Here is a 144179-nt window from a genome sequence, read left to right as displayed (position 1 = left end):
TAAATACAGGTAAGAAATTAATTCAAGAGAGAGAGAGAGAGAGAGAGAGTTTCCTTTTAGAATTAAGGCTTACCATTTCAACTGTAACAGTTACGGAATATTAAAAATAAAGGCATTAATTAAGAGAATATTTCAATTGACTTCAATTTTTTAAAAATCAATAAGTAAAAACCCAATAGATACACTACACAGTACTTACATGTTGTTACACAATGTACAAGATTGATTATCAGTATTTTTTAATGTATAATTAGAGCTGTGGTTATATTCAATAAAAAGTGATTGAAATATGCACTAAAACTATGAAAATATGCAGCAAAAATGAAAAAACAAGCAATATTTTAAAAAATGCTCAGAAAACTTGTTACTTCTGAACTAAAACGATTGGATCTTTCCAATCATTCACACAAAAAATGGTAAGCAATGGTTCTTCAAGGTCGGCTTCTATGAGACATGGCGAAACAAAAATTACTTAAATTTTTCTATGAGACATAGCGAAACAAAAATTACTTCTTAAATTTTTTTTCAAAGATAAAAAAAGGACCTAAAATCAAGTAAAAAACCCAGCAATAAACATTTATGCATTCAAGTACATTTATGCATTCAAGTGCACTAACATGAAAAAAAAAAAAAAGATTCTGCAATTGCATATGCATTTGAATGTATTACTATGGGAAGGTATACCTGCAGAAATGATTTTTTGAGCTATGTGAAAAAATAAGTTTTGAATTCCATACCAGCATTAGGGAAATAATGAAATTTTACATTTTACTCGAGCTCTATTTTTCGAGTTCCAACCAAATAAGCAAGCTTGTACAAAAAAAAAAAAAAAAAAAAACTTAAGTACAATAGATGACAATAATGCAAAATTTGCTGGTACTGAGTTTTACCTCCCAAATGACAATTTAATCCAAGCTCTCTATTATTGAAAATATTTTAAACACAGAAAAAATAAGAAACCTTACGTGGAGATCTTGTTTATTTTAGAATTTGAGCAATACAAAATAATTCACAAATACATATATACAACATAACAAATGTATTACAAATCGCAACATTTACAAATAATAAAAATCATCTTTTATGTCTTGGACCCAGGCATTGGATTTATTTCCACAAAGCACCTGAAACATAGATTAAAATTAGCCATGTAAAACACAAGCCTAATATTATGGTATTCTGAAACTACAAAATCAGTTTCTGTTAACATTAAATTAAATGCAACAGCAAAATCACTTTTCATCTTTTCCAATATTTACCTCAATACACAATAGAACATACTGGTTCGTTAGGAAGAACGTAGCAAATTAAATATGCTTTCTTAAGGCATAACTCACAAGTTAAAATACATCTGCAGCATTATTAAAAAATTCAGTTGCATTTAAAGCACATTAAAGCTAATCAAATAAAGTACATTCATTATATGTACAGTTTAACTCTCTTAATATGAAATCACGGCAAAAATGAACGTTTTATTCGTTAAGTTTGGTTCGCTATCTAATTACAATGAAAATTTCACGCATAATGCGTAATTGCAAGTCTCGGCTAAGACGAACAAAAATTCCTGACCTCTTACTAAAAACGTTTGTGGTTGAATACTGTAGTATCCTTTTCTAGAAATTATTCATTACTTCGTTTGGTAGTAGAAGTCCTATCGTGTATCAAGAAAATATAGATTATTTTGCATAGAAAATACAGTCCGTACATTTGTTGACCCGCAGAAATTGCAATTTATACGGAGATAAAATTGTTCGTCTTCCATTGCGGATCACAACCTATTCCGTGATTTTCGATACCATCTTCCTTTTTCAATATTTTCCAAATATATTCAGAAATAAATATCTCGTTTCTTATAAATGAATGTGCTAAATGTACAATTCGTGCAGCAATATTTTTTAAATGTAGAACAGCATTTCTTCATGTTTTTTTCCCCCACAGAATCACTCATTCACAGTAGTTACGAATAACTGCTAATACAAACGAATTCATAGCTTTTTGATACTTCATATTAACCGAGTTCAACTGTATATACAAAAAAAAAGTTTGCTATGCAATTTTTTTCTGAGAAAAATAATAAAGCCTCAGACTTTATTTTTCACCTTGCTTGCAAAAAATAATTTTAAAAATTGGAAAATATACTAAATAGAACAAATAAAAATTAATAAAATTTCCTCTTAACTATTCATCAAAAAAAAAAAAAAAAAAAATCCTATAACAGATCTTTTATTCTGCTAAAAAAACAAAGCCCCCACTTTGTGAAATTTAAATACTAACCTTACGACAAACTTTTTTGTCCTTTGTTTGAAGAGTATACAACTGTAACTGACACCATTAATTCCTCTTTTAAGTCCACAAGGATATTCTATAAAATGCCCAATAACTTCAAATGACAAAGCAAGAAAAATCTCGAATAATTTATGAAGTAATTTCATTTCAGATCCTTAACTTTGTTACCAAGACTTTTTAAGCCATTGAAAAAAGCTCTCTCTCACTCCCCCCCCCCCCAACCCCGACATTTTTGAAAACAACATTTAAACAGTGATCCAACTTTTTCCCAATGGTTTTAAAACTTGGATTTTGAATTTTTAAAACTGATTTTACATATTCAAATTTTTGGCATTATATAAAAGTAACATTAATCACTATAGAAACAAAATTGCTACTTGGATAGAATGTTATTAGATTTATATAAAATCCTAAAGAGTTAGCCTATTCAATTGAAGAATTATTTTTAGTTTTACCTTGAATGATTTTTTTCAAATGTAAAAATAACTGTTAAACTTTTTAATGCAAAAAAAAAAAAAAAAAATCGCAAACTCCTGGTTAGAGTTAAATTGGCTTTGTCACAGATATAATTCAAATTACGGATGCACCGAAGATTCAGTTTGGTCGATTGTACTTTAATATTCAGCAACGGAATACTGAAAAAATTTAATATTTGACAAATGGAGACCAAAAACATATTTTTTGAAACAATGAATGAAAATTATAGTATGCAAATTCTTATTAATAGTAGTATTATCACACTGAAAGTAAATTTAATGCAAGAGAAAATACTAAGCTCAAGTTGTATTGCTTTTTCAATTTTTCTTAAATCTTATCACACACCTCATTAACCTTACCAAGGACGTGCCCAGAAATTTTGGGGCCCGTCACAAATGATTTTTTCTGGCTCTCCTCCATATTGTTTACTCTTATGTCCCCTACACATATTTCATCTCTCATTTTAAAAATCTCAGGCACCCTTCATGCTCAGGCTAACAGGTGTTTCTCTCTCTCCTCCCCCTGTGCATGCCCCTGAACCTTACTCTATTACTAAATCCATAAAATACACCGCCAGCTCAGTCATTCCATTTGCGGACTGCAGTTTCGTGCTGATTAGCACTCATTAGCCCAGAATAGGAAGGGACTGAGCTGGAGATGGAAAACCCCCTTAAGGAAGCCGAGAGTGCCAAACACTTCTTTTATATGAGCTACCAGTTTGTTTGGCACTCTTGGCTCTCTTAAGTTGTTTTCCACCTCCAGCGCAGTCACTTCCTAATCTGGGCTCATGAGTGCTAATAAGCACGAAACTACAACCCTCGAATGGAATGACTGAGCTGGTGGTGTATTTTATGTATTTCTGCCTTAGCTCTGGCTCTAGGGCAGTAATTTACTGAAAATTAAAATAATTTAAAAACAAAACAATAACCAGAAAAATAACTCAGAATATTAAGTTTTTATAAAAATGTTAAAATAACATTTTAACTATATTCAGTTGATATTCAGTATACTGCCTATTCGGCAGATAAACCAGATATTTGATTCGGCTAATTATTTCAGTATTCTACCATCAAATAGCAAACAAATGTAAATATCTGACAATTGGTAAACAAACACATCTTTCTCTATGGAATGAAGGAAAGTTACAGCAGTTGAAAACCATAGCCAAACTACTATTATCAAATTCAAAGTAATTTTTCTGTAATAGAAAAGCCTCAAATGTTAAATTAAAATTTTATTTTTGCTTTTTAATTTTGCTTAAATTTTACGGCACATTACATCAACCCTACTATCAAACTCATTTAAATATGAAACAGTAACCAGAAAAAAAAACTTCATAATATTAAGTGTTTAAAAAATATAAATTCAAAAATTAATCAAATAGGTGATTAATAATATATAACAATGAAACACTTGGATATTAACTTTTCAATATTTTAATTCAAAGATTAATAATACCAAATTTTTAGGCATTCTACAAGATTGTCAAACAGATATCCAGAAAGAGACTAATTGGAAACAAAAAATAAATGAAAATACTTAGTACCTCTTAAAGTTTGCAAATGCATCATTGATGAGTTTTTCCCAATGCCATCAACTGTCCACAAATTCTTAGGATCTTAAAACGGATGTCTATTAGGTGAAAAGAAAAACACTAGTAAGTCACATAAGGATTAAAAACATACTTTATTTATATCATAAGCATATTTTTCATAATTTTAAAATGCTTCATCTGTTTGTAATACAAATACAAAAGAAAAATTAGATAGCAAAACTGATTTTTAATAATTCTTTTTTTTTAATTACCTTTTTAACTGTGCATACACAGCTCTCATGGCATTGCTCGGAGTCATGAGATTTTGAAAATTATAGGACATTAATTATAAGTATTTAGTTTTTTACACTTACTTTCTCATAAAGTATGGGGGAATGGGGGCCCCATCAACCAAACTGACAAGGGGCCCCCCTTTAACTCTTGGCGGCCCTGCCTGTAGACAAGCCGAATATTCTGTTCGGCCAATTACTTAAAATTTCATGAGTGCTAATAAGCACGAAACTGCAGCCCTCGAATGGAATGGGCTGGTGGTGTATTTTATGTATTTCTGCCTTAGGTCTGGCTCTAGGGCAGTAACTTACTGAAAATTACTAAATAATTTAAAAACAAAACAATAACCAGAAAAATAACTCATAATATTAAGTGTGCATAAAAATTTTAAAATAACATTTTACTGTACTCAGTATACTGCCTATTCGGCAGAGAAACCAGATATTTGATTCGGCTAATTATTTTAGTATTCTACTATCAAATAGCAAACAAATGTAAATATCTGACAATTGGTAAACAAACACATCTTTCTTTATGGAATGCAGGAAAGTTATAGCACTCAAAAACCATAGCCTAACTACTATTATCAAATTCAAAGTAATTTTCTTGTAATGTCCTCAGATGTTTTTGCCTAAATTTTACGGCACATTACATCAACCCTACTATCAAACTCATTTAAATGTGAAACAGTAACCAGAAAAAACTTCATAATATTAAGTGTTTAAAAATATATAATTTCAAAAATTAATTAAATAGGTGATTAATAATATATTACAAAGAAACACTTGGATATTAACTTTTCAATATTTTAATTCAAAGAGTAATAATAGTAATTTTTTAGGCATTTACAAGATTGTCAAACAGATATCCAGAAATAGACTATTTGTAAACAAAAAATAAATCAAAAATGAAAATACTTAGTACCTCTTAAAGTTTGCAAATGTATCATACAAGTATCTGTAACTGTCAATTCTAATTGACGTGTTGACCGCAATACCATCAACTGTCCACAAATTCTCCAGATCTTACTATGTATGTCTATTAGGTGAAAAGAAAAACACTAGTAAGTTACATAAGGATTAAAAACATAGGCATAATTTTCATAATTTTAAAATGCTTCATCTGTTTGTAATACAAATACAAAAGAAAAATTAGATAGCAAAACTGATTTTTAATAATTCCTTTTTTTAATAATTCCTTTTTTTAATTACCTTTTTAACTGTGCATACACAGCTCTCATGGCATTGCTCGGAGTCATGAGATTTTTAAAATTATAGGACATTAATTATAAGTATTTTGGCCAATTACTTAAAAACAACAGAGCCTCATAATTTGAACATGCTTAAAAGCAATTACTGCTAAAATGAAATACATTTGACGTAATTGCTCTTCTGTTTGCTGTTGATTGTTATTTGGATCAGTGATGTTCCTACCAATTTTTCTGAGGGTATACTCCCAGTAATCCATTACACACAAAAGAGTAAGCGTTACATAAATAATATGTCATAATATGAAAATTTTTGAAGCTTGAGATTGGGAAGTATTTATAAAATGGACGAAGTTATTTATAAAACGAACGAACTCTTTTATGCGAGTTTTTTAATGTGGTCCCTATCCACCACAAAAAGAGGTTAGGATGTATTTATCAATTTATACTCATCTTAAAAGGGTAAATATTTTTCAGTGTTATTAACTTATAACTGCGTTGGTTTTTGCAATGGGAACGACAAAAGAAATTAGAGTTAGTGGAAATGTTTTGACAAAATATAAATGCCCCCCCCCCCCCATTGTTGGCCAAAAAAATATGAATTTATATTTTACGTCAATAATTGTACTTCCCAGTGCTTCTGCTTGCAGTTGCATTAATTCTAAATTTTTTTCATTTCAAATTAAATTTGGAATTTAATTTGCAATTGCAGGTGAAACGCATTGAGGCATTTAGAAAGAAATACCTTCCCCATAATTTGCCTTATGGAAAGATATTTAGAAATGTACCGAGTACTCGGTAACTACTCGGTACTCGGCCAATTTGCCGAGTACTCGGTTCTCGGCCCAATTTTGATCAGATACTCGGCCAATACCGAGTAGTTGCAAAAAATTGAATATTGTCCGAGACAGATATTAAAATTTATAAAAAAGCGCAAGCATATATAATTTTCTGCAATCATTTACAAGTCAAGTTTAAATTTTGAGAATAATGAGGTTTGTAATGCTTCAATGGAATTAGTCTTTATTTTAATGTCCCCAAATTTAATAAAACTTTTAAACCAAATTTAAAAATTGTGCAAAAAAAGTAAGTAGAAAATATGGAATTTTATATTATTAAAAATGGATTTTTTTCTACAAACAAAAATTAGTTATAAGAAATATAAAAATACCTTTGTTTAAAAAATAAATGGGAATAAAACAATGTTAAAAGCACAGTGCAGACACGTATTTTGGCATTACAAGGAATTCCTTTTTCAATGCACAAAATGTGAGCTTGTGGATTTAAAGGCATCCGCCAAAAGTCGGATTCTTCTGTCAAATGTCTTTACATTCTTTAGCTCACATTTTATGCGCTGAAAAAGACGTTCCTTGTAATGCAGAAACACGTGTCTGCAGTATTCCTGCACATTTGTTTTATTTGCTTTTAAAAATTATTTATGTTTGGCGGACTAGAACTATAATAGATTGGTATAATTTGTTTTAATTCCAACTTGATTAATCATACCTTTTAATTATTTATTTTTAATTAAAAAAAATTTTTTTTTTTTAAATTTTTGACATAAATTTTTTTTTAAATAATACGTAATTAACATTCAGCAGGAGTTTAGTTTTAAAAACTATTATATGAACAAGGAGGTCTACACTAATATTCCAATAAGTTCAAAATTCATCACATGTGTGTCGGTGGTTCTTCTTAAAACATAATTGGTACTTGGTAACTCGGCCGAGTAGTGAAAGGCCGAGTATTCGGTAACTCGGTACACGGCCGAGTAATGAAAGGCCGAGTACTCGGTACTCGGCCAAAGTGCTACTCGGTACGTCTCTAAAGATATTCATTAACTTTGGATGTTTTAGCATTTCGCTTTTTTTTTTTTCACATTTTAGCTTTTTTGCTAAAAAAGTTTTGAACTCGGCTTAAACCCTAGTTCTTACTTAATTTATTCGAAAATTTTCTCTGCAAAAATATTGGGAAAGCTAAACAATATTATTCGATTAAGCTGGGAACTTGAACACTTGCGTCTAAGTGGAAGTATTTGGTTCCGGGAGGATTTTTTAAATTCGTATAAGTGGGGGTTTTAGTTTATCCGTTAACTTATAACTTATTTCTTAAATCTTACGACACATTACATTAACCTTACTCTTACTTACTCATTTATACATAAAACAGAAAAAGTAAAAAAATAAGACATCATGATATTAAGTGGTCATAAATATGAAAAGTCAGCTTATTACTGATTTTTCATACTTCAAATATCTAAAAGTTGATTTACAATATAATAAATACTGCTAAAAAACAATCTAATTTAATTAATTACAGTGATCCAAGTTTAATAATAGTCATGGTGCAGAAACATTTGGTTTCCTGCAAGATTTATTTACATAACATTACCATGATTGTACGCTGTAAAATCATACATCTGAAGCAGTAGATTTTCAAATAAATAAAGGAATTTAAATTTGTGCAGAATTGCAGATAAATTAACCAAATTCGACACATATCATACTACATGCAATATGGAAGACAATTTTCAACCGTATACGATTGTAATTCTCGGCCAAATACTCAGTATTTCGCAAAACATGGTACAATTCCTAAAAGATAATTGTTTTTTGCAACTTGAACAGTATTTTCCCTGGAAGAGATAATAAACTCAGGGAAATAGAGAGGGAAGAGTCAAAGTTTCAAATTTACTACTGTAAATGCATTCAACATTCAACATTGCTTACGTATATGTATAATCTAAAGTAAGAAAAGAATAGGTGCAGTGGCACTCATTGATATGTTATAAGTGCGTTTCAGCTCTTAAAATAAGTGTTAGTAGAGATAACATTAAGTACACAACAAATAACTAAAAATCTAATAAATGAAAAATGTATTTACCTTTCCAATAGAGGCCGCCATGCTTGCTATCATCACCCTCGCTTTTCCATTTCCGGAAGATGGCGTTACGCGCGCTGAATTCCTATTGGCTGTCAGTCGATCCGATTGGCTCAATTTTACGGTGAAATAACCGCTTTCTCAAAATACGGTGAAAATACTGTTTTTCTTTCGATTAATGGTTTGAAAACCATCTTTTTTATGGTTATTTGACTGTTGAGGCTGAATACGGTAAAATGACAATAAAATAAACTGTTATTTAACCATTTTTTCAGTGAAATTTTTAACAGTGCTGTGATCCTTTTCATAATTAAGTGACACAGGTATTTCGAATTAGCTATGATAATAACATTGTGAAAAATATCGTCTGAGAGTTTTAAAAAAAAGTTATAATAAAAGTACACATAGTTTGCAGCAACTTAGATATTGTGTAAACTGTCATCACTGAGTTAAAAATAATTTTATGTTTTAAAAAACCAAACATAATTTCTCTATTGCAAAATGTATTTAATTATTTTTCAGACGATATATTTTTTTCGTGTCTTATTGTGGATTGTGTCCCCCCCCCATCCCTCCTCTCTCTCTTAGACAAAAAGATAACCTGTTGGCCCAAAAACAAATGTGTTATTCAAAAGAAATGGTCCGATCCTTTTCATGATTACGAGGTAATTTTTTTACATCCGCCGATTAATGGTAGAACCGTAAAATATATCGTCTGAAGTCAAAAGTAATTTCATTTTTTCAAAAGAAAGTTAAAATAGAATTATTCTAATGGTTTTCTTTTACTAATTTGTTTCTCTTTCTTTCTTTCTTTTTTTAATCTCTAGATTGATTCGTTTTCTTTCTTTCTCTTCAATTAAAAAGATAGTCTGTCATCGTAAGAAATAATGACCTTATTATAGGAAACGATCAATCCCTTTTATATACTGAAGAGACAGATTGTACCTTGTAATAAATTGTTTGAAAAATATCGTCCGAGATTTAAAATAACTTTCATTTTAGAAACAAAAGCATAACTAAAATCATTCGAGTGCTACATTTTAAAAATTTTATTGATCTATTCATTTATTTTTATTTGGCAGATGATAAGTTTTCTCGCCTCTTTTCCTCTCGTTTTCTTCATTTAAAAAATGTATCTTGCCTGTCATCATAAGAAAGGATGACCTTGTTAAGGTAAACTATTTGGATTTAGCAAAGAGTTATGCATTTTATTATAAAAGGAAATAGTCTGTTAGCTATTGTCAAAATTTTGAGAACTTTGACCTTTCCCCCCATGAAGATTATGAGCCCCTCTTATTAGAGCTATTGGTTTCGTGTGATATGTGCAGCTTAATTAAAATTTACCTAACTGTTTTCTTAGTATTAATAATAGATAGCTTAGATTTATATGATGTAATCTGGAGTCGATAGCTATCGTACTAAATGAGTTTTTCTACAAGTCATTTTAAATTTCAGCAAAATTTGATAAAATGTCGTGATTATAGTTTGAATTGTGATGCTGTCTTTAGTTGATGGTCAAATGCCTTAAATTGCAATTCTAATAAACTGCTGTCTCTTGCTAATGGCGGCTGAAAGCGGTGAAACAAACAAATGCCGAAACTTAGAACCAGCTTAGGCATAATGAAAGGCAGTCATTTATTTTATCGTGTTCATGAAGTTTTTTTTATTTTCTATTCTTTTTAAATTACATTACACCATCACAAACTGTCTGAAGCCTCTATTTTGCCACAACAATGGAAACAGCGAACCTGTTTAGAATTGCGAAAAGACGAAACAATAATTTTCACCCCTTGTAATTGTACTTGTTTTGCGTATTTTTGATTTTAACAGCACATGCAGTAGAGCCCAAGTAAATCTCCAAACGAAATGAATTAGTTTTAAATATTTGTATGACGAATATTTTTGACAAACTTTTATTCTCGTATTAGACATTTATATAGATGGAGCTTTTAAAAAACTTATTTATTTTCTAAAGACAATAATTCAATAAAAACATCACAACATTTCAAAACAACACAATAAAACAAAATGCACACATCAATCTTTATACAAAAGTTAAGCCCGATAAGAACTGTTAATTTTCGGAAGCCAATCTTAATTGGCAACCTAGTGGTTCTGAAAAGTACCCACTTCCTAACTTTTATTTCGAAAGAGAAAGAGCCTTCTCCCCCATTGGCACCTACATTTTACCAGTCCACATTTGCGCTGGATCATGCTGAGGGCCTCCTTAAAAATTAGTGAATTTGACGCTTGAAAAATAAGTTTTCTCACTTTTCTCATAAGAGTCCCTTTTCTGACTTGCTTCTATCGCTTTTGAGCTCCCCCCGTGCGGGAACCATGGTATCCCGAAAGCTCATTGCGACGGACCTCCAAAACTTAATCCGCAATTGATGATGGAGAGTCTGCAATTTGCTGCAGAGGCAGAATGTGCGTGTTAACGATGTATCTACCAACTCCGTGCTTTTGAAAGTGAGTATATGTATCAGCAAAAAAAAAAAAAAAAAAAAAGAATGTTATTTGAATCAACTAACTGTTTTTTACAATGAATTGCAAACTCAAAAAAAAAAAAAAAAAAGAATACTTTACTTCTGCTATTTTTGCAGTTCACAATGTAAGGAAAATAACCTGGGGGAGAGTTGGAAAGACTGGCATGCATGGTGATGGGACAGTAGGGTGGTTCAAAAAAACTTTTTTTCAGCTAGATTCCAGGACACCCCCTATTTTTTCTTTAGACTTGCTAATAGTATTATGCTGTAAAAGTGTTAGCTTCTTACTCAAATTGTAAGAGGGTGCTCAATGACCCCTTAATTTAACATTAGCCGTAGCATGGAAAATACCACAAAATTAGAAACATTTAATTTCCTCAGCTTTTTTTTTTTTTTTTTGTAAATAATTATTTTATTGCAATGTATATGCATATTACTAGTGTGTATTATAATGTGTAGCATTGTTTTTTCAGTTCCTCCCCCCACACTTATGAAGTTTGGGGGAGGGGGTTGAGACCCCCTCTTTCAGTTTAAATAGGAAGCTAAAATTCTTCCATTATATTTCTATCCACAAGTCTAAAAATATTGAGGGGTGTCCTGTTATCTAGGAGGATTTTTTTTACATGTAATTTTGAACCACCTTCTGGGACAGCTGTATTCATGTCGAAATGAAATGTGAAAAATAATATTAAATTTGTTCGGTAGATGTAGTATCTTCAGGCTCTTGCTTGGTTCGAGTCTGCAACATCTACTGTACGAGCCATACACAATTTTCACATTTTACTTCGGCGGTAATGCAACTGTCCCAACTAACGTAACTCCCACTATACGAAATTCTTCCCGCCGCCTCATTCTTCCCAATACTTCCCCATGCACCTTTTAAAGTCGCTCTTTTAAAAAAGTTTGTAAAGATAACTCAAAAACCAAAATCTCATTTTTAACAATCGGCAAAAACAAGCAAGAAAATCGGCAAACAAGCTTAAATAATCGTAGACAACTAATTCTCTAAATTGGCTTCAGTGTTAATGTTTATTAGACTACATTGCGATGTATCAATAGAAGACTTACTTATCTAATTTTCGTTTATGATGAAAAAATATTTACTTTGCCTTAAGCAGAAAAAAATAAAATTTTGCAACTGTTTAAGTAGAGGACACGCATCGAAATATGAAGATCGAGCATGTAATTGATGCTCCTTTGACATCACTTAATAATTGCACGTGTAGTTATAAAACTCCCCATTTCTTTTTTCTCCATTCTGCTTATCCAGTCACAAAATATAGACCAAAAAGATTTCTGAAGAGCGTAGGTTGATTTGAACAACCTTAATTTGAAATTCTGATCTTAATTGATTACTCACCTGGCAACCTTTTTTTCCCTTTCATTGCTAATTTGGAGATTGTATAATCAGTGGAAGGGGAATTTGTGGAATTTGTCTTTCTCTTTTGTAAATGCTATACATTACATCAAAGGTTCCCAAACTTCAGACCTCCGCGGACCCCCTAAGGAAAAAATGTGAAATACGCGGACCCCCCCCCCCCCATCTCCTACCCGACGCGCGTAAAAATAAATGATGTGACACAGTTTCAATTTTTTTTTCTAATATAATTTTACGCTTTTTTTCCTTTAAATTTAGTATTCATTGTTCACCAACTACATCAACCGAGTCCAGCAGGCGCGGATTCAATATACTCGTAGTATGAAGTATGCTAATATTATCAATATGTTCTGAGCTCTAAATATTTTAGGCCTTGACGATTTGACCAGAATGAAAGGATGATTGTCTAAAATTTAGGGACTGCATGAAAATCTCAAACGTCGTTCACTTTCACTTCAAATGATTTTGCTGAATAAACACAAGCATAATTATGCAACAAATTTATAAAACAGTGGTACTACTCCATAATTATTAAAATCAACTGCAAACTATAGCATTTTATCTATTTCAGCCTTTGTTTGAAATTTTGAATGTTGACTACTAAACTTTAGCATTGAAAATTTTGGAGCAAAAGTTTGATTTGAAGTATAATGTCCCAGCTGTAAAAATGTGCCTCAATGTTTGCATTTTACTTAATATAGCTTTTTTTTTGGGGGGGGGGGGGGCTGCTGCGTCCTTCATGTACTTAAGCAATAACTTTTTTATTCCTCGTAAATGCGCTTTCTTTTTGAATTAAAATATCGTTTCTCGTCCTTCAATCTCAATTATATTTAACATTTTAGCTGGATAGCGCCGCGGACCCCCGGGGGTCAGCGGACTACAGTTTGGGAAACTCTGCATTACATGAACGTATCTTTCTAACAAGTACATTTCCATTCATTATCATCATAGCAGTTGATTTCTGTGACTATATTTTCAATATGTGGTCTTTTTTTTTTTAACTTCCTTTCTTCTTTTGAAAGCAGTCTAGAGGGATGAAAGGTACGTTGGTTTGCTTTTCCAGTTGTTGTTTATCCCAGGAGTTCGAAAACTTTTCCAATTCGTTTGGGGACCCCCGGTTTATCCCATCAAATAATAATTTGTCTGATTTTTTTATCTCAAAATTAATTACACATTTCTCAGACTCTTTTTTGAGAATGCTCTTATCGTAATCTTCGTTAAAATTTACTTTCAAACAGAACCCTTGAAAATGCACTAAGTCCTTCGCCTACGATATATGTGGGTCTATCCTATGGGGCACCACGAGTCACATATCAAGAGCTCCTTTTATAAAGCAGCTGATAAATAACACTCAATATTGTAACCAAATTACTTTTTTGTTTTCTTGAAAAGAAAAACATAATTTTTCTACTAAAATAAAACTTGTTTAATTCAGTTATTGTATTTAAAAATCATCTGTGATTTAAAAAAAAAAATACAAAGCAACGACCCTTTAAAATATAATAAAATTATTAAACATCAACGAAATATCAAATCTATGACAATTAGCATTCATGAATTATCTTCTTGAATCCAAATAATGAAATAATTCTAAGAAGGGGCCATTGAAGATTTTTTTTTCCATTATGGGTGTAATATTCCAGTCAAAGTAAAGTATATGAGAAAATCATAGTTCATCAAACCCTATCAAAGCCTCACTTTAGCATGAACTAATCAAGTAAAAATCAAAACTCTTCTCAAAAAAAGCTTTAATTTTTGCCGATTTTCATGAAAAAAGGTTTCAGTCAACTCTTCTATACCGAAATATGAGAAAAATAACTGAATCAGACGTATGATGAAATATGGAATAGATATGTTTTAACTCTCCAAAGGCAGATGTTCAATTCTCCTAATTATCAGCTATTATCCAAAAACAGTCAAATAATAATAATAATAATAATAATAATAATAATAATTTAAAAAAATAGAGAACTATTTTAACAACCGAAGATAAAAAATATCGCAAACTTTTCGCAATTATACTGAGAGAGCGTGTAAATACCATTAACAAAAATGCGACAGAACTCTTCTGACTTTTTCTGAAAACTATCGAGTTGCGTGTTTTTCCATAATGACGTCATATGACGAAATTTACTAACGGTTAAAACTCAGAAATGATGTCAATATCTATATACAGTTGCTTGGAAGAAAAGGTATTCGTCGGGAGAAATAAAATTCTCGGTTTTCTTCTTCAAAAAAAGCTTCGTTTAGTTTCTTGGATTTTTTGTTATCAAGAAGCTGCTGAAATTTTCATCAGGTGAATCTTCACTTAATTTGTTCTTCTTTTTCAGAAAAAAAAATGCATTCTTTATTTTCAAAGATGGCAAAAATCGTTTTTATTGCATTGTAGTTTATGAGATTACATACGTAGTTTTTTTATTTTTTATAGAATTAAATAGCCATTCCTATAACTCTTCATACTAATAATAAGAATTAAGATGAAAGTGGTTTTCAGCCTTGGGGGGAGAAACTATTATTATGATTTCAATTTTTCTCTTGATTTCAATTCTATGAAACCAGTGGAAACTTATCATCATAATAGTATCTCATTATTTAGAGAAGATGCTCTTAATACTCCCACATGCAATTATTAATTCAACTACATTCCTTTCTGATAATCTTCATATTTTATGGTTGTTCTACTTTCATTAACTCGATTTTTAAGCTTTAAGGATGAAGCTTTGGGGTAATAGTAAGTGTTTTATTACCGGAAAATTTATGTTGTTGTTTATTATAGAAATCTCATTATACAATATGCTTTTATTACAGAATGAAAATTTTAATTTTCAAATCACACCTCCAAAAATACCATAGAAATACCATTATTTGTACATTCAGTTTTACCACAACCTATATAAAGCAAAGGGAAACAACAAGTGTTAACCTTTTCAATAAAAAGATTGAAAAATGTTTATCAAAAATATTTTAAGCAGGTGCGAATGTTTTGGGCGCAAACAATCATGTATACCGATCTGTATTTCAATGAATCACATATGCATCTATTTCATATATAGTGAAGTATTTGGATCTTGATATTTCAAATTTCAGTAGATTTTGATTTCTATAGTTTTTGCCGAAAGATAATGCGAAAAACTAAATTTCCAAACAAGTTTGTGGATTAACCCCCCCCCCCTTCTTTCATTTTCTCTCTTTCCTCCCTTATATCTGTACCACAGAGCCGGACTGGCTTAAGTACAAAAATAATGATTCTCCATTTATTAGTGCATTGTATGTAGAAGCCTATTCTGCATTGAACCGTGTGAATGTAATTCTTAAAAAAATATCCTTTTCAATTTTTCACCAGGGTTAAAAGAGCGCGTTGAATGCGCCAAAAAAAGTTTTTCCTCTCTCCTGTAAAATTACCATAATGTGACTTCCGTCCTTCTTACCTTACAAAGCTTTAAAACTGGCAAAAATGTTATCTCCTTTCATATTCATTAAGAAGATATTCCGCGCTAATAGTCGAAAGTGTAATGCAACTTTTTTCAAATTTCGTGATTTAAATTGTTCAAAATAACTATCTTTAATTTAGTTTTCCAGATATGCATTAGCATTTTATTTATCAATTAGTGGTACCCGCACGGCTTTGTCCGTAGTTGAAAATTCAGAGGTCTTTTGGTTCGCCTGTATATTTACAAATAATGAGTGGTGAATTTTCTCGCCAATTGGCTTGTACCCATGTTACGGTTCCACGTTATGATAATTTCGTAATCTACTCGTCCATCTTATGATAATTTTGTTCTTAAAATTGGAATAGAAAAAGAACCACATCGAATTTTTGAAAAATCGCTTCGAGGTGCACACCCCCATGCTACAAACTAACTTTGTGCAAAATTTCATGAAAATCGGCCGAACGGTCTAGGCGCTATGCGCGTCCCTGAGATCCTGACAGACAGAGAGAGATCCGGACAGAGAGACTTTCAGCTTTATTACTAGTAAAGAAGACTACACGCGGTCAAGTGTCTAGATACAATTTTCGAATAAGAGTTGGAAATAAAATTTTATTTTGTTTTTTAAGAATGTTAAAATTGAATACAAAGTGTTTGGTTTTAAAATTCGATAGATATTTTGAAATGTTTCAGTACTATATTCAATTTTAATTCTATTCATATACTAATGAACTTAATCTGCAGTAAGTTTTTTCGTGCGACTGTGCTCTAACATCATAATCAGATAAACTGATAAACATACCATATAAAAAACAAATTCAATTCAATTTTAGAGCATTTTATTTTCAACCAACTTATTTTCTTCAATTTTCTTCTGGGGGAGGCAGAAGGGATAGAAAACGTATTTAAGGTGTTATGTTACAATTATTTTTATTTTGAATGAAATAAGAAAGTGTTCGAAATGATAATCAAAGAATAACAGATAATTTTCACTAACATTTGAATTAAAAAATGATCGACTTAGGACATGTACTACCTATATCGGAAGTACAGACGCATGCTGTAATTGTTATCATAAAACAGAGGGAAATTAAAGCTATGCCTGTGGAATTAATTAGAGTTTGAACTGCTTAAATCTATAAGCTATTTCTATTTTTTGACAGAATTTTAAAACCAAAAGAAGAAATGTGTTATTTGTTCCTTCCTTTACACTCTCGATACTGCGAGAAAACAACTGCTATCTAAAATTAATCCTTCTTAAGTCCAGATATTTCTCCACCTTTAAGGCTTTGACATACTAATTTTGAAATACTAAATGTTATAAGACATGTTAATTAATATTATTACCCACTTAATCTCGGACGAAATGCCAGTTTTTAGTTATCTAATTTTAATTTTCACTTAATGAGTAATTCATAACTGTTATTATTATTATTATTTCATTTATATGTAGTCGGTAGTCTAGAAGAGGAGGGGGGTGCATAAATGCATCATTATTTTTTTAAATTCTCACTTAAGCATTAGTTAGAAAAACCTCCAGATTTTTACTGGTGTTGATCCTTTTCGATCAAAATTAATGAACTATCAAAATTGCTATTGTATACTGTTAAATAAAAAAACCAGTGCCACAGATGCACAAGCGATAAATCTTAACTTATTAAAGTCTAATTGTGTTATAAAATTATCTTTTTAAAATGCAAAATTAATATTTTGAAGAATTATTTGTTTTTTTATTTTTAATATGTGCATTTAGAGTTAAGTAAGGTACAGTTCGAATTCTACGCTTACAAACATGAGAAATAAATTATTTGAATAAGGGGGAACTTGTTACATGATTCCACTGTCTTATCATTGCAGTTTTATTTTTATTTGTTGAGGAAGTCAAATGGATTTTATTTTAGTTTTACTTTGATGTGTCAAGAGGGAATAAATGTGTTCCGTGAAATGGATCTTTGCTTTTTTTTATGAACATTATACATGACTATTAAATTATCCCACGTTGTAAAAATATTATTGTTGATAATGTGTTGTAGAGTTAATCATACTGAACGCTGAAGACAAAGAGAAATACTTACGATAAGTTTTTAAGAAATGTATTCATACTCATGTAATAATTGCAATAGGATTTTTTTTTTTTCGCCGAAAAGAAATGCGCATCACTTGCATCAAAATACAGGAGTGTCCACAGGGGGGAGATTATGGCTCAAGTTGCGCCATCAAAATATTTGGGGGGATTCTTTTTTTTTAAATTAATTTATCTAAATTTATTATTTATTGATTTATTTTTAATTCAAATCATTTATTTCATTTTATTCTGTTTTTATTTTATTTCATTTATTTAATTAGTTTGTGTGTGTGTGTACATGTCATTAAAAGTCAGAACTTTTCTTATAAAATAATAATAATAGTGAATAATAATTAAAAATAAATAAATAAATAAAAAATATTTTTAAAAATAAATAAATTTAAAATGAGGGCTAAAAATAAAAATAAAAGAGGGAAAGGGGGTGAGAAAAATGGGGGGATTTGTGCCATTGAACTTGGGGGGATGAGCACCCCTGTCAAAATAAGCATTTCGCTGAAAAAAGGAAACTATTTGAACGACGGATTAAGAAAGAAAATCGCATAAAATCTTCGGTATCTGCATCAGCAGCACACAGCCACATAATTTCTTCTTGGGGAGACATCTTCCTCACGCTGTTTAGCCCTGTAAGAATCTCGGTGGTTGTGGCTCTACAAAATCTTATTTCTCAACATTTTTTTTTCGTGAAAACGCCATAACTTCCTTAATACATTATCAAAATTCACAAGTAAGACAACATTTTAAAGATTTTTTTTTTTACTCGCTTTCGGCAAAAAATAAATAGGCAATACTCATAATATTAAATGTTTTGCCAAAAAAAAAAAAAAAAACCTCTTTATGATTTTTTACGTTTTGTTTTAATCTACGTATTCCTTTTTTCTTTTTCATTATTGCACTATTTGTGTGGTTCACTGTTTAGTATCAATCACAAATACAGCATAATTTTGAAGTCTATCTTCTAACAAGCAGATCACTACCAAGTCGAATTCATGGGTCTCAAGAAGCTACCTGTAAAACTAGATAACCTGATTAGAAAACAAACTTCGGTTCGTGATGAGGAATCAAACCTTTGTAATTACACCAGGTCTGCTTTATAGTTCGAATAATAATAAGCATCAAATGCCAATGTATTCAAACAGTCTTCTTTATTACTTTGAACTGAAATTTTCATGTCATCAAGCTTGCTGAAGACTTGAGCCGACAGACCGGAAAATGCAATTTTTGAGGCTATGCGTGCAAAATGGGCGAACTTGAAAATTATAGTTTCTGGAAAAACACATTTTAAAGTTTTTGATTGAGGGCGAACTCTATAGATTTGATCATGAACTAAAAACGAGAGGCAAACTAGAGGAATGAAACGCTGTGTCATGTGGTTAAAAAATAGATCACCTCTAGTCTAGTTCGCCCTTGTTGCACGTATACCCTCATTCGATGACGTTGCCAATAATTATGATGATATTGTGATTAGCAGTTAAAAATAAAGTTTAATGTTTCACTAAAAAATGAATTAAATCTAGCAAAAATTTAGCTACAATCATCTTACTGGTGATAAGCTGCACTAATGAATGAATTTTACAAACTGGTATTTTTTTAAAAGCTATATTACTTTGGTGAAACTTATCACCAGAAAGATGATTGTAGCTAAATTTGCTAGATTTAACTTATTTTTTCGTGAAGCATTTAACATAATTTTGAAGAGTGCATTGCCGGGGCCAGGTAAACGGCAGTATCTACAGAAATGAGTTTTCGGGAAATTTACCAGAAACGCGTTTTGGATTCCATACTAACAATAGGGGAATGTTGGAATTACACGTTTTTTTTTTTTTTTTTTTTTCAGCGAAACCAAATAAGCAAGTTTGAGCAAGAAAGCTATGACAAAAATGCAAAAAATAAATTAAATAAATAAAGAAAGAAAGAAAAAACTTTCAGTTAATGCTCTTTACCTACCCACGGCAGTTCAGATGGAGGACTGTTGAAGCTGCGAAAGATTTCCGATTCTTGTTTAGTAGCTCAGTATTCACGAATAGGTGGGATATTTTTCAGATATAAAAACTAAAATTACTTTTTATCACTGATATAAATGTTATTTTTCCCACATAGATGTGTTTTATGGACAGAACTCTATCAAACTAAAGCACAGGGTGACATGTGTGAAGAATTTGTAATATGTTTTGACCTTGTAATCAATTAAAATCTCATCTGTATGGGGCGGCTGTAGTTGATAAGCCTTCATTAGAGTTTTGTCCTTGGTTTGTATGGGCGATAGTTTTAGATTTTGGGGATCAGATTAGCTCTGCGTGGATATAACTCATGGACCTTCCCTGATATTGGCGATACACCTGTCTCCGAAATGTACACTTTCTGTTTCTTTATAGTATTTTAATCGCACGCCTTATTAATGGCAATTGAGCCAATTTAAATTTTTTCCCCTGAAATTATGCGTCGTCACCTGCCTCCAAAATGTGCATTTGCTTACACTTTATAGTCTTTTAATCGCGCATTTTACTAATGACAACTGAACCAATTTAAAATTTTTGCTGAAAAAAAATTACATGACATGCATTTATAAAAATCCGCAGGTGCTGTACTTTTTCCTTTTTATTTTACTTTCAGCTCTTCCGACAAAATCTGATTAAAAGAATAAAATAACAATCTTTGACTTTATCTCGGAAGAATTTGGTGGTTTTTAAGTACTAAGTAGGTTTCTCTAAATGTGTGTAAATAAAATACAAATATAAAACACATACTTCCATGTTGGTGAGTACGTACAATCGTTTTTGGAAGTATCGTGATCGCGAAAAAAATTTTACTTAAATTTGGCCTAAATGAATATTTTACTCACACTATTCAAGGAATGTTGAGCTCTTTTTTCCTCCTGTCCGCACGCACATACGTATTCACGAATGTATGGATAGTCCAAACATCAATTTTGACGTTCCCCCGATTTAATTACTACGAGTTTTCTAGTGCCATTTTAGGCGTCCGTCTGTCGTTTGATTTTATTTTTGACTCCGCCACCCTCTGCAGCTCCACAAGTGTCCGCGTCTTTTGATTTTTGGATAGGGGCTCCCCACCTTAGAGCAGAAATTAAAATGGAGGGAGCAAATCCAATCATTAGCTTAGCAAAAGCTGATCAAAAGACCCCAAGTCACGTGACTCAACAATGACAAAAATTTTTGGAACGTTTTGCGTGAAACAAGCGAAAGAAACCTCCAATGCTTTGCTTTAAAATCTGTCACGTGACTTGGGGTCTTGGTTTCATGAATGAAAGTCTTTGCTCCCTCCATTTTATCTCTTCTCAATAGGCTCCACCTCCAGCAAGCACCATCTCCAGGTTGCGTCCATATACTACACGCAAACAGAGTTATTTATTTTAGCATTTAATTTCATAAATTACAGGTGTTTATTTCAACGACATGAAATTTAATAAAGTTTTAAAAATGAGTATCCGTTGAAAATTGCACTTTTTTAGTATATAGTAAGTCAATATATTAGTTTCCTGAACTGCTGAAGCGTTCTTCCATGCCTGAACTTCAAGGTTAGTTTAAAAGCAGTCGTTGATTGTTTCTTCAAGGCAAATTAACTTGTTGAATGCTTTGCAGCTCATTAGGTTGTCATTCATAAATGTTTCTGACTGTGTTGATTTTTATTCCAGTTGATTGTCACTAAGGGTTTCACAGAAGTAGCTAGGTTTTGAAGGAAGAGGTTTTTGCTCTGTATATGAATCGCGTATAGAAACATAATTTAATCTATTAATTTATTATTTTATATAGAAGCTAAACAGCTTCAGATACACAGAGGACTGCGTATACGAAGCACCTTGCCTCCGGATACGCACAAGAGAAGGAAATAACATCCAGGTCACCGGTGGGAATCGAACCCACGACCTCCGGCTTAGTCGAAGAAGCTTCTATCACCGAGCCGCATAGACTCAAAAAATAATTTAAATGACAAAATAAGTGCTGTAAAAGCAATTCCAAGGTGCCTTAAAGGATGGATCTTTTGGTTGATTTTTCGAGTGTTCTTGGCAATCTGAGAGTATTTTCGAAATTTTTGCAATTTCTGCATTCTTACTGAGAAACTAAAATACTTCCTATTTGCCTAAATCATGGGGGGTTTTATGGATTTTTTTTTGTAAATACCCAAACGATGGATTTTTTGGTTGGTTTTTCGGAAGTTCGAGGTCGTATAGGGGTTCGTTATAACCGTCCAAACAGTCTGGGAGAGCTATTTATTTATTCTGTAAGAACTGAAATAAGACACGGAAGCACAATCAAGGTGCCTAATGGATGGTTTTTTCCAATTAATTTTTTTGAAAAGTGCCTATAGGATGGGATTTTCGGTTGATTTATCGAAATGTAGAGGCCATATGAGAATATTTTGCCTCCTAAGAGACGGAGAGATATTTCTTAATTCTATAAGAGCAAAAATAAGACACTAAAGTAATTCTAATGTTTTTTATTGATTTTTTTTTTTTTTTCATGTTTGGGGCAGTTTGGTAGTATTTTATGACCGAACATTGTGGGAGCGCCAGTTCTGTTTTCTGTATGGATTAAACTAAGAAACTAAAATATTTCCAATTCGCTTAAAGGATTGGTTTTTCGCCTGATTTTTGCAAGTGCCTGTAGGTCTGGTTTTTTGGTTGATTTTTCGAAAGTTCGGGATATTCTGGGAGTATTTTTGAACCGTCGAAATCTTCCGGGAATGCAATTTCCGTATTCTGTAAATTGCATTTAAGCAAATGGCAAATTGAGAGAATAAAGTTTTGGCATTTGACTAAAGGGCGTTTTTTTTTTTTTTTTTTTTGACTTTTGCAACCGCCCGAAGAACGGGGTTTTTTTCTTTGATTTTTTGAACGTTTGGGGCAGTCTGGGAGCATTTCATAACCGTTCCCATAGTCTGGGAGTGCAATTTCTACATTCTGTAAGAGCTAAAATGAGAGTATAAAGTACCTCCAATTTGCCTAAATGATAGGTTTTTCAATAAGTGTTTTTGTAAATGCCTAAAGTGTTTGCTTTTAAAATGTTTTTTCGCAAGTTCAAGGACGTCAGGGAGTATTTTATGGTGGTCCACACGGTTTGCGAGTGCTATTTCTGTATCCTGCAAGAACCAAAATCGGAATCTAAAACAGTTCCAAGGTACCTAGAGGATGGATTTTTTAATTGAATTTTTGCAACTATAACTACATGTGCAATAGCAAAATAACCGCAAAAGGCCAAGCAAACTCTCAATTCTAGATTCCTTAGCACTCAAATTGTTCATTTTTTCATTTTCAAAGGGCCTAAAACAACTTTCCAAAATATGTCATTAGCTCTTGGGCTGTTACTATGTAAAAGGAAGTAAAAAGGATCAAAGTTTAATTTAAAATCAAAATTACTTTTTTGTGTACATTTAGGGTCCAGTACGTTTCGAATTATACAGGTTTCGTTCCACTCAATCTAAACTTTCATTAGCACTGAAGAAAAAAAAAGTGGGGAAATATTTAACACTGCTCAGTTTAATCTGGTTGATTTTTACAATCAGGAATCTGTTATGCAATGCACTATCTGGTATAATAAACCACATATCCTGCCCTACAGGACATAATGCAGACTGAAAGCGGACAAAAAGTTGATATTGAATATTTAATAAATTGACAAGATTTGAAAGGATGTATTAAATTTAAAACTGGCTTGGAAGCTGATGGGATGCTTGAAAAAAGTATTAATTTTACTAGGCTCAAACAATGAATTTAGTGATTTAAGGTTGATTACACTGGAACCAATGAAAACCTGGAAAGGAAGAATTATTGAGAAATATAACAATGCAAGACTTAGTACTTAAAATAACTTAAATTTGAAAATAAAACTTATGTTGAAGGAACGGAAAGTACAACAACGAATTAAAACATAACATAGGAATAATAATGGAAATGAACTATGAGTTATTCATAACTAGTTTAAGGGATAAAATATATTTTCATTATATTTTCTTTTTTACTACATAAAGATGTATCCTCCTTACTTTACATTTTGAGAAATATTGCTATTATCTGCATTAATTATTTTCCATGCAGTCTTTTGCTCCAATATTATTAAGTAAATTAAATACTCCTTAAGCTGTAAATTGGTAAAAAATAATGCGTTGTGTCACAATTGGGGTTAGTAATTTGCTTCCCCGATAATTATATGAAAAATCTCTAATACAGGGGAACTAAAAATCAGGATTGCATATAGCTTTAATTTAGTACAAGAAAAAAAAATAGTTACAAACGTTCTTCAATTAATTTATTAATTTCTACTTGGCATTTAAAAAATATTGCTTCTTTGAATGACAAAGAAATATTAATAATGTAATGATAATAATCATAAACATGATAATATTTTTTTTCAAATTATAGTACAACATTTTAATAACCATCATAAGGATGAAATCAGGAGTGGAACTATAGCTCTCACGTACTTAAATTTATTCATTATCAATTAGAATGCGATGTTGATACATTACGTGCTGAAAAAAAGTAGTACCCTGGGTAAGAAGCGACAAAGCCAATGGAAAGTTTTAGAAAATTTTTGATCATACTACTTAATTATTGATTGCGCCACGAATTGGAGGAAAACTCACTAAAAACTGTAAATATATACTTTGAAAGGAAATAAAAAGGATGTTTTTGGTTTAAAAAAGTAATTTTTCCGATATTTTATGTTCGAGAGTCCTTTCATACGATGCAAAGCAATTACTTATTTTATTTGCGAAGAACTTTAACACAGTTTCAAAAATTATAATTTAAAACTGAATTGCTTAATATAAAGGGCCAAGTGCGCAAATTAATAGATAAGTACAGAAATTGATCGAGTATTCACTGTAAAATGAAAAAGTGTAAAAAGTTATTTACATTCAGATATTTCTGCAAAATTTCTTAGTTCAAATAATAATATGTAATGAAATATTTTTAAGTCGGTAAAGAATCTTTATCGTCGTATTTCTGGAATGAAAAACTTTTTATCGCTATTCCTTTTTCTTCATTTTTATGTTCCGATATGTGACTAAAATTGTTTTCAAAATAGTATATATTTTTTTAATCAGTCGCACATATCTCTTTGGTTATATTTTGCACGATTCTCAGCATTTAGCATTTGAATTAAAAAACGTAAATTCTAATTAGGAGTTATTAGCTCCAACAGCGGGAAATTTGTTTTAGAACCACTTAGACGACGCGAATAATGTTTGTAATTTACACATATACAATTTTCTCCAACTCACCAGCAAATTTAATAGTGCCTCTATATTTTCCTTCTTATTTCAACGACATTGAAAAACAGCCCCGTTTAAAAAAGTAATGGATTTAAATATATATCTCCAAAATAAAGCCTTTCCACCACATTTCACAGCATCTTTTGAACCTGCCGATGACATTCTTTCTTTCGTTTTCAATTTATTTCCTATAAAATGACACATCTCGCTTTCCGGACCAAAAATTGTACACAAGCTAGTTTTCGTCTTTTTCGATCTAAAGTAATGTATTCAGACGAATTCCCTAATGAACGAATTTATAATTTTTCGGCAGAAAGTTCGGGAATGCAGCATGTAAAAATAACGATAATAATGAGCTAAAGATGACGATCGACACAATAGAAGTAGAAAATAAGGATGAAATCAAAAGTGAAATATTTTAATGGAATATTTTTCAACCTGTAATGAATAATGCCTTCCATAACTTCGTTCTATTTTCCTTTTTTACAAGGTCAATACCTTTTTTTAAAACATTTTTTACTATTCATTCATAAATTCGTTTAATTTTTTGGAAATTATGACGATCTTTGCTGTAGTTAAGTAAAAGCTCGTGGGTTTTTTTCCACACTACTATTTTACCACATCAAACAAATTGAGATTATCTTTCTGCTTATTTGTTTTCTTCCTTTCTTTCATTCATTTCTTCTCGATCTTCTGTTTTCTTTTCTTTTCTTTTTTTCCTTCTGAAACTGAACATTTTAATTGCTTTTATTTATTAAGTTGTTTTATCATTTATAATGTATACATAAATATCATTATATAAGCACATAACTTTTAGTTTATGGGCTCTTTAACAATAGATTTTCGTTTTACCCGTAGATATTTTTATGGTTCATATAAAGATATTCAACAGGTTGTAATTTTCAGGCAAAAACGTAACTGAGATTTAAATACATTTGTCCTTAATATAATAAAACAGTATACAGATTTTTTTATTTGATCAGCATCCTTTAATTTTATTATGTTAATTTTAAATATCGTAATAACAGAATGTACAAACTAGATTACTTCACTTCAAACTTGGAGAGTGAATTTAGATGGTATATCTATAATTACCAAATGGAGAAAACAAAATTCCTTTCCCCATAATGGTACTGAAAATAAAAACATCATCAACATTGTAATTCACTACTTAATATATTTAAAACGGTTTCATCATTTTTCAGCCCTCATCAGTTTGCAATGAGCAATTGTTTTCACTTGACCGTTGAATGACGTCCGTCCTTTAAATTAATTTTTCTTTGCTTATAATGCAGGCGTCCTACCCTTGCCTAAGAATATAATTATTTATAAACAACCGTCTCGACTTTACACAATGATATTTACGCGAAAACAGTATAGAGCACCCAACCCCTGGCATTCATTTGAATTTAGACGTCTTGAATCTTGAATTCAAATTATGGTTGCGATAAAAGCCATTAGTAGAAACAAGAAACCCAACAATTAGAGTCCTATTGCAATTCGTGATTCGAAAAACATAATTTGAGAATTCAAGATCTCAAAATTCAAACAATCTTTTTTTATTTTTTGGGTGTGTGTGTGTGTTTGGTGAGCTATTCTTACATCAATATTTGTGAGCTTATTTATATGTGTACATATACACGGTTTATCAGTACAGCGTTTACAGACTTTCAGCGCAGATAGAGTACACCTAGACGATGGGAAATCACAGAGCAATGCATGGTCGGAAACGCTTTCCTGACGCAATAGTGACGACTAAGGATTGCAATGCCGGACCAAAAATGCAATACCGGTATTCGGTATTTTTAAACGCGATATCGGAAAACAGGTATTAATACTGGTATTAGAAATTTCCCAAATAATATTCAAAAACATAATACTTCGTTGCCATATTTCATTATTTTGTGCAAAAGATGCATCATTTACTTATTGTGAACAAATATAAAATGAAGGAGCACATTTCATAATAAAAAAATCAATAAAAAAAACATGATGTATCTATTTAATTGTCACAAAACCTGGATCTCATTTTAGTCAAAATATTTTCTTCAGTTGAAAATATTCTTTCTGAATTCACGCAGGCCGATGGTACTCTTAATACTGTGCGATACACCTCCCTCCCGTAGTTGCCTAGAAGTACTTCATCTTCAAATAATTCGGTCTTTTAACTTGTTAGTTTTGAAAAAATTATTTTTGTGAGTGTGGGTGTTTCTTTTGTATTGTGGGTAGCTTTTTTTAGCATTATTATTTATAGCTGAATAGTTACTATTATGCATATTAACTTTTCTTCGAGCGACAATTCTTTTCCAGTATTAACATCATCTTCAACGAATTCCTCTTGGTCAAAATAGTGTTAGCCTTTTATTAATTCTATAGTTTGAAATTTACGATGAATTTGATCTTGTTAGACTCTTTCTTTTTTTTTTTTTTTTCGGTTTTGTTTTCTTTTCGAAATTTCTTACAATAATGTAAATTTTTGAAAATATGTTCCAACTGATTATGGCTTACCCCTTCATTCAAGGTACAAAGCTGAATAGGAGACCGAACAGTTCGCTAATACCGGTGACAACAAATTACTACTTGTTATAGTAACAAGAAAAAATGTTTTTCAAAATTCATTACAGTTGTGACAAATATTTAAAGAATAATATCATAAAGAAATGCTGCAATGAATCGTTGGAATAAATTGTTCATAGCACAAACACATTCGTAGTTACATTTAAAATTAGTTTTCACTAGAGGGCAGGTCAAGGAAATGGAGAAAATAAAAACGTAGTTCACATAAACTCAAGAAAGTGCTGTTCATCACACCCTCCAGTGATGAAAATATCATTTTGTAATCTTTCCGCTACTTTTATTCATTGATATTCTATAATTTCGTGCTTTTGAAGCCATTTTTTTACTTCATTAGATTGATTTTAGAAGATCTCATCGAAAAAGAAATTTATATTCAAAATAACAGTATATATCTAATTAGTAAAATTGAAAACTCTTTAATTAATAACTACTTATTTGTGGGGTAGCTTGCAAAAATACCGGTATTCTACCCTATCAAATACCGGTATTACGAAATTACAAAATCGCTCCAAATGCCGGTATACGATATACCGGTATTGCAATCACTGGTGACGACACAAAGCACAAGAAATACAGGACACGAATAAGAGGAGAAAACATGTTTTATCATTTTTACTACAGCAAAAATGCTGGTAGGATTTTGTCTGGTGTACACGATAGATTTCGTTACGTAAACCGAAACATCAGATTATGAAGCATGCATCACGGGACGGGGTCGTAATTTCGAACACCTACTTTGATGACGATTGTTGGCTCCTTTACATGTTCATTTTTCTTAGTTTTTTGCTGTACTAATGATAATAAACATGTTTTCTTCTCTTATTCATGTCTGTCTTTTTGGTGATTTGTGTCGTCACTCCAGGTAAGCGTTTCCGACCATGCATCGCTATGTGGTTTCCCATCGTCTAGGTGTACTCTATCTGCCCTGAAAGTCTGTAAATGCTGTACTGATACACCCTGTATAATAAGAGGCTGAAACATCTCGTTCAAATAAATAACCTGCTTCCTTATTGGAATCAATTTCGAATATGCAATAACGAATTTCTAACAGCTTGGAATTTTTCTTCCAATAATCGCATCAAATAAAATGCTTCTTTTTCTTTTTTTTTTTAAATTCTCCACTAAAGCAATTCATTGACCAAGTGATTTGAGCTACTTCCCTGAAAGTGCGAATTTCCTCCGAATGTGTTTTTGAAATTGCAGGTTGGTTCAATCAAGCAGAAGCAGTTTTTCCGTCTGTCATTCTTCTCAATATCATTCACAACTGCAAAAGCAATCACAATGTTATCAATCGTGGTGTCTGTGAATCAGAACTCGTCATGCGTGTAAAATGAACTCATTCGATCGAATAATGAATGGAATTTCGAGAATTCGGTTTTTGAGGGAAATATAAAATAAATAAATAAGAATAATAATAAGAAATCTATCTCAATATTGGAATGTTTTAATTCAATGGTAGATATGTTTTCTAAAGGTGATTAAAAGTACCATTTAGGTATCGCAGTATGTATGCAAATTACGACGTGTTAGATTTATTTAACTCAATTCAGTTTCGAATCAAAACCCGTGAATTCCATGTAAATTTTAGAAGTTTAATTACAAGCGCAGACAGTTCAGAACTCCAAGCTTGTCAGAAATAATTAATGAATGTGGTCGCTTAAAAAAGAAAAAACAAGCGCACATTGATGTTTTTTCTTAGTTTCCACCTTTCAGAATTTATGTCTGGATCTAACTCAATTTTAAAATTTTTATGCAAGCGCCTCCTGATTGTTTTATTTATTTGCTTGAAATATTAATAATAAAAAAGCATTATAGTGCTGGTAATATAGTACATGCCTTGTAAACATCACGTTAAAAGTTTACATTTCGGAAACCTTAACACAATTTGGTTCATGCTCCTTTCTCTCTGCTCTCCCAGTTTTTTTTCTCTTTTTTTAATTGAAGCACAACATTTTTTTCGGTATATGTTGAAAAAAAAAAATAAATAAATAAATAAAACATACGCTCTCAGAACCGCATGCTAAAATATCACGAAGTTTTCGTCGCATTCCACGAAATAATTTCGTGAAAAATTGTCTGAGTAAACTTTTCGTATAACTGACGAAAATAACATGATGTTTGTGCATGAGTACTTGATTCAGCGCCAGCGAGAAAAGAATCGTCGCAAATGACGAAATTGTCTTATGGATCCTCGAAAGTGATATGTCCATTTTTGAGAGTGGAGATACTTTTTTTTCCAACGTATAGAAAATTCATTTAAAGATGTAAATTAAGAACAACATAAAAAAAATGTATTTTTCCAGGACTTAACATTTAACACAGTGTTGAAAATATACATTGTATTGCTTAGTTACATTATTTGAATAGTACTAATATTTTTGTTAAGAGTCACATATACAAGTTTTCTCTCTACATTCGTAGCTATAATGAAGAAACATATCCATGGGAAAATTGTTGGCTCATATAAAACCCCGACTTTTGATAATGTTTTAATTATGTAGAAAATATGGGCATCGATGCTTCAGACATATGTTTTATTGATTAAAATTTCAACCCCGAGCTCAAGGTCAACGTTCATATCATAGAATTGGTTTGCTGTAACTGTAACCTATTGAACTTAAGTGCAGTATAACTGTCCGTGGAATTTATTGTTAGTGCCAGTTTATAAATTTTCTTTTGCCAAAATGCGTAGTTGTTAAAATTTTTCCTTCAGTCAACAAATTTTAATCAAATTTCTTCATAATGCAAGTAGTAGAGTGCATAGACTTTGGCGCTCCCCTTTCCATAAGAAATCTTTTTCTTTAAATTTAACATAGTGTTATTTTTCAGAACATGCACTCTCGAACCCCTTCCACCCCCTGCACTGCGAGGGTTGCGGAGGTGCTATGTACACCACTGAATGTGCTCAGGGGTGCAGCGAGGGGCGTCTTCAGGGTCAAATCCTCCGAGAACCATTGGTTTTCAGCCATAATACCGATCCTAATATGGCAATCAACATACGTGTAAAGGCTGTTATGACGCCTCCCCCTCTTACACACGCAAAGAAGGTGATTACAGCGGCTCTTCGCCTATTATTTTATTTACATAATCATTAGAACAAATATTACTGACACAATATTACACACAATTCTTAAACGAGGAACTATTCACGGATACGGGCAAGATTACGCGATTCCATAAATAAAGACTAAACGTCTTTTATTTTTTTACTGATAATTTACAGCAACGACCTTATCCGTAGTCGTAATTACCCAGAACAATAAACTACCGACTCTGGAAAGATTAATTTTTACTTATTGCAGTTCTACCACGAAAAACATCCAAACCTTTTTACAATTCCCACGACATAAAGTGAACAAAAACGCAAAATTAAACACCATTCTTTGACGGAACACTACCGAAACATTTTTTTTTCACCCTTGCCAAAAAGATAAAAGGAATTAGAAGATAAGACCGAAAAAGAAAAAGAAAAACCTTCTTATTGAAAATACCTTAATGCAAGCAATGAATCATTACACATATTTAAGCTTTAAGGCTCAAAAATTCAGTGAACTCGGCCGATAAGTTCCATTGTGTCTAGAATTCTAAATCAAGTGGAAAGGTTGGAAAATCTTAATGTGGATGGCATTTACTGTCTTAAGCACGCGAATGATACAAAGAAAGATCATCGGCATTGTTTGCTTTTTTTTTCTTCCAATTCTTTTTTTGCGTAATGTGAAGTTAGTTCCGTATTTAACGTGCGTGCATTCATCGTGGGAACATTACTTTAGTGCATTCACTGCATAAGAGGAGTCCAACTTTGTTAGGGAATTCAAATTTTTAGGAATAGTTACTTTTTTATGCATATAATTTGCTGCTGAAATTCTCAACCAATTACTATGCAACATATCGAGCTTCAATATTCTTTAGCAAAAATTGTTTCAGGATTTGAACTTAAAAAAAAAAAAAAAAATATATATATATATATATATATATATATATATATATATATATATATATATATATATATATATATATATATATATATATATATATATATATATATACATATATATATATAAAAAAATTTTCTTATAACTACTTCATATAAATTAAAATTCAAAAGTTAAAAAACTATAGTTCACGAAACATTTTCCTTTCTTTTAAGGTTGCAAAATAATAATATTATTTCTGCGCTTAGAGTGTTGTCAACCTACAGGTTTTAATTTCTAAACCATAAGTAATTTGTGATTAGAAAATTATGAATAACAATAAGCAATGTGATAATAATTCAGTTTCAGAGCAAAAATGATCAAAATTGTAAATTTTATCTCTCCCCCTCCCCCCCCCCCCCCCAAAAAAGGAAAAAGACCGGGTTATTCCCGAGAATAATCCGGGTTTTTTCGGAAGGAAATTTTGAAAATACCCGGGTATTTTCAAATAATTTAAACAAATGAAAACATTTTTTTTACCCTTTTTCCCCCCACACGATTTTAAAATTTTAATGCTTTTTGCTGTTATAAATGCATTGTGATTTTTTTCTTTAAAAAAATGCAAAATAAACAGTTACGACCATTATAACTACCTTTAACTGACTGTTTTTTAATGGTTTGAAATAATAATTTAAGTGATTTGAATGCTTAATATTTTTATGAATACTACCAATCTGTAATTAAATATTTAAATAATTCATTTGTATGTTTAGCACTCTTTAATAATAGCATTGAGATAAATCATATCATTCATAATACTTATCTTGTCACTTCAAAAAGTATTGCGTACGTAGTTATTTTTGGAAATCAACCAACAATTTGAATTTGTCAAAAAAAAAAAAAAAAAAAGAAAAAGAAAAAAGAAAGAACCTTGTTCAACAAGCACCTTTTTAGTTTTACTTTGATTTCAATTTGAAACATAGTTTGTTCTGAACTCAGAACATGCCACATTTTCTAGCAATGATATGGTCTGAAAAAAAAAAAAAAAAATCGTTACATAATCCTGTTTTAAGCTTAGAATCAACGTGGAGAAACATGTAGTTTGCTTAGCCCCGAAATTCTCAATGTTCCACAAATTTCCAAATTTATTTCCCAAAGTTCCCGAGTTTATTCTCGTAGCTCAAAAGCTGCGGGTTTTGGCATCTCTGTTTCAAATAAAATAACAACTTCAACACTCTTATTATTTGATATAAAATAGATTCAATCATATGCTTACTTGGCTACGGTTTATCAAAATATTTTTCGAGTAAAATGGTACTTTTTATCAAGCACCATAACCCTGAGTCGTTAACACCGATTTCATTTTTCTGGAAATGTCAAAATATTTTTGCCAAAAAATTCCACCCGTGTTTTGCTTAATCTGCCTTTCTTAAGTTACCATCTCAATTTTCTCGTCTTAACTGAAGACATCCCTTTCACCGACTTCTTAACGGGCTCATAAATAAAGGTAATCCTGGTAATTTTAATTGCTCTCCGTTTATCGAGCGTAATAACGTGTAACACTCGATAAAGTTTCTTGCTTGCGCGACAGCGTTGCCGAAATTGTTTCCTGCTGTCTCCGAATGCAAACGCCGAAAACTGCGACTCCTTCCCAATCCTAAGTGATTATCGCCAAAAAAATGAAGCGCAGGACCATTTATCACGACATGCTAAGTCAGAACCACGGCAGCAGAGGTCACAAGAAAGTGCAACGGCCCTCGTTGAGAAATCTAAGCACTGAGATCTGAAAATAAGTAAATAAGCAAGAAGCGCAGCGACGCCTCTTTCCAAAAAACCAACTTGCACTAATTAATCAAGGCTTGCTAATACCTTCACCAAATTACCCCACTTTTCCAAAATCCTCCAGACGCATCTATTCCGAGGCATTAAATAAAAATGCTCACCAAAAAAGCAAAAAAAAAAAAAAAAAATTCTGAGATCGTTATCAATATCAATGCGCACAGAGATTTGAGTGAAACAAAATATAAAGCAAGAACAGCAGAAAATAAATAAAAAGTTGCCGCCATTTTCGTTCCAACTGTTGACATTAATAAAAAGGATTATCCCAGACGCGTATGCGCAGCGAAGCGTCGCATAGTTCCTTTTTTAATTGGTTACCCCGAAGGCATGCTGGCGATACTACCTTGTCATTAGGCCTGTTTACACGGGCCCTGTCACTGCGGCGAGGCCCATTCGGACACGCGATGCTCTTAATGGCTGGGCCTTCTATCACGCTATAACGCATTCTTGGAGTCGGGACCGGGGCATTAATTAGAAAAGCCCCCACTGGTCCTCCCCTCTTTAAAAGGGTCCCGTGTTACCCGTGGGTAATTAATGTCCGGTCGATCGGTTTCTTTTTTTGGGTAATCGGTCAGGAGACGGTGTTGCATGCGCCCCTCTCCCCACCCCTGTCCCTATGTGGTTCTTATTTTTGTTTAATTGCGATGCACTTTTGCTGCTGTCATCGGACAAGGAAAAAGTTGCGTAGGAAATATCTTGCATCGATTATTCCCCACAAAACCTTCGTCTGTTTGAGATTCGGATCTAAGGCCCATTTTTTATTTACGAGTTCAGTGAGCTTCTCGAATCGTTTGCGATGACTACTCGGTGGCCTTGGCCTCAGGTCTCCCAAAAGAGACAAAATCGTTTTTGATTGATTCGCTTTTTATTGTAGATTGGGCGATTAAACTATTGATTGGAAACGCAACTGACAAAGAATAATATTTCGCTTTCTGGCTTCAGTGACTCAAAGAAGTCAGTACAGAAACTACGACACGAAGCAGCTTACTAATCCATCATTTTAGATTCTTTATTATGTCTGATAGGTAATGATTTCTTATAACGGTACTTTAAAATGAACTTCCAAAACCATTTTTGTAAAATGCTTCAGTGTAACTAGTAATCAACACCGTTTTGACGTACAAAATTAGCAGTCTTTAAAATGTTTCGAAATTGGATTGATTGTGCAAAACCGTAAAAGAAACAGTAAACATTTGCAGACAAAACTGTTAGGAAGCAAACTGTGTGAAGTGTTAAAAAATATTTACTACCGAAGTTTACCTTAATTTCTATAGGTTTGCATCATCAATCCAAAATTTGAGCTTTAAGCTGTTGTTTTCAAATTTTTTTTTCAAGGGAGTTTTTAAGAAAGCAGGGGGATACTGGCTATTTTCTTTTCGATGGTAGTCATACTTGTTAGAGCACACTGTATGAGATCTCTATCTACCTATTCATTCACATTTCAAGAACGAAATTAATTGATGTATAAATATATTGCTTGATTTCTTTTTATATTCAGAATGTATTCAGTCTCTTAAATGTATACAGAAATATTGCCATCTTTCAGTAAAATGTAAAAATGTATTGATTGATTTATACTTATCAATGTCCCTAGTGATGAATTCTACCTCCCTCAAAATGTACTAGAAACAAGTCTTCAATTTTCCACAAAGCATATATTGCAACGAATCCTTTAAAACTAGTTGAACATAAGACTCACAATTATGCATATTAGAAACATGCCTTCGCTTTTTCGAAAAAATAACAGAGAAAAATTACACAACTCTTGCAATGAATCTCTGGAAAAAAATTGATACGAAAGGCTTGTAAGTATTTCTGCCACGAACAAAAGCTCCTCCTTCAAAGATATTGAAATTTTCGGGCACTTTGGCCACTCTATAGTTGCAAGGAGTATCCTACTTATGTACAGATTTTTGTCAAGAGACGATTAGCAATGGAATTTAGGAATTCGAACAAACCCTTACACTCTTCCGAAAATGTTAAAATAATTTTGCTTCAAGTGTTCACTTCAGCCAACATTTTATGAAACAAAACCTAGTCAAAATTATATAATCTGCAAAATATAATGCATGTATTTTTCTACTAATTTTTCTCAAAGTGTCTTCCACAGAAAATCGTGTCCGAAATCTGATTTAGGTTCCCTTGAAAACTTTATCAGAAAACATCTGAACTACTGGTTGCATAATTATGTCTATCTTTGTTCTGACTTCTTTTCCCCGTTTTTCATCTCTGTCTAAACATTTTGAGCATTGGGAGCCAAATCAAAAATTGATAAATTTATTAACTAAAAACTTTATTTAACAATCAATCAGAAGTTCTTGACCATGCCTTCTTTTGAATTTCAATACGTAGTTTTTTTTTTTTTTTGCTCAAAATAAGTAAGAATGTCCTTTATTTTGTTAATCATGATACTAATATTGGTTTCTTTTATTTCTTCACGCAGGTAACTTGAGCCCGTTGTATTTAAACACAAGACTGAGCGATTCGCTTCCACAACCTCGAATGGTACACGACTTTTCTCCTTACGGCCTCAGGCCGTATGATTTTGCGAGGCAGCTACTTACCTCACAGACTGCGGTTAACAAAATATTAGGTAAGCACTTTTATTTTCATTTTTGATACTAGTTTCGCATTCGAATAACGAGTATGCGGCTGTGGTGATTCTAATGAATGCGAGAAAATCAATATTTGTATAATTGATTGACAGCAGGAACCATAAAATTTTCACAGCATTTCCAAAGGGTAATGGTATTTTTGAAGCACTGATTAACATTCCTAGGTGTTGGAGAACGAAAAAATCAAACATATATTTACGTAACTTGAAGAATACCATCATTGAAACTGGGTATCAAAATTCTCTGTCATTTACACACGCATCTATGAAATACCGGATCCCATATCGGGGGATCGCACTAGGTTTGTTAATAGCTATAGCAGTGGTTCCCAACCTTTCTGAGCCCATCGCTCTCTACCCTTGCTAGAGGCTGACTGACTCCAATTCCCTCCCCCCCCCCCCCCTTCTTCTTCCTTGAAAAAAACAAAAAAAAAAAAATGTAATTTGGCGCTTGTGACATCGATTTTATTGAAAGTATAAATGCCTAATTTTAATTTGGAGCAAAATGCATATTATGAAGCAAATTTATCCGATCATTCTTAAATTCAAACAAATAAATAAATATATTTTTTTAAATGTTACTTCTTTCAAGTCTCTCCCTCCCCCTCTTTTTCTTTTCCAAAACAAACTAATAGGTATTTGAAGAAAAATACTCAACTAAGATCATTCATGTACTTTTCAAACACAGAAGTGCATTTTGAATGAAAATATTTTTTTGAATAGGGGGGAGAGCGGGGAGGGAGATAAAAAAGAACTGATAAAAAGAAAAATTCATAAACTTGGCGTTGAATGATGAAATACTTCCTCAAGGTTCAACCGAGGTGTGAGGAGGAAGCTCCTGAGCTTATTTTACTTGTGAGTCCGTGTTTGAACTCGGAACAATCGGTTTGAGAGACATTTTCAATTTTGATATCAGCCTTATCATCTTATCTTTAAAATACTCATATCCCTCCCTCCCCATCTCCCCTCAAGAATATTTAACCCCTTGAGGAGGCGAATTGCTCTTCTGGGGCTGATCGCCCCACAGGTTGGAAAACAGTAGACTGCAGCCCCATTAGAAGAGGGGGAAAAAAGCATATTCAAAATGATTGCTTGGTAATTCTGATGTAATGCTGCAAGGATTACAAAACTTTTATCTCATTAATCAAAACACTCATACAGATACCTATGTCAGAATTATATCGCAGCCTACATGGTATTCATTTCTGAAGAGCAACTCAATGCGATAAACATACAAGAATACTTATATAACAAATATAACACTATTCCTGTTCACTAGCGCAGCCAGAAATATCTTCCGGAGGTTTTTTCTTTTTTTGATGAGAGGAGGTTTTTTAATCAAAAATGTCTTCTGGACCCCCTCCAAAAGGCATTTTTGATTAAAAACCTCCTTTCTTTTTTTTTTTTTTGATTAAAAAAAAAAAAAACTTCTGAAGGGGATTTTTTTATCAAAAATACCAGCTGACAGGGGTTTTTGATCGAAAACAGCACTTTCATATGAAACTACTATATTAGAATTTGCATTTATGCTAAAACCAATGGCTTTTAAGGGGGGTCCCCCCCCCCCACCTTCCCTGTGCCACTGCTCCTGATCAATGAACGACCACGCTAAACCAAAAAGTGATGCCCACAAATGCGTCCTCAGTTTCTTTTGCTCAATCAATAACCACGCTAAACTAAGGAACCTACCTATAATTTGTAGGTAACCATAAACTTCGCCCTAATAACCCCCTTTGAATGCAGCAAGCATCCAACGGACGCCCAAGCACCGCTACCGACGAATATCATGAATATAAATCCCCGTCGCAGAAGCGGTGGGCGAAGATGCAGTCCGCCCTCCCTCGAGTATTAACGACTCGTTTATTTTGCTTTATGTTGCTTATTTCTCGAGATGCTGCCGTGTTACCCTCGCCGGGAGAAATAATTTTTAACTCATTAAACGGCAGTGGAGCTCCTATTACCATAAAGGTGTAAACGCGTATACTGGGAGACGTCTGAAGTTTTTATGTCCTCTTCTGGTTTGCGCCTGTCATGTCATCACGTATTCTTGGAATATGTGTGTCATAATCTCTTTGTCTATTGCTCTGATTTTCAACGTTTTTTTTTTTTTTTCTCGGGATGACACTGTTAAGAATTTAAAAATTAGATAGCACGTTAACAAAAATTTTTTTTTAGTGTTTAAGTGTTTGGTCTATCAGTAATGCCCTGAGGTGCCCCGATGAGAGGTCACGGAAGGTCACAGTGACCTTCAGAAAATGTTCTTCTTCGGCAAATTTTGTTTGACAATTCGGCAAAATTATGATCATTCGGCGAAATTTTGAGTTCCATTCAGCACTTCGAGAATTTGCACCCTCCCAAATATTTAAGCTCGGGGCGCCCCTACTAATGTTTTTGGCAAACATTACTTGGCAACTTATTCAACGATGCAAGTCATGCAGCTTCTACTTTCCCTTATATTTTGTTTCACTATGCATCACTTAGGGAAAATAAATCTCCCCTAACGAAGGATTTGAGAGGAAATAGCAATTAAGGACAGGGTAAGCTCTTCAGATTTCAAATACTTCGCAAAAAACCCCTCTCGTGAAACTTTTACTCCAGTGAGGGGGGGGGGGGAGTCATTTCACATTTCAGAACAAAAAATAAAAAAAGCTTGATTATATTTTTTTAACCATGTGCGATGTTTCAGTATTGATTTTGGAAAAAATCATTCGCAACACGTGCGTGATGCTTTGTAAATACCATTTGCAAGCATCACGCACGATGCCGAAAGCTCGTTACAGCAATGAGAACAGGAATGCAACCTGATAACTGAAAAGTTTTTTACTTCTCATAACTCGGGCCACGTACTGCTATCTCTACCAGTAGACAAATCAATGCGCAATATGTGAAAAGGAAGGACTGCGCATTGGTTTGTCTACCGGTAGAGATACTACCTCATGGCCCCTGATGTATAAATTAGATATTAGATTGTAAAACCAATTCAGTTTAGGCATAAATCATCAAGCGAATTATTTTTGTTCGCACTTGTTAAACGTTATGCGTAATGCGAACTTTTTCTTCTATTTAGTTAGAACCAATTTAGTTTGTGGCTAAATGACAGGAGAATGGATGAGAGCGAATGGATCTCTATCGAACGTATTCAAACATAGTAAATCTGAAAGTTATCGATAAGATTACAATCGATGTAAAAGTTCATTACCGAACTTATCTGATGATGACGAATCGGTAAAAGTCTTTTCCAGAATTCATTCCTGTAAATCGCTCTTTCTAGATTAGGTCCTTCTTCAGAAAGAAGCCAACTTTAAGTTAAAAGTACCTTATTTCTACAACAGTTAAAAATTATCATAAAATAACTAAAGCAATGCTTAAAACAGTTTAAGAGTTGATATGAATTTATATAATCCATAAAAATACCAAGTTTTTGTCATAACAATGGTGAAATAATGAAAAATAAGTGGTTTTTAATGAAAAGAAAATGTTACTTCTGGAAAATATTAATTATTCTCGATGACGGAAAGAAATGGTAACACATTGAAAGTAACCTAACGAAAGGGAACAATGATTCTCAAACATGTAATTTATCAGTTATTAATTTTAAATGGGAAAATGGTGTAGATATGGAAAACTCCTTGAAACTGTTTTTATTATATTTCACCAAGTGCAGAAATATGACTTAAAAAAGATGTTTGTTCCTCGTTATAATTAATCTGAATGAATTTTTGGAAAAAGAAACGTAGCAGAATATTAGAATGTTTATTACCAATGACCCCCACCCCCCTTGGGATCAGTGGCGGATTTACAGGTTTGGTGGCTCGTCGAAACATATTTTCGGAGGCTCGTCTGTCTGTTACAGATCTATGTAAACTATTTAGCATGTGCATTTTTGACTTCCCTTTGGGGCCCCTATGGTCGTGAGGCCTCTCGCAATTGCGACATGGAAAATCTAACATTGAGTAGGATTACCGAAAATTGACTGAAATAGCAGCATTTGGTTTCAATGGGCACCGAAAGTGGCTGTTTTTTTTTTTTTTTTTTTTTTTTTTTAATAAAAGGATCCTTTGGGAAAACATTTAAGTTTCTTTTCGTTTTGAATAATTTAGTTTTTTGCACAGAGAAAATAATTATGACTTTATGACAACCTAAGAAATGAGAAAACGAACTAAATATAAAAAAGAATTATCTCTAACAGGAACATTAAAAATAATTTTGAAAAATACCGATCCATGAATTCGGTGGATAAAACCAGAGAAATGTTCTTACAAATGCACATACAATAGTTCGTGGAATATGTACTGTGCATACAATAGTTCGCTTTGGGGTTTTGCTGAACCCGTATCCTCCCCCTCCCCTGCAGCATTTTGTATTTTTTACTATTATATTTAAACGATGAAATCAAATTAGAAACCATTTATTTATCTAATAAGTAATTCAGAACACAAACGGCGCACTCGTTTTCCAGATTTTGAAATATGACAAAAAAAAAACAAAAAAACTCACCATGGGGGGAAAAAATGAGAAGGCAAAAGCAATTCATAATAATAAATTAAAGCTCTTAATGTGGTTGTAATGACAGTGTCTTGTCGACACAAAGCCTTTCCCCCCTACATCTCATTATCATGGTCGCTCTCCTCCAATGGGACAGGAACATATGGACAATGAGCGCTTAGCCGAGCGCGACACGAACACCCCCTCCTACGCCCACGCTTGATGGCGATTGCGCGCGCGCGCGTTCCCACATACAATGCGCAGCTGTGCTCTCATTGGCGGTCTATTACGCTCAGAGATGCGGTAATTAGAGCGTCGGTTCGCTCTTTACAAACGAGTTGGGAAATTTATTGTTGGAAATTTCGGGAAATGTCCAATTCTTTCACCATTACAATGATAAATAAATAAACATTGTGTTGTTTTGATTATATTTGGTTCCTGTTTTACGTGCTTGTTGGAGTATACGGGCTATTTTGAAAGTTTTTTTTTTTTACTTGCTTTGCCAAGATGTCAAATAGGATAAGTGAAGCAAGCATTCTAACGGTTGCCAAAAATAAAAATGATTAGTAATTATTATAAAGTTAATTGTTAATAAATTTAACAATTAATTTTAAGGCTAAACTAAAGCAAAAATAGAACTGTGGTGATCTACCATGCAAATAAAACCCTGCTTAATATTTTATTTTTTTCAGATATTTCGAAATACTTTAGTTTTCCCCTGAGTCAACATCTTTAGATAAAAATTTATAACGTATTTCTAATTAGAGCTCAGATTGTTTTAGGGACTATTAGGGTTCTATCAAACTAAATATCAGTCATTATGTAGTACTTATGATTTATCTAGACACTTGTTCCCACGTGCAAAAAAAATGAGAGTTTCTTTTGATTATTATAGGCTTTTTGACATAGACCTAACTTGGAGTACGGTTAATTTTTTGAAATTTCATAGCATATTGAAAATAAGTTCGGAGCTAAACTTCCATGCAAATTAAAGCCTGCATAGGACTCATAACTGTTATTTATCCCTAATCATTTCAGTAAATTTTTACTTCGGTCAACGTTATCAAGGCTGAATTGCATAAATTTATTTCTAAATAGTGCTCACATGTTATTTTTACTGTTCTATCAAGCAAAATATCAGTCATTAGGTAAATCTTATGATTTATCTAGTTGACTAATTGCTCCCCTCGTGAAAAAAAAAGTTCCAAATAACACTGCTCAACCTTTTGCAATAGACCTAACTTCAAGCTCCGTTAAATATGCAAAATAGGCAAATCTTATGATTTATCAATTTGACTAACTGCTCCCCTCATGAAAAAAAAAAAAAAATGTTCCAAATAACACTGCTCAACCTTTTGCAATAGACCTAACTTCAAACTCCGTTAAATATGCAAAAATTCATACTTAATTGAATAGAAATACGGGAGCTGGACTCCATTGCAAATTAAGCCCTGCGTAAGATTCTTAACTGTTAGATATTTCTTATCTTCCCAGTTACTTTTTCCTTGTGCCAACATCTTCATATAAATTCCGTAATTTTATTTCTAAATGGTGTTCATGTATTATTATTAAAGTTTTATCAAACCAAATATCAGTCATTATGCCGTTCTTATGATTTATCTAGTATGTGCCCTTGACTAATGTCCCCCACGTGCAAAAAAATAGCTTTCCTAATGACACTGCTCGACTTTTGATATAGACCTAACTTCGAGTTGCACCGTTATTTGAACGTCACTACAAACACCTCACCATCGTGTCACGCTGCCCCGGGACATGCCTGGACCCCTCGATGTCTTCTCCGGAATCGATATTTATACACGCACATCGATAAATCAAGCTACCAGACATGCCATAAATTATGAGCCCTGGCAATGATCGCCGGTTACCTTTGAAGACGAAGCGATTCGCGACTTCTAGTGGTCGTCGAATCATTAATCTGACGGCAGTTAAGCTCAACATTAAGCGTCCGTAAATATTTCTTAATAAGCAGTGTCCGTAGAGACATTCTGTCGTCTTCTTGGCGGCTTGCCTGCCTCCCCCCCTGGAGAAGTCGCAATTTCCAACTAACCATTTGGTAGCACGATTGTCATTCCTCTGTCAGAATTACGAAAGGATCATCAGTGGTTATTGCTATTTTGAAGGAACAGATGTGTGGGCAAAGGGCCCCCCGGAGAGGAGTACGCCTCAGTATGAGATTAATGCTTCTGAAAATTGTAATTCATCCATGTTTCTTCTGAATGGTTGGAATGTGATTTTAGGAAGCATGTAACGCTTCTGAGTACCATGATAATTTACGAGATCTTGAACACTAAAAACGTTTATAGAAAGAAAATTTGGGTATTCAGAACCACTGAGAGCCAGGGCTGGCCCATTGTCAGTTTGGTCACCGGGACCGGGACCCATCTCCCTCACAAAGTTAATAAAACTTACACGACTCCGATTCCGAACCGGGCCACATTAAAATGCAAATAAATTTGAGCAATTGTGTAAATTATATTTCTAGTTTATATCAAACTAGATACGTAGCACAGTCTACCTCGAAAATAAAAGTTGTGTCAAGTGACACATGTTCAACAATTAGGCATGAATAAAAGAAAGAAACTGATACATTTCTCGTCGAAGTGTACAGAAAAGAGTTTTCTGTTTTATAACTCAAAATTTAAAGTTTGACCTCAGGCTTTTTTTAAATTCCAAATATTCAGTCATTGTAACCAATAGGCGTGAACATTCAGTTCTACGGATTTTCTGACGAAAGCCCCCCTGTGAGACGTTTCCCACTTATGTGAATTCCTCAGCATCAATGGGCGTGCGCAGAAATTTTGGGACCCGTCACAAATGACTTTTCCGGGCCCCCTCCATATTGTTTACCCCTATATTTCATGCCTAGTTTTAAAAATTTGGGTCCCGCAGGCTCGGGTCTGGCCAACAGCTGTCCCTCCACCCCCCCCCTCGCTGTGCATGCTCCTGTGAGCATCAAAGAACCTTTGCTCCAAATTCGGCAATGATCCAACGTAAACTGGATTTGCCTTCGGAAAGCCCGTCTATGTGAGTTCTTGAGCATCAAAGGACCTGTGTATCGAATTTGACAAAGATCGTACGTTAACTGGATTTGTATAAGGAACACACAAATACACACGCGCACAAATGAACATCCATTTGTACCGATATACATGGCTGTATGTGTGTGCATATGTTTATGTTCCTCATACAATTCCACAGTTTACGTCAGATCATTGCAGAGGTCCTTCGATGCTCAGGATTTCACATAGGGGATTTTCGCCAGAAAATCCGCGAAAGGAAACGTTTACGTTTATTCATAACAATGGCATGATTTACAACATGTATTTATAACATGTACGCCATGGAAAACCACTCAAAATAGATTCAGGTGGGACTAAACTGAAACTATATGGAAAAGTCTGAATGGGGAATTTTTAATGCGTTTCAGAACTTCCTTTACTTCCTATCGGGAATTATACAAAACTAAAGTTTATTTTAAAAAGGAAATATCACCAAAAAGAGTTGTACGAAATTGAATGTGAAAACCAAAGTTTTAAAGATTAACCCAAGAACTAATATTCGAGACATTTCTCTTCCGAAGTCACAGCCTTTGGGAATGTATCCATTTCTATAATTTATGTTGGTGCTTATTAGAAATAACGAAAAAACATAGAAGTACGCTTGCTGAACAATAGAAAGTTTAGAATTTTTTAATTAATTTTAAAATAGAGCATGTGCATAGTAAGAGGATAAATTTTGGCAATATAAATTTTTTTCTGCCAGAGCGAGGTTTATATTTCAAAAATGCTGACATCAGCCATAAATATATGTTTGTTATTACCACTAGTGGCCTATATTATGACGACATAAAGTTTTCCATTCATCACTTGTGACAACTATAAACAAAATGTAAGAATGCACGCACTTAATGCATCAACAAATTCGAGAAACCGCTGCACTTTTAATTGACGAAAGTAGAAAAAGCAATAATAATAATCTTCGGTTGTTAACCAAAACGTAACTGATAACCACCTTGAAGTAGCCTGTGGACATCTGTAACTGTTGCAAAGGAATTCATTTGTACCACCATTAATATTGGGTTGTTCGGAAAGTAATTTCGTTTTTTCCCGTCAGAGGACTTAATTACGTTATTTCGAAATCAACTTCACACTTAAGCCGCATAACCATTATATGTCTTGAGAGCTGATATTGCAAGGCTTGTGTGTGAAAAAGTTCTATTAATTCTACGCAGTAGTTTTTGGTTGGTGCCCTTTTAAATATGGAGAGCAATAAGCAGCATTTTCGTCATATTTTACTTTTTTACTTCAGAAAAGGTAAAAATGCTGTCCAAGCAAGAAAAAAATTGACGGATGTGTATGGAGAAGGCGTGTTAACAGTACGCCAGTGCCAGAACTGGTTTGCAAAATTTCGATCCGGCAATTTTGATGTCGAAGATGCACCACGGTCTGGAAGGCCGGTCGAAGCTGACAAAGATGCGATAAAGGCATTAGTTGATGCAAATCGGCGAATAACCACACGAGAGATCGGTGAGAGATTAAATTTGTCGAATTCGACTGTTTATGGCCATTTGAAAGGCATGGGCTTAACCTCGAAGCTCGATGTGTGGGTGCCCCATGTCCTTACGGAGCCTCACACAAGTTTGGTCACTCGCCCAAAAACTTTTACAGCTTGAATGGGACGTACTGCAACATCCACCATATTTTCCAGATCTGGCGCCTTCCGACTACTATTTGTTCCGGTCCCTGCAAAATGTTTTGGATGGCAAAACCTTTACCTCAAATGAAGATGTCAAAAACCACCTGAACCAGTTTTTTGCCAGCAAGGACCAAAACTTTTATGAGAGGGGAATTATGTTACTGCCAGAAAGATGGCAAAAGGTGTTGGACCAGAATGGCCAATATATAATTTAATAAAATATTTATTCATTATACGAAAACTGTCTTTCATGTTCCCCAAAAAAAAACGAAATGACTTTCCGAACAACCCAATATAAAGCAGTTAACGTTAAACACTGACACACAAACACCTTAATAACAGCGACTAGTATGTGAGCAAACGACTTGAATCGCCGACATCAGAGCAATTTCGAACGACCTTAGGAAGGCCTCCCATCTTGTCTCTTTTAGAACGTGGGGATGCATGCTTCGCCGTCTGCCCCTTATTAAGGCACAGTAAAATAAGATTAAGTACATGTTATATATATATTTGTAAAATTGCAGAGAAATTACGTTGGAAGTCAAGCGTGGAATAGAACGTCTGTGATTGTAATCAGTGACGAAAAAAAAATCATTTGAAGCATGTTGACGACAGCAGATGACTCCGTTTGAAATGTCATTTTCTTTATTAGACTGATTATATTATTTTTATGGTAGAAGGTACTTAGCTAATCTTCGAAGAAGAAAGGATCGATTTGCTGGGAAATTTTGGCTTTAGCAGAAGGGATCCCCCCCCTTCCCCCAAGGATGGTGGCGAATCCCATCAGTTGCCACGTAGCAGACTAAGGACAAGACTTTCCCAAAGAATATCTAAGACTCTCTAAAACTACACCCCCTAAAATTTACATATTGCGTGATGCCCTCCCCCCCCCCTTCTGTTCGCGTGTGGGTGTTGTGTGTGTGAGGATTAAAAATAATCAATTTTCCCCATCCTACATGAAAGTCTTTTTCGTTGTGAAAATTCAACCAAAATGTTCAGGTATAAAGAAGAAAACTATTCGATTCATAGTGCATAGGTTTTGTTGTACCTCTTTTTCACACATAGAGAAACACAATTGCAAATGATCGTTTTCAGGTACAGTGAAACCTGTGTAAGTTGATCACTTGCGGTGCAGTACTTTAGCAGTCCAACTGGTCAAGTAAAGAGGGTGATAGAAACAGACTAATTTAAATTATTGTTTCCCCTGTTTCGAAATTTGTCCCCCAAAAAATAATGTGGGGCGAATTTCGCCGACGACTATAATTTTATTGCTTTGCAGGGACCAGCGCTAATTTTATATGGAAGCTCACAGCTCACGAGTGCTCAGTTCCTATACTTATTTAAAACTTTGGGAGAATATTTCGACATTTGACGAAGGTTGAGTTATTTAGGGGAAGACCGCCTATATTGGACCCCTTAAGAACAAGAGGCCCGTGTCGCTAAATGTGAAGCAAAACAAAAATAAACAAGAAGTTCCGTCTAGAACTAGACGAGCCTACTTTCCCGTATACCCATACTACTTTCTAGTACCTGATCAATATTCTGAAAAATAGCTAAAATCGCAAATTTTTTCAAACATATTTTTTTCAATATTTTAAGCTGATTTCTAGGAATAAAATATTCCTTACTTTTCTTCAAAAAAACGAACAAATAAAATAGCAGCACCTTTTAAACAAAGCAGCTAATACACTTCTTTCCATTAAAAAATTTTTTTAACAGCTTTCAAAACGAAAAAATAATAATAATAAGTTCATTAAAATAAATACATCATATAAAAAAAATCGTTTCTTTTTCCCCTGTTGCCAAAAATAATTTTTTAAACGAATTAATGCACTTACCAAAATAAAAAAAAAACAATAAAATGTCAACTTAAAGAAAAAATTTTCATTGTCAAAAAAAAAAAAAAAAAATCGTCTGCGCATATTTTTCGAGTTTATTCACCGAAAACTAAATACCTGAATTAAAACTTTAGCGTGAAAATAAAAACAAATCACATCAACAATAATTATTTCACAGTTAAAACCACAGCGTGGAGTCAATCTCATTTTGGGATAAAAGAGTCGGAGTCGAATATCCAAGAATCGGAGTCAGTCATTTGTCCTCCGTGTATAAATGTTTGCCAAAGCTACGAAGTCAGAGTCGAAGTCGGGGAGTCGGAGTCCGATTAATTGTCGGAAACAGGAGTCAGAGTCGGTGTCAGGTGCCCCTAAATTCTCGGAGTCAGAGTCGGGAGTAGGTCGTCAAGAGCTATTTCCAACAAAGTTTGTTTCCCCGTAGGCGCTAATGTTCAGGGATTTGAACTGTTCCCCGTAGGCGCTAATGTTAAGAGATTTGAACTGTTCAAAATTGAACGAAAACTTGTTCAAATCAAAAAGATATTTTCGATACATGTTTTTTATCAAAAGTTTTTCCCTACAAAGTTTGTTTGAAGCCACTTCGCTTCTAAGTTCAAGATTTATTTTTGATTTGAATTTCCCCGTAGGCGCTAATGTTAAGTTTTTTTGAACTGTTCAAAATTGAACGAAAAATTGTTCAAATAAAAAAAATGAATTATGGGAATGAGATGTCCTCGCCGAGATCTTTCTAACAAAAAAAAATTCGTTCGAATCGGACTATTCATTCAAAAGTTATTAGGGGGGGACAGACAGACAGACCGACAGACAGACCGACAGACATTTTTCCCCATCTCAATACCCTACTTTCCAATTTTTAACTTTTCAATATTTATCTAACTATTTTATTTATTTTTGACTTTTTTTTGTTTTTCGGGATATTTTTAAGATGTATTAAGCCTTCTTTCATGCTTTTTTCTTCTTTCTCTGATTTTTACTGGGAAAGTAGGCTAAAAATAGGGCACCTGAAGTCAAATTTTATTAGGAACCGCCATAGGTACTTGTATTTTTTGTAAATATGACGATAATCTTTACAAACAATATTTTTTACAAAGTTGAAAAATTTCAATTTAGGGACATATTCGCCTATAGGGGAAGGTTGCCGTCAATGAACCGGTTCCATGACTAGACAACGAAGATATTTCCTGTACCAGAGTTTGCGCAGACGCGTAATCAGTTTTAGCACCTTCCTTTGTCTGAAAAGAGTCGACGGCAGAGTAGTCAAGTGGCTAAAATTATTTGATCATAATTTTAATCGGTCAGAAAAGATTTCTACCATTACCTTACTAATCATTTGGATTTTCATTTAGTTATAACAGGCTTTGAATATTCCTGCTCAATTAAACATGAACATTGACTTACAAAAGTGCCTTTTAAAGTACAATTCCCTATACTTCATGTTTCATCATGATTCGTCACAGCAGTTACGCCTATAAGAATATTCAAAATGACGCAGTTGCTATCATTGGACCCCTAGGTGTTTCCACGAATGGACCACCTGACAAAGTGGTTCATTCATGGAAAATTTCAAATATTGTTGTAACTTCAGCTCAATTACCTTTGAAAATTGATCAGTTGTTTTAAAATAAATATGACAATGAAAAAAATAATCTCAGTAATTCATGAAAACTCTTATATTTTGTTATAATTTAAGGCAAATTTTTTTAATAAAATTGATTAAAAATTTAATACATAATAATACAGATTCAAATACTTTTGCTGTTACAAGAAAATGCAATAATTACTAAAATATGTCCAGTGGATAAGTGAGAGCATGTAACGTGCTACAGTAGCTTACAGAAATGGTGGCATGTACCTTAACGAAGTCTGCCCACAATATAGAATCCTGAAAGCAACTTTAAACAGTCGCATGGAAGATAAAAACCGATTTGTTGTTACCTTAATCACTCATTAAAAATGAAATAAACCCTCCGAAATAGGAATATGATTAGTGAATCATATTTTGAAACTAGAGAAGAAGTTTTTGGAATTACTTCTGAAAAATTAGGGGAATTGGCCTTTCAAGAGGCTGAGAAAAATAACGTGTCCCACAGATTTAATTAAGACAAAGTCTGTTAGTTCTATATTCTCTGGTAGTTTGTGACGTAAGCTTCTGGTTGCAGTAATAAAATGGTCAAAAATGTTCTCTGACATTTTAGAGAGCAAGTACAGTCTTGCGTCGAGTGAAACTTTTCAAAATCGATTTAACAAAAATCTCAACAGTTCAAAAGAGCTTGAAAACATATTAGCTAAGAACAGTTGCACAGGTTGGGAAAATATCAAGTGGTGAACGAGGTGTGATGACAACAGCTGTGTGTTGTGTGAGTGCTGGTGTTTATTTATGTTCCTCCTATCCGAAAATAAAAATTTTAGAAAATAAATCTATTTTTCTATAAATTATTGTTATTTGTAGTGTTTATTGATCACCTGTTATAAATATTTGCAAGTTACGCATTGATTATTTTTATTTGAGAATGTGGTCCATCGATGGAATCTCGATGGTCCATCCGTAGCAACCGGTAGCCATGAATGGATCACATGCTAAAATATTTAATTTTCATTCTTTATTGTGTATATTTATCATGAAAGTTAATATTATTTTTAAAAGAGAAATATACTGAGAAATTGTTCCTAGAATTAACGTGACATTTGAGTAGTATTTCCATTAAAAAAAAATCGAAAACTGTTGTCTGGTTCATTGAAGGCAACCTTCCCTTATTGAACCATGCGCTTCCTAAATTAGACCGCAACAGTAAATGATATAATAACTCGCATTTGAACCGTACAATCTTTTTACAGGATTTGAAATAGAATTTCCTTTGCTTTAGGCTAACTTGGGGCAGTGTTGATCAGTCCACTGATGGCATTTAATACACTAAATCATGCTTTGCACTTGATCTCAATGGCAAATATTGCAATACCAGTTGTTTCATGCGGATTTTGCTCCTCTTTTTGCGGCTTTTTCTGCTCTGTGTGTCTTTTTTCTGTGGTGATGACGTTAGAACATTTGCCGAAGTAGGTTTCTTTCTTCTGCCTTCCATTTTTTTATGCTAAAGTAATATGTGTGCCTCCTTAACAAAACCATCAATAGAACCGACGATCATAACTTGATGAGAACTAACCACTGATTCCTCGGAACTTCCGTACATTGTTCTTGTGCATCTTGAATAACTGATACCGAACATGTAGAATATTTACTTTGGTGGTCTCATCTGGACTACAAACTTCTGACTCGGTTACTGCAAAACCGCTGTCATTAAACACAATTGTAACTAACAGGTCTAAGTCCTTTTCTAGAGAATCCATTCACAGAATATTGGCCACGCTTGCAATTTGTCCATAAGAGTCACCTAACACTTCTCTAATTTTACATTTGGTAATGGACTTCATTAGATGTTCTCGCATTCACGTATCACAAGTTCGATTGAAATATGTGGACAGAGGCTTGAAAAAGACCCCGTCTAAGGGCTGTAAACGATGTGCTGGAAGAGGAAGCATTATTACACCGTTATCGTTAGTCAAGTTTATAGCATAGTCCCATATCATCATTCCTACAAACAGCCAAGGCTTTTCCCATTATTTTTACTGCCTAAGAACCACATTTCCCCTTTTTGACATCTTCTGAAACCAAGAATGATAGAAATTAACGTATCTTATAATTAATAAAGAAATCAGCTAAAAAAAGGGTTAACGAGCCCAAATTTCATTCAAATTAAAAAACTATATTGATATAAGGAATTTTATCTGACAGAACTGAAATTGAAGCTTCTGGCTAAAAAGAAAGGAAGAAAAAAATTTATTGTATGAGATTGTAGCTTCTAAGCAATTTACTTAATAGAAACCAGTGTGAATGCTTTGATAAGCCTTGATTTATATTTTAAGTAATCTTAAATGTGCATTTAAATGTCCCCACTAAATTATTTTCTGTAAAAAAAGTAAAAAGTTTGTTTGAATTTCATGTTATCAAACTGGACAACCGGTCCCTGTATTATTGGTTAAAACACCTAGTTTTATGGGTGGCAGCTTCTAGAAAGTATGTTTGAAAAAAACCAAAATTCAAAATGAATTTCCTTAATCAGTGTTAAAGTATGCTCAAAATAGTCCTAACTAAATTATTAAGTTACATTAATCACTTATTTTATAATGGAATAAGTAAAAAGGCATACTTAATTACATATTCTTAAATTGGACCACCGGTCCGATATAAGAAAAATTTTCCGGTCCAATAAAGGAAAACACGCCATTTTTTTTATTCTTTTATTTATTCCTTGTCAACAAGTTTTCCAATCATGCAGGTAAATACATTGCTGTAATCCTCATTAAATAATCTTTATATTATAAAAGCAATTTTCTACGTTCGTAAATTTTAGAATTCTTCTACTAGATACAAGCTCTTGAAAATAAGATCAAACACGTTTTCAACACAATTCACATCGTAACTCAAGCTATGCAGATCGAAATGTGACGAAGCTTCATCCTCAAAGGTTTCAGATAGCAATCTTTATACTTCATGGGGCTTCCGTGATTTTTTTTTTTTTTTTGTTAGAAATAGAAACCTATAGTTGGAGCAAAAATAACTTGGCAGTGTCTTAATGCTGCAGTTAGGATCCACGCAACCTTCACAATGCTGTCAGATTAGGTTTGCTCCAACTATAGTTGAGGCACACAATACATACCAGTTGAACCTATTACCGAAATTAAAAGAAGAAAAAAGGCTGATATAAGTTATAAATTAAATTGACAAGATATTTTGGGATGTGTGTACCAAATAATTCAGTAATAAACGCCATTTCTTTCCTTTCGTTCTATAGAAAAAAAAATCTTTTTCTTTTCAATTACTGTCTGACCACGGATTGTCTGGAAAGACAAACACCCGTTTTACAGGCGGGAATAGACGAATCTATTATTTTTTACCGATGTCAGCTTTTGCAGAAGCAGAGTCTCATTCAAATGAGCGGAATACGCGCATCAAATTTTTACTTTTCCCCCTTATTTACATAGATTCTTCTTATCTGGACGTTTGAAAATTCCATGCAATCCGTGGTTGGACAGTACTACTAATACTTATGTTCGTGGTATTCCTCAGAACACTTAAAATGAATTAAACATACGGAGGTTTGGAAAGATTGCAGTGAGCCCCATATTTACATTAATGAAAAAGAACGTGTATTTTTGGTGATAATACTGATTTTCAACTATCCCAGACTCTGCAATTACTTAGAATTTAAAATGGTTAGAAAAGCTCTATACTTTTTCAAACGGAAAAAGACCACTCGCGGGAAGGAACACGCTAAAGCGACAATGAGAAGCAAGAAGGATTAAAGGCGGCGTACGTAAACTAGAAGCAGAGAATAATTCTGCTTTCATCACCACAGCCACGACGGCGCCTTTGAGAGCAATTCCAGTGCGAAAATAAAATTAAGATTTTAAACTGTTGTCTGTCTAAAAGAAAAAAAAATCAACCCCATCTAAGAGCGAGAAAAGTGTTTGAAGAGTGAATGTTAAAACGTTCAATTTCTGGCTCCAGCGTGAGCCTCTGCCTTACAATCATATGCACGACAGCTGGTATTATATCCCACATTATTACAGTTATTGTTATAATACGGATCATTGTAGACCGCTCTTCCGAATGCGCATAATGCAGAGTAACCCGATAACACAACTCATGCGTGAAGACATGTAAATAGAAGCAGAAGAAAAAAGAGGAAACGAAATTGGGGAGGGAGGGGGATAGCTTCTCTGGTTCACGTGGAAATTAATTTAAGCTGGTATCGAAGGTAGCATTTTCGTCAAACAACGCTTAAAAAGTACCTCCCTTCTCCCCATACATCCTTCCCCTGCTGGATCGAAGGCTCCAATTTGAGAGAAGGTTCCTCCGTCGGTGGTTACAGAAATAAAAAAAGAAAGAAGAAAACGCAGAGAAAGAAATGTAGGCGCATCTCGGAGAAAATTGTCCAGATGCATTCGTCATAGTTTTACTGCTGCCTGTCCAACAGTTGCCCCGAGGCCACAGCGACTGTGTCATTATAGATTTCCCCACACGGTGCCTAACTCCATTCCCCCACTTTTTTCTTTCTTATTTTTTTTCCATGCAGAAAAATATGCGATTCTCGATCTCCAATTATACTAGCCACTTTCAGTCAAGATGACATTGTAAGAAAGAAAGAAAAAAAGAAAGACATTCTTCTTGGAGACATTTCATTTCGGCAAAAAATCATTAAAGGTAATCACTAATTTCAGGTAGCGCTTTTTGCGCATACATTTGTATCCTCATCAATTCTCTTAAACATAGGGCACAAATTGCGCAGACGATTCATTTTCGATTCACGTATGTCATCTTAATAATGAAAAGAAAGTTTATGCCCGATGAAGGAGCAGTTTTTTGATGAAAATTATATCAAAAAAGAGGGAAATTTTAATATTCAGCAGTGGGTTTCTATTACTCAAATGTGGCCTGGAAGCAAATTGGTGTAAGTGAAAAAAAATTAAAATGTGGAGATAACTAGTGCAAATGATAGGAGCACACCCATCTCTTTTGTGACAAATAGATATTAGGACAAACCTTGACAAGTGCTGTTAGCCTGCGTGATTTAAAAAAATTTCGAAGTAAGCTTATGTATAATTTGAACTGAGCACTTTTATTTCACTCAAATTCTTTTGTTAATCACTATAGTAAATATTTGTCATGTTTCCATTAGAAAGCGAATGCAAACGCGATATCACTCGCCTTATTTTATTTAATTTTTTTTATTAAGGATGTTTATTTTATTTATTATTATTTTTTCATTAAGGATGTTTATTTTATTTATTATTATATTTTTTATTAAGGATGTTTATTTATTTAATTAATTTATTTATTTTAAATTAAGAATGTTGATTCTATTTTTACGCACAGTATGATTTTATGCTTGAAAAAGAGCGCCATTGTCCTATGGTTTTCGGATTGTGCGTTAGAGAACAAATTTCGAAGATAAAAACTTCTTTTTCTCACAAAACAAAATTAAACTTGTATGTTGTGGCCATCACGAATCTTTCTTCTATATCTTTCTTATAATTCTGATTCCTCCCATGCTTGGCGAGGAAGCAGTGGCGCACACAAGGGAGGGGTCCAGGGGGTCCGGACCCCTCCCATAGATCTTGCTCCCCCAGATTGAGTACTATTCAATGTATTTTGTACGTAGAATAATTTCAAATAAAACTATCAATAACTTCAGTTCTAATTAGTGAAAAAATAAAACCCTCATGTTAAAAGATTTTAAAAAATTGTATTGTGCACTTTTCCTATAACGAATTGCCTGTAAGAAGCAGAATGGTGATCATACGCGTATGCACTGTAATAACCATGCTTTTAATTTTAAAATTACAGACTAAAATGAGATTCTATGAACTTGAATTCATTTTTTAAATTATGATAAAAGTAAAAGCGTAAATCATTTTGCTTTCTTGTTATTTATTTAAGTATATTTCATTAAATAAGGCGAATTATTTATTCATTAGAGTATTTTTTATTGTTTTTCATTCTCGTGAATCGATAAAATCAAGTTAATAGGAATGGGACTTTCGACCTTGGACCCTCCTCATTAAAAATTTCTGTGTGCGCCACTGCGAGGAAGCAACATTCCCAACAAAAACAAAATTGCAAACGCCAAAACTTGACGACCACCTCAAATCCCAATTTATCTCAAAAGCAAAGCAAAGAATGAAAATTGAAAATTATTTTAAAAGCCTTGCTTAAAATAATTACAAACATTTATTTCTTAACAAACACAAGATGGCAACGGTTAAAAAGTTTAAATCATCGCGATTTTCTTGTCATTTTCCAACTATTAAAATCACACGAATTACGCAGACGACAGTTTATAATGATTTATCTTTCTTATTGTTGCAATAATAAAGCTATTTTTATTCACACAAAAAAAATTAGCCCCCATGGAGAGATTGGTGCCAAAATTGAACCAACGCCTATTTACAAATGGATTCGCATTTATTCCAAATTTCATTCAGAACATAGCATTACTTGTTGAGATATGGCACTCAGAAAGGAAAAAAAGAACGTTCGATTGAGCCACCCCCTTTTCAGCTATTAACACCAAAATAGAATCAGCTCTTATACCCTCTAAAGGCTACTTGTCGATAAATTTTTGTTTGATTCCGTTCATTATTTCTTGAGATACAGCAGTCACAATTGACAACAAAAAATGTTCTATAGCTCAATCCCCGTTTGAGCTATTGACACCAAAATTTAATCAGCACCTGTACCTGTTAGGGGCAACAAATGGACCAAATTTTGTTTGATTCCGCCAGTTACATCTTGGGAAATAGCAGGCACTTATAACTCAAAAAACGTCTCATTGCTCCACCCCTCTTAGAGGAATTCGCGCCAAAAACCAATGGGCACAAGTTCACATAGCGGCACATATATGTACCAAATTTCGTTCGATTTCATGCGTTAGTTTTTTCTGTAGAGCGGCCACAAAAAACTGGTCACACACAGACGTGTGTGACCACCAACACACACACGCGGACACGGACACACACACACAGAGACAGACAGACATTTTCCAAAAATGGTTGAAATGGACTCAGCACACCTCAAAAGGTTCAAATCCGTCAAAATTCGAAATCCGAAAATTTGCACGAATCCAATACTTTCTTCTATATATTAGATATAGAACAAAGTAAGAATTGGAATTAGAGATATTGAATGCACTTTAAATTTGTTCCCTAATGCAACTGTTGCAAATGATTGCTTCGAGTTTCTCCTTAAAATAAATTTAAAGTCATACCACCGAAAAATTTTGTTGTACCTTACATTAGGTATGGCTGCACAATAAAACTTAAAATACAGATGTTGAGCCAAACATTTCATGATAAATTATTTCAGAACTATCCAAACTTTTAGTGGTTTGTCTTCTGAAAAAAATCTTTACAAGAAAAGGTTCAGAATTTCATAATTCTCAGTAATATTGGAATTGCATCTTGTGAAACCTGAATGGCAACAAAGGGGAAGGGGGAATAGACTGAGTTACGTGTGAACAAAGGATGGTTTTCCATTTTACAAGAAGCCATACGATAGTGAATAAATTTTAAAAATAAATTAATTAATAAGTAGCAATTTAAATAGCATAGTAAAACATGCTTCTGGAAGCACAATTCATTTGCCCTCGTGTCTCCATTTTTGAAATGCGAGTTCTTAAAGTCTACCGAAATGTTGAGAAAAGTTGCCGAATTTTGCGAGTTTTGGTGAGTAGGTGTTTTTCACACGCTTTGATGACGGATGTCCAGCCATATGTAGAAAGTAAAATCACGTGGTACTTCTAATTTCTTGCCAAGCCTTTAAATTTGGAGCTTTTCTTAAAATTTCGCAGAGTTTAAGACGTTATATTTTGATAACGTGGATACGAGGGCAAATAACTTTTCGAGTCCAAAAATTGTCTCACTATACCTTTTCGCAAATTATTTCAACTTTTTTTCCATTATTATATTATTCGTGTGTTTCCTTGTTTAGCTTAGACGCTTACTTACCAACAAATTAGCTAAGGGAACCCGGAAAGTTTCAGTTAGCATCTAAAGTGCACCACAAGTAAAATATTTAAGGCTCTTTTTCGGTAATACAGTCACGCTTATTTATAGCGAAGCCGTATATAGCGAATTTACGACTATAATCAATACCTATAACTCTTCACATTTTACTGTATTTTGTAACATTTTTATATTGACCGACACTGAGGCTATAACGAAATTTTTATTGGGTCTCTCTGACTTCGCTAAAAAACGGGATGACTGTAAACTGCAATAGCGTTTTTTATGCTGTATAAATGTTTATAAGTCAATTTTCTGAGAAGAATCTTCCTTCCGAGAAATAATCGGAGAATATCTTTGAGCAATATTTAAGAATTAATTACACGGAGTTATTTATTTTCAAAGAACGTCTTTTTAAAAGGTCGTCAATATAAATATTTTATCCATCAATAGTTAATGTTAAAATTAAAATTATTTATGTCAATGATAAGAGTTTTAGTGAAACATGTCTCAAAAACAAAACATGAAATTCGTTATTTCTTTGCTCTAGTGATTGCTTTCCTTGAAATTAAGAAGAAAAACTTGAACTTTTTGTTTTGAACAAATATTTTGCTTTTTGCAGGTCGGTACTATGAAACTGGTTCCTTGCGACCGGGCATAATCGGAGGCAGCAAACCAAAGGTCGCCACCCCAGTGGTCGTAGCTAAAATAGAGCAATACAAGCGAGAAAATCCGACCATTTTTGCGTGGGAAATCAGAGAAAGACTAATTTCAGAAGGTAAGTTTGTTCCTTTACGTACTTAAAATAAAGGGGGATGCTAAAAGAAGAATTAAGCATGCTATTGATAAAACGATGAGAATTTATATTACATTACAAAAAAATTGACTTCATTTATCGAATCGTGCGATGTATTTTTTTAAAAAATAACCGATATAAATTCTGGCTGACGTATAGAGCATTAACGTATTATACATGATGAAAGTGTTAGCGGTGAAACCGTTGGCTATTGCAGATAAATTTTTTGGAAGGTGTGAAAAAACGGAATATTTATCCTAACTTCCTGAGCCAAAAAACGTGAATAGAAATTGCTTGAACAAGGTAGCCAAGTAGCCATATATTGAAAAAACACTTATTTTCGTAAGACTTTAATATTCGTGGACCGGCCGTAGTCACAAAAATTTAAACTTCGCGAAATATTTTATTGTTGTGATTTTTCAACTTTCGGCACTGTTCATATAAAATTCGAGAACTTTTCAACTAGCGAAACCCTTGATTTTTTTTTTTTTTTTTTTTGATTTCGCGAAATTTACTTAAAACGAAAGAAAGTGCTTTTACAGTAGTCATTGCAATGATTTACTTAAATTACCTTATGTCTCTAACCTTCATTGGGTTTTGAGCTTTGATACCAGTTCAAGAATAAATGATAGTGCAATTAAAAATCAGGCAATACTGACAACTCAAGTAAATTTAGAAAAAATAACATTTGATGCAGTGAGAAGCAAAGGGATGTAAGTGGACATTTTGAAGTTTTGAGTAAAACGCGTTTAAAGATCAGATCCTACGTAAGCTTACATTGAATTTTTTTCTAAATCAAGCTGTATACCGGAACCTACCAGGGCTACTAGTACTATATCTTACCCCAAAATAGAGGAGGGATTCACCTACCATTTGTACTGGTTATTTCCATATTTTTAATTTTGCCAATTGCATCCCTTTGCTTCTCACTGCCTCATTTAAGAAATGTTCCACAATCATTCTACACAGATGAAGACATGAACGTATTCCCTACAGTGCATGTCCATTAACTATACAATAAAAAAAAGTGTATAAATAAGTGAAAGAAAAAGAATTCGTAACCAAACTTCTTTTATTCCTTTGTTCCAGAACATTCTAAAAAAAAGAGCGAACAGACTTCTCGAGTGCTGGAAATATTCCCATAGAAAACCTTCTAAAGGTCACAGTTAATTCTGTTTGTTCATAATTTGCTAGACGCGACTGCGTTGAATGCCTGTCATCGCTTCAGCAAGATTTCATCGCGTTAGGTCAATATTTACTACTTGATGCGGGGAAAAAAAGAACATTTGGAGAAAAGTAAGAGTGGACGCGTTATTTGCACATAAAACAGTGGGGTCATTTCTTTTACGCTCCCGTGAATCAGCGATGTATCTTAATGTATAAAGATAATGTGTTTGTGAGTCTTAAATTAAAACTAATGTTTTGCGCAAATCGTGTTATTGCTTTTTTCCCCTTCATATTCAACTGGATGTTTTTTTTTTTTTAAATTTTTCCAATGTAATGAAAATTGACACAAGATATAGCAATCGCACTTGTTTTCGCAAAACTTGATCAGGAAAAAATTATATAAGAAGTTTTTTTATTTTATTGATTAGAGAACATTTACTGAAAAGTTCAAACATATCTGGCTTGATATTTAGGCACTTTCTCAAAGCTTTTTGTTAGTTAATTCATGTATTTGTTTTTAACATTCTATTTTTACTCTTTTTCCTCTCGTAGTAATCAGTATAAATACAATCCGACGGAAATCGGTATAAATACAATCGTCACTAAGAAAGACTTGAAAAACTGTTAAACACCTGTTGCCTAAAATAACACAAACCTTGATTCACCAATACTTTTCTTTAAAAATTAATCTTTTTCTCTCTTTCTTTCTTTTTTTAAAGTAATTAAGTTTGCTTATTAATTTTTCTTTGCAGTGTCTTTTTATTCGATCAGTGATTTCTAGACAGAGAGTAACATAATTTGTTCGCATTGCTTTAAAACTTATTTACAGTAATCACGCCTGTGGTAATAAATATTATCGTCAATTTTTCTCGCATGTAAAAATAGTGTTTATTTTTCTTTCTCTCTTTTGTATTTGATATTTTTACTTTTGGTGTCTTATTTCTGTACATTTTTGGGACATTGTTTAACTTGAAACGCAGAGATACGGTAATTGTAAAAGATTGTTCTTTAAATTAAATAGAACTAATAAATTTTTAAAATCAAAGGCATTTAAATGGTTAGAATGCTTTCCTCATTTTATTTTTCCTTTTTTTTTTTAAATAAAGATGATTTTTTATATTTTTAATATGACACATTTTTTAACAGAATTTTCAATTCAATATAACAGTTATGCATGTTTTTTAATGCATAAATAATTTATTTTCTGAGGATAGCTTCATGCATTATGATGTAACTTTTGAAATATTAAGATTTGCCAGTGTTCTCTTCGGATGATGTTTAGTATGGAGTAAAAATTCTGAAGAGAAAGAGTGAAATTTACGCAAAATTCTATACATTAAACATAAAAATTCGTAGGAAAAAAAAGGTTTTAAATGAATAGATAGTCCCTGTTTTCTAAAACCTGGCAAAATAACAAGTATGAAAAATATTCAAACCGAAAGAAATTGCCGAAATAAATAAAATAAATGAAAATAAACACTGAAAAACCGAAAAAAAATGTTTTAAAAAATAAATAATTAAATAATCACTGTTTTAAAATCTGGCAGCAACCCTTGATCCCGATGACTTCAATTTGTCAAAAACGTATTATTTCTTTCCTTCAATACCTTGATTCAAAATTAGTGAGCACTTTTCTCTCCGTTTTAAATTAATTGTAGTTCGAAAATTCTATTTTGTACAGTCCTTCCTGCGTAGGTCGAAAACACAATTCTCACTCTCCAATTCAACACTCTTTATCTGGTCGATTTCAAACACGCTTCAAAAAAAAAAAAAAAAGTCTCCTCAGAAGCGCCGATCATAATCTACTTCACACCTGCAGTACGTAATATGAGGGTGACGATCAGCATCATTTTGAGATGCGAAGATAAAAAATAAAAATAAACCTTCCTACCGAATCAATTACGTCTGGCGATTACACAAACGATCTCTTCCCCCTCCCACCCATTCCGTTAGATGGCAGGAGGGATGTGATGTGCAGAGAAAAAAAAGAAACCAAACTCCAGGTAGGCGGCTTTCCGGCGCGCATCCAAAACCATCAACCAAAAGCGTAGCCAACAAGCACCATAATTGAAGGTTTGTTCGCTCGTGCTACCGTATTGGAATGATATCTCCCGGGGTTCTTCGGATGACGAGGGAAAGGGATCAGAGGTCGGGACGCTTCCCTGGCTCCCAGAGCACCGTTGTGGCCCATCTTGTTGACTTTGACGATGATGGAAGGAACAGCTAAGAGATTAGTTGAATCATCAAACAAGCCAACGCTTTTTAATTCTCTGCACTTCGCAGCAGAGTCTATATGAGGGAGGAAAAGAGGGGAGGGGGGATGGCGTGGAATTAACGGGTAAATTATCTACAATGAAATCATTGTGTTGACTTTGCAAATGCTTAACAAGATTCCAGTCTGGCTAAAAAGAAGTGATTGCTCTCCTGAAATAAAGAACAGAGCGATTGAAAGGATAATCAGAAAGAAAAATCACCTTGTATTGCAAGGTTTTCCCATCTTTAGTCTATCATTAAATTGTGCGTAATGGTCTTTCAAACTATAATCAGTTAAGCAAAATCAAAGACGATTTAAATGTGCAATGCATTAACAACCACAACTTTTTTTCTTTTTTTTGCAGTCGACAAGGATTGCTTATTCATTTTTCAGTGTATTGCATTTGGAGTACAAATTGCTTTTAGAATACTTATTTTTTCTAGTTGTATCATTAAGAAAATTTAAATGCTTTGCAGGGTTGGAAACTTTAATTTATCACTTTTTTAGGATCTAGTATCAAGAAATAGCTTCTTATAATTTTCTTCTGTTCTTTGAAAATTCTCTTTAAAATTGAAAACAGGATTCATTGGTAAAGATCTCGTTTGAAATAATTAGACAAATATAAGTGAGAAAATATTCTTAAACAGGAATCGTTTTGTAAGCAGGAGTGCCGGGTTTTGAAAATGAGTGGGAGTGCTCAAGCATAGTCCAAATTGGGTTAAGGGAGAGGGGGTCGGAGCAAGGGCACGTTTTCATAATGCAACTTTCAAGAAAATGTGCTTCAGTTTTTGTTTTTCTTTTTAAGAAAAATACTTGAAGATTGTTAATTTTTACTTTAAGTTTTTACCATAGAATAATTCCACAAGAACAAAAAACAAGCATAAATATCAAAGCATTATTTAAACAAAGAAAATATTATTCAGAACCAGAAATATAATTATTTAATTTGTTCTTTTTGTGATGTTTAAAACTAAATATTATAAAAATAAGAAAAACAAAATATGCAAAACCAAACAAAGGCACATTTGTACCAATATTTTAAACTACGAGAGAAAGTGAAAAATTTTAAATGCTAAATTTTAAAAACTAAGATAAATATTTTTGTAGGGTAAAAATAATTACGCTGAATATCTTTAAAACAGTAAAAAACAAAAGTATTTACAGAAATGCAGAAAAATTATCGAGTTAAATTCCTTATCCATCTCAGATTTCACAAACAAATAGCAATAAATGTGTAAAGAATTGACTTATATGATCGAATGCACGTTCGAATTTTCGTCATAATGTTCTTTTTCTATTACATAGAATTCATATTGCACCAGCTTGGTAAATCCCCAAGATTCTTTATTTTGTATTTTATTATACTTCTTTCCAGTTCTCCTTGAACTTAAAAAATGTAAAGTAACGGAAAAATCTGCTGAATTAAACTGAGAGAAAAAGGTTTTAAAAAAAAAAGCTGAAATAAACATTTTTTTAAGGTTTCGAATGACTTCTTACCATGTTATATATACTCTCTTCTGCTCTCTATCTCTCTCTAAATGTATACACAACACTAACGCAACCAGAATTTCTTCAGAGGAGTAAGATTTATAATAGTCCTAATATGCCTGCATAATTATCTATAGTAGAATTTTGAATTCTGGTGAGAAAGTTTTTATTCTTCATCCCCTTTCCCCTCGCTCCACATTGTTCATTGAATATTTATCCCTAATACATAAACAATGCTTCCCTGTAGTCAGATATAACACGCTTAAGTGTAATGTAATTGTGTAGTCGAGCCCGTTTCTTGGAATAGCCAGTTTGTCACGAAATATTATTCTAATAAGCGGGGCATTCCGTTATCCCAGATCGTTATGGCAAATTACAACGGTTTGACGCATTGAAAGTTTATTATATTAAGCGGGATATTCTTTTAACCGACATTCCAATAAACGGGCTCGACTGTGTTACGTTTCAAAATTAATACTTTTGTATTAAGTTGCCCCGAATATGAGTGTGAAAAGGAATTTTAACAACTTCCAAGTTTATTCTTTGCAGACTCGATACCTATTTCTTGTCTTAAAACATTTTCAAAAAATTTTAGCTTCTTGTGAAGAATTAATGTTTTCAAAGCTTTGTCTAATCTTTCTACAAGTGCTGGAAAATTCAAATAAGACAAACGACAAAATGGGGTTGTTTCCTTCAGTCAAAAGTAGTATTTTTGTCACTGAAATTGATAGAATAAGCAAAAAAATAATAATAATAATAATAATAATAATAACATGGACTCAGAAAATACTTTCATTTTCCTATCAGTTATTTTTTGATTAATTTTTTGAACTGTCCGATTCTTCAAACAAGGCGTGATCTTTATGACGTCACAAATGATGCACTATGGCGCATCTTTCTACCGCATTTCCACGTTATAATAATGAAGAAGCGAATTACAATTGCGCTCTAAGCTTGCTATCAATCATATCGTTGCCAATACACGTGAGTAAAGCTGCAAATTAAATATTTTGGACCATGAATGGCAACACTGAATGGCATTTCATCATTTTTGATGTCATCGGCAGAAGCGTTAAACGATAAAAGAGCACCTATTTAAGCAATTTTTTAAAAATATTTAACTTAAAAAAATTATTTAAAAATTGGCCAGATTCTATGTTTTTAAGCATGCTCTTTCAGAAAAAAATACTTTTAAAATTTTGGAAACGACCCCATTCTGGTGATCATATTCCGAAATGTTTAGCGCGAATTCATTGTGGTTGATGCGCTACAAATTTGGGAGTTTATCGAATGTTGAAAAAAATTCGATTTCCTGGTTCGAAACAGTTCCATAATTGATGCTCCGTACATAACTTTTTTCCAGTAAATAAGTGCTTCAGCAAAAAAAGAAAGCCGTCAATTGAAACTCTCATGATTGTCCGTCCGAAGTCACGTTTTTCGAATCGGAAGCATGAAGAGAGGATGGTCAGGGGATAAAATGTTCTAAGAGGGAGTGCTGAACTCACGACCAACAGGTGCAATTTAGAGGGGAAAAGAATGAATTGTTTCGAGCGTTTGAGAAAGCAATGCATAAATCAAAATTTAACTGTTGTTTTCATTGACGTGGCTTGTACTTTAAACGCCTTCATTTGTTCATTTGTAAAAAAAGAGAAGAAAAAGATATCAGTTGTGAGAAGGGAATAAAAATCTATTTGGAAGATTAAGACTTTATACCAGTGATAATGACTCAATTTAGAAGCAGTTTTGAGGCCCGTTTTTGTTTCTTCCCTCGTCTTTGAAATTCTATTGTTTTACATTTTCTAATAGTCTTCATTTTCAATATGATTGGCTGTTGGGAACTGTCTTAATTCCCGAGTAGAAAAAAGATTATATTATTAAAAATGTGTTTCTAACGCTTACGTCTTGTAATATTAAATCAATATTTTCAAAATATGAATCACTTTATAGAAGAACTTTACCGTTCAAACGTATTAAAATATTAATTGAATACTAATTAATGTCTCTCTCTCTCTCTTTCTATCTCTCGCTTTTTGTTTCTGGGAGGAGGGGGGACAGAAATCACATTAAATAAGGTATTCACATAGTTTCAGTTCTTTAAAACATCTAACAAAAAATTGAAAGAAAGAAAACTTCTGATAAAATACCTTTGTTCCGGATTTCAGAAATCAAACTTCTAATGTTAATTTTTTGATATCAAGTTATAAATACGTTTTCTAATTTTCTAATGTAATATTTTTGTAGTGTAAAAATGTAGTATCATACTGTTTTGAAAAGCAATGAAGCAATGTTCTATGAGTTTATTCACAACCACTTTACTCGTCTTTGTGTAATCTATACGCATAACCCAATTTATGTATTCTATGCATAAGTATAATGTTTTATTACAATTATACACAGTTTATTAATGTTTTATTATAATTATTAATAATGTTTTAGCTCGCATATTCCAAAAATTTATTTCATTCTTCTATGAAAATCGATGTCCTTTCTGAAATTACTGTAATTTAGAATTACCAGCGAAAACTTCTGAAGTAAATTTTAGCTCATTTCAGAGAAAATGTTTTTTTTTTCTTTTTTTGGGCCCTGTGACTCACAATTATAAGCACTGTTATTATGATTGAAAATTTAACAAAAAATCCGTATTAGCACTATTTTAACAGTAATTAAAACTAACAATCCCTTCTTATTTCAGTCAACTGTCAATAATTCGAAGCTATGGACTGGCCAAAACTGTTCGAGTTATTGGTAGTTCGAGTTTTATGGAAAGTTTGGAAAGTTCTCTCAGCCTTCTTAATAGTTTGGGACCCAATAAAAACTTCCAAATAAAGGAATATTTGAGTTATAAATCTTCGAGTTAACGCGAGTTGACTAACATCTTTCTATTATACCTTTTCTTTATTGAATCTTTCAGCTGATATGTGTAATATATTAGCATGTTTCGGCAACAAGACTTTTTATAATAGCGATTGGCAACAAGACTGCATTCCATGAATTAATACTTTTGAATATGGTTGTAACCAAATAAGTAGTAGCGTTATTAAATGTTTAGTTTTTTTTTTATAAGCGATGTTATATTATTGTGCATATAAAACAGTGGCGACGAGAGAAAAATAAATTCATCCATATTAACCTGTGAAAAATGAGTTTAATTGGAAACTTGAAAGAATTTGATCCATCAAAAGATGATTGGGCCGTTTACCATGAAATGTTGGAGCATATGTTCATCGCCAACGGAATTACGGATGAGAAAAAGAAAGCCAGTATATTGCTGTGTTTAGTAGGGGAAGAGACTTATAAACTGTTACAAAATTTATGTGTACCCAAACAACTCAAAGATTTGGAATTCGATGAACTTGTTGAAAACTTAAGTGATCATGTAGCGCCAAAAAGATCGGTATTTGCTGAACGGTATAAGTTTCATCGAGCATCCCAACATGAAAATGAAAATATCGCCAACTGGAGTGCAAAATTGAAAGAACTGGCAAAATATTGCAAGTTTGAAGGCATTTTAGATGAAGTTTTAGGAGATCGTTTTATAGTTGGTCTCCGTATAGTGGCCCAATTTTAGACAGACTATTTTGTGAATCCGAAAATATTACTTTTCAAAAGTCAGTAGAGATCGCTACAACTATGAGGGCTGCTCGTTTACACTCAGCTGAAGTGAGAGAGGACAAACAATCTAATGGGTTTCACAGAGTTCAAGGTGTTGATGAATTTTCGAGAAAGTTCCACCAATATCGGGTACCTGAAAATAAATCCGAAACATGTCGGTGCTGTGGTAAATGGAACCATAATATAAACAAATGCCGTTTTCGCTCATATAAATGCCACAACTGTGGAATTAAAGGCCATTTGAATAAAATGTGTACTAAGAAGAGTAATAAGTTTAAGGATAATACTGGACCCGCACATTATTTTGGTAACAGTTATGTTGGTGATAATTTTGATAACAATGATGCGCAATCGCTTAATACCTTTCAGGAAAACGTTAGTGAAGAACAATTTATGGATATTATTAAAAACAAAACTTTTCTTAACTTTAGGGATTCAGAAAAGTTTAATGATCAAATGTTTAATATAAAATGCACAAGTTTCACACAACCTTTTACTGAAACAGTTTTAATTGAGAATGTTCCAATGATCATGGAAATTGACACAGGTGCTGGAATCTCGGCAATTCCTGAAAATGTGTATAAAAAACTTTTATCTCACGTACCTTTGACCAAAACAGCACATAGATTTAGAAGTTATACAGGTGATCCTATCACACCTTCGGGTACAGCCAAAGTAAATGTGAATTACCATTATGAAAATCATGATTTAATTTTATATGTTTTTCCCAACGGAGGTACTCCTTTGATGGGAAGGGACTGGATTGCTACATTAAAAGTGCAATTCCCATCATTTAATTGCATTAATATGAATTACTCTTTAAAGGATTTGATAGAAAAGTATGCTAGCGTATTTGATGGGAGTCTTGGCACTTTTACAAAAGGTTGTTTCAAACTGAACTTAAAAGAGCAAGCAAAATCTATATTTTATAAGCCTAGAGCAGTGCCTTTTGCCCTGAAGAAAAAAATTGAAACTGAGTTAGATAGACTGGTCCAGTTAGGAGTTTTATCTTCTGTGGAATTCAGTCAGTGGGGAACACCTATTGTGCCAGTTATTAAGACAGACAATACTGTAAGAATCTGTGGGGATTACAAAGTAACGTTAAATCTAGTTCTAGAAATCGACAAATACCCTTTGCCTCGTATTGAAGAGTTATTTAATAAACTGCAAGGAGGTGAAGAATTTACTAAGCTGGATTTGTCGCAAGCGTATCAACAAGTTCTGCTAGATGATGAGTCTCAAAAATTGGTAACAATAAGTACTCACAAAGGGCTATTTCGGTATCACAGAGTACATTACGGAGTCTCTTCTTCACCATCAATGTTCCAAAGATTAATGGACCAATTATTACAAGGCTTAGATGGCGTGGGATGTTTCTTAGATGATATTATAATTACAGGAAAAAATAGAAATGAACATTTGAGAAGATTAGAAAAAGTTTTAAGCAGGTTAGTAGAAAGTGAACTTAAAATTAATAAAGCAAAGTGTATGTATGTTCTTTCAAAAGTCTGTTGAGTATCTGGGGTATAAGATAAGCAGTGAAGGTTTAAATGTTCTAACAGATAAAGTTGAAGCTATTCAGAACGTCCCGAGACCTCAGAATACAGGACTGTTAAAAGCATTTATTGGTATGATAAACTACTACGGAGCGTTTATTCCAAATCTTGCAAATATTCTGCATCCATTGTATAAATTACTGCACAAAAATGCAAATTGGGTTTGGGATAAATACTGTGAGCAAGCATTTCAGAAAGTAAAAGTTTGTTTGTGTTCTGCAAGAGTTTTAGCGCATTATGATTCTGCGCTCCCAGTTAAACTTGCTTGTGATGCCTCTGCTTATGGTCTGGGAGCAGTAATTTCTCATGTTTTTCCGAATGGGCAAGAAAAAACCCATTGCTTATGCTTCAAGAACCCTTTCCAAGAGTGAGAAAAACTACTCTCAAATAGATAAGGAGGCATTAGCCATAATTTTTGGAGTAACTAAATTTTCTCAATACCTCAAAGCAAAACATTTTATTTTAGTTACAGATCATAAACCGTTAGTCTCAATATTTGGGTCCTAAAAAGGGCATACCGCAAATGGCAGCAACTAGGCTGCAACGCTGGTCATTACATTTATCAGGTTTAGATTTTGAAATCTAGTACATTAATTCGGAAAAATATGCTAATGCTGATGCCTTATCCAGGTTACCATTAAAGGTCGAATCAGTGGAAGAAGAAGAATGGTCTATTTGTAATTTTATGGCAATGAATAGCGAAATACCAGTTGATTTTAACCAAGTGGCTCTTGAATCACGTCGAGATAAAATTTTAAGTCGCGTATTGCACTACGTATTACATGGATGGCCAGAGGTAGATGAATCAACTATAGAGAATGAGATTAAACCATATTGGTATCGTAGAAATGAACTGACTTGTGAGCAAGGTTGTTTAATGTGGGGTTACCGCGTAATTATTCCAGTTCAATTAAGAAGAAGGATATTAGAAGAACTACATGGCAGCCATATGGGCATAGCTAAAATGAAATCTAGAGCAAGATCAATTTTTTGGTGGCCTTTGTTAGATCAAGAAATTGAGAAATTGGTTAAAACTTGCAATGGCTGTTCGAAGACACAAACCATGCCCCCAAGAAATAATCTCACACCTTGGGATTGGCCAAAGAAACCATGGGAAAGAATTCATGTCGATTTTTTTGGACCTTTGTATGTAAGAAAGTACATGGTTTTGATTGACGCATATAGCAAATGGGCTGAGGTTGCTCCTATGTCGAATACGACTGCACAAAATACTATAGAGAAACTGCGAGGAATATTCGCTTGTTTTGGATTACCACATACTTTGGTTTCGGATAATGGACCACCTTTTGATTCGGAAGAATTCAGGCAGTTTACAGCAAATAATGGTGTAAAGCATATTCCTACTCCACCATATCACCCCCAGAGTAATGGTGCCGCAGAGAACTTAGTGAAAACTGTGAAAAGCTGGATTGTAAAAGCAGTCATTTCTAAATGTGAACGACAGAGCACTAATAAGTTTTCTGTTCAAGATATAATTCATAAATCCTTGTTTGATTATAGGAATACACCTCATACTACTACAGGCGAAACTCCTGCAAAATTGATGTTTGGCAGAGCTTTACATACACTCTTAATTCAAAAGAGCGAAAAAATAACTCTTAAAAAGAGTGAAATCTATTGCGGGTGCATTCATTCTTTCTGAGTGCTAGCTTTATCGAAAAAAGACGCTTTACGAAAAAACCAAGACTAAAACTTTTCTTTATTCGCGTGAAATTTGGAAACACTCCGTTTGATGAGCGAAATATAAAAACATTCTTTAAAAGAAGGACTCAAAAACATTTTCATTGGTTCGATTCTGTCACGTGATTTTGTTTAGGGAGAATCTTCTATACCTCCACGTTAGGCTTACCCAACGTTGGTCGCGAGTACCAAGTGGATGTCGCTATCTAAATGTCTTCATTTAATGAATTTAAACAATATTTGTTGCCGAATGAGGTTTCTGAAGGAAGTGCACAAAAACTGCATGGTAAGTGCAAAGAATTTTCTTTTTTATTAAAACTTGAAACTGTTAATATTTCTTGAACTGCTCGTATATCATTACAAATCATCCACGTGCAATGTTACGGCGAACTTTTTGTAACTTTTTCTTCGAAATTAATGAAACTGTTATCAACAATTTTATTTCGGTCATCGAATAAAAAATATGACATTTGAAACAGTCGTTACCATCTTTGGTGTGTGTGTACTGTATATATATTTTAGGTAGGTGTTACAGACCCGACCATGCGCAAATCTATAGGTCGGATAGCGAATCCGCTCCCGATGGTCGGAGCTCCAACCACTGCGTATATTTTAAATTAATCAAACATTGTTTTTGTGTATAATAAACTTTAAAGAGTATCATAAACTTTGTATAATACACTCATTCATATATGTAACGGGCCATTCATTAATTCAGGGTCCTGAGGGGGAGGGGGGGAATTCTCTACATACCCTTGCTTGGAGAGGGGGGTTGGTGGATCCATTCTTACGTGATATTTTCCAAGCCGATATTTTATATTAGAAATCCGCGGTCAAGTGGTTTGGCAAATATTATATTTCATTTGCTTCAGGAAGGTAAAAGTATGTATTATAGGATGAGCTGTTTTTTACTTGTGTTTCAAAGAATGAAACGTGTAAAATATAATAAAAGAATCGCTCTGTGTTTTGCATGTCTTATTTTTAATTAGTATCGCATCATATACAAAAATTATTTGTCGAAAAAACTTTCGGTCTAGATTCCTTACAGTAAACATTTCTTTACTCAAAAAGGTTTTAAAAAATAATAATGATAGTTAATTTAAGAACGATCCCAGTGATGTAATATTTGTTATTTTATTATTGTGAAGAAAAAAAAAGAATCTTACGTAAGATGGGGGGGGGGAGGGAATCTTACATACCCTTACATAGGGGGAAGGGAAGGTCAAAAATATTGCCAAAATTGTCCTTACGTAATTAATGAATGGCCCCGAAGAAACAAAATTGAATTCAAACGTATCTTGTCATAATTTATGAGTAACTTTTTAAATTAATTTGAACTGAGGTAACTTTTAAAACATTATTAATGTTAAAAGGCATACCGAGAATATCAATATAGAGTTTCAAAATTTTAAATCTATTTATTTGGAACTGTGTGGGTTTGTTTAATTTTATTTCAATCTTTAAATTCGGAAATGTACGTAATATTGCACGTGGGTGATTTGTAACGATATACGAGTAGTTCAAGAAATATTACCAGTTAAAGTTTTAATAAATTAGAAAAGTCTTCGTACTTACCATACAGTTTTTGTGCAACCTCTTCGGAAACACTAAAAACAGTTTTTTTCACACTTTTTTAACCTATTTTTTTTTCAAATGAAATAACAATTTTAAAAACAGTTTTAAATTCAAATACACAGCATAAGCACATGAAAACACATTTAAAAAGCAATTTCACCAAATGAGAGTGAAATGATTTTATCTATTTTATTCTAAAAAAGAGTGAAATAGCGGCTTTCCAAAACGGAAAGCAGTCACTCATTTAGGATATTAATTTAGTCTTAAAAAAGAGTGGAAAACACTTATCAAAAGGGAAGCTTATCCAAATGGAGTGAAAATAACCGCTCCGCAAAAGGAATGAAATTCACTCCTATAAGGTAAGTGTGTTTTCGAAACTGTAAAGGAGTGAAAATTTACTCTGAGTTAAAATCGCTGGAATTTTTTAAGAGAGTACCCGATTAGATCTTTTAAGGCCTAGTTTAGAAGAACGAGTGAAAAACCACCAAACCGATCAAGAAAGGAATTACAGCGGAAAATCTAGGAAAGGTTTTGAGATTGGGGAAAACGTTATGGTCAGAAACTACCGTGATCGAAATGACAAATGGGTTGAAGCAGTGATACTTGATAAAATAGGTTGCAGTGTATATTTGTGCAAAATAAAAGAGACTGGTGTAGTATGGACGAGGCATATTGATCAAATATGGAGCTGTCATAATGAGGATATGGTCAAGTTAAAAGAATTGGAAGACGAAGACAATAATTATCGTAGTAATCATGATAGCAAAACTTGGAATCACAAGAAATTTGGCCATACATCCCAGAAATAGGCAGATCTAGAGAAGAAGCGAACAAAGGGCAGCTAGAAAATGAAAATATTAGAACAGCAGAAGAAAACCCTAAAGAAAATAATAAAGAAAATCAAAACGTGACATCTCAGGAAATCAACAACAATAGTGGTGCTTACAAGCACCCTCAAAGAATACGACATGCACCAGACAGACTGGGTTACTGACACATATTATACAAAAAAAAAAAAAAAATAGTACTTTTCTTGAACTTTTGAAGGGAGGAATAATGTAATATATTAGCATGTTTCGGCAACAAGACTTTTTATAATAGCGATTGGCAACAAGACTGCATTCCATGAATTAATACTTTTGAATATGGTTGTAACCAAATAAGTAGTAGCGTTATTAAATGTTTAGTTTTTTTATAAGCGATGTTATATTATTGTGCATATAAAACAATATGAACAACCATAGTAATAATCAAAGAAAGTTTCCTTTTACTTACTTTACTAATTTTCAACAGGATTAATGCATCGACGCTCCATTTAAAAGTTTTTTAGCATTAAGTTACGTAGAGGAGAGTTCGGAGGAATTCAACTGCGTGAGAAATGGGGCAACTACATGCATGCCGAAATAAATATTAAAAAATATTTCTAGCTTATCCACTATATGTAGCAGATTCAGTAGAATATGAAAAAGGCTAAAGCTACTACATCTGTACAGGACAAGTTAGAAATAATTTTTAACATTTTACATCAGCATAAAAATGCAGATGTCCCATTCCTCCCATTCATCACACAAGTGAAACAAGATTTTTCTCCTGTGTGTCGGGGGGAGCGGGATATCTAACAAGCCAGAATTTTCTTCCATATTTTTTCCTTTGGAATTTCATTCTGTATTATCTTTGATTTTCATGAATTACAATGGTCCTAAAATAACTAAAGTTTTTTTTTCCTTTTGAACTATTTAAGTGTTACCTTCGTGATAAACTCATCAGAAGTAAACCTTCCGCATTTTACTTCGAATCCTCCTTGAATTTAAATTATTTGATGTGATTTAAATGTTGAAGTTTTTCAAAAAAATTTGAAATAATTGCTAATATTTCCACTTTTGTGAAAACTCCTAAGGAATCTCAGAAAGAAACCTGCATTTTGTTTAGAATCCTTCTTGAATGTAGCTAGTTCATATCCATAAAACTTTGAAGACTTTTTACAAATTTTCAGAAATAAGTTTTATATTGTTAAGGAAACTTCTTTAAAACCTCCTCAAAAGGGAACTTTCTGGGTGTATCTTAATCTACCGGCAGATAAGAGCCTTTTGTTTGTGTGGTCCATCTTCATCCAAAAAGATCGTGTATTGAAGAAGAGAGGAAAGAGCAGTGGAATTAACTAGTCAAAAAAGATCCGGAAATAGAAAAAGTATTCGGCATATTTATAAAAAAAAAAATTGTAATTTATATTATTAATAATAATAATAAAGAGTATCAGTGAAATTTTACTTAGAATTCTTTTTGAATTTACTGCACTTCGTGTCGCTGAACATCTGAATTTTTTCGAAAATTTTGAAGTTTTTGAATTATTTAAGCTCTAAATTATGGCCAATATAACATCGTTGGTCTTTGAAATGTAATCCATGTTTTCTTTAATAAAATGTGCAATTTTTCGGAATAGACTCCAATAAATTCGCAAGTTTCTTTTTTGGAATTGGAAAACTGGAATTTTTTAAGACTATTGCAAAATCAACCCTGAAACAAGATAGAATACATCGTCAAGACAAAAAACTTTCCAATTGGAATAGAAGCCCCAAGAAAAGGAGACGAGCAAACGCAAACATTCTCCAGTTCTTCTTCCCGCCCTCAGCAGAGCCAAAATCAATACAGGGGCATCACACCTGTAATCACCATAAAACTCACACCAAAGGGAAATAAAGTGCGAAAACTCGTCCGATAAATTACAACGTCCGCAGCAAACGGACGGAAGGCCTTATTTATGCCTTCTGCCCTGTTACTTAGATAATAGTTTTTCTCCGGAGCCCATTTTTTTTCTCGTCCTCTTTACTTTTAAAAGGCGAGTTGAAAGGCAATGAAAGATATGAGTCCTAATGGCCGGTCTATAAGGCAGGGGGGACAGGCCATGATGGTAGGTTTCGGCCGGAAGTTGCTTTCTACTCGGCCGCCCGTGACAGAGGAAAAGCTTAGGGATTGCCGAATACTTTTTCTTTTTCGAATCTTCTTTTGCCTAGTTAATTTCACTTCTCTTTCCTCTTCTTTAATGCCCAATCCTTTGGATGGACCACACAAACAAAGGGTTCTTCTTTTATGGTAGCATGAGATATTTTCAGAAGGTTTCCTTCTGAGAACTTTCTATTAAAGTTTTTCTTTAAAATTCTAAAAGTTATTTTTAAAGAATTTTTGAAAAACTTCAAAATTTCAGAGATGCAGTAGGTTAAATTCAAAAAGGATTCAAAATAAATTTCATCGATACTTTAAAAAAAAAAAAAAAAAAAAAAAAAAAAAAAAAAAAAAAAACAGGGGGGGGGGGGGGGTACAGAAATTACTAAGAAATTTTTCCTAAAGGCACCAAATACTTTTTCCTTTTCCATTTTTTTTCTTTTGCCTTGTAAATTTCACCGCTTTTCCCTCTTCTTTATGCTCGATCCTTTTGGATGATCGAAATGATGACACGAACAAAGGATTCTTCTCTTCTGGTAGCTCTCTATGTACTTGCAGAAGGTTTCTCTCTGAGAACTTTGTATAGAAGTTTTTCTTAGAAATGCAAAAATTTATTACTAAAGAATTTCAGAGACTTAAAGTAGGTCCGATTCAAAAAGGATTCTAAACAAAATTTAACTGATATATATATATTTTTTTTACTTTTAAAAAGAAATTCCGAATTTTCCCCTAAATATGCCGAATATTTTTTCCCACCGATTTTCTTTCTTTCTTTTTCTTTTTTTTTTGCCTAGTTACTCGTAATTTCACTGCTCTCTCCTCTTTAATGCACTATCTTTATGGATGAACCACACAAATAAAGGAATATTCTTTTCCGGTAGATTTAATACATACAGAAAGTTAAAATTTGATAAATAAAAAATAAATGAATTAACTACATAGTGGATTTAAGCATACACCCAATAAAGCTTATCGAATGAAAAAATTACTTTTGCATTCCACAAAGTGCATAAATTTGAAAATTAAATCACATTAATGATAAGGATTTTGAGGTTTTTAAAAAGTTGTTATCAGTCTGTTAAATTTCACGCGGCTGCTTCCAAGTAAATGCAAATTGTAAATCTATCACGATAAGCTCAATAAAAAGGCGAGCCAGCGTCCTGAAATCAAAATTGAGCATTGTAAAGCAAATAATTGACTTAAACCATCGCCAATTGATTTGAAAAGATTATACATATTTCAAAATCTTTATTTTTTGCTGAAACATTCTAAAAAACCCGTGCTTCAGGTCAGAATGATAGCATTTTATGATCTGTTTGTGATAGGAGGAATAACGTTTATTCTCTAAGACAAAGAACTCTGAAAATGTATAACTTTTTATGATGATTACATAGCGCAGGCAGGATTCGAAATGTAGGATGTAAAAGTTTCGCCCTAAAGGTCCCTAACTTTTTTTGGTTGTCATATTGCAAAGTTTAGAGGTAATTTTAAAAGAATTCGAATAGTGTAAGAAGAGCTTTCAACTTCCAACAATCATGCAGCTAATATTTTCTTATTCTTCGCAAAAACTTTCTTTCGCTTTAGTAAGGGGGATCCAGCATTAATTTATTATTGCTTCCAGCTCAAAGCCATTTAGAAACGCTTGAGGGGGGGGGTGTCAGTGGAGAGAATTTCCTTGAATGTGCTTAAAAAAACCCTCCAATGTTCGGAGCTTGAAAATGAAAAACAAGAAATAGATTTGAAAAGTGAGTTCGACTCTCACTAACGAAAAATAAATATTCTGAATGATACGTAAAGCTGGTAAAAAATATCGATTGATCATAAAATTAGGAAGTGTCTTGATAATTTTTCATAAAAAGTAAGGCAGCGAAAATGAAGACTGGATGCGTGGACTAGAGATCGTGTAGTCAAACTAAAACGTTTAGCTCCAAAATATGACTTTAACGACCGTTAATTTCGAACCTATCATAGGTACAAGAACGTGCATAAGCAACTATAATCTTAAAAGGACGACGCAGTACTGATTGCAAATTAAATTTCCTGCGTTAAATGACTTCGACGACAGGTCTCCACCCCGCCACTTCGATCGCGCATTCGCCTCACGCGTCAGAACGCTCACGCGACGCGTTAAAACTGATCACGCGAAACCCGCTCACTGAGGAGCAATCATTAGCCGCACTTGTCTTCTGCCGATGGCGCGTTTTCTCTCGCAATTCCGATTCCATCTGCAGATGGTTATCAGTTGCATTCTAAACGGACAATATTAAACGCACGCATGGACATTGTGTGCCGCTTCCTTTTTTTTATTTCTGCTTTAACATTTTGCTCAACAAGTGGCGGAGGGCTTATCTGCATCGGGACTATTGTTTAGATCTTCCCTGGCGTGCGCCTCAAGGGTGGGAAATGCGTAATGGCAAATAAAGGAAAAGGTCTCGTGTCATGCCAATCGTGGATTGATGCAAAAGGTTAAAGCAGTTGCTCGGAAAGTTTGTTCCAAGTTGGGGCACTCATTAAAGGCGTGTTTAAGACACAGGAAATGGCGGAAATGCGCAATCAAGATGCTTTGGGCATGCAGGCTGATGTTTGAATACGAGCGTGCGTTTTTGCAAAACAATGGATTAAAATCGCCTTGAGGGTTGCAGAAAGTTACATCAAAGTCAAAAGTCATCTAATGTTGTTGTCAGCAAAGTTTGCAAGCTTTTATTAAACAATATCAAGCCGAAAATGTAGCTTGAAAATGTAACAGTTTACTCAAAAATTAGTCCTTAACTCTGACTGATTTACTAGAAATCAAACAGCATCTCAATTTTATTATGCGCACATTCGTTACAGTATCTTTTCTTATTCTTCACAATAACTTGATGAATAGTTGTTATCTTTATTTTTCTTTGAATAAACCCTTTAAGCGCAATGAGACATAAATGTATCATCCCTTAAGAGTTCAAAATGCATTTTATAAATTATCGAACGCAAATAATTTCTCTCTCTCTGTATACTCTGTGTGTATATATATATATACTATTGAGACATCTGTATCTTAATATTAGCATAAATAAATAAAATTGAAAATCTTATTAATTACTATTATTATTGTTTAAAAAATGCATTGTAATTTTATTTTGAAAACGTCACATTTATACTGCCAAGCTTCTACTTTTTATTAAAGATTACTTTTTAGTTTAAGATTAAATGTATGTTAGGTCATTTACCATGCAAGTATTTCTGATTTAAATAATAAATTAAAAAATTTTTTGAAAAATAGTTGTAGTTTTGCAGTTTTTATATATCGACACATAAGTTTCATCAATTTACACCAAAATTACTCAGCCAATTTTTACAAAAGTTGATATGCATGTTATTTAAGTCACCATTTAATAGCTTTACGTATAAAAAAAAAATTATGTACTCTTCCGCCAAATTTATGGTACTCAAAGAGTTCAAGGATCTTGAAATACGTTTTATTATTAAACAAAAATGCAAAACACAAGGAAATAATTGCTTTCCCTTCAACTGGAGGTGGCCCCCGATCTAGCGTGTTGTCGCAACCCCCTCTTATATCCACAAAAGAACGAGTCCCCCCCCCCTTCTCTCTCTTATGGGTTCCTGCTTAAACGAACGTCACATTATTTCATACGCTGAGCTCTCTGCTGGGAGGATTTTTCACTTCAAAAAATAGCTTTCATAAAACTAATAACTTCGAAATGTATGATCTGCCATCTTAATTTTTATTGATTTATTCATTTTCAAAATTAAAAAAATAATAATAATTTGAATTTTGACATCTTGAATTCAAATTATGTTTTTCGCAATCACGAATGTGTATGTGTATGTAGGCGTGTGTGGTGGTGTGTGCGTGTAGACGTGTGTGTTTTTGTGTCTGTGTGCAGGCATGAGTGTGCGTAGGTGTAGGCATGCGTATGTGTGTAGGTGTAGGCATGCGTATGTGTAGGATATGGACGCAACCTGGAGACGGTTTTCGCTAGAGGAACAGCATCGGAAGAAGCTGGTCGACGGTAGTTCTGCAGAGGAAGACGGGGGAGGGAGGGGAATAAAATCAAAAGACGCCGAAAACGGTCATGTGAGAACAATAAGCAATGTGATTGCTTAAAAAAAAAAAAAAAAAAAAAAAAAACTGGGGTCAAACCATGCTTCTAATGGAGTTTAATCTGGGTTGAAATTCTTAAGGCGTAAGCTGCTTGGACTATATATAGGTGTTGTTACGAGTCCGCCCACTTCAAGAAATTCTTTAATGACCACAGAGTTCTTGAGAAAAACACAGGCGATTTATTTACAACTATGTACAAGAAATGTAGTTAACAACTGCTAAATTATTCTTAGCAATTTGGCAAATATCAATTAACGCTGTAAACTCAACGGAGCACACGTATTTACACTAAATTACGAAAAACACAGCGCAAAGGCTTCACAATCACAGAGCTCAATACTCTCCAGCACAACGTGCTGACCGTTAAAAAGCGGACTATCTCTCTCATTCACATATCGCCCGGCTATTTATAATCCTAGAGAAGTCTCCACAATATTCGACGCGATTTGATTTCTTTCTCGATGTTTTCTTTTTATTCCATTCACAAATCTTATCAGGGGACCATATACGTCATTCGAATGTTGAGGGTGGGGGGTTGTATATTCATTACAAGAAACAATTTACAGCTTAAGTTACTAAGATAGTTTTGGATGAAAATTAATGGAGCAAACGCCAAATTTAGCTGAACAAATTAATCATAAAAATAAGTACTACAAAATTTGTAACATTATATATAAACAAATAAACAAACTTAAAAAAAACTGAATTCCCTTTTTCCACCGTTATGCGAATGCTGACCGCTATTCCTATTAAATTCCAATACAATTTAAAAGCTTAAGGTAAACACTTATGATAATGTGCATTTGTACCTTGGACAAAATGAATCTAAACAACTAAGGTTGTCATTATTTTTTTCCTTAATTAACTAATACATGAACCGTAATATAAAACTCCCGGCACAAACTTAAAAAGAAAAACTTAAATACGTCTAAGCGATATGAATACATGCTGGGTAAACTTTCTTTCGAAGAAAAAGATACCCATTGATAAAACCAAAAGTAAAGTTAATCCCTTTAACATATTAAGACTTTGCAAGATCATACCCGTAAAAATATCCTCACAGAAAAAGGAAAACTGCAGATGTAATCACTGTGTTTCGCATCTGTTCTAAACTAAGAAGGGGGGAATACCTAGACTAGAGGAATAGAATACATCCTAGATGCTCGATGACCTGTTATTACTATACGTACTCCCACCTGCTGATAAGCAGGTGGTTATTACAATACATTTAGACCAGTCACTTGCGAAACGGATCGGCTTTTTTTTCCTGGTTTTCGGAAAAAAATGCCTGTTTTAAAACCATGTTATAGAGTTGCAGCGTAGGAAAAATCGGTCATGGCAGTTTTTGGAATGACGATTTGATAATGTGGAAAATATAATGTTTAAAAACTTTTTCTTGCGTGTGAAATTTGTTTTTGAATTATTATACTTTCTTGCACGAAATAAAACATGATATTGTTACAGCTATAACCAGTGATATATCTAGGGTCCACATCCTAGAGTCCACAGATATATCCACAAATTTATGCTTGTTTTTGTTCTGCGTTGAAATTAATTTGTTAACTATACTAACAAAATTCAATTTATTACTAGGAGAGTCATTTTCGTTTTTGACATCGATTAAAGAGCTTTTCCTGTGCGCCAATGATAGAGCAAGTATAATAACAGCTAATAAAAAAAGTAGTCGTCTGCTCTTCAATACTTGCATAACGATTTACCAAAACTGTAACCACGTATTAATACACATCTTTAAAAAAAAAAAAAAAAAATCAATTTGAATTTTTGACATCTTGAATTCTAGTTATGTTTTTCGCGATCACGAGTAGCGATAGGACCCTACTCGTTTGGTCTTTTGTGCGTAGACGTATATGTGTATAAGTGTGTGTATGTGTGTGTAGACGTGTTATCTTTATGAGTATTTCTCCTGAAAAAACGTGATTTTTCAAAAGAATACCCTTACTTTTAATCTAAAATCTGCTTGAGTTAAACCTTGGAAAAAATGAATTAACGAAAAAGCGAACGATCTGTAACCACAGCGGCGAAAATTAGTCCTCTTAATAAATATCAAAAACAACGAGCTAGACTTAATCTCGTCGTCGTGGTAACCTGAAAAATCCGACACTGCTAAAATCGTCAACTGCGATCAAGTGAAAGTAATAGGCAATTCATGAATCAATAAAACTGTGCGTATTAGCATCTATAAAGAAATAGGCTTCCAAGCTGAATCCAGTTTTAAACTCAAAACTAATTATGATTCAATCCTATCGAAAATTGCAGTCGGACCCGATTTAACGAATTAGCCGGGACCCAAACTTTTATACGTTAAACCGGGGTTATTCGTAATATCGGGGTGTGATTTTTTTTTTTAAATGCACTTATCTTACCTAAAATACCTAACAAGCAACTGCGCAAAAATATCCATAATTAAAAAGTATACACTTTTTATTCAGCATTCCACGACTTACTACACGCTTTGATTTGAAAATGTAAACTACTGAGAAATAAATGTTTGAAAATTTTTTTGATACTTGACTCGAAATACTTCTCTTTCGACTTTATGGAGCGAAGAAAATACTGTGTCATATGCAGCCTGCTGCATGAGATATGTTTTTACAGTTTTCAGGCCATGTAAAGCATTTGAAAAAGTAAGTTTTAATGAACGTTTTATTATTGCTTTCTGCATCAGAATCACCATTCGTTGGTTGCCCCTCGCCCGTCAAAAATTGCTGATTCCAAGAAAAGTCTTTTTTCTGCTTTGGAAAATATGGATGTAATATTTGGAAAACAATACAATATTTCCTAACTCAAATTAACAAAAAAAAAAAAAAATTTTTTTTTCGTCTGTTAAAATGATTTGTTATTTTGGGGTTTATTATTTGGTAAATAGGTATTTTTGCCTTCATTTTAGTCGGAAGAGGAGAAAAATTCGCTAAATCACGAAATTCGTCAAATAGAGGCTCGTTAAATCGTGGTCCGACTGTAAATCGAAAATATCTATTTTTGCTTTTGTTTGAGCATTCAGGACATTCAGGTCGAAATCGACATTTGAGTGTAGAGTTTCCTCCGAAAGAAGAGTTCTAATGTCATCTGAAGCAAGCAACCGGAACGGAGTTTCGCACTCGGACTTGGAAGAAAGAGTCACGATTATACAGTAAGCCAGCTTATTCCCATATCCGGTGGCTGAGAAGATGAGGTTGCAGAACCCTATCTTTTTACGGGAGGCTCGTGCGAAGCATGCCTGATGACGATCGCGTTTATTGCCTGCGCGTGCCCGAGTGATGCTCCAGAGAGATAAAATGTAGACACTTTGTTAAAAGGCGTTGGTGGGCTTGCGCCGCCAAAGGATGCGGGGATGCTTTTTTTTGAGGGGGGGGATTAAAAAAAGTTGGGGGGGGAAACCCTTATGCTGTTGTATTTGTATCAGCACAGGGTTCCTATTAGAAGAAAAAACTGTGGGTGAGAAAATCTCACTCTGTGTTGAAATTAGAGGGATTTTTAAAAAAAATCTTTTTATTTCATTTCACAGTTGAAAAATCCCTTGAAAGTCATGCATCGAAACATCTTTCGAGGGAGATTTCTTTTAAAAGTGCGTGGTTCTCACGGGAAAATTTATGAAGTCGAAAATATTTTTTGGTGCTACAATATAATGTAAAAATTAAATTAAAATTCAGCTTTAAAAAGCCATATCACACACAAATGTTCATGAATTCATTAAAATTATAAAGATTTTGTTTTTTAAAAGGAGTTAAAAAATTAGTCATCAAAACAAGTTTTTCATACATATGCATACTTTTCTCCAACAGCTGTCTATTGTATCAGATAACACAGTAGAAGTGGTAAGTGGGGATCGAACCCGGGTCGTGATGAAAGACTGGTTCTGTAATTACTGGAACCAGTTAGTTACATTATTTGACCAACCATTTTGAAATGAGCAAAGTATTTAATGCACTTCATATCAGGCGATAATTAGTTCAACTGTTCTGTTCCTATTATCTTAGACAAAATGGGTTTCAATTTCTAAATGAAAATAATTATATCAATATAATTACAAATTTACTTTTACGTATATAGCATTCTTCTTATTATTTTGCGTTTTTAAGACTTTTATAAAGCTTTGTGCAGAGGTCCTTAGCCTCGGTTCCAGAATTATGACAGGGGATCCTAAAGTGATCATTTTTTTGCCAAATGAACATTTTAGTAACAACATTTTAGTAAAATTTCAATTCTTATAAAAGCTTAAACTCTTAAGAGTGGTTTGCTTGAAAAGTTGAACATGAATAGTATTTCATTGATCAAATAAGACTATGTTAAATGAAAAATTATCATATAAGCTTTGTGCTACAATACGATTAAGGTGAAAAAACAACGTAAATAAAGCACAAATATTCGAGAAAATGCAGCATATAGCTATTTCAAGGCTACAATGGAGCCTCTTCATCAGTGCAAAAAGCTCACCAACACAACCAGAAGTTGCGAGAGAACAGTCAGTTCTCTCGCAACTTCTGGTTGTGTTGGTGAGCTTTTTGCACTGATGAAGAGGCTCCATTGTAGCCTTGAAATAGCTATATGCTGCATTTTCTCGAATATTTGTGCTTTATTTACGTTGTTTTTTCACCTTAATCAAATAAGACTATTTCAGACGTAAAAGTACTTTGCAATTTAAAAAAAATCAGCCATTTCAAAAAAATTAGACTACTAATTTTCTATAGATTATGAATATCAAATAAGTGCAGCAATATTTTAGACTATAGTGCATGGGGAGGCGATTATGAAACAAATCTTACCAATTTAAATAGAACTTATGCAAAAATATTGAAAATAATTTATGGAGCTAAACAAGAACTTAATAAAAACGATACTATTTTACAAAAGTCAGAGAAAATCTATAATATCAGAGAAATATATGCACAGAGAATATTGTATTTTTTGCATAACAACAATAACTGGTTTGAAATTAATGAAAAACAATATAATACTCGAATTTCAGGTAAACAATATAAAGTTATAAAACCAAATAAAACGATTATTAAACGAGCTGATGTGTGCATCACATGACTTCCTTTTACTCCAATTTAATGTCATTTCCCCATTATTCGCTATTTTAATGTGATTCAATATTTATTCTCTAAATATCACCAACAATGGCCAAATTGAAGCCAAAAAAAAAAAAAACGCCAAATTTGTCGCCAAGTTGGCGACAAAACTTGGCGACCAAAAGACTGGCGATATATCGCCAAGTGTCCGACAAATTATAACGCCACTTGAGTTTACATCGAAATTAACAATGATTTCCCCCCAAAAAGGTGCAAAAGACCCCCTTAGGAACATCCGAAAGCAACCAAAAGGGGAGGTGCACAACTAGACCCCACTACGAGTCTATGTACCAAATTTCAACTTTCTAGGACATACCATTTTTGAGTTATGCGAGATACATACGCACATACGCACATACGCACATACGCACATACGCACATACATACAGACGTCACGAGAAAAGTCGTTGTAATTACCTCGGTGATGGTCAAAATGGATATTTCGCGTGTCTATACATTCTTAGGCACTTTTCCGCATGTGGTCGAATCGAAAAAAAAAAACTCAACATTCATTTGGGGGTGAGCAAAATGGAAATTAAGGGCGATTTTTGAGTGAAATTTTTTTCGCGAATACAATACTTCCTTTTTTGTAAAAGGAAGTAAAAACAATTCTTTTACTTGGCACCGCGGCTGTTTAATGAACTAACGGAAGATGTTAGGAATGAGAAGAACTTTAAAAAATATAAACAAGGGGTCAATGAATATATACAAAATAATGACATTCTATCAACAATTAACTTTTAGCTGATAAAATATACTGACTTGCCAACCGGGAGGGATTTTGTATTGTAATTTTTATACTATTGAATGTTTCAATGCGAGTTATTGTGTTTTTTTTTTTTTTTCTGGAGTCAAACAGTCCAATAATTGTTCTGTGTAAAATTTTTACTACTTGTGTAAAATTAATTTGTAAATATTTCTGTTAATACATATTTGTGTTTGTACTCCATACTAAATTAATTAAAAAACACTGCGGACAGTGCCTTTGGCGCTCTTTAGTGTTGAAGTTAATACTAACTCGTGTTGAACTATAGTTAAGATTTTCTTAATGTTTTGTTATGAAGTTTGTAATTTATGTTTTATAATTTGTAAGTTTTTTAACTTTACTTTTTTAATTTTGCTTACTGTTATGTATGTGTATTTTGTTTGTTAATAAATTTTATCTTATCTTATCTTATCTTATAGTCAGAAAAAAACTCATTAGTTATCTTCTATTCATTATCCTATTAAGATATGGCTTTATTACATATTAAAGATTAAAGATATATTTTGTAAATTTAAGGGGAATAAATGTTTGATATCCTTATTTTTTCCGCTCTTAGACCAAAAGGTTCCTTTAAGAAAATTGTAAGCTCAAAGGGTTTCTCAAAGTGTAAATGATTGAAAACCAAAGGCTTAATGTATTAAAAGCAATGAAGATACATTTCTATCTCTCCAGTTTTTTTAATGCAGAAATTTATGAAAAATGTTCATTGTACTTTTGTCTTGCTTCAAAATGGGTTCATATTTAAAGGATTTTTCCCCTATTATTAAAAATAAACAGAGGTTTTCTTTTGATTTTTTTTTTAAATTTTGCACTTACATTCGTTTGACTCTCACTGCCTCATGTACAATAATATTTTCAAAATTGAATGATGGTTATGTAGAAATATTTGAAAAAAAAAAGAGTGTGGCTAACCCTAAAATATTTTCAATTACGAAAAACGCAATTGAAATTGCACAAATACAAACCATACTTTCGGGGAAATTAACTGTCTAAATCCATTTCAAAAACCTAATTTTGAAAATAACATTTCTTTTCTTTGTGTTGAAAATAAAATTCTACATGCCATAAAATAATTGCTAGGAACAATTGACTAAATTTAAACATTATTTTTACCGCGTAAAACCACATCGAAGTTCAAACTACAAATTCAAAAAATGAGTTTATATACGCAGAACGAAAAGCATTTATACTTCAACAATTACGGCAAATAAAAAATATCGCATGCCTATTTCCTTCCTGTGGGGTCTGCTCATGATTCGAAAGAGCATGTAGCTTAATTGCTCAAATTAGGAGCAAAAGAGAGAGAGCAAACTTTAGTACTTAGCCAAAAACTTCTCTTTTTCGGAGCGCATCCTCCGAAAATCATGGATTTTTCATTCAAAGACGATGCTTAAATAGGCAGTCGGGGACGAAAAAGAAAACGACAATAGACTTAGGAAGTATCAAAGGGTAAAAAAACAACCCTGCGTTTTCCTCCAAAATTTTCCAGGCTGTTGGCCCCAGTTCAGTTTCACATGTGTCATTAAGAAATGGCCTTCCTGCTTATGCTTCAGAAGTATGACATGTGAGACCACAGGGGCAGTTGACGAGTTTCCAGCGCAATGATCATTATTAGATGCTCTTCAAGAGAACTCGTAAAACTCTTTTCCGTGGGGGCAAGCATCGAGTTCGTTATTTTTTCAGACCGAATGGAGAAAATAGAAAAAAGAGGTTTGAGAGACTTCGTCGGCATTGTTGGATTGTGATCGTTGAAGAATTACAGAGTGAGGTTGTATGATTTGAGATCCCCCCCCCCCTCTCTCGTTATGTTAAGTCATGCATAACGCGCTTCTTGCGCATTAACTTTGAATTAAGAATTATTATTTTTTTCTTACTATCGATTCTTTTTTGTTTCAAATAATAAGCACTTATTAAGTGAAAGAACAAAAGGTAAAAGTAATTATTAGATTCTCGAATTTAAATTTACACATATTTGAAGTAAATTGAAATATTTCATTATTAATCTCTCTCTCCTCTTTTTTTTCATTTTTTATACACATACAAGTGCAGTAAGATTATTAAACATTTTTCTCAAGCACAGTTCATTAAATCAAACGGGTTTACTCGCATTACATTAAAAATTATACATAAATAAGCAAAATAAATTCAAACAGATAAAACAATAACAAATGTAGTAAGTAGAATAAAGAATACTGTTAATGTTAGATTCTTTTCGAAGAAATTTATTTTGCTTCAAATTATATTTATTACACAGCTTGAAAAATAGGACATAACTTCCTTCACTTTAATTACTTCACCAATAAATAAATAAATAAATGACAATCTATCTTTTTTACGAACAAAAAGTAGACGTATTTGAAAAAAGTAGAAGTATCTTTTTTAAGAACAAAAAGTAGATGTATTTGCACCATTATTCATGAGAAACTTATGAAGAGGTTCTAAGGATAGGATATGTAAAGTAGAAAGCGGTTTTGTTGAAGGTTGAACTTTTCTTTATATAAAAGAATGGTTTTTGTTTTCGGCTTGTATTAAAAAACTAGTGGTACCCGTACGGCTTTGCCCGTAATAGAAAAAATTAAAAGATCTTTTGGTTTGCCTGTATATTTACAAATAATGTATGATGAATTTTCTCGCGAATTGGCTTGTACCCATGTTACGGTTACACGTTATGATAATTTCGTATCTCGCCAATTGGCTTGTGCCCATGTTACGGATCCACGTTATAATAATTTCGTAATTGACTCATCCATCTTATGATAATTTTGTTCTTAAAATTGGAATAGAAAAAGAACCACATCGAATTTTCGAAAAATCGCTTCGGGGTGCACATCCCCATGCTACAAACTAACTTTGTGCCAAATTTCATGAAAATCGGCCGAACGGTCTAAGCGCTATGCGCGTCACGGAGATCCTGACAGACAGAGAGACTTTCAGCTTTCTTATTAGTAAAGATTATGTGGCATTGTTGAACAGGTGCGACCTATATGAAAAGATAAAATGCAGTCAATAATCGGCGTTGAAAAGCAAGTTAATGCCAAAATTAAATTCGAACGTTTACTATGTGAAAGAGAATATGCTCCTAGAGGGGTCATGATGGCCTAATCGGCAAGGCATTGGACTCGTAACTGGAAGGTCTTGGGTTCGATGTCAGCCGGTCGAAGATCCTCCGTGATCATAAATGGTGATTGGGGCATGTTAAACATATTCATGGTCAAAAAGTCCAGCATGTTCCCAATCCAAATCAATTCCTCTGGTGGTGCTGCATTAGGGGTACTCGGAAGGGTTTTGCTTTAGGGGTTGCTGAAAACAGAGCTCTCCTCAGGGCTCCATTCAACCGGTTAAACTACTTGTAGTGGTAGGTACCGGGGACCTTGGAGTTTTGTGTAAAATATGCTCCCAGAAAAATTGTACTGGAGCAGCGTCCCATAGTACGTTTTTGCACCAACCAATGCACTCCTGATACATATATATGTATCCTTCTGGCGAAAAAAAATCACATACGTATTTCCATTTAAAGAAAAAAAAGAATCTCATTTAATACCGTTCTTTGTATAGTTTTATTTTATCATGATTTGAAACGAAAAGTTCAAACACATTGTCTTAAGGAATTTGACCTGCATCACAATCGATATTCTAAGGAATTGGTTTCACGTGAAGGAGTAAAGGAGTAAACAATGAAACCATTGAACTTTCGTATTCGAAAGCCAAATAGTAATTTAAATTTATTTCCTGAAACTTAAAATAAACAGGAACAAAAAATCGGCACTTTAAATCGAAAATTCCAAAGACTGATTGAAATAAACAACTGCAAAAACGTCAAAAATCGTCTGGTTTCAAACAAAAGAGCAACACTCCATTACCAATTAATCACTGCCCGCAAACAAACTGCCAATAATTGATTCTCTTAAAGTAAATATTTACAGATGTTATTGCACAATGAACACAAAATCCATCATTCCGTTTAGATAAACGTGCATCTGTCTTTATGCCCCCCCCCCCCGAGTCCTGAGCATGCATGAGTGCGTTGGAACGGCACGCGTCGAAACAACAGGCAACCTGAGCGATCAACAGGCACTATTGTTTCTGCTGAAATTACGAAATATGATTGAACTGAATCTGGTGTAGAGTAGAAATCTGTAAGACTAATGAAAAAAGTCCTAAATCGTTTTCTGCTATGGAGCCTACGGTAAATGTGGAAAGCTAAAAAATAATGATTTTCCTCCAATTTTGCGAAGGCAATTTTGGAAAAATCAACGTTTAAGACGCAAATAATGTAACATACTTTCATAGATTTAATTTTTTTAAAAATGTTTTTGCAAGAAGTGATTTCGCTCGTAAGTATAAATAGTCTTTATACTTACGAGCGATTATTTATTGGCTTTTATTATACTTGCTCTGTCGTTGGTGGGCAGAAGCTTTTTTTTTATTGTTGTCAAAAACAAAAATGATTATTAGAAATTTTAAAGTTAATTGTTAATAAAGTTAAATTCATTGCAAGTGTAAGAAATTATTCCTCAAAAAAAAAAAAAACTATTTTCTGATTTTAATTATATTTACACTTATGCACATCGACGCTGAACACAGAAACACAGTGTAACGTTGTCGATTCGAAAGATTAATAGAGCAAATCATACATGTGATAACCAAAACGAGAATAGCAAGCTCACAACGAATAATTGCAAAAATCTTGAAAAAGTAATATAATACTGTTTTTAGTTATGAAGTAAATGTATTTGGTAACTGAATAAAAATTAACTCATTAATTATCCGTTAAATTGAGTAGAAATAACTTTTGTGTCTCGAGAAATACCTGTGGGGTGCGATTCCTACGATGTTGTGAATCGATGCAGAAAATACAGTAATCACAGCATTATGACGCTGCCCGGTTAGGTTTTCTCCAACTAATTTGCTTAGCAGCAGATTGCGTGGTGAACATTCTCTCATATTCGACCAGCATCTTAAGTATCCTTTCTAATGTGAAGCGACACACATTTAGCATATGAAATCTTATGTCAAGTATTAATTGTATAGCTCTGATAAAGGAATCTGTATAAGAGATCACTTGAAAATTATTTGAACATCTTTATGCAAAATAAAAAGTGAAAATTCTGATGCCTATATAATTTTTTTTGTAAAGTTTAAAGTTTTAATAGATGTGTTACGTAATTTTAATTTTTTTTTTTTGGTGGCAACACGAAATTGCAGTGTAATGATAAGGAATGTTCACCATCGAGCTACTCTTGGATATCGTATTTGTTTGTTCACAATTTTTTTTTTTTTTTTTTTTGTCTCTTTATATGTTTGCTTTATCTATTATTGTCAACAAGTGAAAACTTAAATCACAAGCTGTTAGAACATTGATAAGATCTTTTAGCTGTCTTTGGTACTAAACGTTTCTTTCTAAATACTTCAACTTTTTTATCCTCTCACAACCTTAAACGAAACAACTTTCTGGAACCTACAGCACTTCCTGTGCTAAACTCGCATTACAGCGAGCGTAAACGATTGCCTGGGGAAGCACTGTGACAAAAGGTCTATCATTCGAAAAGTGTAAAAATCTGAAAAAAAAAAAAAAAAGTCGATGCATTCTGGTTGCCAGGTTTCGAATAATTATACAGAAGAAGAGCAAGCTCGCCTGTAAAAAACAAACCTACTGAGCACCTGCCTTTTAGAGTTTGATATCCGGTCACAGTTACAATTGCGATAGGCGGAATTACCAACCTGGAACCGCAGAGAGCACACCCCCGCATCGACATTTTTTTCCTTTCGAATTCTCATTGTCTCTTTCACCGGTTGTTTCACAGTCGCTTGCTCGTCATCTCTGACCAGAAAGCGGTAATTCTCATTTCCCTCGGATTTTACGCAGAGAACGATAAACACAGTGAAAGGGTTCCTCTTTTTTTGTCTTGTTTTCGAGTTCTTAAATTGAGTTTTTCTCCGGATGTTCGGTCTACTCACTAAATTACACTGTGGGAATCAGTCGCCTGACGCTGAGTCTCGTTTAGAAGCATACAATGTTTAGCGAAATCGTTGAACGATGTCTTACTTTTGCATTTAAATTTTCTACTGGTCGAATTTTGTAATATCCTAATGTGTCTATACGTGATAAAGTCGTTTGTTTTCTTACGTTGAAATACACTGGCATTTTCAAAATTAGCAGTGTATCTATATACAATGGGATGCTTCCAAACGAGATAATGTACCATTAATTAATAGTGTAGTGATCAAAAATATTTAAATAGAAGCAATTGAAAGAGGGTAGTGAAACATGGTTCTGATTGCATAAATTGTTTGCCCTCGTATCTCCGTTATCGAAATATGGGTTCTTAAAATCTGCCTAAGTTTTATAGAAAAGTCGCCAAATTTAGCGAATTTCGGTCAGCAATGGAACATCTTTCACACGCTTTGCAGGTCGACGTCCTGCCACATACCTTTGATTTCTCGCCAAGTCTTTAAATTTGGGACTTTTCTTGAAATTTCAGCAGACTTGAAGACCTTATACTTCGATAACGGGGCACGAGAGCAACTAATTTTTGCGTAAAAAAATTTCTCAATGTGTCCTTTTGATTGCTACCTATTTAAACTAGTTTTGTTACTGAACTATTTATGTGTTTAATTGGTTAGGTATGCTAGATATATTGGATTGTTCAGAAAGGATTGGATTGTTTATTAAACGAAATTCAACAACTTTGAACTTTTACGCATACAAATTTTCTTTTCATCGAATTTTGTAACTTGCCAATGAATGTGCAGATCTGTACGCGTTGGAATACTTAAAAACAAGCAAACGTGTCTGTATTTATGTATTATCGTTTCACTGCTTTGTTTAGAAGTATTTAACAAAATTCAGCAATGTTAATCTTTTATGCAGCGAAACATTTCTATTGAACGATTTTTTTCAAAGCGATTTTTTCATATTGCACTTTCTTTCATGCACATTATTCATGCATTTATCAAACTATCTGTTCTAATATATTACGGATCAGAAACTTGAAACCTTAATAGCAGAACATTTTAAAAGCTTCAGCAGACCTTTGTCTGAGCAATTGCATTCAGTGTAAATTAAAAGAAGTTATCGGAAAACATTATCGTGAAAAGAAAGAAATTAAACTTGGTTCCGTGATGTTACAAGTATAATCAAAGTCATTTGAAATAGTGCAGTAATAGTTATAAACACTCTCTACTTATGTCAAAGATGTGGTCCAATATGGTTTTGTTTCTGTAGGTAAATTGTTCTTTAAGATGTTAGTAAAATATTTTTATTGAAACTTAGAGCTGGAAAACTGCGAAATTTTACTGAAAAGTCAGCAACTTTTCATTTAAATATTAACTATTATTATTTAAGCAAAACCGTTATTTTTACTCATTTAACTTTTGAAAAGAGACTTAATGCGTCTCAAAAATATCTGCACGAACATTATATGATAAATTTTGCTATTCACATGTGTTAAATCATGAAATTTATCGAAGAAAGTGTAACTACAAGAGCATATTTTCATTTTGTTTGTAATACTTTAAGTCCATTTAATGTAGTCTCATAAATGATTTGTGATCGAAATTTATTTACACTCTTTGCGTAATTTCTCTAAACGAATCTCGAGTTTACAAGTATATAATATCAAGAATTTTTGAAAGGAAAATTGCTTACTTATTTCAGAAAGTGTGATATAAAATATTTAGTTTAAAAAAAAAATCTTTTGTAATTATTTAGTATTTTTCAACGTTATAAGCAAGTTTACCACCCTCCCTTTTTACGAAATCCTTCCTCAAACGAAAATAATCAAAGAAAAAAAATCAAGAATTTTTCTGGCTGCAATGATCAGAAATTTTATATTTACTTCGGTTGTAAAAAAGTAAATTAATTTTTTTTCAAAAAAAAAAAACATTGAAATTTAATTTTTTGAAAATTATTTAGCCTATGAATTCGTTTTTTACTCTAAATTCGTTTGAATGTAGTAAAAATATCACATTTAACTGTAATAGAAATTATAATATCTGCTTTAAAATATTTGAAAAATAGTTTTCTTTTCGATATAATGATACATAATTGCATAGAGTATTTCTCTATAAAACTGAATTGATTTTCACGAAAAAGATTTACTCATGTATTTATTTTCCTAATTCTAAAACATAAAACTAATGCTTACTTTTAAGAATCCAGAATGCTAAGCCGTATTCAAATGTTCCGTTCTTAATGAATCTGAAACGTCTTTATGAGCGGCATAAACTTCTTTGCGTGACTAAATTTACTTCCGAGTTTGATTTTTTTTCTTTTAGCAACAAAACAAGAATGCATATGCTCATTAAGGAATTAGTTTTTATTTTGACCATCTCGATAGCAATTTATTAGTTTAGAATTCTATTTACCCAACAGCAATGTTGCCAAACTTTAAAATAATGTGACAAATACCAATATGTGTATAATTTCAGCAGACGATTTTAAAAGAAAATACTTGCATACTTACTATTGAAGGCACATAAGAAATACCACGCAAGAGTATTCAGAAATCATGAACTACCATTGGCTGTAGAATCTTATGGCACACTTGACACCGTTGTTATAATATACATTTAATTTTAAATGCATTAATGTTCATACATAAATAATGGGATTGTTTCCTTTAGTCAAAAGTAGTACTTTTTGTCTCTGAAATTGATAGAATAAGCAAAAAAAAAAATATGGACCCAGAAAATGCTTTCATTTTCCCAACAGTTATTTTTTAATTAATTTTTTTTAATGTCCAATTTTTCAAACAAGGCGTGGTCTTGATGACGTCCCAAATGATGCTCTTTGGCGCATCTTTCTCTCGCGTTTCCACGTTATGATGACCAGGAAGCGAATTAAAATTGCGCTCTGCGCTTGCTATCAACCATATCGTTGCCAATACACGTGAGTAAAGCTGCGAATTAAATATTTTGTTCTGTAAATGGCAATACTGAATGGCATTTCATCATTTGTGATGTCATCGGCAGAAGTATAAACAATGAAAGCAAACCGATTTAAGTAATTTTTTAAGAATATTAAACTCAAACAAATTATTAAAAAAATGGTCAGATCCTATGTTTTTAAGCATGCTCTTTCAGAAAAATTTTTTTTAAAATTTTGGAAACGACCCCATTCTAATTCGCATATAGTATCAAATTTTAAAGATTTATTTCTAACGATTTTAATTAGTTTTTCGTGTATTTTTTAAGTTTTATGTATATTTTCTTGATGTATTGAAAATCGAGGGCTGAAAAGCATTTTAGAGTAATAGCAACTATTTTGTTTTAACTATTTTGTTCAAAAATTATTGTTATTTTACTTTCATATGAGAAACCTATTGCAATTTAAACAAAATATGACGTTTATTAAAAATATGCTTACTAAAGACCTGTTACTAGAAAAGGAACTCAACATTAACCAAAGGGGTAAAAATGAAGAAAAATAAATAATATTAACATTAACAGTAATAAGTTAGAAAATGGGTGATGGCATATCTTAATTGTTGAGCGTATAGCCTGCAGAAAAGAATAGCATAGATGCGCGATTTCGCAACAGCGAATGCTGCTTTTTTAAGATTATAAACAACGACTCTTTCAATTCGGTAAAACTTTAATTACTTTGTTATTTTTAGTCTTAAGATGCACTTCGCCTTTTCTTTTCTGCCAGAGAGCAGCTCTTTGTTCTTCAGTTTTTAACCGACTTCAAAAAGGAGGCGGTTATCAGTTCATACCGTATGTATGTTTTTTTTTTTTTTTTGTTTGTCCACTCATAGCGTCTCACCTAGTGAACCGATTTTGATGATTCTTTTTTTGATGGATAGGGGATGGCTCAACTTAGGTCCCATTACTTTGTTTGACCATATTTGTTCTTTAGAAAAAAAGTTATGGGCAAAAAACAGTAAACTTTATGCAATTTCCCTATTAAATTGTAGCGAACTTCGCACTTTTCATCCGTGGATAACGGTGGCTCAGTGGTAGAATTCTCGCCTCCCACACGAGCAACCCGGGTTCAAATCCCGACTAGGACAAAGTGAATTTTACTAAAATTTCGTTTCTACTGTTTCCCGTATTTTCTCGAATGTTTTATTAATTTCCGTATCTTAACAAGTCGCTTGAGTATTCGCTTCATTTGGCTTTCACATTGGCTTCGCTATCTTCATCTACGCGACAACATGAAACTCATTGTTATAAAAGTTTGGTGCCATATAAGAGTAACATTAATAGTAATTGTAATGATAATTTTGAATAAAGGCTTTTCTAAAGCAATACAGTGATATAGGGCCGAACTTCTTACTAGGTAACTTCTTACTTTTACTGAAATATCTACATTTACACTAAAAAGAATGAAATAAAAAAAATTTTGAAAAAAAATAGAACCGACTTCAAAATTGCTCTAAAAAGTGAAAAATAATTTTATTCTTTAAACACCATCGATAATACTTTTAAACATAATTTTTGAAGTTGGCGCAAAAACAAAAAGTAAAATCCATTGTAACCATGCTTCGTTCATATTTTTTATCAAAAAATCATCCAAAGTTAGGAACGAAACATTTATATCGTTACTCAAATATGCTGTCATCAATGCGTAATGCATTTGGTAGTGAAGAAACTGGACCTGGTTAAATTTATACTTGTAGTTGAGTTATGGCTGTGAATGATTTTATCGATCGTTTTTGCGCCAACTTCAAAAATTATGTTTCAAAGTATTATCGATGGTGTTTAAAGAATAAAATTATTTTTCACTTTTTAGAGCAATTTTGAAGTCGGTTCTATTTTTTTTCAAAATTTTTTTTATCTTCTCGTAATTAGTTCAGTAAATTTGATGGGTACTGAATACAAGACTTTTTTAAACTAAAATTAAAACTAGAGTCACAGACACCAGTTTGAGAGTTTCAAATAATTATTCTTTATTGCACACGTTTGAAATAAGATTCCCACAAATTTAGTCTCAAATCTACGCCATCTTTGACTTTGACCAAATCTATTACTAGTACAAAGCTTTTTTTTAAGTTAAAAATTTAGTTTTTTTTCCATTAGTGTTTTAACCATATCTTAGTGATTCAGCTACTTTCTAAATTTAATAATTATGCGATTAGGGAAGATTTTTTTGACGAAAAAAACACTATTTATTGAATGACAAGAGAAAACGAAAAATCTGTCCCTCCCCCCTTTTTTTTTACAAAAAATAGGTATACAAGGTGCATATTAATAAAGTTACCCGGGTAGAGCTTTTTCTGGTAAACGTATTTCATTGAAACTTCTTAAGCAACGGGAAAAATAAATATGCAATTATTTAAATACTAGTTCAAGCTTTTTTCCGCAAGATGAGGGCTTTTCGGTTTCTTTATCAATTGCAATTCTAATCACCAAGTTGCTGCAAAAAATAGAGAAACCTTTCTCGCCACTGTTGAACGAGCGATATCAGCAGGTGACTGAAACAAATGGAAATTCTGTTAAGTAAATTATGTCATAAAACCAAGTTTTTTCTCAATAGACTTTTGTCTTTTCTTCATGCTCCGCTATTTCACTTGCAATAAATAAGTAAATAAATAAAAGAAAAAGAAAAGTGTCCTAGCGGCAAATTTCTATTCCCCATAATTTTTATTACGTGTATACAATTTTAATGTGTTCCACGTATTACAATGTGCTCTAAATATATCTAAGCAGGAGAAATTTAATTATAACCACCCTGTGCATCTCTTGTCCGCAACAATCGAATTGCAATGTATGCTAATATATTTATTTTTACTTTCTTTTGAAAATATACTTATACATTTTTGTACTTAACAGGTGTGTGTACAAACAGCACGGCTCCCAGCGTCAGCTCCATCAACCGCATCCTCAGGAACCGGGCGGCGGAGCGCGCAGCCGCCGAATTCGCCCGAGCCGCCGGCTACGGGATGTATCACCCGTACGCTGCGGCGGCGGCGTTCCCATGGAGCGCCGCCGCAGCCGCTGGCCCCCACCTGTGGCCGGCCGCCGCCGCCTTCCACGCCGGCGCAGGCGCAGGCGGACCCCTCACCGCCGCCTCCCCCGTCGACGGAGCTCCGTCCCTAGCTTCGGTCATGAACCCTCTCAGAGATCAGCGACAAGCGAGTAAGTACCCAAAAAATCACATTTCATTTTTGAGATCCTCAAGTGTCCACGGGCGGATGCAGAAAGTTTTCGAAGAGGGGGCGGTTGTATCGCGTATCTGTTTTATATATGCTTGCGGAGGGGGGGGGGGGAGGGGTTGCAGGATTTGAATCTAAAACAACTAAAATATTAAGATTTGGCCAAGGAGGTTTCCGAAAGTACCTTTCTTTTTCTGTTGAGAGGCATTCAAAAATTGCATTTTTGGGTTTCAATTTCGTAATAATTCCAGGGTAAAGGCTTTCAAACTTCATCTCCTAGCATCGCCAAATATCGTCTAAAATTGCCTTTTTGAAACCCTATTCCTTTTAACATCATCAAAAAGAGCCTACACTTGCGATTTAGGACTTCAATTCAGAAACATTTCTGGTGCAGGTACCCTCAAGGGAGGGGGCGATCGTACCTTGTATCCGTCCTTGTCAAGAGACTAGTCACTAATAGCATTAATAACAACTGTGTACTTGAAACGAGGGCAGCAGACAGTACCGATGAGAGATCATGTCAACCTAGTCGGAAACTAGGGGCCGGGGGGGGGGACGGCTTGGAATCGAAGCAGTATCAATTTGACAAGTTTTGGGGGCTGATGGTGGTCTGGTGACCAAACTGACAAGGGACCCGTCTTAGCTCTCGTCGGCTCTGGCTGCAGAGGTGGTGGGAAAATGGCAGACTGAATCGCTTACCGAAAAAACCAGCCCGACTCCGACTTCGTAGCACTGTCTGAGATGCGGACTCGGAGGGAAAAGAACCAACTCCGACTCCTGGTAATTGTGCGGCCTCCGATTCATTTACTCCAAAATCAGTCCGACTATGACTCCACGACTTTGACTTCGTAGTTCTGCCCAGCTGCGGACTCAAAGAAAGAGAGAGAAAATCTTCGACTCCGCTTCCTAGAATTGTAAAGCCTCCGACTACTTTATTCCAAAATCAGTCCTACTCCTCAAATATGCTTGAAGCTACTGATAATTTAGGTCTAGTCACTAGCACAGCGGGAATATACGCATTGAGAGGTAAGGATGGGAGATTGGGAGTAGGTCTTATGTGTATAAAATGCCATACTAGGATTGGCAATGCGGTTTAAAACCAAAGGCTCTGAGGGCTCTTTTAAAAAACGATGCAGAACTTGATTAGCTTATTAAGGGGAAGCTCACTTTCATTTTCGGACCACCTACCCTTTTTGTGTGAGGATTATTTTCCAAATTCTGCTCTTTATGAAAGCAAACTCACTGATGTACAGATATTATTTCCAAAAGTGGTCCAGTGGAATTCAGATTCAACTCTCTCCCAATAGTGAATGTTAAGTTCTTGTCAAAATATCTGATACAGGAACTGCACTGAGGAGCTTAAGAACTTTTTTTCTCGTAACTGCCTAGACTAGATTTTCCTGGTAAATACCCCAAACCTAATCTCTTCTTCTGATGTCCTAAAACATAGTCTACAATTGTGTATTAAGGGCTTCAATTTCGAAAAAAAAAAAAAATCACGAGAGAACATCAACGCTTTTAACAACTTCATCTCCGCTCAAACCATATGAACAATTCATCAGGAACCTAAATATTCATCAACAGCGCCTGTTGCAGTTTGCTACATCTTAACGGTTGATTAAGAAAATAAGAAGGGAAATAAACTTCGAGCGAACTGATTTGCTCTTATGGCCAAATTAACATACGAATTTCGATAGAAGAGCTATAGGTACACAAAAAATACATTTTTTTTTCCCCTTAAGCTTTCTTAATTTGGCTGTCGATGGGAATTTAGGATGCACTAAAGTTCTCATGGTTCTATTCATCCCAAAAAGTGAATATTCCCAAGTCGGGCGTATGATTTTCCACTCAAGGTGAATATCGACTTTTCCGTTGGGAACTTAATGGTGTAGATTATTTTAAAATAAATTATGCTAATTGCGAAACAGAAACAAAAGAAGTTGTCCCTTAACCTCTTCGCATTCTCTTTTGGTAACATTTTATGATGAAAAAGTAAGAAATCGGTTAACCAATTTTTTACTTTCTGTGGCAATCTCGTTTCTCTTTTGGAAGCAATGAGCGGAACATTTATTTGTTCTGTAAGATTGTTCAGTCACGAATTAACTATATAATGAAATTGTCAATTCATAACGAAGTTTACTCGTTATTACAAGGATTTTCGTACATTCATTGTGTACTTCGGTATATATTAATTCAGTATAAAAACAATAACATGATATTAAAAAAATTAAAGGACTTGACCCAACAGAATATTCTCACAATTTTTAATGCTTGCAAACAATCTATTGTGTAATTGAATGGCGTCAGTCATTAATGCAAAATTAATAAAACTAATTGTTCCTTGCAATTTTCCACTCCAGTATTAAAAGAACTGTCAATATAACGAGCTAATACATTTCAAACTACGGGATTTCCTATTCTTTACAAAAAAAAAAAGACAAAGGCAGTAGAAGTACTTAAGAAACGCAATTTCAATCTTCCAACAACGCTCAAAGCACACAGCGGTACCTAAGCATTTATCAAAAGCGCCGGTTGTAGTTTGCTACATGTTAATGGTTGATTTAAAAATAATAAGTGAAATAAAATGCGAGTGAACTGACTCGCTCTTATGGCCAAATTAACATACAAAGTTCGATAGAAGAGCTTTAGGATAACAAAAAAACATTTCTGTTTTTTCCTGAAACACACGGAGCTGGGATGTATTCCTAATCATATAATTGCCTTAATTGCTAAATTAAAAGATACCGAAAAGAAATCTCAACAATAATAAAAAACGCCAAGCGCCGTTTTTGATGGAGACATCAAAGCATAAAAAATGTCTGCCGTTTGAGAATAGTGACTTTTTTCGTGCTTCGAATCGCATTCCGACGCTTTAATCTTGAGTTAAAATATCATTGTACTCACTACTAAAGCACACGCTTTTGCCCACTAAAAACGAAAAAAAAGAGGGAGGCTTATACTGATGCTAATGTATACAGCCGGGGGCTGCGAGGCTTAATTAAGATAAAAACAGCCACCGGGGGGAGGGGGAGAGCGAAACAAAAGAAGCCGGCAGCGGTAAACATGGAGGTCATTACTGCACGGAGATTAACTTCAATTTAGTTTTATGGGAACTTAATTGTTTATCATTTGTGAAAAATTGGTTAGGCTTAGCCTTAGTCGGGCTGCTTTTTTTCATAACCTCTCCACCCCTGCATCATGTTTTAATAACTTCATCCTCGAGGATGGTATTTTTTTTTATATTTCTCTTATCCCCCGTAGTTCTTTATATTTGCGTGATTCCTCTCCCTCCTCCCCCTCCCCCGAAACACACAGATGATACCAAAGATATCTACAGCATATGGATGCTAATGGGCTCAAGTATTCATACTTTTGAGGAGAAAGCTGCCGTCTTTGCTAAATGATATCTTTATCAAAGCGGGTAAAAAGGCACGAAAAGTACATAAATGTTTAGGTCATTATTTGAGGCAGTGAGAAGCAAAGGGATTTATATAAGTGGACTGTTTGAAGTTTCGACAAAAACGTTTAACGTTTAGATCCTAAGTAGATTTTCATTCATTTTTTCTTCTAAATCATGCTGTATAACAGAACCTACCAGGGTTAATAGTACAATCTCTTGCCCTAAGACAGAGGAGAAGTTCTATCATTTATACTGCTTATCTCCAAATTTTCAATTTTGGCACTAAAATCAATTTGATTTCCCTTTTGCACAGCCTCATTTGATATTTATAATAAATTTCCATGAAATAAAATTTAAGGTAAAAAAGTTGAAAAACCTTAAATTCGGTTCTGACAAATCAAAGCTTTTGCAACCAAGAACTGTCACCAGGTTATTAACTCCATGTTTCTAAAAGTGGTAATTGTGTACAAATTTTAGATTTTTGATTTATGCTAAATATCACACAAAAAGACACTAATGGATCGAAATTTTTTAAACAGTGGTAAGAATTACGGTAATGTGGTCGTGACGCGCCTTCCGAAATCTTAGTGGCTCATCCATTCCAAAAGTTCCACTAAAATATGAAATTTATTTCAGAAGAAAAGAAATTAGGCCACAAAATAGTTTTAGCATATAAAGCAAGGTTGTGTGATTATATTTGTGGCTGTTATTTAAAGAACTTAAAATGGATCATGTGATTCGTATGTTCTGATCTCAAAGGCAGACATTTAAACGATTTGAGATAAATGTTGGACTTAGAGCAAAGTAAGAACTATCAGTAATTTTGATTTCACAAAAAAAAAAAAAAAAAAAAGGAACGATTTGAGCAAAAGTCTGACTTTGAGCATTGTGAGGTCAAGCAGCGATTTCGAATTGCTCAAAAAAAAAAAAAAAAAAAAAAAAAAGAGAGAGAGAGAGAGAGAGAAATTAAGAAAAAAAAGAAAAGAAATGAAAAAGAAATAAAATTATCTACACAGGATTTTTCATGATTTCTCTAACTTTTTAAATCAAATATAGTAAGTAAACGTACAGACAGCTTAAATATTTGAAACCTTTATTGTTCTTATTTGTTTTTGTGCAATATTTGTATGAATTATCGCTCCATGAAAATCTTCTCCCCATTAGCTTACATTATTTTGCTTTACCTTACTTCGAAAATATGTAAATACCATCCAAAACAAAGTATCCTGAAACAATTCCCAATTTTCAATTTCAATATATTTTTCTATCTCACGCGTAGAATTTTTCTAACTTATGCAAACACAAGCCTAAGTTTCTCCGTTCAAATCTAGATTAATTCTAATCAAGGAAAGATATCCCAATTACGGAATTCTTCCATAACTAATTTCTACATAAAAAGGGGAATTATTCTTCCATTAGCCCATTACCGCAGGGCATTGCACAGTTGTTGATGCTTCAGAGAATAACAGGGCTAATGTTTGAACATTTTTATAATGCGTTATGGGTACTTTAGAAAATAGAAGGAAAACAATTAACGCGGAAGCTCAATTGTTGCAGGCAGTCATGCAACAGTGGCTCATGTGAACAGGCTTCTGGTATGTTGCGTTACTTTGGTAGGCAGATTTGTTTTTAAATGCATCGCTCAGTTTTAATCCATTAAAGGGATTAAAAGACAAATTGTCTTACGGTTTGATACATCCGCCACTGGCTAGTGGGGTCGTTTCCAAAATTTTAAAAGTATTTTTTTCTGAAAGAGCATGCTTAAAAACATCGGATCTGACCATTTTTTTAAACAATTTGTTTAAGTTTAATATTTTTTGAAAAACACTTTAATCGGTCCACTTTCATTGTTTACGCTTCTGCCGATGACATCACAAATGATGAAATGCCCTTCACAGCCATTCACAGAGCAAAATATTTAATTCGCATCATTATTCACGAGTATTGGCAACGATATGGTTGATAGCAAGCGTAGAGCGCAATATTTTTGATTACCATAACGGGGAAATCCGGTAGAAAGATGCGCCAAAGGGCATCATTTGTGACGTCATAATGACCACGCTTGTTTGAAAAATCGGACATTTAAAAAAAAAATAATTAAAAAATAACTGTTGGGAAAATGAAAGTATTTTCTGAGGTAATTGTCAATATGTCTTACATTGATTTTTTTTTTTTTTCAGTTTCTAATATGGTGGGGGCATTTTTGTTTTTATCATTTCAGTTCAAATTATATATATATATATATATATATATATATATATATATATATATATATATATATATATATATATATATATATATATATATATATATATATATATCGCTTTCGTTTATTATCTGAAAACCTTACTGCATTACGAATAACGCATGACGTTCTGGGAATTACTAAAAAACACTTTTTAACCTTCTAAAAGCGAAGAACGTATCACGTGACGCATTCACGGTCGCCATTATTAAATATTGAAAAGTTAGTACGTCATGAAAAATCTGCCCATCTTCCACGTCAGAGATAGAAGGGAGTCTAAAAGTCTGAAATTATAATTTTTAACATTAATTGCCCAATGTTAAATTTGTCTCTAAAATAACCGTTCAAAATAGTAAATTGCAATAAAGAAAGATATAATATTCAATTTCCCCATTGAATGCATTTAAAAAATATATATATTTGAGAGATTTCACATTTTGCTCATAATTTGACGAACAGAGGAGAGCGGTGGAAAAAATGGTGATCTTTGAAAGTGTCAGCAGTTTGATTGTTGGAAAATTTAGTTCCTAACAGTGAGATACATTAATAAAAATAATTTCTCATAAAAGAAACTAACCAGAAGGAGATAACAGCTTCTGATATCAAAGTCTAATTTCTAAAACAGATAAGAATAAATTTCTCTCTTTAAAATGGAGAAAAAAAGAGGACTCCAGGAAAGTTTCTGAGGCAAAGAAAGCGAGGCTTCTTTTTCGTAAAAAAAGAGAGGTGCAGTTTCTCGAAAGGCGATAAAACTATTAAGAAACTAGATTTAGTTTCTTAAAAGTGGCATTAATAAGAAGAGACTTTTATTTAAACAGGTTAGTAATCAGCTATTAAAAAATTGATTTCTTTTTTTCTTTCTGTTATAAGTGGAGTTTTGTTTCTAACAGAAAGCGACATTTTAGTTTTTGAAAAAGGTTTATGATGAGTTTTTATGATGAGAGTTTATGATGAGGGACAATATTTAATGTTGAAAACTTGGTAAGAAAAAAAAAGTTTGAAAAAGTTTAACATTTTAAGGGGACGTTAACAAACTTCGACTGCTAGGAAAAAAACATAATAATGCTCAAACACCCAAAGAAACGCACGATAGAAAAAAAAAAAGAAAAGAAAAACCTCAAATTGCCTAAAAAGAATATTAAGGAACATTCCTCTTTGAAGGTATAAATGTGCTAAAAAGTTTGCCCTGTAAGTTTTTTACAAAAAAAAAAAAAAAAAAAAACTATCAAAATAATCGTAGATTACACCTTTTTAGATTAGATGAAAAAGAACCTCTTCTAAATTAAAACTGAAACAGGTCGTGGGAAATTAGAGGTTCCCCTCAACATCTGTCAACTGCGTGGCACAACTTTTCAGGCGCCACAGACAAACTAATTGCGCGACACGACATAAAGAATCGCAAGAAAAGCACTCGCTAAAAATCAAGAGGGGAGAAGAAAATAAGAGAAAGAATGAAAAAAAAAAAGAAAAATCAGGCTTGTTGACTCAAGGAAAAGAAATCAACGAAGAAGGATATCGGTAAGCGGTAAATATATTAGGATGAAACTTTATGAACTCCTTACGGCAGCGGCTCTCTTGAACTAAGCAGTAGTTACTGCGCAAACAACCAGTCCTAAAATCTAATGAAGAAAATGAGAGATTTTGATTTTTTTCCCCTTGCTCTCCGTGTTTACCATTCTATTTTTTGCACAAGACTTGCGTGCTATGTTATATATCAAGCTATCGGTGTCCCAGGCAACGAACTGGCACAGAGGTACAAGCCATGAAATTAGGCATGAATTCTTCATCAGCTTACCGAATGCAAAACTTGGAGCAGCCATCGAAGTCGAGTTTTTTTCAAATTAGAAGGAAATTAAGGGGGTTCTGCATTAAATATGCATTTTGCTGAAAGTAGGCACGCGGTTTTAGATTTCGTAAGAATGATTTTTTCCTCTTTTACCTTGCTTTTGAAATGCAGTTATTGCATCATTAGGAACGATAATAGATCATATACTATGATGGGTAAAAATCGATTAGTACGGTGAAAAGAAATTTAGTTTCGGAAATTCGATAGCGTTGACTTTTGAAACATCTATGAAGACTTAATTATGTTGGTTGGATACTGGAAAATGAAGGTAACGTTTCCATTAAAAATGGCCTAAGTTCACGTATAAACTTGATGAATCACAAAGTGGGAAATGGCAGCTTTGAACCTTTCGTTTCTATGATTAAATCTGGATTTTACATGGTTTTCAAAATGTTAACATGGTGAACATGAATATTTATAGTTGGTCTTATTTTTTTTTTTTCAATAAAAATTACGCTAAGTTTAAACAAAAAATACTATGGAAAAATAGAATCGCATCAAGCATTTAGACTAGTTAGAATAAGAACACTCAAACTGTTTGTTCATTACTGATTATGTAATAACTTAAATGCTCAAGTAATATGCAAGCGTACTTTATAGCTAAAGATACTTTTATTAAAAATGACGCAAATAAGTTTGGAAATTCAATCTACAATATTATAACCTTGTACGTTTCAAAATTTCAACTTAACCTCGATCAAAGGAGTGTCGCAATGTTTCGCCAGACAAAACAACTGATTTTAAGTAATTCGTAGTTAATTATAGAGCTCAAAAATAACTATCAATTCATTTCTAACATTTTTCTTAAAAAAATCGAAATTTCAAACAAAAATAATTCTTGGATGTTTTTTTAAATCTGCAGTTCATTTCGACATTAATTTTATTTTAATATTTATTAAAGAGGTTTTTTTTTTCATTTTTAATAACATTATTTTTTATTGATAAAATACAGCAAAAAAAAAAAAAAAGCTTAATTTCAAAACTTTTTGCCATTAAACTCCTTCAAATATCTGTATAAAATATATCTTGCAATTTGTGCTACTGCAACAGTATGATCTGTTTTTTACCTCTTTGTACACAAAAGTAAACTGCTACCTTTACTAAAATTTTAAATTTTAGGAAATTCTAAAACAGTTTTGAATTTGCATTTCCTCTTTTCATCGTGAAGAAAGTGACGTATGATGCCAGTAAAAATCTTAGTAACAATCGAGAGCGAAATTAAAAACAAAACGATTTTTTTAACGAGAACTATACCGCCGAACGAATTATACAAAATAAGGAATAATTTTGCAATTGAAATTGGAGCTCATCTTCATATTCTTGCAGAACAGGTTCCCCTTAGTTCCGAAACAAAACGCATTCAATTTTCAAGAAACATTTGCACCTTAGCACGCTAAATTCTACACAAACGAAGCTTGCGATTTCTTTTTCTTTTTAGTCTTTTGGATTATTAAATTCCCGATTGTCCGCAGGATTGGGTGGCACAAGTGCTGCGGGTAATAAAAATCGCGGATAAACCACAAAAAGGCTAAAATAAGGGTCAAATAATGTAAAACTTGTCCTTCCTCAAAAACTTAGCAATATTGATGAAAAATACTTTCTTCACACATGAAAATATATACAGTACAGTTAAAATATTTAGTATTTTTGCACAACAGAACTTAACATTAATAAAGAACAGTGTATGTACTGCGAAGAAAGCACAATAAATAAATAAATGAATAAAAAACAACAAGTCTAAATTTACAAATTTTCGGGAAAAAAAAAACAGCCATTCGTATTTTTTTTTTCTGCGAAAATACATGTTCCTTCCTGATTGCTGATTGACTCGCGGATAATTCGCTTGCGGATAATCGGGAGTTTACTGTATTTTTGACTGAGTGTTAGGGCTCTTTTTTTCTCTTTTAACCATTTTTTAAACTGTGCGGAAAATAGTTCCTCTTAAATTTATCCGATGTTAAATGTTCATAATTAGCACTTTCACAGATTAGACCAGATGGTATATTTTTTATAGAATATATCTGTTTTATGTTAGAAGCACTACGCTTCATCCTCATCAAAAAAGTGAAGGACTAGGAATTAATTAAATTTAATTTGGTGGAATTTCTGTTCTTTAATCATCTTACATTTAAAAAGTGTTTTGCTGCAACACTATTAAATAGAAATAACTCTATAAAAGGTTTCTTAGTAGACAAAACTACATATTATCGCATTCTGGCATCCAAAGAGATACAGCTCAAAATTTGAGACAAACGTACTAGCTATTGATTTAGCATTTAAATTGCTAAGCTAATTCTCTTTCTTGCCACCAAATTTCCAAAGTTAGCTTGCATAACTGGTTAGTAAAAACCATACAATGAAGGTTGACACATCATTAAAAAAATTTTAATTTCGAAGGAAAATGTTTGAACTTTAAGTGTACATTATTAATTTAGACGAAAAAAAAACAGTAAACTTTACAACATAATTTTTTGCTTGGGATTAACTGTTATGCTTTGACAGTATATTAAAGCATGTGTTATTCCCCAACAGCATTATTTTTTGAAGGTTTTGGTTAGCTGGAAAAAATAAAAAACTTACGCACGGGACATTTTTTTCAGAATCGCCATTAAGAGCTATTTTTTCCCTTTTAAAACAGTGCTAGTTGAGTAAAGATGCGAACAATGGAAATTAATATTTTATTCTTTGAATTATTCTTGGGCTGGAAATGTCTCTTTTCCTTTTAAAATAATTATAGAGGACAAAAGTGTGAACGATTGGAAATTCAGAGTTTATTTTCAGGATTATTCCTGAGTGTGTACCAACCTATCAACTAACGAGTTTCTTTCTTTCTTTTTTTTTTTTTTTGAACTAATTTTAGTGGACAAAGATATGGACGATGGAGCTAGCTCGGATTCCGGTGATCGTCCCAAGTTCAGGAGAAACCGCACCACTTTCAGCCCCGAACAACTTGAGGTCCTGGAGGAAGAATTTGAAAAGACCCATTATCCTTGCGTCAGTACCAGAGAGCGACTGGCGGCAAAGACTAATTTATCGGAAGCACGAGTACAGGTGTGTATGCTGCATTTTAATTTAAAAATGACCAGGAAAATAAAAACTTTAGTTTTATCTCATGCTATTTCTTGAGCGACTCAGTGTCACATAAAGTGTTTCTTATCACTAAAATTTATACATTTAGAATCACAGCACAGTTTACTTATGATTAAAGTTGAGAGACCTGTTGTGAGGTAGACTTCCCGAGGGTCACTACTGTGATAGGAACAGGGGACCCTCGGGTGTGATGTGATGTTGTGAGGTAGAACATTTATTTGCAAGTTTAATCAAGGAATTTAATATCACATTAAAAGAAGAGTTAAATTTTTGATTGCTCACACTAAAAGGCTGAAAATGCTTTAGACTGGAGTCTTAATTTCATATTCATTCATAATAGTAATAATTAGGATTTAAATTTCGTCAGTAAGTACTTTATCAACAGTAGTAACTCTAGCTTAAATCCAGAAAATCCATACAACAAAAAAATATTAATTGTGGCTTAAAGCGACGATCTATTTCCTTTAAAGATATTATAATGACAATATCAAGGTGCTTAATATTATCGTAATTACAGAGTTAAAATATATAGAAGAGAGACTTAATTGCACACAAATAGTTACTTACACTTTAAATCAAAGAATTTGATAGAAAAATGTGTTACACATTCTTTAAATCTTAAATACAAGATAAAACAACACACAGATTAAATATCGCCTATACAATGTATAAGTTGCGACTTATAAATCAAAAGAGCGTAGCAACAAAAGCAAAACAAACAACTGAGGGTCTTCACACACCTACATCAAAAACGCCTTTAAATGACAAGAGTAGAGCCTTTACATGACAAATATATAATTGCGATTAAGATATAAGAACATTAATATCGCATACTTCGACTTACATAGTGTGGCACGAGAAGGTATCTGAAAATCTTAGTATATTACTAATGAATTGATTATGATTTAGATGTGTCAATCAGAAGTATTTCCTACAAATTTGGTTAAAATATTCAGTAGTACATGATATGTATTTTTTGTGGTTTAAATAAAATGTTTAAATATCACGTTAAAAATATTTAATGTGACAAAAATATTTAATTAAGTTTGAAAACCAGATAAAAATTGTCCAAATTATGAACAGTTGTACTAAAAGAATATTTTGAAAAACCAATGCAGCTTTAAAAATTGTTCTATTTTCTTTTATTTCTACGTTTTTAAAGAAATTTCAAACTATTCATTTCTACAAAAGCAAAGAAATTATTCCATACGTTTTCGCCACCGTTGTCGCATTTACTATCTGCATTGGAACAAGATTTTATTGAGCATTTCTTACTTATCTGCACAAAACAGTTTTATCAAGGGTTACATCTATGTCATAAAATTCTGTATTACAAACGATCTCGGCAAATATTTTCAACTATTTTCGTGACATTTGTTTAAAAAAAACATCTTTTGCCTAAAAAGAAATAATATTAAGGTAACGGACATTCTAAACTAGGACCGTTAAAAGTCAAGTCGTTATTGGTGTGCCATGTTTCAAACAATAAAGGAAAAACATGTTTTCAAAGAAGAAAAAATGTGCTTTATGGTCATTACATGCGTATATTACATTTAATACTATAGACTGGTTCGTATTACTTAGTAACAAAGTATAAATCTGTAATTTAAAAATTGCATTGTAGTCTAAAATGTTTTCTTTTCAATTGTGAATCATGCAGATCGAAAAGTCATTATCTCCTTCATATGTGCAAATTTATCTTATTTTTAAAATTCTTCATTCGATGACAGATTTCGACCTTATTTTCGAATTTATTACTACATTTTCTGAAGCATTCAGTTTCTTGATTAGAAGTTACGCTATATTTGGCGCAATGGAAAAAGTTTCAGATTTAACTTTAGTGGTCACGCACGCTATCAAAGCCATTTTGTCTTCAATCTCCCATCGAAGAACACGCGATTGCATTTTGCGTCCTTCTGTGCCCCAACATCAAATGACATAATACGTAGTGACATGTGTTCTAAGGTAGACAATTAAGCAATCCTTCCTGTTGTTCGAATTTTCCACGCACCGATTGCCTTGTATTTGCGAATGCTATTTCGAACGCGATTTAGAATCATTATTAATGCACCTTAATGATCAAAATACTTCACCAACCCCCTTTACTCCCCCGTCTTTGAGTAATTACCTCTTCAACGAGACACCATTAGTGACGTCACATATTGTCGTGGGCATGACGACCGTCATACTGTCCAATGGGACTCTGCGGTGTCGTCACGTGGGTCGTAGGCTTTGAACGCTAAGCGGTCGCGCAAAGTTGCCCATGGCAACGATGGTGTAACCAATGTAGAATTGTTTGAGCAAATTTTTGATGTTTTTTTTTTCCTCCGACATTTATTATATTTTTAATTCTTTTTCCTCGGATGAAATAAAGGACAAGTACGCTTCAGCTACCGTGGGCGTACACTGAACAAAGTGATGTATGTGTGTCTGTATGAATCGGGTGGGCTTGCATTATCTATTCATTCCCTCCCGACACCGTAGATATTGCTCTCCTTCTGAAAACATCAACCGTCTAGCTGCTCGCCTGCTCACGCACAACTCAACTCTACTCGCTTGGTTTATTCAGAAACGCGCCCGAATGCCAGATCCCGACTTGGCGATTATTGGATTATTTTTCAGCGAGGAATAGAAAAAGAGGCGGGAAGACAAGCGAAAAAAAGGGATAAGTAGAGAATAGTTGAATGAATAATAATGATGATGATGACGACGGTGAAAGCGGTAGCTGTATGGGCGTGGTGACTTCGTGTACAGTTAAAAAAAAAAAATGCCGACCTACAATAGGCGTACCTAATGCATATTATATGTACAAAAGGCAAGGTCTTTTCAGTGTATTTTGGAGCACAACGCAAACACATTCTTCACGATATGAGAATCCATTATCTGATGAATAATAGTATGGCTTGCGTTTGTTCGCTTTTATCATGAATATGATATGAACCTCACCCTTTAGTAATGGCCGGAATAATATTGACAAAACTGCTTCGCTTTTTGCGATTCATGGAATACGAATTTTGGTAACTTTTTAAAAATTCAATTTAATTAGAAGAAACTCATTAATGAATATTTTTAGGCTTTCTTTATGAATCACTGACGTATCCGTAGTTGAAATATCTGTCATTCAATTCGGAAAAGGCTGGTGTGTATTGCTTGGTGGAAATACGAATCGAATTAGGTTATTTTTTCTCACTGTATGACCAGATCATTCTTTGTTGATCCTCTGTTTGGTCGAGCACTTTTGGATTTGGTGCAGCTTTACTCAGAATAAATACATGTTACTCTGAACAGACAACTTAAATTGGTTTTTTATACTTATTACGGTAATGGAAAGACTTTCGGCTAGCAGGCTAAAAATCTGTTATTTTGAGCAGCAACCTATGTGAGGTTGTATTTCAGAGATATTCATTTAGTAAAGGCAGTATTTCAGAGACAGTATCAGATAAAGGCATTATGTTTAAGGGAAAACTTTCGACTTGAGATAACCTACCGTAGTATCTCTTGAAAGGTAATCGTACTAATACTACTCCCCCCGTTGATTTAAAAATTCGAACAGATTTAAACACCCGCCAGCGATTAAAATATAAATGAAGAAAAGTACTTAGTCCTAGAGTAGGTTACTAATAGCCTTAGGATAAAATTGTTTGAACCATGACGATGAACATCACAGAAGGAATTAGAGTTTCGTATTTAGCTCAATTAGCAGTTACTTTGCTGATATTGCGGTGTAATCATTGAATTTATTGCTTTAAACACACATTGTATTTGCAATCTTTCAATCTCAATATACAACAATCCACAACATTCTGCTGCTTTAGTTACATTGAAAGTGAACTATCTTTGAAGTGTGTCTACAGTGAGTCCCCTTTACTCCATGCTGCCATTGGTGTTTTCTTTAGTTACAACTTGTACATAGCTGTAGTTATAGGTTTATGCTGTCTTTTTAAGCAAGAAAAGCGTACCTCAAAAAGTAAACTTTCGGAATGAACAGCTGTCTTAATATTTGCTTCTTTTGCAATCTCTTCTAAACTTACTATTATTCCAGACATTGATATTACCATTAATGTGCCCACTAAGATATATCGAGTACGCTTATAACTGTAATTGTAAGTCGTGATCCTTAAATGGAAAACAAATGCTTCAAGAACATATTGAGGTTTACTCTTTTTGCTTAGGACGACAGTAATATGTGCAGTTGTTCATTATTTAAAATTATACTTAGTGCATATTTTGTTTAAAAAAGTGACTGAATCTTCTCCTTGAAGTCAGTTATGTTGATTGTTTGAAACAGGTATGGTTTTCTAACAGACGAGCAAAGTGGAGACGCCATCAGCGCATGAACTTGATGAAGCCCGTGAATGGAGTCATGCCACCCCATTCGCCCACCCCAAGCCTAAGCCCGGTGCCTTCCCCAGAACCGGTGGCGCCATCTAGTCAGCCCCAGCCGCCCCGTCTGATGGATCACCTGCCCAAAATGGGAGGCGAGAACTCTGCATTCACACCAGCTTCAAGACAGACATCTTCCTCACCATCGTCGGACTGAAGGAATCCAGAAACTGAGTTTCTCTGATCCCGTGATCATCTTCCATGTGCACGATATGTGTGTGTTATCATCAACCATTTGCGGCTTAAAGATTCTGTGGTAGTGAAATAACTTTGAAAACATGTTCCATTAACTGGTTGCCATCAAGAGGAATTAACTAACCTCTTGATGTTTTACGTAAACTAATGATCTCCGGTGGTATCTCAGTAGCGAAATGCAAACTTCGACATTCACATCCTATATTGTATGTGAAATCATCCTTATCATAACTTGTTGGTATTTTGTTGGTTCAGAAAAAGCAGACAGGAATGCAGTTAAAAGACAGAAAAATTGGGATACATTCTGGTAAAAAGATGCTTACCCTTTTTCGAGCTCATTTATGTCTCAGCTGGAAGAAGATAAATTCTTTTATTGGCGGGCACAACGCCAATAATCGTAATCGGCCTTCCTCACAACTATTTTACCAATTGTACTCGTTTAAGATTCATCTCATCGGAAGTCAACTTATGAGAGCCAAACTATAGCTACAATTACATAAATTCATCCTGATGACATAGTATAGGCATGGCCAAACTATGACATTCATTTCAAGCTTAAAGTTATATGACACCTGCAAATGACTCTGTAGATGAACAAACAAATACTGTATCGCCAAGATTCCTACTAAAATCAACAAAATCTGTGTTTTAGTGTTCTTCAACATTTTCCAGACTCTTACCGGTTGGAAATGTAAAATGTAATCAACCTCCATTGAAAGAAAATGCAAATGACAGGGTAAAACTTCAGTGGAGTGATGTAAACGCCTTAAAGACTTCATACGAAAATTTACAAACTGTTGCAGGTTCTTACATCCTATTCGTTATAGATTTGTACATTTAGTTCCTTCTTTGCTTGTTCTTGAAAGTAGCTTCAGGTCTGTCAGTTTTCATGATAAGCATTTCATATTTCACTTTGTGATTTTTAAGGAAATATATTTATTGTAAAATTTTATTCAAATGTGTCATATGTTAAATAGTTTTCTAAAATAGTTCCTCGGACGTACTTGATTACATACTTTTGACTAAATTTATGAATGACATTTTGTTGGAGAATATTTCATTATTTCATAAATCTCGAATATGAGTCGAAGATTTATGATGAAATATCCTATTACAATTATATCATTTCGTAAAAAGTTGATTCTTTTGAAATTAACTGAAATGTTTTTTTTTTTAATTGAAAACTTCACAGTTCTGTGAAATGTTACTATTAAAATGCTTTACTATTAATAACCTCAATATCTACTAACAAACAATTTTAGAGTGCATTTTTTGTTTTCTAGACTTGAAGCAGGAAAATCTAAATTTCGTTGAAATTAAAAATTGAAATTTTTAATTATTTTTCAATTTTTTTATAATTGTAAAAAATAATTTGTAATTTTTTTTAATTTAATTTTAACAAAAATTTTGAATTAGTTTTAAGCTCTGATGATTTCATTGAATTTTAATTATAGAATAATTATAATAACCAAACCTCAAGTGCTGTTAGAGGCAGTAAAGCATTTCGTTTCGTTTAAGTCAAAATTCACAGACCCAATAACATTTGAACTCGCTTATAAGGAGTCCTGATTTAAAGGGTTGTCGGATTTAACGACGAAATCGGAATTACTTGGTAAGTAGAATGTTAAGTCTTCGGGATCATAACTCGTTTTTAACGCTCAAATCTCGTTTATAGAGAGTAATTTTGTTTAGCAATAAATATTAAATAGTAATTCAACAATAAGATGATGTCACTACTGAAAATAAAACAAACTGATATTTTATTTTCATGATAAGAAAATAAATATGATTAAAGTAAAATTTTTCGCCCTTGACAGCTGCCTACTCTGTCTTATTTAGAAATTTAACGTTGCCTGCACTGTAAAATAAAATTTAAACCTTTGTTTCTGTAAATAGCGAACTTTTCTTTGCACGCCATTTGCATTTTTCTAACCCTCTTACAATTCAAATGAAATCAAGTGATAGATTTACGAAATACTGGCTTAGCTCAAAGCATTCTTTTAGGCATCGGTACAAGTAAACTTTTTTTTATTTGTTCAAAATTCAACAGAATTGCTTTATATCATAAACTTTAAAAATAATCAAATATGACATTGAAATATTTTTAAAATAGACTTGAAGGAATTGGAGAATTAAGAGTTTTTTAACTTTTAAAGATGTTTATGTACAATTTATTTTAATGCATGACATATATTGTTGAAAGGCAATTATTATGAAATACGCTCATTGTTTTTATTTAAAATTATCGAAATGCCAATTTAAATAGAAGTAATATAAATGCATTTATTTTAAATTGAAATAATTACGGAACAGTTTCCATAAAATCAAAGAGAGAGCTTAAGTTATTTTGAAATTCTGGTTTGAAAATTTATTTGGCATAACATATTCATTTTAATTCATTGTTGAATTACTTTAATAGTGTTTAAAGAACAAAATACAAATTGTAAAAATCATTCAGATGCCTATTTAAAAAAAAAAGAAAAACATCTGCAATTTACAATAAAATTACTGTAATGAAAGATGTTACATAGAACAGTATTGAAAGCATTCTTTGTCCATGGAACGTAATGAAACATAATATTGTTCCAATCAATTCGATAATAGAGAAACTGCAATTTAAATAAGAGTAAAAGGAAAAAAGCATCGATTTTTTCCGAAATTTGTGCAAGATAGGTCCAGTTTTCCATCAACTTATAAATAATTAAAACTAAACTTTGCTAATTTGTTTTTCAAAGGTGTTTGTCGAATTAGTTGTTGGAAATGCATGGTGTTTTCAAAGTGACTGAAGTGCTGTGATTTTTTTTCAGCAATACGCATTTTGTATTTGTGAGCATTGTGAATGTAATCATTACTGTGAATTGATCATAAAATATTATTTATCTCCATCTTTGGAAAACCAATGTGTCCTTGTTTTCTTTATACAGTCTTATACTTCATACCTTACTAATTTTTAGTTTCTTATTAACACATTTTTAAATGCTTCTTAATGCCACGCTGTTCTAGTTTGCAAAATAAGAAACACAAGGATAAAAAAAGTCTAATAGTGTAACATTACATATTTGTATTATTACACAGTTTGAAATGGACGAAAATATAATTAAATTAGTTGCGATCTATTCGTAATAAATAATTAGGAAATTATAGAGCATGGAAAGGAAATAAGTATCAAAAATAACTATTTTATTTGAAAATTCATTAACAAATGCTCGCAACATTTTTTTTTTTTTTTTTTCAAATAATGTTCTTGAAATAAATAAACAAATAATTCGTATTTTATCGTATTTTATTCGTATTTTTTTGTTTATTAATTAACTATATAGTATGTCGTTTTATATTTAAAGCTGTAGGTGCTTTTTTTCATCCATTTCAACTTTCCTTACATTAAAAATATCAAGAAAATAAATTGAAAGTTACAAAATGGATATAATTTGAAATATTGAAACTTTATTTGCTTCATCTGTAGAATGTAACTGAACTTCAGTCTACGAGAAAAACCTTTGTTTCTAGCCCTCTTCGGACATATCGCACCCTGGCAACGGAAGTAATATTTCTAAAAATTAAAATTAAAAACTAAAATTAAATAAATAAAGCGCACTAGCTATTGAAAGTCTGAATTTGATGCTCTTTCTTGCCGCAAAACTCGCAAAGTTGACATAATAGTGATGTATGATGATTTAAACTTTACCATTTAAAATCAACTTCTTACTCAGTTTTTCAGTAAACACTGTTAATATATAATTTAGACAGCTAAGATCAACTGGTAAACACAACATTATAAATGTTTTGTGCGCATTGTTGGACTTGAGAATGCTAATCAGCATTGCGTAAAACCTTGTTTTTTTTTTTTTTTTTTTTTCCAGCTGAACCGGGGTACTTTATGCAAATAAATTGCAAAAATATGGCTAAAACGTTTGAAACTTTATTTTTCTTGGCTATGCTTTTGGCAGCCTTTGAATTTTTCGGTGTTTGGGACTAAGGAAGTATAAATAGTAGCTTAGTAAATTCAGGATTTTTTGCACCACAAATTTATAATTAAGAAATATTTTCAGAATTAGTTCCTCATAGCATGTAGAGTAAATCCCAAAAAGTCCCCTAAGATCCCATGTGAGCTTCCATCCGAAATGGTGGACCAAAAGATGGCCGCCTAGTACTTTTTGTTTTCCTTATAACTCGGTCAAAAATAAAGATTTTTCACTTCTAAAAAAACCTGTATGCTCTAAAATTAATACTGTTTTGATATATACTCTAAAATAACCAATAAAAAAGTTCAAACAATTGTTTGGACATCAAAATCTAAATTTCTATTTTCCACTTAATATGCAGCAGAACGAAAAAGTTACTGAAATAAAGAATTTTTTATGGTCTTCTTTTTAATATATGAACTGCAAATGATTGATATATTCCATTTATAGAATAATCAAGTAGCTTTTATTCCATTTCTGAAAGAAATCTTGCTATTTCTAACTTTGGAATGAGAATATGATAAGAGAAAAAAAAGTGACCTTATAATAATTTTCAAAAAAAAATGCAGAATATCATTTGTTTAGTACTTTAAAAAAAGGCAAATATAATGTCTCTTTGAAAAGCATGTGAAATATAAAAGAGAAGATAGTAATGTCAGTAAAAATCTAGAAAAAAAAAGCATCAACATTCAATATCATCATCCGAAACGATGAATATCATCATCGAAACTGTGCACAGAAGTTGAATTTTTACATATTTCACCTAAACAATGCATGCGAAACGTGGAACATTAAAGGTCTGCGTTTTCACTGGCATCTAGATCACACTCTCACATAATTACTGTTAATTTGTAGTCACAAAACATTAAATGCGGAATTCCTTCGGAAACTTCAGGAAGTGACAAAAGCGTTGTGAACAGTCCACCTCCTTTCATAACACATCCCCATTTAATTGGATTCATGTTTTTCTTACGTCACTGTTGTACTATTGGATAAACACAAAATAGATGCTGTGAAGCAACTGCACTTGTGGGTGGAAGAGTTGCCAAGCTTTAAATTTTAAAGAAATTTTGGTTATTTAATTATTATAGCGGTCGCATCGTATAAGATGCCTAGAGAATTAAGTGTTACTCCCACCTAGAGATGAAAACAGTCGGAAAAAAGCCGGAAAATTTCCGAAAAAAACGAAAAAAAAACCGTTTTTTTCCCGAAGGGATTTATTTCCACTTCGGAAAAATTGAAAAAAATGATTTTTTTCGACTTTTCAAGAAGTTTTAATTAAAATTCTCAGCAAAAAGAGATTAGAAAAACACTCATTAAAATGAAATTACTTTACTTCTATTCGATGATGCAATGTTTGTCCGAGGGTTTTTTTTTTGTTTCGCCACACCCTGTATATTGTGTTTTAAAGTTTGGTTCTTCCATATATTTGATTTAGATGTCTTTTTTTCAGAATATATATATATATATATATATATATATATATATATATATATATATATATATATATATATATATATATATATATATATATATATATATATATATAGTTCCTGGTGCAATAACCCTAAAATATTTTATTTATTAAGTAAAATACGAAACAGAGAAAAACTTGGTTGTAATAACTCGGCTTTGTTCAAAAGTGTAGTTAACACTAGTTTTACTAATGTGCTTAGCACGACCGTATGAATAAACTGAAACTCAAGTTTAAGTTCTGATTCAGCTTTAGAAACCATTACGCAGTTTGGTTTCTAAACTTTCTTTTGGTTTGGTTTTGGTTTGGGGTTTCTGTTGGAAATGAAAAGAAAATCCAATTTAGTTTTGATTCATTTTGACTGGATTGGAAAAAATCAAAACTCAATAGCTTTCATTTTCAGACAGTAAAATTACATTGTAAGGAAGGGAAATCATACTTATTTTTCTTTCAAACAATATCAATCATGTTTTAAAGACAAAAATTAAAATTATTATTTCAAGTTTCAAAGACAATCTAAAATGGAAAATATAACTGTTATGATTAGACACATATTACCCAATACTATTGGTTGAACGATGACTTGACTTATTTCCGGTGTTTGACCAAGAAAACTCTCAGTTATAAAACAAAAAGGGTTTTTTTTAATAATTAAACTTACTTTCATGTGTATTTTTGTCAAGCAGAAAAAGATGTGTGGATTGCATATATTTTTTAATGCTTAACCCTTTATATGTTCCAAGAAATAGAGTTATTCAGAAACCCTGTTTTTATTCATTAAAAAAAATCAATTTTTCCATTCTTTCCTATTTTTCCCGAAAAAAACGGTAAAAAATCTGTTTTTTTCCATCACTTCAAAATTTCCTGAAATTTTACATCTCTACTCCCACTAAAAAGATGTTTCAGCAACACTTCTACATCTGAGTGACCTTTTCTGGGTGGATCAAGCTGAAAACTACTGAGCTGTGAGATCAGTGAAAGCAGTTTGAGATTTTCCTTTAGCATTTTGAAAGCTCAAGATTTACTTTTTCTGAATATAGCTGACGTGGAGTCGGAGTCACATCCTGTGACTGCGTGGAGCAAAAGAAGAGAATCCTTCAAGGGACCCAAGGCTTCTTGTACTTTCAATATATTGTAACATTTTTCTTTGTATTAAATTGGTTTGAGGGTAAAAAAATACAGTGATGTTCCATACATACCTCTTTCACTTAGAATCGAGAGCAGATCTGTATCAGTACCTATTACTGCATCTGGTCTGGAGCTGTTCTGGCATGTTTTTATTGAAATTGAGCAAATTAATGCAATGGCTTCCCTATCCACTTGTACAACAGTCATTCCTCCTAATCGGAAGTAATCCATCATAATTTGAATTAATCTTGATTTGTTCTCAGAATTACGCATGTAGTTAGTCTATAAAGTCGTTCCCACTACATTTTCTTCAAAAAGCAGTATTTTTCGCCGTCATCCTTCTTTGTTTTTTCTCAATGTTTTGGTAATGCATCAGCGTATCCTTTAAAAACCATTGAGACACCTGAAGTATTTGAGGCATACGTCAGATTCGTCACAGGCCAATGCGTGTATAAAAAATCCTTCATCTTTAATGGATAAAGAGATTGGTGGTAGGTGGCTTAACAAAAGGCTCTACTAATTCAATGATAGCTGCCACGCTTGTGTTTTTATCCTTTTGCAGAGAAACCCAACCAAAAAGCGAGGGTAGTTGAGGGGCTAATTCATATTTGAGATATTTCGCAAATTATCATTTAATTTTGAAAATAGCAGCATCCTGGTCAAAAACTGTGCAAGACTGAACAGAACGCTCATTTCTTAATAACCCCTTTTATCTTCTGAAATTTAAATTCCCCAAAAGAACTTCCTAAAGTTGAAGGTAATGATCTTTCACCGACATTTTTTCTATTGTCACATAATTATATGGAAACATAATTTTAGAAAGAAAATCATTCTTGAGTAACTATTTGCAACCTAAAATGTACAAAAAATACCATTTTGAACTAACAATGATTTTTTATGAAAAAGAAAAAAGTTTTCAACGATTCTTGACGAATTTCTATCGGAACATAGAGTCTTTTTTTTTTAATTAATTTAATATTACAAAAGGAATTGGGAGCCACTTTTCAACTTCTGATAGTTTCAAACAGCTAAGCAGATCAGCATTGAATTTTTACACCGAAATTTTTGCAATTCAGAAAAAAACACAATTTGCAGATCATATATGTTTATAACTTTTTATGGGGAAATGTCGGTAAGACACAAGCACCAATTCAAACATACATAGCATTTTTTTTAACTGATCAATAACAACCATTGACTAATGTATGAGGGAAAATCTTGTTTAAAAAATATCCCAAAAAATGTAAAAAAATTATTTATTTTTGTAGCTTATGTGTTCTGCTGCATGTTACATAGAACACAGAAATTTCAGTTTTTGGTGTCAAAACAAATGTTAGAAATTTTTTATTGGTTATTTTAAGTTATATATCGAAACAATATTACTTCTAGAACCTACTTTTTTTTTTTTTTTCAAAACTGAAAAGTGTTTCATTTTTGACCGAGTTAGAAACAAAGAAAAAGTACTAAGCGGCTATCTTTGATCCGCTATTTTGGATAGAAGCTCACATGGGAACTTTGGGGACTTTTCAGGATTTGTTGTACACATGTTCAGGAACTAATCCTGAAAAATTCAGCTAATTATAAATTTGTGGCGCATCGAAACTATTTTTATTCTAAATTTACTGGGCTACAGGGTTACATTTTTTGTGTATTTAACAGAAGGAAAAATCCACATGTATTTTAAGATGTTACAATGTTACCCCAGAGTCCCTCGTACTTTCCACTTAATGGTTTACCAGCTTAATGTGGTCTTAAGGACAGTTCCACCATCAGCCTCCATATATAAATAGATAAAAAATATACAATGCAGATGAACAAATGCATCCAAACAATGTAGAATACCAACAGAATAAGAATTATACAAAAACTCAGTGAATCATTCAGGGGCGGACTGGGTCCCTCAAAAGGGCACCAACCTTGACTACCAAAGGGCGCAAAATAAAAATAATAATAATAAATAAATAAATTCATAAAAAATTCAAAAGTGCACAGGTTTGAAAGCGTAAAAAATATAAAAAAAAGAAAGAAAGAAAAACAAAAGTGCACATATTCGAGGACGCAAATAAAATAAAATGGAAAAAAAAAGCTTTAAGGGGGGGAGGGACCGAAAGCGCTCAAGTTTGATGGCGAAAAAAAAAAAAAAAAAAAGGCGCACAGAGGGCGTTTGAGGGCATCGGGCCAGTCCGTCCCTAGACCCCTAGCAACTCTTGTCCAACACAATTTGTAATAACCATAAAAGTAAACGCTAGATAAATTTTTTTGCTCGATTAAATCAGTTCTTATAAAAAAAAATGACATGTTACAACAAGTTTTTTTTTTTTTAGAACAAGTACATAAATATTTGACAATATTAAACTTCAATGCAAAAATATCTCAAAACTAATGTGCAAAAATATTTGCGTTTGGTGTTTTTTTTTTTTCCCCTTTAAATTCATTCACGTTACTTGATAACGCAATACAGTGGGGAAATGTTGATGAAAAATGGAAGTAAATAGTAGCTTGAAGATAAAGAGATGATTTAATCTGATATATTGACAAATATTTTAAGGTGTTAAGCTCTCATTGCAAGATACGCTAAATTTAAAACGAAAATATGCTTAATTAATTCACTTTTGTATCATAACGAATTTTAAAATGGAAACTTTCAGGGTGTTCTGAAATAGACTGACCGCTTTAAATTATTTTTATCTTGAAAAAAATAAATAAATAAATAAAGGTAACTTTATTTCCACAAAAAATAATTCTATAACTGACAACCCACCAAATCCTGAGTTAAACAAAAATTTAACAAAACGTGAAAGTCTTTAGAACTAAACCTGCTCAGTTACGTTAGGTAGTAGTTGATAGGAGGCCCAGACTTCAAATGGTTATTAAAAATTAAGAGATCGTATATAATTAGTTAGGTATTAGAATAATTCATCGTATAGTAATTAAAAATAGTGTTTATTGTATAATTGGGTGTTTAGTTTAATTGATTTTTGTACTGGAATTGTAAAATAAATTTGATTTATACGTTTGGGTAGGAAATCGTATGTAAGTGAAAGAAGTTATTTTTTGCTTTTTAGCTCCTATAGGTGTTTTTTTGAAGCCGGTGCTTTTTTATTTGAAAATGATTGTTTAAGCAAAATTAGTAAAAACGGTGTCAATTTTCGATCATGAGTAGAATGTCATTGATGGCACTGAATCCCCATAAAACATTTGAGGTGCGTGGTATAATTCTTTCTTTTGCCACAAATGAGTAGGAGTTTTAACACTTTTCTGTATTTTTAACTTTAAAATAAATGTCAAAACATTAAAATTCTGTTTTCTCTGAAATTATCTGAAATAATTATATAGTTTGTTTCACAAAAGGCATTTTTAGATGCTTGGTGGGCTATAAATTGGCTACTTAATGCTTATAAATTGAAAAATTTTAAATATGATATTGGAGAACTTTGTGCTTTTTTTTTTTTTTTTTTTTTTTTTTTTTTTTTTTTTTTTTTTTTTGCGTTTTACGGGAACAACCCAGAACTCACGCTTAATCACTAGTAGTATATCTTCTTTTCAAAATACGAACAAAATTACCATTACTCTAATAGTAGTCGAGTGAAACGGTTCTTCAGAAAAAGAAGGGAAAAAAAAAAACGTGTCGTTGCCGGTATTGAAAAATAAATAAATAAACAAAATAAAGAAAGAACTGCAACAGAATTTGAGTATTTTTCATACGAACGAGCTCTAACCTGACACCTGAAAAATAAAATAAACTACTGGACCTAAGAACTTTCTGGTTCAATCAAAACCAAACTGACGGGATGCAAAAACGTGCTTATGTTACCATTCTAAGCTACTCCTGTCATGTTCCTAGGAAAAAGAAAGGAAAAATAGTGAAAAATTAGCGTAGATCAAAAATGTGCTTGATAATTGTGCAACTGCTTTAACTGAACTGTGTACAATAAATGACAGAAATGCAAAAAATAAATAAATAAATAAATTTAAAAAATAAATAAATAAATATAATTTGAATTCTGACATTTTGAATTCAAACTAGGTGCTTCGCAACCACGAGTTGCGACAGGACTTCGAAAAGCATGCATTGGGGTTATTTTTTCTAGAAACGGCTCCTGTTCCCCCTAGCCTGCCCTCCTACTGGGTGGTTACGTGTGTACAGTTGTGTGTGTGTGGACGCGTTAGTGCATGTATGTGTAGGCTTGCGTGCGTAAGCTAACCTGTGTATGCACGTACGCGTGTGTGTATGTGTGTAAAGGCGCGCGCGTGTGTGTGTAAGTGTGTACGCGTGTGAGCATGCGTGTGTGTAGGATATGAACGTCACTGCCCAGGAGAAGCGGATTTCGGGGGACAATGTTCAGGACCAGAGGAGCTGCGCCTGCAGGTATCGGTGGGCGGAGGTGCTGCAGAGGCCCCTGGTCTAAGCTGAAAAAGGAACCGAAAGTCAAGGACGGTCAAATGAAAACAATTAGCAATCGAATTGCTCAACAAACAAATAAAAATTTGCAGGTACAGTATAAAACCTCGACTTAACAATCGTCAAGGGACTGGAAAAAGTTATTGTTAAATCAAGGATATCTTTAAATCGAAGAACATATAGTCATTCAATGCAGTCAGATCCGGACCAGTGAAATGTATCATTAAATTGAATGAATCATTAAATCAGGTATCGTTAAATCGAAGTTATACTGTTCTGCCTTTTACTTTTCAACGGCATAGCAGTTCTCCTGCCGTAGAAAACCGAAAATTTCAACAACAGATTTATGGAATTAGCATACGATTCCTAAAAAGAAGAAGAATTAGGTCATTAGAATAGTTAAGACAGGTAAATTCCTATGATTTCTTTCACAGAGAATTTTCAACCTGAAAGATGTCTTCCAATGTCTTTACAACATTCTTTCTCGGTTTATCCCCAGTTTCGCCGACTTTTCAAATTTCCACCCCCCTTTTAATAAAGCAAAAGGTATGATTAAAACTGAGAAACATGGGGATAAAAAATGTCGGCGAAATTGGGGAGATACCTCTTTTTCAGTGTCCCCAAAAAATAATAACTTACCAGATATCGAATCAAGTGATTATTTTTCAGATAATGACCGATTCAGGGAATCGTATCCAATTTGTATGCAAGTGCAAAGTTGTTTCTGAGAAATTATTTTCATTCTGAATACACATTCTTCGTCAATATCGACTTCAAGACTCATGTTGAGAACTGATTTATTTTGAAACAAATTTGGGACTTGCATTTGGCCACTAATTTCCTACTGAAATGGCGACACCGCGTTGTGACACTCGGCAGTTGAAGATTTGTAAATACAATGATCAAATAGATATAGTAAATCAATCTTCAATCAGCTATCGGTCTTTGTCTTCAACAGGAAAATGTTTCTAGATCCAGTTACTTTATGACAGAATAAAGTCGTAAATAAAATTTTATTTGACGATAAATTCAGTACGGTTTTCAATAAATTTCTGAATCGAAAAATTTGAGGATGATTTCTATAAACGATGTATGTGACCAAGGTTCCCGTATTGGGAAGATTTGAATGACATTTTTTTCTTAAATCTTTATTTTCTTCCTTTATAAACCTGTAAGAATTTTTCGGAGGGTTCCATTTACTCCTCATACTTTTCAGGTGCATGTTTTTTTTAATACCGGGGAGGGGGGGGGTATACCTGATTCCTCCTTACATAAACATTACTATGATCAATTGATTCATTCCTCAGTTTTTTGGCTATGGTAGTATCAAATTAAATTGAACAACGAATGTAAATAGTGCAAGGAAAAGTTTTACGTCTGTTACCTACTAAACAACATTCAACACAATAAAACGCTATTACTCATGAATGATTTAACAGATACTGTCCGAAGAAGCTGAAATGATTGATGTTTAAATAAAAGTTAGATGACTTTCTTTTTATCTTTTTTTACATCAACACACTTCAATTCAGATGTTACCTGCCCTATGAAGAAACTCAATATGGTGAAAAGTGCCGTTTCGCAAACAGGTAACTGTAGTATTCAGTTTTTATTGACTAAGGTCATTCTAATGTGCCGTTGCAATACAGAGCTACAAATTCGCATTGTTGGTGATGCGTCCAGCGTCAAAAATGAGTTGCACCACGTCATGCCGGGGGCGTGCGCAGAAATTTTGGGGCCCGTCACAAATGACTTTTCCGGACTCCCCTCCTTATTGTTTACCCCAAAATTTCATACCTAGTTTCAAAACTATTGTGCCCCCTTCAGGCCCGGACCAACAGGTATCCCTTCTCCCCCCCTCTGTGCACGCCCCTGCGTATTGCCTTAACTTCAGGAAGCATTCAATTTTCAAAAGCTGCTGATCAGTACCGGGATTAAAAACAAATTTATAAAAAGGTACTTCAAAATATGAAAAATACATTTTAAATTCCTCTTAAGTTATACGTTTCAGAATAGAAGAGCAATCATAGTTAATACGCGTACGTACTTATTATTCTTACAGAAACTCTTTGAAAATAATTTTGAAAAAAAAAAAAAAAAAAAAAAATAGAACTGACTTTAAAATTGCTCTAAAAAGTGAAAAATAATTTTATTCTTTAAACACCATCGATAATACTTTTAAACATAATTTTTGAAGTTGGCGCAAAAACAAAAAGTAAAATCCATTGTAACCATTCTTTGTTCATATTTTTATCAAAAAATCATCCAAAGTTAGGAACGAAACATTTATATCGTTACTAAAATATGCTGTCATCAATGCGTAATGCATGTGGTAGTGAAGAAACTGGGCCTGGTTAAATTTATAGTTGAGTTGAGTTATGGCTGTGAATGATTTTATCGATCGTTTTTGCGCCAACTTCAAAAATTATGTTTAAAAGTATTATCGATGGTGTTTAAAGAATAAAATTATTTTTCACTTTTTAGAGCAATTTTGAAGTCGGTTCTTTTTTTTTTTTTTTTTTCAATTTTTTTTAAATTTTATTCTTTTTAGTGTAAATGTATTTCTGAAATATTAAGAAATTACCATAACGAAACTTTACCTTAATTTTTTTTATATAAAAATGCTCCATACTATTAAAAAAAAAAAACAACAACAACTAAAAACACGCCTTTAACTTTAAGCGATTGAAACTAAAAACTTATCTTTGTTCCTCCCTGGAATTCATTTGTGTGTTAATTTAATTATAACCATTTAAATATTACGTTTTCACTAACTAATTTACATTTCATAGCATAGTTCCTTTTTATGCAATCATGTATCTCCTTACTTAGCCCAAATCATCTGTTATTAGCATACATGATAACGATAAAAATACTACTATATTTGAAGCAAACCTAACCTAGCAGCATTGTGAAGGCTAAGCATATCCTGATCACTGCCTAAACCTCGCTTCCATGTTAGGTTTACCCCCACTATAGAGCAATGAAACTGAAGAAACTTGATGCTTGCTTCAGAGAAGCCTTCATTCAAAATTATCACGACAGTTACTACTAATATTATTGTTGAATGGCACCAAATTTTTTAAACAATGGACTTTAAATTTAATCATTTAATAGGGAAATTGCATGAAATTTATTGTTTTTTGACCATAACTTTTTTTCTAAGGAACAAATATGGTCAAACAAAGTAATGGGACCTAAGTTGAGTCATCCCGTATCCATTAAAAGAAGAATCATCAAAATCGGTTCACTAGGTGAGACGCTGTGAGTGGACAAACAAACGAAAAAAAAAAAACATACGTACGGTATGAACTGATAACCGCCTCCTTTTTGAAGTCGGTTAAAAAAGTGAAGTTTCTTTTCTTTTTTGCATCTTCTCACATTTTACCAAAGGGTTTTTCTAATCTGCTACGGATGGCAATTATCGGTCATCTACATTTTAATTTCGCACTCTATTAATTTCCTAAAAGGATGTTAATAGGAAAATAATGAAGTATTTTTCTTACTATACTGAGGAACACATTTAATAAAAACTTATTAACCAACAGAAAATTTTAGATTTTTCTGCGTGATTTCAACAGTGTTTCTTCCAAATTAGAAATTTCGTACTCTCGGAAAGAGAATGCCCCCTTTCAAGGATTTTTGTCGCTTTTTTCCTTGCTCGGTCAGAAATTCATGCTCAAGCCCCACGAAATTTTTATCAATTTGACAAAAGTTGTACTCAAAGCCTTTTCATGAGGCAATTTCGTCAAATACGACGGAAATTGCATAAAATTACCACATGCCTTTCTGAGTGTGTGATTGTTTATGTCGAAGCTCATTTCCGCGGCATAGTTTCAGGATGCGTAGCTACAATAATATCTTGAAAACCTAAAAGGAAAAGATCTTAATTATCTGGAAGTAAAATTTGATACCGTGCCCATATTTTAACCAGGGCCTGAAATCAAATCCCCAGGCCATTAAACGCAGCCCCTTAGCCACTCATCCCATAAATTTATTCGGCGGGGGAGTGTCCTGATTACCAATTATCACACGAGGTTTTCCTTCCCTACAGCAAAGGGTACGGATTGCTGTCAAGTCAAAACGATGTATTGGGCAAACAAGATATGGTGGAGAACAACTGAGAGAGTAAAAAAAAGTGTTCCCCAGATGAAGAGGTCATCTTTAACGAAGTCGTCATCTTGAAGGATGGGGCTTTTCGGAAGCGAGCAGGGGTGAGAAAGGACGACTTTAACGAGATCATAACTTGGTGAATTACGTACTTGTTCGCGTCAACGCTCATCCGGTTGCCTACTCAGTCCCTGCTTCGGAAAGATTTACAGTTGGGGGAATTGAAAACGGGAGATTTTTTTTCAAAGAAGTTCTTCTCTGAGCTTTAATTGTGAAGGTTTTGATTGAAAAGCTCGAGTTCCGGGAAATAGTATTGTAGTCGTTGAAAATGGGATTCTGCTGCGGATCATTTAAACGTTTCATTATAAATCAGTAGAAAAGAGTCTTAAAGTTTCATACGAAAGGCTTTGTTCTTCTTTTTTTAATGTGTCTCTTGTTACTTATTAAAGGCAGAGGTAGCCTGATCGGTCAGGCGTCGGACTCGTAACGGATCCCGGGTTCGATGCTAGTCGTTCGAAAATCCTCCGTGTTCATTAATGGTGACTGGAGTACGTTAAATATGTTGTGGTCACAAAGTCCTCAAGTGAATCAATACCCCTTGTGAGCGCTGGATCAGGATTGCTTGGCTTCTGGTCGGGATCAAAACAGAGCTTTCTTGAGGCCCCGGCCAACCGGTTAAACCATATATAGGGGAATATACGGGGCAACCTAGAGTGATATGATTTTTACTTATTAATTCCGTTGGAAAATGTTAACCATGTTTTGCATAAAGTGCATTACGTTAAACACGTTCAAGAACAGAGTTTACGCAACAACAGCAGCAAATGCGGTTTCCCAAAAACAGCATTAATTCAAAATTTAATGCTCGTATTCACCAGTCTTTATCATCTTCGGTCGAAATCTTCTTCTACCAGTTAAGAAGGCTTCAATCTGCAGTTAAGGAACCTGACTGAGAGTAAAAATAGTCCAGTGCACGGGTTTAGGAGGAAGAGGAAGCAAAGTCACCCTGAAAAGGTCGTTCAATTTCAGTTTTAAAAAAGACAAAATGATGCGAAAAAACTTCAACATTATTTGTGACGCACATCACAAAACTTAGTACATTTAGGTAGGAAAATTGTCCTTTTGCATTATTCATTTGTATAAAAACAACGGAAACAGGACAGTAAGTAACATATACAGTAGGGTGGACCGAAAAAATCGAATTTTTGCAGAGCACTTAGCCTTAGTGTGGACAATTTGAGACTCCCTAGCACTAAATACTGAGCGAAATTTCGGGAGTCTGAGTTAATATCTTCTGCTCCTGCAAGAGACTTGGATATATGAGATTTTTAGAAAAACATCAAGTTAAGAGAAAATTTACAAAATATTTTAAATTCCGCCGAACTTTAAGCCTTGGTGCGGTAACTTTTTAAATTCCTAACACAAACTACTGCGTAAAATTCCAAACCTGTGAGTTATTTTTTTCTGCTTTGGCAAGAGGCCTGAATTTTGAGAATTTTAGGCCTCTTGCCAAAGCAGAGGCAATAATTCCTTAAATACGAGTGACACATTATAAAGTACCTACATACCTAATACCCTGCAATACTTCAAATTTTTAATCACATCAATGGCATAAGACCACCTCTTAAACCAAGTCCTTATTTTAAGAGGTTAGGGTGAAGGGGGTCAACGGCCCTTCTTACTTTAAAAAACTAAAGTTTTTACATATAAGTGGGCGTGGTTTTGCAGTTTTTGATAAAAATTTCATTGAGTTCACGCCTTTTACCCTCCCCCCCTCCTGGAAAAATTCGAAGTAACGGGCCTGTCTTTAATTTTGCAAACTCTTAACACAAATTATTATCCAAAGTTTCCCACCTCTTGGTTAATTTCCTTTGCTCTGGCAAGAGGTCTAAATTCAGGGTTCATACACTTTTGGTTAAAAAAAGTTCCCTGACTTTTCCAGGTTTTCCAGGTTGTTTTTTAGAAAATTCCAGGTTACTCGCTTCATTCAAAATTTAAGTTTAAATAGTAATATTTTCAAAATAATTAAAATTGTTTAAAGTAGCGATGCAGAAGAACTGAAACTTCTCCCCTTAGATTAAAAAAAAAAAACTTGGTTTTTTTTTCGTTTGTTTTCTCTGTCAAAATTTTAAGTTTTTTTTAAACATTTTGTTCAAAATTGTTTTAATTTGTTTACTATTTGTTGAAAACAGAGTACTTTCAACTTATTTTAGCGTTTCTTTGATGTCACGCGTAATATTATAGCATTTTGCTGTAGTCCTGCAGCAACCTTTTAGCATCCGCTTTTGGTTTACAATACATTTTATTTTCTTATAAGTAGGTTAAACGAAACATATTGAGCAAAATGCAAAGCTAAATTTCAGTATAAATATGATTAACTTGTTGCATCAATCGGCGTACCATGTAATGCATAGTAACAAAAATCAACATCCGCCAATCATAGGCCAATGCCAATAATCTTTTTTTTTTTTTTTTTCACATATTAAAGGACGCTTACATTAAAATTTCAAACTTTCTTTTCCAGAAAGTAATAGTTAATTTTCAAAAATTCATAACTTTTTGCACATTTAATGTTATTTTCAATATTACACATTGATATAAACGTCCAATTCTGTTTCTGGAAGTTTAAGTCTACTTCCATTGTGCAAACGATCAAATATGGCGACAAAGTGAAAAATTTAAAATAATAAGTAGATTTTTGTATTTGTAGTATAAAAGTAGTAATAAATAATTAATAATCCTTAAAAAACTACAATAAAAGCAAAATAGTCAGTATTTAGCACATAAGAGTCTAAATCAATTAAAACAAAAAAAAATGTTATGAAGATTAAATTTTGCATTTTTCCAGAAAATAATTACAAATTATCCGGAAAAAAGGGCACAATTTGTGTTGTTTTCAATAGTTTGCATTGCAATTAACATCCAATGCCGTTTTCGGGAACTTAGGCACTTGAAAAAGGCTTGTGTACTTCCATCTTGGGAATGACCAAATATGGCGGCTATGCCCAAAAATAAGAAATAACTTTTTTTTTAATTTGTTGCATGAAGACAGTTAAAAAATAATAAATCTTCATGATACTACAATTCATTGAAAAGTTTTTATCACATTTGCGTCCGAGGCAGTGAGGATAAGATTAAGTTTTAAGAACAAAATTTTTCATTTCTCAAGAAAATTATTTCAAATAATAATACAAAAACAATTTGCAGACCATTTTTTGTTGTTTTCATCAGTTTTCAATTAAAGAAAACATCCAATTCTGCTTTGTTTTTAGAAACTTAGGCATTTTTGGATCGTATCTACTTCCATCTTGTGAATGACCAAAGATGGCGACTACGTTTAACACGTAGCTGAAATGATTTTCCGATCAACAAAAAAAAAAAAAACAATTTCCCCGATCGACCCTCCCATCTACAGGTTGTGCTTCCGAAGCAGTAAATTGTCTTCTCTCCTGTTGAGTTTGTGCATAATTGCTGTTCACCTGATTTTTTTTCCCTTGGGAACTACTGAGAGCCAAAAATGGCGGCTGCTGAAGATTTTTTGGGTCGCCACTTTTTTCATTGCTTTAAAATTGTTACAATTTTTTTTAAATACATCGATAAAAATGAAGATTAGATCTTATAAAACGAAATTCCCTGGGAAAAAATTGGGAAAAGAAAAATTTTGGGGGCACATTTGGAAAATTCCTTGACATTTTTGATTAATTCATTTTCCCTGATAATTCCAAGTTTTCCCGGAGCGTACGAACCCTGAACCGAACAGAATGTTGTGGCAACCCATCTAAAACTTAAGGCAGTAGAAAGAAATGCGTTCCCCTCACTGACTCCATGTAAGAAAATCTTCGCTCTTTTGGCGCATTTTTCGTTGTGAAAAAAAAACGTTCATTTTTCGATTGCAGTTTTTAAGTGCCAGCGTCGGTTTAGATAAAAATTTACAATTTTTTTTCGTGAAATCACAATAAAAACGAAGACTAGATCTCATAGTACTTAATTCCTTGGGAAAAAAATGGAAAAAAAAATTTTGGAGGACAAAATTTGAAAACTCCCTGACTTTTCCCTGACATTTTTGGCAGTGTCATTTTCCCTGACAATTCCCGGTTTTCCCGGAATTCCCGGAGCGTACGAACCCTGTAAATTTCAATGGGGGGGGGGGAGAGACTTTTTTTTTATCGTGTGGCTGTTGAAGTGGGTAGAGATTTAAAATTTTCAAAGTCTTTAATTATATAATCTAATTGCATGTAAAAATAAGTTCGGTAAAAAATGAATGTTTTTATACATTTACAAAAACTCTTTGGGAAATATGCAAAAAAAAATTTGAATTGCATTTAGGATATAGATTTTTATGCATTGAGGAAAATTATAAAATGACTTATAAAAGATTGGAAACTATGCATTATTAAAACTACAAAATGTAACTTTTCGAGCAATTGACGGAATCAATTACATTGGTACCTTTTTGGCAAGTATCTTGATGCAAAAAGAATTCCCACGCATGCTTAGCTCCGTCTCTAACAGAATGGTTGGTTTTTATTCTAAACCAGGATGGAGTATATATATATTAATAAACTTGACCAAGAATTGAAACTCAGTTGGTAGTTTTAAAGTTGGAGTGCACAATCTCAATATTCTGTTAGCTGTTTTCAAAGAGGGAGACATTTAGCGTACCCAGATCGTGGTTAGTAAGATAAGGAGAGCATACGCCTTATTTTACGGCATGTGATATTAGTAATAGCTATTGTTCGTGTTTACTCAATATCATTGGGTAAATTTGCAAACTAATGGCTTAAAACTAACTATGGACGCTTTTCAGAGTCGCACAGCCTTTTTCTAATTTTACTGGAGTAAGATTTAGAGCCTGATTGACGTTGAACCATCAAATAACTGGAACAAATGCCGCAATGAGAGTTCGTTAAGATGTAAAAGGAAAATAGCCCACTGGAGGGGTCTGCGAAGCTTTTGCTCCAATTGGCGAAGAATTTCAGCTTTTAATCTAGTCAATTGAAAATATTTTGAAATATGTATCAGATACAACAGACAACTTTAACAAATATTTAAAAAACTTGACTTCCTTATCATTCTTCCCGCATGAACAACGAAATAGAGCCTACTTCAATTCAAGACAGGTCACTTATTTCGATCGTTTCTGAAGGGTATAAAGGGCGTGAACTCAATGAAATTTTATCGAAAACTACAATACCACGCCCACTTATATGTATAAACGTTAGTTTTTTAAAGTAAGAAGGGCCGTTGATCCCCTTCACCCTAACCCCTTAAAAGAAGGACCTGGTTCAAGAAGTGGTCTTATGCCGTTGATGTGAATAAAAATGTTAAAGTATTGTAGGGTATTAGGTATGTAGGTACTTTGTAATGTGTCACTCGTATTTAAGAAATTTTTGTGTAAAATTCTCAAAATTCAAGCCTCTTGCCATAGCAGAAAAAATAGCTTACAGGCTTGAAATTTTACTCAGTAGTTTGTGTTAAGAAGTTAAAAAGTTTCTGCACTAAGTCTTAAAGTTCAGCAAAATTTAAAATATTTCGTAAATTTTCTCTTAATTTGATGTTTTTCTAAAAATCTCAAATATTCAAGTCTCTTGCCAGAGCAAAAGACATCAACTCAGAGTCCAAATTTTGCACAGTAATTAGTGTTAGGGAGTCTCACATTTTCCGCACTGAGAATAAGTGCTTTTTGTAAAAATTCGATTTTTTCGGCCCGCCCTAATATACAGGGTGTCTCAGTCAAACAGTTCAGAGCTCCAGGGAGGTGTAGGGTGCATCCTGACGACTCGAAATATATGGCAATGTGGGGCCAGAAATGTTTTCCCAAAGCGTGATGAACACAGAAGCACCATAAAGGAAAGAGAACGTCAGTGAAAAAAATTTTTAATGACGCATGTAAAACAGCAGAGGTACATGGATCGAAGTAAATGCTCGAAGTTTTTTTAAACGGCTACAATGCACGCCTCATTTCTTCGACGCATGAAACTCCGAAAAGTAGGGAATACTCCCGGCATATCTCAAATATCTGGGGTTAGGAAAGCGTTTCCGATCTTGCATTGCAGTATGATTTCGAGTCGTTAGGATGCATTCTACCCCTCCTAGGAGTTCTGAAACATTTAACTGTGACACCCTGTCCTGTTTATGCATATAAAGTCACACATGCAAACTTTACAGAAGTCTGAGTGCAAAAATTAGATTCTCTTACGGGTGTAAGCCACTGTATCTCAGCAGTTAGGGGTTAACGGACAGTGATATCTTAATATTGCAAAAATCTCAGAATGAAAATTTCATACCGCGTTCATCTGCTCACAATAGCTCCACATGTCCACATTTCTTCCTGAAAGTTGGGGTGATTACGAACAATGTTTTTGACTGGTATGTAATGTGGAATCTTAGAGCAGGAATTAGTAAATGGAGGGAGCAAGTCCAATCATTGACTTAGCAAAATGTGACCCAAAGACCCCAAGTCACGTGACTCAACAACGACGATTGGTAGACACGTTTTGCGTGAAACTATTGAAAGAAACCTGATTTCTTCCAATGCTTTGCTTTAAAATCTATCATGTGACTTGGGGTCTTTGCTTCACGAATAATGTCTTCACTCCCTCCATTTTATTTCTTCTCAATATGTTGAACGCATAAAACTGCGTAAAATGGCACATATTTATCGACCCGTTGAAATTTGTGACATAGTCGAAAAACTTCGCAAATTTCATCGTATTCTGAATGGCAAGTTCAATAAAATGTACACTAATGTGAAGGACTTACTTTCTAACAAAATCGAGCTGATGTGTGCATCACATATGCGAATACAATACTTCCTTTTTTGTAAAAGGAAGTAAAAAAAGTGCGGGAGCTTTATACACTGCAGAAACTCCAAGAGTAAATAATTTAAAAATTCTATCTAATCTAAAATTCCATGCAAATTATGCACCTACTGATTAGATTGCCGTGCCCGCCCACCATAAAACGGGGCAGCGGATCCGCTTTCTAATTGGTCGCTTTGTCGCATTTCAATAATATCTAACGAGCATATACAAAAGCCATAGTAAAAATATTGCTTTAAGCTTTGTAAATTAAAGCCTTACAAAGTACGCGGGCAAGCGTCAAAAGATATTCAGCAAAGCTGCAGTGACATCTGTTCGAACAAGACAGAAAGTGATGGGGTTTTCAAAAGTAAGCCGTTGCATTTATGGAACAGTTAAGTTGTACAACATATTATTACACACAAATATTTCATTCTGTTCAAAATTATATAAGTTAATTTTACAAGAAAATCAGTCCTCTAACCATACGAAAAATACAAGTAATAGCAAACCCTGGAACTAACGAAAAATAATTAAATCAAAAAAAGAAAGAAAAAAGAATTTCGATTACAAATTGAATGAAGCTTAATATTAAAGGTGAGCCTAAAACTGATTCATAGTTTCTAAAGAAAGGGATCAATTGAAAATACTATCCGTAAAGGAATTAAAGTTTACAATAGTAAACGTTATTCAGAAAGTTACCGTCCTATAGCCAGGGCTAAGGCAGAAATATATGAAATACACCGCCAGCTCAGTCAACTCCAGCCGAGGACTGCAGTTTCGTGCTTATTAGCACTCATCTCATCATTTTCTCATCCTTGGCTTGAGTTGACTGAGCTGGCGGTGTATTTCATATAATAGTAAACGTTGTTTATTTTCTGCCAAATAGAAACAGTATTATAGCCTATAGCATGAGGGAAAAACTTAACCAATGTACTTTTTAATAGAATGCAGGAACTGAGAATGCAGCAGTCAATACCATAAGAACAAACTTGATGTCATCAGCCGAAAAGCGCATTAAAATGTTGGTTCCCTCCAGCGACCTTTAAGATATGCCAATCGTTTACTCTCTTAGAATAGTATTTATTACTTTTGGTGATTGTATATTGGCGCTTGTATCACTGCTTACAACTGCTCTCAGTTTACAATTAAAATATAGCTGATCCTAAATAATTTTATTCATAAGAAATTGAAGTTACTTTCTATAGTAAAACATCTTATTAAGCAACACTAACGGGGCTAAGTCCAGAAACTGACTTCGATTTAAATGATCAAACATTCAGAAAGGCATGTGTTAATCTTACGAATTTTTCGTTGTATCGACGAAATTGCAATTGTGAAAAATACTTCAAGTTAAACCTTTCGTCAAATTGATGACAATTTCGTGAGATTTGAGCATGAGTTAGGTGCTTATATCGCTTGCTTAAAATTGCCCTTCGTTTACAATTTACAATATAACTGATCCTAAATATTATTCATAAGCAATTGAAGTTGCGTACTATAGTAAAATTAAGTCACACTAACGGGGCAAAGTCTACAACAGAGGAATCTTTCAAATAGAAGGAGTTGGTTCTCTATTCATCTTATATAATTGAGGCGTGCACGAAAAAGAAATGATCGCTTCTAGGAATGTGATCTAGGTGCGGTTTTGCTCAAGGAATTACTTAATAAAATGTAAGGTCAGATGGGATTGAATAAAAATGTGAGGTAAATGGAAAACAAACTCGATAACGCCTACCCAAGGTAAATATTTGACTGTAAACTATCGGTGAGTGAAGACTAGAAGACTTTAAAAAGACATTTTGGGAGTTTCTCGTTTTTTTAAACAATTTCGTACACGTTACATTGTTTTGATGATGGCATTATAAATCTTTTTTTCCGTTTTTTTCTTTTTTTTCAAGTTTAGGGACTATATATTTACCTCTCCAGCAAGTCTACAAATGAGAAATGCTATTTAGTTTAACTAATTTTATTGGTCATGAGAAAGGTACTAATAACTTTTAGTCATGAATTTCACCTTCCCTGCTGTTTTTGATGCGCAATTTAAGTGTTTCCATTTGTCCCATACATACTGCATTTTTGCACGTATGTGAATTCTCAACTTTGGTGTTTCTTCCTATTGTTTTAGAAGATTTAATTTTGATATAAAGTACACTTTTGTATCTTTTTTACACAAAAACGGGAATAATTTAATTTTTTGTAAGTTTTTTTTTTCTTTTTAAAATGTGATTTCAGATCACATTCGAGGATTCATCATATCGAAGACCCTTTTCACACCGTACGGATGTTTGATTAGATCTGTTTCTATCAGCGGCTTTGGGGTGGTAAGTTTGTGTGTGCAATGGGTACCACCAGACCATATCTTATATCTCAAGATTCTCAAGCCACGGGGCGTCTATAGTCGTAAGTGGTTTTGAACAATTCCTAATGAGGATTGTAAGGGCATCACACGTGACCTGTCTACGGGGACGGAGTAGCAATGAAACCCATGTCGGCAATTGTCGTGGTTGCCCCATTGTATAACCTTCCTCCCTCACATCCCAGAAAAGTTGAAATTACTGGTCTGGTGGTGGCCTTAGAAAAAAAAAAGAGAAAGCTCTTTTGTTCTCAGTTAATGAGCATAAATTGAAGATAACTTAGACCGTCCTCGTATTAAACTGATGATGTATAACTGTGCAAAGCGTTCTATTGCTCCTGTTACCCTTGTCAACCCTTTTAACTAGTTTAGTGAACATAAAGGAAGGTAGCTTGGAACGTTTTTATATTAACCATAAGGTGCATATTTGAACTAAGGCACTTTTTCTCCGGCCACCCTTGTTAACATTGTAAACTTTGATAAACTAATGGAAGATCTATTTCCTACTATACTGCTGTGAGCAGGTAAGAAGCAGTAACTGCAAATTTTTCATTTTTGCCATCTATTGTACGTTAGATCTGTTGTATAAGCTTGCTTGTTTGGTTTTCGCTGAAAAAAAGCGCAAATAAAACGTCTAATTACAACACTTCCCTATACTGTTTGTATTGAATCCAAAACGCGTTTCTTCAAATTTCTCGAAAACTTATTTATGCAGATACTGCCATTTACCTACACAAGGCAGTATGATACTTCTCTGCTAATATATAACTTTTTAATAATTCACGACCTCCACGACACCAGGACTTGATTTAGCTGTCTGATGACCAGATCTGGTGGAATACGTCACAGTAACGACAACACTTATATAGTGTTTAAATTCCTACTGATGCCATTACCTCAAAAGTGTGTTGCTTAATTCTAATTATCTCCGCAAGTGAACTGTGAAGCCGATCCGAAAAATGCATCACTCTTCCTTCAAAAGATAACTCCTCCGACGATCCACGCTTGCATCAAGCAGACAGCGACACTCGTAAGTCATCACTTGTCTGCAAAGAAACAAGCGAGCGTTGAAAGGCGTCGTAAGTTTTATGACTCCAGTAAATTGGTCGTGTTTAGACGCAGCGGTACGAAGCAACAGGGTTATAATTTTTAACGAGTGCTTAAATTGGTCGCTTTTCCCGCCGAGATGTATTTCCGAATGTTTTCGAAAGCGGGTTGCGTGCGAGACGGGCTGTTTATCTAAACGGAACGTTCTGTTAACTTGTCGAGTTGCGTTCTCTTTCGTTTTGTCGGAAAGGCTTTGGAGAGACACTTCGAGTAAACAAATGGCGTGCTTTATGAAAACGGCGTTATGGTAAGGGCGTCACTGGAAGATTCTGGGAAGATAATTTTCATTCGGAATGGCAAGTATTCTTCGGCAATTAAGAACGTTTACTTGGTTGTTGGTTTTTAAAGAAGTTTCTCCACGTGTTACGAAATAAATAGCATTCTCAATTTCCCTTCAGGAGCACTAGGTGCTCAAAACTTTGAAGAACGTTCATTTGAAATGTGCTTTAAATACATTTAAGATTGGAGCTACCTTATATGTACCGAATTTACTAGTAGTAAAAATATCATCAAATGAAAACTTCATTAAAAAATATTGTAATTCACACATACTAACGCAGCATTCTTGATTACCTTCTTTAATTACCTTCTTGACAGGGCCGTCGGCAAGATTTATGGACTCCTATGCAAAATTCATCGGGGTCCCTAACTTTTTACTTTAACCTACATTCACTAGACTCCGTTTTCACATGAATGTCGCAAATATTGTCAATGGATTTAATCAAAAGTTTTTTTTTTTTTTACTGAGGCTGTTTTTTTTTTTTTTCAATTAAAACGGATTTCTGCTGCTGCTTCTTAATCCTCCTCGCAAGTTTAACTCGCACTGAAGTTGAACTCGCTTAAGCTCAAAGCATGAAACGTTTATGGACTTCTATTTAACTTTATTTGTGATTGCAGGCATAAAAACACTTTGTCTGCACACAAAGTCAATTTTCTTTCTACTCACATTATCCAATAGAATGTCAATCGTTGTCATCCGAGCATGGAACGTTCTTTCACATACCAGAAGAGCGCAAATGACACCATGGCCCTAAAAAAGTCCATCGCCAGTGATTCGAAGCTCCTACATAATTGCCACCGTGGCGACAATTATCTCGGAAAAAATGGAAGCCCTCCCGCATTCTAATCGTTTCTCTATGCATGAGAGTGCGAGCGAGCATTGACGAAAAAAAGAAAAGCTCTGATCTGAGAGGCAGCCGAAATCAAAAAATCGCAGCAAAAGATAACAACTCGAAAGGTTAGTCTTTTTTCAAATGGATCATCATTCATAGCGTCGGTCTTTTTGTAGCCTCGGGTCGTATTGAAGAGTATCAGATCACGTGAACGATCTTTCTTTTTTACCCCATTTCTTTTCGGATATCTTGGCGACATTTAGATGCTCTATTTTTCATAACTTTGAGCGATTTTTTTTTTTTTTTTTTTGCAACGGATATAATGAAAAAGGGAATTTTAAAGTTCATTAGTCCTTCAAATGATTAGAAAAGAAACAATAACGCAAAATCATGAAGTTCTTTCCAAGAAGTTTTCGTAAATTGGCTTATTTTTACATTTCTCAAGAAGGCAGGTTTTTTTTTTTCCTTCCTGTTTTTTGAATTTTTGATTCTTTTTTCAGTAGTAGCCTGAATTTCTTCTTTCAAAGACGAAGAATGGTAACGCTGATTCACGCCAACTGCGATAAACTCTTGCTGTCATCACTGTTACAATATAACGAATAAATACCTTTGTGCTGAAAATTAAAAAGTTAGTAATCCAACGTTATGAAGCACAAAATTTGCAAATGATTGCAGACACGTGTTTCGGTGTTACAAGGAACACCTTTTTCAATGCAAAGAAGTGTGAGCTTCTGGATGCTTTTCTCGGATGACTTTTCATCCAGAAGCTCACACTTCTTTGCATTGAAAAAGGTGTTCCTTGTAACACCGAAACACGTGTCTGCAATCATTTGCAAATTTTGTGCTTCATAACGTTGGATTACTAACTTTTTACTGTTACAATAGTCTAATGGTACGGCTTTGCATTAACATTGACAGCTTTCATGTTCCATTCAGGTCATAGCACAATCCTCAAATCGTGATAATTAGTGGTGAAATAATTCAAAATCATGAAATAATTGACAACCAATGAGTAAACCAGAGGGTATGATCTAAAATAATGCAGAACCAATAACGTACGCAGTAAATCTGCAAAAAAAAAAAAAAAAGTAGCTCCGTCGCAATTAGGTAGGTTTGAAACCAGCTAGTTCCGCGCCGTCCCTATGTGCGAGGTCGTGCGACGCAAGACGGCGCCAGAGACAAAAAGGTGCTGGACTCTACTAATCAAAAATGCTCCAAATGGAGGGGAATCTCTCCAACCAAAAAATAAAATTGAACTTATTCATTATAACCAGGGCCCGCTCAAACCAAAGTGATTACAAGGCCCTGGCAAAGTTTAGTGTCCAGGTGTTTTTGGGACCAGGTGTCCAAGTCCAAGTCCAGCAGGTCCATCCATGGACCTGCTGGACCGTGTGCTCATCAGGTCCTGAATATATCTAATGGTTGCGGTGAAATAACAATTGAAACAACCCATCCTCTCGCTGCTTATCAAAAAGGAAAAATTATTGTTTTGTTGTGTCTAGACATACTATTTGAAAGCGCAATCTTTTACTCTAAAAAAGCGTGATGCTATTTAATGCACACATTAGCATTTTTCTCCCTAATGTAGAGCCGTGAATGCTACGTCGATATATCTATAGTACACAAGACTGAGCTTATGAGGAGCAATACATTTTCTATTCCCCATTTTGGTTCTTGAGCTGAATATGTTGCATTATAATTTGTGCAAATACGTCTTTATGTGGCTTTTAACTATTGTTCGTGATAATTCGAATATCATGAATTAAAAAAAATATATACTGTAAGCGCATTTGCAAACTTTTTACTTGCGCGTAATATTTGTATACTAGCTGCGTTGCCGGCTTTGTCCGGCCTACCATGAGAAAAAGAATGGTGTCAAGTGACATGTGTTCAACAATCAGGCTTAAATAAATATAAATAAAAAAAAAATAGTATGATGCAAAATTTCCCTTCCAAAAAATGATGACAGATATTAAAATACTTTTAAGAAATTAAAATGCGAAAGATGGATTTTAAAAGAGTAACCATGGAAAGACGAATTAAAATAAGTTAAAAAAATTAAATGCAAAATAAGGTAAGACTAGTTGCTTTGCCTGGGCCTTGAAAATAAAAATTGTATTAAGTGACGTATATTCAACAATCAGGCTTAAATAAACATGAACAAAAACATCACGCAAAATTTCTCTCCCAAACAATACCGACAGATATTAAAATTCTTTTAAGAAATTAAATCGAGAAAGATGGATTTAAAAAGGGTAGCCATGGAAACACAAAATAAAATAAGTTAAGGAATTAAAATGCTAATGAAAATGGTTAACAATTTGAATGGAAATGAGATTTTTTGAACTTGATTTAAAAAGGCTTGTAATGTTTTTTTCCTTTTGAGATAGAAGTTCAGTTTTACGACCTAAGGTCGAGATAGATCTGAAGTAAAAAATGTCGTTTTTTCCAATGGTGTCAAAAAGAAAACTGGGATAATTCCCATAGTTTTCTTTTTGACACTTTTTATTGATCGATCTGATGAAGAAAGGAGTGCCTAAATTTCAGCTAAGCCTGAAGAAATTTGAACTAAAAATGCAAATAATTGCAGCCGTAATTAAGTTAGCGCACTGAAAAAAAATTGCGTAGAACGCGGAAAATTCTACCCTTTCCAACGATATGTAAAATTTATATATGAGCAAGTAATTTTTCATAGCACATTCGGGAATTTATGTGCTAATTGGGCCTAAATTGGAATACAAAAAATAACTATTGATATAATTTTTTTCGAACTGGTTTGCTAACCTTTTCAGGACTTAAAAGAACGAACTGAAAATTTCAGCGGAATCGGCGAGGTAGTTCTAGAGTTTTGCGAGTTCATAAACACAGACGCTTTTTGGAGACTTCATTTTATACTATGTGGAGATTCAAGACAACAATTGTGGTTACATTTTTAGCTCGAAGAAAATAACGACATGGCTAATCGAATTACTCGATTCCCTCCATCCTCTTCTTTTAATTTAACTATTTGTGTATTAAAAAAAAAAACGTTTTGGGCCATGTATTCCTTTCAGATGTCATATTCAATGCCTTTTTAACGATTCCGTATATTTGAATAATTGGTTTTACCGGAAAGGATTTCAGTTTCAGATTTTAAAGTGGAATATCCTCTATACTTCAATTTAGAACAAGTACCCTGTTGTCATGTTTTAACGGGCACAAAAGTTTAATTAAGTATTCATCAATTAAAGATTAGAGAGAAATTAAGAGCGACGTTAGCTTTGATATTTAAAATATTTTATATTTCCATAACGCATTAGCATATCAGAGGAGCTTCTGAATTTGAAATAACTTTTAAAGTAGTAGTAAAAACGTGCAATGAATTCTAAAAAAAAAAACATGTCTATTGTTCTTTTAAATAAACTAAATGTCAAACGTATTTTTCCCCATATTATATTTGTCTACAAAACCTCACTCCAGGTGCTAACCATGCATTCACCGAACGACACTGAATAAAGGGGCTCAAAAAACATTTGCACGACGGCGCTGGTCAGGCTTGGCGCGGCCCTGAAACCAGCATAAGATCAAAGCATGAACAAAATTAAATCGTCTCAAATTAGAATATTTAAATTGAATAAATTTCGGAACTGAACTTTAGATTGAAAATGATGGTCTTACTTTCTCTCTACCTTCTTGTGCATCTGTTTCCAGTGGAAAAAAAATTGAATGAAAAGACAAAGTAAAAAATATACGGAGCGTCAAGATGAAAAAATCATGATCGATATCTTTTCATTACAGAATATTGTGACATTTCCAAGCTACTCTGTTTTGAAAATCCAACAATATTTTTTTTGATTTTGCATTCATGAAACTGAATTTATATTTACAGCCATGAAAAGCATGTGGATCTTCTAGCAATGAAAACACAAAGGACGTTTGAAAGTTGCAGTTATTTTGGTGACATTTTGACGGCTTCGTATTTTTACCTAGAAACAATGGTTAGTTTTGAATTTCTTAAACAGAAAAGGCTATAGAATCTAACCTTGGCGTACTGTATGATTGATTTCAAATTGCTTCCATCAATGATATGTTTTCCGTGTCGCCTGGAAAGAATAAAATTTTTAAACTTTATTTTTTTCATGGCAAAGAAAAAAAAATAGAGGGTATTTTTTCTTTTGAAAGGTCTTGGTTTTTTTGATATTTCACTGCTCTTTACTGTTGCAAAACTCTTAATGGAAAAATGTGTAAAACTAGAAGTATTCTCTAAATCTAAATGATTTAGAATTTCTTCAACCGCTTTTTTTATTGAAGGGGAAGTAAATAGATTTTTTCGCACCAAGGTCAGCGTTTTGATTTCATTACAGGAATTAAAGGAGGTATTGTACTCGCGAAACATTTTCTACTACGATTTCAATAACATATCCGTTATAATCGCGGCTGAATCAATTTTGAGTTGTGTCTCTGTGACGTCTGTACGAAAAAACGTATGTAGGGAAATGTTGGACAAAAATGAAATAATTAAGATGACTGAGCTTTTTTAAAATGAACAAATTGGAAATTTATTTTTAAAACTGCAGTGCATAAAGAAAGAACATTCTATTTTATAATAAAACTTATATTGCAACAGTATTTTTTATTTTTGGCAGTAAATGTACGCCTTCAAAAAAAAAAAAAAAAGTGGAAAAGTTACTCTTTTTTTTTTTTCCATGGTGCAAGTGAAAAATAAAATATTTTTCTAACGAAATATATTCGATTCAATTGTAGAAAATATTTTTGATAAAATGAATCAGTAAATTTAAGGTTTAATGAATAGATAAAAAGATACTGAAACAATAAACTGAAAATTAAGTTAATATATATGAAGAAAAATAAAGGAATAAGTAAAAGAGTGAATGAATAAGAAAATAAGTGAGTGAATGAATAAGAAAATAAGTGAGTGAATGAATAAATAAGTGAATTACTAAATGGAGGAATGAAAATTAATATATGAATACGTAAGTGATTTCGCAAATGATTGAGTGAGTAAACAAAAATAAACTATCTCACTTTGCCCCATTTACTTTGCTCCGCAAGTACTTTACTACGATTGTAAAAAAAATTTAAAATACAAATAAGCTTAATATTAACTAAATAAATATTTCGCAGAGTACTAGAAGGTCTAAATTAATATTTGAAATGTTAACAAGAACTTTATCACTTTGTAATAACAAAAATAATTTTTGACTTGCACCAAAATATTACAATATGAGTATCAATTTTGGAAAATTTCCTCCATTATCATATGCTTTAATCTTTGGTGGTATTTTTTTCCTGACTGAAATAGATTACATGTACTACTACATTGTTAAAATATTAGCAAACAGAGGGCGCCAATGCAGAGTAAATATGTCACCATTTCACCTTGCCCCACATTCCCCTACTTATGAAAACGAAATATCCATGTTGACCATTTCTGAATCCGTTTTGATCGGTTAAGTCATGACATCAGTGCATACTCTCTGTTAACAATATTGAGTAATCTCTGTTAACAATATTGAACTACGTATTACTTTTCTTTATGAGCTGTGTAGGTGAAGCCCCTCTGCTGAACATAAAAACGGCAAACGGTTTTCCGTTATTGACCCCGTTCTTTTCGGTTACATCAGGTCTCAACGAATCAGCAACAGAACAGCTCATAGTCTAGCTTCGAAGGATAGTGTGAGCGGTTTTAAATTATTTCAAATCCTTTTCACATTGAAAACAACCAAACAGTTTTCCATAATAGATTATCGAGGCCGAGCTTTGCGTTTACATCAGGTCTCTTAACATTAACAACTAAACAGAAAAGCTCATAGGGTAATGTGATTGATTAGAAATTGTTTCAAACCCTTTCCACACTGAAAACAAGCAAATGGTTTTCTTTATTGACCCCGATCTTCACGGTTACATCCAGGCCTTAATCCGCAAGGGAGCTCACGGGAGTTCAGCTCCTGCACTTCTTTTCATTTTCATGCCATTTTTCACGTTATGGGTTGAAATCAGACTATTTAGGCATTAAAAGAGGTTCTAAGGCAACGGGGCTCCTGCACTTCTTTCGTTTTTAAGTAAGCCCTGGTTAGGCCCTTCGCCCTTACATTATTAGCGTAACAACTAAACAGCACAGCTCATTGGATAATGTGATCCAGGTCCGGATCTATACATTTTGGAACCCTCAGCAACAAATCTGTAAGGCCCCTTCCTTGAGACCAACAGTGTATATTTGCAACGTTAATAAGTCTTAGTGCTAGGTCTTTTTGTTTTGTTTTTTTTCAATTTTTCTGTCCATTTCTTAGGCCCTTGGGCGCCTTACGGACGTGACTCCCCCCCCCCCACACTGCGGGGCCTGCGGGTGCGCAGATAGAGGCCTGATGTGATCCATTTCAAACTCTTTCCACAGTGAAAACAAACAAAAACTTTCTGTTACAGACCCCGTTCATTACAGTTGCCAACCAGGGCTGCCAAGAGCCATGTGTGGCGGGATCCTTGTCAGATTGATTTAAAACTTATACTGCTTCGATTCTGAACCGGGCCTTTCGAAGGCCCGGACTCCCAGTTTTCAATCAGGACTCCGAAATCACAAAA

General features: G+C 33.3%; 1 protein-coding gene across 1 annotated transcript; it reads left to right on the top strand.

Moving 5' to 3' along the window:
- Positions 1-27782: 27782 nt before the first annotated feature.
- Positions 27783-111111, top strand: LOC129223087 (paired box protein Pax-6-like). The gene is made up of 7 exons (XM_054857652.1): positions 27783-27804; positions 36054-36203; positions 52880-52882; positions 57462-57617; positions 95668-95973; positions 106342-106532; positions 110860-111111. Exons 1-7 carry the CDS (start codon positions 27783-27785, stop codon positions 111109-111111), a joined length of 1080 nt encoding a protein of 359 aa, XP_054713627.1.
- Positions 111112-144179: the final 33068 nt, after the last annotated feature.

The sequence above is a fragment of the Uloborus diversus genome, chromosome 5, assembly GCF_026930045.1.
Source record: "Uloborus diversus isolate 005 chromosome 5, Udiv.v.3.1, whole genome shotgun sequence".
In the NCBI taxonomy this organism is placed as follows: domain Eukaryota; kingdom Metazoa; phylum Arthropoda; class Arachnida; order Araneae; family Uloboridae; genus Uloborus; species Uloborus diversus.
This window is presented reverse-complemented; position numbering and strand designations above follow the sequence as displayed.

What these genes read in the sequence shown, in the direction of transcription:
- LOC129223087 (XM_054857652.1), top strand. Translation starts at nt 27,783, where the DNA reads ATGGCTTACCCCTTCATTCAAG. An exon ending in GGCTTACCCCTTCATTCAAG is followed by an intron (nt 27,805 to 36,053) that starts GTACAAAGCTGA and finishes TTCTTCACGCAG; the next exon opens with GTAACTTGAGCCCGTTGTAT. An exon ending in AGAAAGACTAATTTCAGAAG is followed by an intron (nt 57,618 to 95,667) that starts GTAAGTTTGTTC and finishes TGTACTTAACAG; the next exon opens with GTGTGTGTACAAACAGCACG.